Below are 118136 nucleotides of genomic sequence, written 5' to 3' on the forward strand. Positions count from 1 at the left end.
ATGTATATAATACTTATATAAAATTCGGTATGACCTCTACTTAAAATTGGGCATAATCTATTTACATAATACTTGCATGAACACTCCATAAAATTGTCTATACATTCCATAAACACTCCATTAAATTGTTTATACACTCCATAAAATAGTCTAAACACTTCATACATTGCATAACATTATGAATAAATTCCATACAATAATCAAAAACAACAAAATTAAATGAAATATCACTATCAATTTACATTTACCCAAATAAAACTATAAATCCTTTAAATAAAATCTTATTACTATTAGAGACTTACTAGAAAATTACAAGAAATATTTTAAATTTTTCTTAGGAAAGTTAAATGGACCTCTTATTGCCTTTTCTAAGGAAATAAATAAAAATTAATAATTAATCTAATATATTATTATACTTATCGATAAATTTTTAATCAAATAAAATGTCAAATACAAAATTGCTATGAAAATTGCCTCATGCTGAAAGTATTATATCATCAACTATCAAATACTTATTCAAAAAATTTCTATACGGTTTTCTAGCCCATCTTGGCAAGAAAATCTTACTTAGAAAATTATATGATTTTTTATCAAAAATTTATAATTAGAAAAATATTTTCAAAAAATATGAGGCATTAATGGTCCCTATATTTCTGCTAAAAATGTCTTTTCAACATTTATTGAAAAAACCACTAATAATCTATAGAAACGTATTTCTACTAAAATATATTTTCAATTTCTTCAAGAGTCATGAGGAAGGGACAAAGAGTTTTTTTTTTTCCTTGTTTATGATCTTGCACGTAGGGGAGGTTTTGAATAAATTATATATAAAATTATGCATACATTTAAAAAAAAAAGAATGATAGGGGAAGTTCAGAATTGGATTTCAATAATGGATTAAAATGCACCAATATTAATCTTTTTTACTCACAATTGTCAAGCTTGTTTTGTAATTTTTTAATCTGGCCATAAATTTACTATGACCTCTTTAGTGCCCCTAGATGAAAATTTATATTCTAGGAAAAACTTGAAATAATTTTTTTATGATACATATTTCCAAAAAAAACTTTAAATAAAATCCTATTACTTTTAGTGACTTATTAGAAAATTACAAAAAATATTTTAAATTTTTCTTAGGAAAGTTAAATGGACCTTTTATTGCATCTTGTAGGGAAATAAATAAAAATTAAGAATCAATCTAATATATTATTATACTTATCAATAAATTTTTAATCAAATAAAATGTCAAACACAAAATTGAAATGAAAATTGCTTCATGCTAAAAGTATTACAGCATAAATATTTATTCAAAAATTTTTTATACAGTTTTCTACCCCATCTTGGTAGGAAAATCTTAGTTAGAAAATTATATGAATTTTAATAAGAATTTTCGATTAGAAAAATATTTAAAAACAACATGAGACACTAACAGTTCATAGAAATTTATTTCTATAAAATGTATTTTAAATTTTTTTCAAAAGCTACGAGGAAGGAGAGTTTAAGGAATTTTTTTTTTTTACTTTATGATCTCGCACGTGCGAAATCATTTTCGCGCGGGGGAGGGGGGAGATTATTTCTCCCCTGGTTTTGGTTTTCCGCCGAGACGACGAAGGGAAGGGGGTTACGGCGCCGGAAATGGCGGCGACGGAAACATAGGTAACGGCGAGGAGAGGAAGAAATAGAACGGATGGCCACAGAGGCGGCCGACGAACAACTGTCGACGATGGTAGAGGCGGCGACAACAGCCGACGGGAGGGGCACGGCGGTGACGAGGGGAGGAAATTTTTTCTCCCTCTTGCTCTCGCTCACGCTCCCGCTCCCGACCCGATACCGATCCCAACTCACCTCGAGCCGGCTCGCTAGCCGACGAACCGAACCTAGCTTTAGTCGCTCGAGCTCGATAGATTACGAATTGAACCGAGCCAAACTCGAGTTGCTCGCAAGCCGGCTCGGTTCGAAGCCACCCCTACTTTTGAGTAGGGGTGACATTGAGCCGACCGAAGCTCGAACCTGCATATGTTCGTATTTGGTTTGATTTGAATACTTTGAACTCGAGCTCGGACCCAAAAGTTTTAATTGAGTTTGAGTTCAAACTCGAACTCAAACCAATATATAAAACTATAAAAATAAATAAATAAATAAAGAGAATATTGCGATGAATTTAGTACCATTAAACTAGAGCATATGAATGTATAATAATAAGTGTTTATTCTATAGAAAAACAACAGTATCAAATGTTGAGAGACCCAAAAGGGTTGAACAATTGATCATCTTTGAGGTAAATAAGAACAACTATCAACCAACCAGAGAGGGAATTGATGAGAGCAATTAGAGTAAAGAGTTTAGTCCAAAACTTGATATGATTATAAAAGGCAGAGAATAGAAAATCTAAGTCTCTCCCTATGATTCAAGTTGTTTAGTCCGGATCTTGTTTCGACTCAATTGTATCCTCCAATGACTTAATACCCAACTCCCCTGATCCTCTACTTGAGTCGGTCATATAATCTTCTACAACATACATATGCATTATGTCAAAAATAGCATTCAAAAAATTACATAAAACAACCTAAAAATGCCTTCTTTTTTAGTTAGAAGACATTCAGTCGAAAACCCTTAACATAAGAGTCAAGCAGCTCCCTACGACTCTAGTTACCCAATGGAAAATCCGATACAATGAGATGAGTAAAAAAATTAAGCAATGTTCATTGTTCACTATGCCACTATTAATATTAGATATTTAATATGCTAATATTTATTATTTTAGAGTTATCAATTATTATTTTTACCAATTATTGATTATTATTTGCTATTATTATTGTCTTGTTTTTATATAATATAAAAATTTAAGAGCTTTATCCATCATAAATGTCATATATATGAATTAATTAAATTAATATTTTATTTATCAATTATTTAAAAATATATCAATTATATACTCATAATCAATAAATAAAATAAACCAAAACATAATCTGCTCTTCCTTATTCCTTTATTTAGGTTAATTATTTTATTTTTTTCATTATTGCTCAAATTTAATTAGAATTTAACATATTAATAACATTTAATTAATTAATATTTAATAAACAAACTATTGTTACAAATAAAAATTTAATGCTATTAATAATCAAGATCGTGTTATTATTTGAAGCAATAATTATTAATATTAATTAATTTAACAATATTTGGTTGTAATTTAATAAATATTATTTTATAATGTCAAACACAAAAGGAAAACATATTTGCATGAATTAGCAAGCCCAGGCCCAGACAGCAAGAGAGAGGTAGTGGAGCTTCGACTCTCCCCCCTTCTTCTAATAATCGGTACAAGGACCTTCTTCGCCGGAGTCGATTAACGGCAAATTCAAGACATCGACGATAACTTAAACTGAAAGCTGATTACTGTTAAGAAATGGTCATTTAATGATTGAAAAGTATCTCCGGCGTATCCTGAATCTCTTCCGCGTGTCCAATTCGGTTGACGGAGACACTGATCTACTTCGCGGAAGGATTCATTTCAATTTTGGGAAAGTCGCTGGATAGCAATTTCAATTGAAAACTGACTCATATGCCTCGTCTCAGTCTAGGAAACTCACTACGCGGTGGAAAATCGTCTTCGCCTATAAATACGCTTCCCCAGTCAGTTTAAGGCTCACTCCACTCCACTGCAAGTTCCTCTTCGGCATTTATGGCTAATCACCCCGCTGCTTCTCCTGTGCCTCCTGTTCCATTGATCGATACTCGCCTACTTCCCCCAGGAGAACCTCTCTCTTTTGATATCTCCTTTAACCCTTCGCGCCAAGCCCCAGTCCACGCTCCCACGGCAGTCATCTCAATCTGCCATCGACGCAAGTTCTTCTATATGGGTCCTATGCGGGAGAGAGGCCATGTTAATCAAGTTATTTTCCATACACCTGCTGTGTGCTTTCGTCTGCCGCTTTCCTTATTGTTCGATCGGAGTCGCTGGCAGAATGTGGCCTCCGGAATACTGCACCACTTCTCCTTCAGCTCCGAGGCCTACGCCCAACTCCTTCGACATCTCTATATTCTTGGAGCTGATTGGGCGGAGCTCGCGTTGAGGCATGGGTGTACGAGGTTGGATATGGCGGTTGACGTGCGTGAGAGGACCGAAATCGACTTTCCGCTACCGATTCCCGCCGACCCTGAGTCAATGCCGACGGTAGAAGAGGCTTCTGTCGGCCAGAACATGAAGTTGAAGGAGCTCAGCGAGATAGCTGCCGGAGAGACGTGCGCTGTTTGTTTTGAAGAATTCGGAGGATCAACGAAGGCGGTGACGGAGACTCCATGCTCGCATCTTTTCCACACTGACTGCCTCCTTCCTTGGTTGAGCAGAGCGACTACATGTCCTCTCTGCAGATCCTCCCTCCGACTCCCATGATCCAAGATCAAAGTTGATTAGTTGATTAGACGAATCAAATTCTTGTATGTTATTTTTTATGTAAAAAGATTGTTGATTCTACAGAAACGATGCTGGTTAATTGTTGACTACATGTCCTCTCTGCAGATCCTCCCTCCGACTCCCATGCAAACGATGCTGTAACACATCTCCACTTTGTCTATCGGTAATAAATTGATTAGATAGGAAACAGATTCTACGAGTTTTAAATTTTCCCATTTAGATTAATACGTGAGACCTTAACTACTCGATAGCTGGTTACGATAGTTTTCTTTGTAACCGATCTTATCAAACTTACTCCTCTGTTTTGATGATTCGACTTAACTACTGGATAGCTGGTTTCGATAATTTTCTGGGTAACTGATCTTATCAAACATACTCCTCTGTTTTGATGATTCAACAACTCCTTTCTTTCCGAGTTCTTAGCTTTCAGATCAGAGAAGGCAAAGAAGTTAAACGGATGTAAGGAGTGGAGTTAAATCTATCTTTAATCAGCTTAACCCCATTTTGAAAAGTGAGTACTGTACCTGCTCTCGTTAAAGAAAGTTCACGGTTCTCAACCTAGTTGAAGTGGTGATTACAGTGGCTTCTTGTTATGGTCGTTGGCTCATAGAGTCGCATATTTGCGATCTGGGGAGAAGGGAAAAGGAGGTCAATAGTAGACCTTCCTCCAGGACCCCTCTTGCTGCCATCTTGTTATTTTTTATTCATTTTAAAGGGTTAGCTTTCTTCTTCAGATTAGCTTCTGCAACATTTTTTATGATCTGTTTGAAATCCGTTTCCCAATTAGTGATGTTTGAGAAAATCTATCTATTTCTTTTTGGTTTGTCTTTGTTTGTTCCATAATTTCTTCTTGTTATTTTAATTTTTCTTTGAACTTATTTGTGTGCTCCCATAGTAGCTTCAATTAGGGCTGGACATGGGTTGGGTCAGTTTCGGGTTTTCGAAAAACCAAAACTGACCCCGAAATGTCAAATCCAAAGTTGACTCAATCACCTTCTCGCCTATCCCGGTAAATTTTATTTAAACCCAACCCATTTTCGTAAACCTGACCCATCTCTTACCCGACCCTACCCTATTTTAGGGGGGATTAGTGCACATTGTAAGTGCGGAGGGAAAGTGGAAGGGAAAGTGAAGTACTTTCCCTGGGGAAAGGAAAGTGAGAGGGAATGTAAAGTATTTGTTTGTGTTAGTGTGTGTAATAGAAAGTGCAGTATAAAATACTTGTTTGTGTTAGTGTGCGCAATGGAAAGTACAGTATAAAATACTTATTTGTGTTGGTGTACACAATATAAAGTGCAGTGTAAAGTGTAGATTGATTATTTATTAAATAAAATATTTTGTTATATCGGACTTTTAGAAAATTAAATTAATATTAGTTAATAAAAGAAAATATATTAAATATAACAATTAAACAAATGCTTACTTTTATATTATTAAAAATGTAATCAAATTGTAATTTTATAATATCTAAATATGAAATAATTATATAAAAATATATTATATAATAGTTATTAACTTAATAAATATTAGTAATATCAAAATAATATTAATTTATTAACATAATTTATAAAAAGTAAAATATTTACACAAATATCGTACTACACAAACATCGTAATAATAAAAATAAAAAAATGATACAAATATAACTCAATCACCTATTTAATATAAAAAATTTACAAATGTACGTACAAAATACAACACAAAATATTTAATGGCATTAAAATATAATAGTCAATAATTTTGCCACATCTGAATTGCTAATACATCTCGAAAATATGATGCTCTTGCAGATTGTACTGCAGTCTCCCTCTGAGTACTTCTTTGAGTGTCCATATCATCCTTAACATCATCACCACTATCACTGTCTTCACTTTCATTATATGTACACTCATCTGGCAAGTTTCAGAACTTCTCATGCTCCCGAACACAGATAGGGCTTTGTCATAGAGCTTATGCCTTTACCATCACATTATATTCCACTAAATATTGCCTCGGTTTCGGACCGGAGGCCCCTCTCTGCATAGACATCCATGATTGCAACATAATTTTTTTATGAGAACCCTTCCCTAGTACAATGCTTGTAAAAAAAGAGTTTTGTCTTCTACAACAACCCCTCGTTAATGTACATATCCATAACAAGGGGCAGCAATTGTTGGTCAACATCTATATGAGCTCTCTCTATTTCCTCCAATACATTATCCACTTCTTCAACCATCTTTCTCTCGCACAGTATCTAGACTACTGTTCTATATGTAATGGTATCAGGATAGAGACGAGACTCTTTGATCTTCCTATAACTTTTAAATACAGCTTCAATATCACCAACATCATTATATAAAGACAAGAATATATTATAAGTTTTAGTGTCAGGTTTAAACCCCTTCTCTTCCATTTTATTGAGCAAAGACAATGATTCAGACAATGAGACCCACAAATATGGATCATGGTGTTAAAAGTAATTGTATCAGGCTCTACCCCTAACCTCAACATCTCTGCAAAAGCATCTGAAGCATCATCCAGACGACTTGCTTTTCCATACAAGTCAATCAAAGTGTTGTAAGTTGCAACCATCCGCGGCTTTCGGTTTGAACCCTGCTCATCAGAAGACAAAATTTTTGAAGTTGGAATGCGTCCAACAACCTTAAAAAACTCAGTAGAAAAAAAATGTTTAAGACTCATTGGAGCCATAATTGAATCCTAATCAACTGACTCAAATTCAAGATTCTCCAGTTGAACTCGGCCCATACATCAGTCCTTATAGAAACGATCAGCTTGATCAAACTCACTAGCATCTTTTATAACCTGGAGAACAGCTTCACAGTAACTTCGTCGGGGAAAATTTCCCAAATTTTCATATGTTTAACCCACAATAGTGATTCATGTAACAGTCCGCTTTCCCATAAACATGAATTATCATTCCATAAGTGTTATTAGTGGGAAAGACATGATCTCTTGCCATTTCAATCCAACAAGGACGAAGTTCATCCCACTGTTGCGCCCTACCAAGAATCCTCAAGACGACATTATATTGAATTACATTTGACACATAATCCTTTTGAGACTTAATCCATCGAAATATACAAATGGCGCATCTCCAATCCCGTTGTTCCTTCGAGCTGCAGCAGGGCAGCGTCATGTGAAACCAGATAGAGAAGCACAACCAGCCGACAGGAGAAAAACCCTAACTTGAACTTGGAAGAGACGAAGAGGGAGGATTCGACGTTTTTCTATGGTCGAGAGATACACAAATTATATTCTAGTGTCATTCCAGGTGGGTTTGGAAAAATTTGTCCACAAACTTAAACCCAATGGGTTTTTTTTTAGCCCCGTCCCCAACCCACAAGGTGAAATCTGAAATTTGAACCTAGGATTTTTAGGTTGGGTCAAGTTAAGTTCCTTATGAAACCCGACCCGATGCCCACCCTAACTTCAATGATGCTATTAATGGGAAGAAATACTACCCATCTCTATGATTCTTGCTTTTATGTATTTACATATATTACAGATTAGACACTTAATGTTTTGAATTTGTTTTTTTTATTTTCCTCTTATTTAGTTATTTCACTTTAAATGAGTTTATGTTAGTTTTGCTTCCGCTAAATATGAAGGGAAAGTGTGCACGTAGTTGTGTGCTTGTAGATAGTATTTCGTCGAAAACCCTAAACAAAAGAGTCAAACAGCTCCCTCGAGTTACCCAATGCAAAATTTGATACAATGCGATGAATAAAAAAATCAAACAATGAACACATTGTTCACTATGCCACTATTATTATTAGCTAATATTTATTATTTTAGAGTTATCAATCATTATTCTACCAATTATTGGATATTATTTCCAATTTTTATTTTCATTATTTTATATTATATACAAAATGAAGAGCTTTATCCACCATAAATGTCAAATTAATATATATATTAATATATGAACTAATTAAATTGATATTATTTTGTCAATTATTTAACAAATATATCAACTAATATTCATAATCAATAAATAAAAACATAGACATAATTTGCTTAATTTAATTGTAATTTCACATAATAATAATATATACAATTAATTAACATTTAATAAAAAATTAATGTTACTAATAAAAAATTAATGATATTATTAATCAAGATTGTGTTATTATTTGAAGCAATAAATATTAATATTAATTAATTTAATATTATTTGGTTTTAATTAAATATTTCATTGCAATTGCAAAGTATAAAACTCATTTGAAACTCAGATAATGATTTAAAAGTATAAACCCTTTAAATCAACTCAAAAGAGGAATAACTTTAAAATTCAAGCTCACAAACGATGGCTAGACAATAATAGAAGATTTGAAAAAAATATTCCACAAGTTCAATCACTCCATGCTCAGAAGTTCCTTCGACTTTAATGGGTTTAGAAGGAAGGAGGACAACTTCATTTTGTAAGCCATTCCTTTCAAATAAGATGTCAAAATAGAAGATTGGGTGCACCTACGGGTACATAGACTAAGGTCCATACCACCTTTTTGCTTTTAATAAATAGTCACTCCTCAACTATCAATGGCTTAGCTCAATACACTCTCTCTATGATTTGCTCACCAAAATTCTCTCCAAACTTCCTCCCTAAGAAAAATTCATCTTTCTAGAAAAAAGAAAGAGAAAAAATGGATCCCCTGATCACTTTAGTACAGGAAAATAAACCTTTAGTAGAGAGCAACCAGTAGTCAAGAATGCCGGACAGTAGTAACACACCATGAATATTCATCAACTATTTGCTCCCTCTGCTTTTTCCTAAGCATTTTGTATGCAGAAGCTAGTATCTGTGCTTTGGTATTATCATACAGCTCAGATTCATCAGACGTTGAAGATGATGAACCATCACTCGAGTCTGTAGCTATAGCAGGAACTGTCTCAAAATCCTCCGAATTTGAGACCCGGGAATTTGAGAGGTTCAGATCTTTAGTATGGGCTACAGCTTCCTCTGGTCTTTTCGTTATCATGAGTTTCTCATCAGGCATATCATCCTTCTTCATCCTCCATCTTGTTATTTCCAAAAGAGTCTTCTGCCTCTTCAACAAACACATCCTGACTAAACCACTTATCCATAATTTTCTCTTGAGTCGGATGCTCCTCGTTGTGCAATGGCACCATGAGTAGAGTTGCTTCATCATTTACATCATCTTTGTCAGAATCATCAAATTCATCAGGACTCATCATATCACCATCCTACATGAGAAATTTTAAATTTTAAGGAAAAAAATGTTATGTTTAGCATTGTGACTCTAAGCTGGTAAAATAATTCTCTCATGATAAGCAACATCAATTGGATTTTTTTATCAGCTAACGATAATTGCTTACGATTTCACAAGCCAATAGAATTTCAACTAAACAAGCAATAGACATTACATAATAGAAGCCCCACTGACAAAGTAGACCAAATTAAGCAGGCTATTCAGAAGATAAACAGCACCTTGTCATCATTAGCATGAGCTGCTTTCACACGTTTCTGCTGCTGAGTGCTGCCTTCTTTCCGAGTTACAAATCGTTCATAATCTGGATGGTCATCAAACCTGGCAAGAGTCGGGGGGAGTTCAAAAGCATCAAGCAAGGGTATAAGAACATTAACCAAAACGAAACTGAAACTCAAAAAGAATTGTAAGGTTAAAGTCTCTGTCCTTCATTAGAGTCAAATCTCACTGGATATATCTTCTTAATGGACATCAACTTGAGTTTCTCCACTCTCATTGTCTTGCAAATTGTCATTATCATCATTAATTTCTGTGGAATCAACCATTGGTAGTTGTTTCTCTTGCTGAAATGAAAACAAAAACTGTGTAAGAAGTCTGATTTGGCCTTACAAAAAACAAAAAATAAAATAAAAAAGTAAAAGAAACTCCGAATCGTATTTTATTTGTGTGAGAAAAGATAGTTCATTGTAATACAATTACGCTTGCCAGTTTTTCACTCTTGAAAGCACTCACCAACAACTTGTTAGATATTCAATCTTGCTTGTTCACATTTACTGATTGTCAGTGTTATTGTCTAGTGTCTCTCTTTGTTTATTCTTTCCCTTCTCCCTCTTGTATTTCCTTCAGTTCCTCATATATCTCCTTTTCAATCTTATATCACTGTCTTAACACAAAAAGGCTTGTAAAATTACAAGAAAACATTTTCACTGTTATTTACCAGTCATAAAAGTGCTGTTTTTCTGTTTTTCAAACATCTTCAAGTCTATGTTTTCAGAAACAAATTACCGAACTAAGATATAAAATTTTCTGTATATTCAGCAGTAGAACAAACAATTAACTTTCCCTTTGCCTATTTTACTTTCCCACATAAATAATTTTATTACCGTCAGCTAGCTGAATACAAACTCAAACTTCATGGTAATTAATGTTGGAGACACTGATTTTGAAAGAATTATCTAACCTTGATGGAAGCAAGAGAAAATAACTCGTGATCTTGGTATCCATCCTCCGTTGCATCTATATTCATCCCTGCTGCTTTGCGGATATTGTCCTGGATATCGCAAGAAATGGAAAATGCTAACCAGCCAGAAAGGAACTTCAAACCACAATATTAAGAGTAATTTAAGAAAAGTAGCATATGTACCTTTGCTCGTCTCTTTGCCAAGAGTTTCTTCGCTTGTTTTTTCTTGCGCTCCACAGCATAAGACAACTCCATTTTCTTAAGTACATAGTTGTCCTCATCACCCTTTTCTATGTCATTTTCAGTATTGGTAGGTTTTGATTTAACCTTCTGAGTAGGTAAGAACGCCTTTCTTGTCTGCATCTGCCATCTTCAGAAAAGAAAAGAGAAAACTAGCACATAAGCAGGGATAAGACTCCAGTAGGTTTACAATTGATGACAATATAGAAAACGAAATCAAATTCTCCCTAACAGATTTTTGTTTTTGAGAATGCCTCCTTAACATATCTGAGTTATGTTTATTGAAAAAATAATAATTTCTGATACATTATTTGGAAGAAAGGAAGAGGTGAAAGGTAGAAGATATGTTGCCAAAAAGAAAAATGATAAATGACAAATAACACAGAAAGACAACATAATACAACAGTAAACTACCAGAATTCATTATCACGAATGGCAATTGTCAAGCATGAGTAAAAAATGCCATAACCGACTTACTTCAGCAAATGTTTGAAATCCTGCTTCCCCAAAAACACGCAGATCATCACAATCTGCAGCAGAATCAGGTAGAACCCACACTTGAGAATTTGTTTTCAAGCCAACTTGTCTGGTTTTTCTTTTCAGCCCAACACCATGCCACGAACATAAGGGAACTACAAAACGTAGCCGACCAATGCAAGCAGATTGAAAGTAAAATTACCTCCTCTGTTGTTAATACATGATCTCCGACAGGTAATTACACAAGCAGAATCGCTGAAGAAGATAGAAGTCACAGACCCCATAACATCCAAGGGTGACTCTGACCACACAAAATCTGAAGCCAGGCACACCTTCCTCAAAGTTGTATTTCAATCCTCGTAACTGCAATTTAATATTGCTAACAGCACTCAGAACCATGCTTGCTGATATCATTATTAGGTTAATAGATGAAGCTGTTATCAAGCTATCCAATGGACCACCACCAACGCATGTGATCTAGAACACACCCTTCAAGATTTCTCTTTCGCTTTGACACTCTCAGAAGTCAGAACATCCACAATCTGCAATAAGCAATCAATCAGTAAGGTACAGTATCAAAACAGGAAGGGAAAAATTTTAAATAACTTAATAACATAGTAAGTGAATTGGACATCTAACATCTCTAAAATAGTAGAGCCTTACCTTGATTGGTTCTATGGCTCTTTGAAATCAATCATATCAAGCAGACGAGGGTCTATCTTGGCAGAAGCCTCGTATTTTAGACCGACAACAGAGATTTCAACCGATGTTGATCAACTAGCAACAGGTTTTGTGACCTCAACTCTTTCAAACAACTGCATTTAAAATTCTAATTTAAGCCAGCAAAACATTCTAGAAACATAGAGCATCCACAAAGAATTTAGGCTCCATCTGTTGCAGCTCCCCCGAAGAACCAGTTTCCCATCAAGTAAGCTAGAGTGGGAATACCAAGCAATCAGGGAAAATTTTCGGCTCTAATTGCGCAAGGGAGCTGTCTAAAAACATTTCAATCAGAAGAATTAAAAAAAAAAAAAAAACAGAAATTGATACCTGCTCGCGACAATAGAGAATGGCAATGTAGTCCTGCGACCTAGAAACTTAACACAACATATCAGTAGTAGAACTTCCTCCATGAGAACTGACATGCCTCCTCATCCGGCTCATCAGGAACTTCTCCCTGCGTGACAATGGAAACGGAAAGGGGAGCGCGGCAAGACTGTAAATTCAAAAAAGCCATTTATTTCTCAAAAAAAAAAAAAAAAAAAGGAAGTCAATTCTGTAACACGCCAACAAGTTCACGGTTCTATTTCATATCTGCGCTCTCCGGATAAGGGAAAAGGAGGTCAGTAGACCTTCCTCCGTGAGAACTGACATGCCTCCTCATCCGGCTCATCAGGAACTTCTCTCTGCGTGACAATGGACACGGAAAGGAGGAGCCCTCTCCTGACTAACGGGGATGGGAAGGGCAAGACTGTAAATTCAAAAATGCCATTTATTTCTAGAAAAATAAGGCAAAATTGGAATTGATTAGATAGGAAAGTGGGAAGGTAGCAAAACTGACTCTCGTTTAGGAAACTCACTACGCGTCTCTAAACTCACTTCCGCTATAAAATCAAGGGCTCACTCCACTCCACTCCACTCCACTCCGCTGCTCGTGCTGCTCTTCTTCACTGTCATTCATGGCTAATCACCCCGCTGCTTCTCCTGTGCCACCTGTTCCATTGATCGATACTCGCATACTTCCCCCTGGAGAACCTCTCTCTTTTGATATCTCCTTTAACCCTTCTTGCCAAGCCCCAGTTCACGCTCCCACGGCAGTCATCTCAATCTGCCATCGACGCAAGTTCTTCTATATGGGTCCTATGCCGGAGAGAGGCCATGTTAATCAAGTTATTTTCCATACACCTGCTGTGTGCTTTCAACTGCCGCTTTCTTTATTGTTCGATCGGAGTCGCTGGCAGAATGTGGCCTCCGGAATACTGCACCACTTCTCCTTCAGCTCCGAGGCCTACGCCCAACTCCTTCGACATCTCTATATTCTTGGAGCTGATTGGGCGGAGCTCGCTTTGAGGCATGGGTGTACGAGGTTGGATATGGCGGTCGACGTGCGTGAGAGGACCGAAATCGACTTTCCGCTACCGATTCCCGCAGACCCTGAGTCAATGCCGCCGGTAGAAGAGGCTTCTGTCGGCCAGAACATGAAGTTGAAGGAGCTCAGCGAGATAGCTGCCGGAGAGACGTGCGCTGTTTGTTTTGAAGAATTCGGAGGATCGCCGAAGGCTGTAACAGAGACTCCATGCTCGCATCTTTTCCACACTGAATGCCTCCTTCCATGGTTGAGCAGAGCGACTACATGTCCTCTCTGCAGATCCTCCCTCCGACTCCCATGATCCAAGTTGAAAGTTGATTAGTTGGTTAGACGAATCAAATTCTTGTTTCTTATTTTTTATGTAAAAAGATTGTTGATTGTAAAGAAACTTTCTTACTTGTATCCGCCACCATGCAAATGATGCTGTAACAGATCTCCACTTTGCATATCTGAAATAAATTGATCAGATAGGAAACCGATTCGACGGCTTTTAAAATTTCCTCAATTAGATTAATATGTGAGACCTTAACTATTCCATAGCTGGTTATGATAGTTTTCTGGGTAACTGATCTTATCACACATACTACTCTGTTTTGATGATTCGACTTAACTACTCGATAGCTGGTTTCGATAGTTTTCTGGGTAACTGATCTTTTCGAACATACTCCTCTGTTTTGATGATTCGACAACTCCTTTCTTTCCTAGTTCCTAGCTTTCAGGTCAGAGAAGGCAAAGAAGTTAAGGGATGTAAGGCGTGGAGTTAAATCTATCTTTAATCAGCTTAACCCCATTTTGAAAAGTGAGTACTGTGCCTGCTCTCCTTAAAGAAAGTTCACGGTTCTCTCAACCTTGTTGAAATGGTGATTACAGTAGCATCTTGTTATGGTCGTTCTCGCATAGTGTCGCATATTCGCGCTCTGGGGAGGGAGCATAGGTGGAGGAGGAGGCTCTCCTGTTATGCCAACAATGGCCAACAGATCAGACAGAAATATTTTTAAACTCTAAAATAACTTTTTTTGTATAACTTTTTTAATTTATAAATATTTTAAATCGATAATAAATGGGTAAGACTTAAGAGTAAGATTTTTTCAATTTATAAATATTTTAAATCAATAATATGTTAGTAAAATTTTAATTAATTAGTATACTTATTTTATTTTTTATTTTTTAAAATATAAAGTAATAAAAAGCGTAAAGATAAATTTTATTTTTAATTAATAAATATTTTAATCGATAATAAATCGAGTTAAATAAGTAAGAGTTAAATTTTTAATAATTTTTTTATATTTTATTATTTTAGATATAAGGTAATAAAAAGTGTATTCATAAATTTGATTTTAAAAAAAAAAAAAATTATTCAATTTTTTTATCATTTAATGACATGGCATCTTACGTGGTAGATGGCGTGTCGGAATAGTGACATGGCAGTCGATGTGTCCATCTACTGACGCAGTGCAAATGACGTGTGACACGTAATCAATCAAAGTTTACCTGTCACCTTTGACTGTACACATGTTCAGTGGATCGGTCAAAGTTGGGTATTTTTCAAAATAAGTTGATAATGTCGTCATTTCTCAAAATATGTTTTTTACATTGGGTATTTTGGTAAACAGGGGGTGGACACAGGTTGGGTTAGTGTCAGGTTTTCGAAAAACCGAAACCAATCCTGAAATGTCAAATCAAGCTTTGACTCGATCACCTTCTCTGGCCTGTCCCAGTAAATTTTATTTAAACCTGACCTATCTCCGACCCGTCCTTACCCTATTTTATATTCCTGTGTCATTCCTACCGTCCACAACCCACAAGGTGAAAATTGAAATTTGAACCTAGGGTTTTTGGGTTGGGTCGAGTTGAGTTCCCTATGAAACCCGACTGGATGCCCACCCCTAACTTCAATGATGCTATTAATGGGGAGAAATACTACCCATCTCTATGATTCTTGCTTTTGGGGGGTTAGTCAACATGACTCAGGACATGATCTTCATGTGCATTACTCAGTTCATGTCCTGAAGTCGTTAGGGAGCGCCAAACTTCATGTCATGTACATGATCATCCATGACTCAAGAGATTATGTCCCAAGTGCTTTCTGCCTGATTTTGAGAATCATGTACATGAAACGAGCGCGGGGCTCTCTCTGCCGCACACCTTCTCGCTCATTTCTGCCATTTTGTTCCCGCACCCTATCTCATTCCCACAGCCCTTCTGTAGTCTCCGTAAACCCCGAGCTCTCGACTCCCTCTCTCGTCTCTCTGGTCTCCCTCTCTCCGTTGTAGAGTACAGGAAACCGAGAAGCTCTGCGACAGAGGCCGAGAGGGAGAGGAGAGGGAGGGAGGCCTTCCTCCCTCGACGACGACTTCTCTTCTCTCTCGGCTTTCCTCTCTTCTCCTCCACCCCCCCCCCCCCCCCCCCCCCCCCCCTCTAGTCGGCCATCCTCCCTCTCCTCTCCCTCTCGACCTCCGTGGTAGAGCACGAGAGGTCGAGCATCTGTTGCAGAGCTTCTTGGCCTCCCTCTCTTCTCCCTCTCGGCGTACCGTTAGAGTGCCGCCTCTGTCGGCGTTGCCCACTGGCTCGCCGCTGAGGAAGACGACGATGGTTTAATTTTTCCTAAGTTAGGAAAAATTAAACTATCATCATAAAAATCATTAATTTATAAGTTTTATTTATAAAATAATTATTTTTATTTATTTAATATATTTATTTTATAATTACTATATTAAAATAGTGATTTAATAGTCATAATTACAATATTGTTAAAATAAATATTTGATAAATTATTTTGGCATAATTATCCGATTGATATAGTTAATTAAACCAATGGTTTAAAATTTTGTGATAATATATTATGTACAAATATATAGTGTGTTAAAGTTATGATTAGATCAATTTTTTCTCTTAAATTATTTATTTTTAGGTTAAAGTATATCATATGTTATTAATAAATTAATAACTCAACATATTACTTTCGTTTTTGTTATTTATAACGTTATTTATTTATTATTTGTAATTAATCATGTGCATATTTCATTGGCTCATGTAATTACCATATTAATGCACAATAAAATATCTAATTCAATTAATACATATATTAATATGTTTAATTATACATTAAATAACTTATTCGTGTAGTAATAATAGTTGTTTTACATAATTTGGGGTTTAAGGATTATGTTGTAATTAAGTGTACTGAAAGGGTTTAGGGATTCTCTTGTTTTTTATGTTTTTCTCATGTTGGGGGATGATCTTCATGTACATGATTGACATGATCTTCATGTTAGACATAAACTTGAACTTCAAAAATCCCAAACCCCCCCCCCCCCCCCCCCCCCCCCTCTCTTTATGTATTTACATATATTACAGATTAGACAATGTTTTGGATTTGTTTTTGTTTATTTTCCTCTTATTTAGTAATTTCTCTTTAAATGAGTTTATGTTAGTTTGGCTTCCTCTAAATATGAAGGTGTGCATGTACTTGTGTGCATGTAGAAAGTATTTGGTCGAAAACCCTAAACAAAAGAGTCAAGCGAAAACCCTAAACAAAAGAGTCAAGCGAAAACCCTAAACAAAAGAGTCAAGCAGCTCCCTTAGAGTTACCCAATGCAAAATCTGATACAATGCAATGAGTAAAAAAATTAAGCAATGAACACATTGTTCACTATGCCACTATTATTATTAGTTAATATTTATTATTTTAGAGTTATCAATCATTATTCTACTAATTATTGGTTATTATTTCCTATTGTTATTGTCATTATTTTATATTATATACAAAATGAAGAGCTTTATCCATCATAAATGTCAAATTAATATATATTAATATATGAATTAATTAAATTGATATTATTTTGTCAATTATTTAACAAATATATCAACTAATATTCATAATCAATAAATATAAAACATAAACATAACTTGCTTAATTTAATTATAATTTAACATATTAATAATAATATATAATTAATTTAATATTATTTTGTTTTAATTAAATATCTCATTACAATTGCAAATAGTAATATATTATGTAATTTTTAAATTAAATAGTAGCTTAAAAATAATTTAAAATATTAATTTGACTAACTAACATTAATGAAATAAATGGACATAGGGGACACAAAGGATACAAAGTTGAAATAAAGAAGAATACCAAGACAACACACGGCTCATGCATTAAATACCATTTTTACAACATTATTAAAGACTTGAGTTTATATCAATGCTGAGAACGAGGAAGGAGCAGAGGTGGAGGAGGAGGCTCTCCTGTAATGCCAACAATGGCCAACTGATCCAAAAGAGATGACACAGAGAACAACGGAGAAAATATGTTGGATTTCAAGTTCACACCAGATCGATTTGGAAAATCGTAGATTTTGGTGAAGAAACCGTGGAATGGCAATGGAGAAGAATGGAAAACTAAGAGACCTCCCACGACAATCATCTCAATCTGCCATTGACACAAGTTCTTCTATATGCGTCTATGCCGGAGGAAGCCCATGTTGAACAAGTTACTTTCCTTACACCGGATATAAGCTTTTGTCTGTTGCTTCCCTTATTGTTCGATTGAAGACGCTGGCAGAATGTGGCCTCCGAAATACTGCACCACTTCTCCTTCAGCTCCGAGGCCTACGCCCAACTCCTGTCACATCTCTATATTCTTGGACCTGATTGGGCCGAGATCACGTTGAGGTATGGGTGTAGGATGTTGGATGTGACAATTGACGTGCATCGAAATCGACTTTCCGCCACTGCTTCCCCCACGAGATCACGTTGAGGTATGGGTGTACGAGGTTGGATGTGACAATTGACGTGCATCGAAATCGACTTCCCGCCACTGCTTCCCCCAGACCCTGAGTCAATGCCGCCAGTAGAAGAGGCTTTTGTCGGCCAGAACGTGAAGTTGAAGGAGCTCAGCGAGATAGCTGCCGGAGATATGTGCGCCGTTTGTTTCAAAGAATTTGGAGGATCGACGAAAGTGGTGATGGAGACTCCATGCTCTCATCTTTTCCACACTGAATGCCTCCTTCCTTGGTTGAGCAGAGCGACTATATGTACTCTCTGCAGATCCTCCCTTTGATTCCCATGATCCAAGTTCAAAGTTGATTAGTTGGTTAGATGAATCGAATTCTTGTTTCTAAGTTTTTTATGTAAAAAGATTGTTGATTGTAAAGAAACTTCATACGTGTATCTGCCACCATGCAAATGATGCTGTAATAGAGCTCCAATTTGCATATTTACATTAAATTGATCAGATAGGAAACAAATTCGACGACTTTTAAATTTCCTCATTTAGATTAATCTGTGTGACCTTAACTATTTGATAGCTGGTTATGATAGTTTTCATGTTAACTGATCTTATCAAACATACTCTCTGTTTTGATGATTCGACTTAACTACTAGATAGTGGGATTTGATAGTTTTCTGGGAAACTAGTCTATCAAACATACTCCTCCTTTCTTTCCTAGTTCCTAGCTTTGAGGTCAGAGAAGCCAAACAATTTTTATGATCCATTTGAAATCTCTTTCTCAATGAGTGATGTATGAGAAAATATATCTCTTTCTCTTTGGTTTGTCTTTGTTTTTTCCATAATTTCTTCTTGTTATTTTGATTTTTCTTTGAACTTATCTAGGGGTGGTATCGAGCCGAGCCGAGCCCGAACCTGCCTATGTTCAAGCCTAGCCCAGCCTCGTGCCTAATATTGTTATCGACCTCAAGCCCAATAATTTTAACCGATTTCAACATACATTTAAATTTTTTTCAAAAAATACATAAAAAATAAATTATATATAAATTATGAATATATTTTACTTTAAATAGGGCATAACCTATGTATATAATACCTGTATAAAATTGAGAATGACCTCAACTTAAAATTGGGCATAATCTATGTATATAATACCTGTATAAAATTGGGCAAGACCTCTACTTAAAATTGGGCATAATCTATATACATAATACCTACATAAAATTATCTATACACTCCGTGAAAACTCCATAAAATTGTTTATATAGTCTATAAACACTCCATAAAATTGTTTATACAAACCCTGCATGAGAAAAATCTCGACCTATGTTAAAAATATTAAAATTACCATGATCAGAAAAACATGAAAAATCATGTAGATGGTAGCATTATCTCTACACTCTTCTTCTCAGGTTGTAATCATAAAAAAAAAATTTAATATATAAAATTAAAAAATATACTAACAAATATCATAATAAATAATTAATCAAAGAAATTCGCCTTTTGATTTTTCTTGACACCGTGAAGAGCCCGAACCCAATCACTGCGACAAATCAAAGCTTGAACTGTATTTGGTGCCAAGGAAGAACGATATGAGTATATTACTCTACCACCAGCACTAACTGTAGACTCTGAAGCTACTGTGGATATGAGAATTATAAGGATGTCTGCTGCCATCTTAGATAATACTCAAAATTTCATATGATTCACTTTTCACCATTCTAAAACATCAAAATCATATTGTGAAGTTTCCTCACAAATATACAGACCTTCTTCAAGATAATCTTCCAATTCTGACCTTGGTGAATTAACTACTTCCAGTTGTTTCACATAATTCTTTAACTTTGACCAACCTGAACTTGATGAAGAATATGACCTACGACTTGTGGAAACACCCATAGAGCTACTACTTGAAGCAATCTCTTCATTTCTAATATCCACATTATATAAGGATACATATTCATCGTAGATCTCATATAAGGTGCGTCAAACTAAGTTTATATTCTTCGTAGCTTCCTCCTTAGAATATATCTCTGGAAAACGTATTTTGATCAACCTTAATTTGACCATTGGATCCAAAACTGAAGCAACAACCATCAATAAATTGCATTCACCGTAGTACTTCTCAAATTTCTCTTTCATTCTACTAACCATTGTCCTGATGAAAACATTTTCATTTGTGGAATGAAAATTCAGAACTTCTTTTACCTTATATACCTCACTAAGGTACAAATTAGAAGTAGGGTAGTCACTCCCAAAAACTTTTAGAATCTCACACACTATATCAACCTCTTCCCATTCATCAAGACTAGGCAAACAATCATAAGTTGGTTCTCTAACTTTAAATTTAGAGAATGCATATTTGAATTTTAATGCAGAAGACAACATATCATAAATGAAGTTCCAATGAGTTAGACAATCAATAACCAATCTCTTTTCACCTAGTTCTAGTTGTTGTACAATTTCAGAAAAAAAGTGTGAAGTCTAGCCTCAAACAAATTTATGAATTTGACACTCTCACGCACATTCTCAATGATATCCTTAATTTGAACAAGACCATCTTGGAGTACTAAGTTTAAAATATGAGCACAACAACGCACATGAAATAACTTCTCACCACAAAATAATTTTTTTTCCTTGAAAAATCTTCTTTCAAAACTCTTATACAAACATCATTATATGCAACATTATCAACTGAGATACTAAATACTTTATTTTCGATTTTTCACTCTTTCAAACACTTGTAAAAAACTTCTGCTATATCAACGCCACGACAAGGAGGAGGAACATGCACAAAACTCAAGACTCGTTTTTTTAGCTTCCAATTACTGTCAATAAAAAGCCTAGTAATAACCATGTATTTAATCTTTTGATTTTGGGACTTCCAAAAATCCGTGGTAAGACTAATCTTGTTAATCTCTTTTAATAAAAATTTTAATTTCTTTTTCTCTGCCTCATACACCTCCATAAACTTCTTTTTAATGGTCTTTTGGGATATTTTCTCATAATTCATATTTGCCATCTTGATTACAAAATTAAATCTCTCCTATTTTCTATCATGAATGGATGCTCATGCAAAAGAATCCAATGAGCAATGAGTACTCTCATTTTAACTTGATCATATTTGCCTCCAAAATCCATAAAAAAGAAGTCCTGATGGACTCTGATCAACATTAGATCCCACTCCCACTGGTTCAAAGTTTATGGTTTTTTGTTTTCTCATTGCCACTTTTCTACTCAGGCAACGTTTCAAATGTCGACTCATATGTGTGGTCACTCCACTACTATTAACACTCAAATTGATTTTACAATTAACACAGTGAGCCTTTTTTTGTACCTTTAAGTGACACTTCTTTGAATTCCAACCCCACATGAGACCTTTTCTATCTTTTTTAAGTATGGGTAGAGTCACCTTCATCCTCATTTAGGGTAATTTCATCTAGGCCCACTTCTATGACATTAATAGTTCTAGGGGGTAGTGACTCTGGTGGAGTTGAGTCACTATCTATGGCCACACTAAAACTAGTGTTAATTATTGATGTCAATTGAGAAGGAGGTGTTGACATTCTTACTTCTACAAAAAAAAAAAAAATTACAAATTAAAAACAAAAAGAAAGAAAGCAATCTAAACAACAAAGATCCTACACATAATTTAAGATACTTATCAGCAATAAGGAAAACAATGCCTACAAAGATTAACAATTCTAGGGGGAACACTTTAGGGAGGTTTTTACATTAACTATAACTTCATAACACAATATCCTAAAATAAAATTACCCAAATACCGCTGACCTTTAACATTCTTATATCTCTAAAAAAAATTATATGAGGTAGTCATTATTCTGTTATTTCTGGATGATTTATTTTTAATGATTGTTTCTCTCTCTCTCTCTCTCTCTCTCTCTCTCTCTCTCTCTCTCTCTCTCTCTCTCTCTCACTCTCTCTCTCTCTCCCTCAAATAAAAGAGCTTCGGAATTGATCTCATCCTTATTTTTTTAATGCAAATTAAAAAAAAAATTGTTCAACAATAACTAAATCCTTCAATAAAATATGTGTTGTATCGGTAAACATTTCGACCCATAGATTGTGCTATTACGAAAAATAATTAAACCCCTCACCAATTCATGAATCTTGATAAGAATCTATTCTCAGAAAGAGTAATGGGATTTGGGTTAATGTAGATGTCGATTGAAACACGCAGCAGAAACATTAATGCAAAACACTTAATTGAAGATAAATAATGTAATACAAAAGATAAAAATGAAAAAAAAAAATCAACATTTCACTTACAGAAACAGAAAGTGTTCGGGGATATTTCCAAATTCCTTTCCAAGAATGAAGGAGCACTACTGAAGTAAAGCGAGAGTTAGAGCTTTTGTACGGTTAGGTCGGCGACGAAAAAAAAAACAAAAGATTAAATAAAAATCTTACCTCCTTCCGTCTGACCATCACTTTCGTCTTGACTGCGAGGAAGAACTTCGGATGAAGAAATCAAAGAGGGAGAGGGAGAACGAGGGATATGAAGACCAAAATCCCCCATTTCCGATGAATCGCCGCTTGACGATCAACGATTCTGATCTCTAATCAATGATTTCTGCGAGAAAATCCTGCTACCATGCCAGAGACAGAATGGAAGAGAGTCCAGCGGCGAGACGCTCTTCTCGGTCCCGAGACTCCCGACTTCCCAAAATCCCCCGAATCCCATGCCACTCGTTAAATTAACGAGTCGGCTCGCGAGCTGTTAAGTCAAACCTGAATTCGGTCGAGCTCGGCTCGTTAATTTAAACGAATTGATCCCGAATCTAGAACTCGGCTCGAGATCCAGGGATACCGAATCGAACCGAGCCGACTCGGTTCGAAGCCACCCCTAAACCTATTTGTGTGCTCCCATAGTAGTTTCAATTAGGAGTGGACACGGGTTGGGTCAGTGTCGGGTTTTCAAAAAACCGAAACCGATCTTGAAATGTCAAATCCAACTTTGACTCGATCACCTACTCTGGCATGTCCCAGTAAATTTTATTTAAACCAAACCCTTCATGGTAAACCTGACCCGTCTCCGACCCATCCTTACCCTATTTTATATTCCTGTGTCATTCCTACAGGTTGGATTTGGGAAAATTTGTTCACAACCTGAAATCCCATGGTTTTTTTTTAGCCACATCCACAACCCACAAGGTGAAAACCGAAATTTGAACCTAGGGTTTTTGGGTTGGGTCGAGTTAGGTTCCCTATGAAACCCAATCGGATGCCCACCCCCATCCACTAGCTTAAATGATGGTATTAATGGGGAGAAATACTATCCATCTCTATGATTCTTGCTTTTATGTATTTACATATATTAAAAATTAGACACTTAATGTTTTGGATTTTTTTTTGTTTATTTTCCTCTTATTTAGTTATTTCACTTTAAATGAGTTTATAGCATTATTAAGGACTTGAAAGGATTAATATTCCAAGTCTTAAGTTCCAACGTAGAGAGTTAGCCTTATGAGTAGGGGTGACATTGAGCCGACCGAAGCTCGAACCTGCATATGTTTGTATTTGGCTTGATTTGAATACTTCAACTAGCCCAAAAGTTTTCATTGAGTTTGAGCTTGAGCTCGAGCTCGAGCTGGATTCGAGCTCAAACCTATATATAAAACTATAAAAATTAAAAATATTAAAAAATAAATAAATAGAACATTGTGATGAATTTAGTTCTATTAAACTGCAAACTATCACATAGGAGTCCAAGACTTTGCAATGGAGCATACTGATATATAATAATAAGCTTAATACACCTAAAAGAAAGAGCAAATGCCTCTATCAATAGTGTTTATTCTATTGGAAAACAACAATATTAGATGTTGAGAGACCCAAAAGGGTTGAACAATTGGTCATCTTTGATGTTTGAGGTAAATAAGAGCAACTATCAACCAACCAAAAAGGGAATTGACGAGAGCAATTAGAGAAAAGGGTTTAGTCCAAAACTTGATATGAATACATAAGACTTAGAATAAAAAATCTAAGTCTCTCCCTATGATCCAAGTCATTTAGTCTAGAACTCTTTTTCGACTCAATTGTATCCTCCAATGACTCAATACCCAACTCCCTTGATCCTCTACTTGAGTCGGTCATATAATCTTCTACAAGAGACATATGCATTCTGTCAAAAATAGCATTCAAAAAATTACATAAAATAACTTAAAAATGCCATCTTTTTGAGTTAGAAGACATTCAGTCGAAAACCTTAAACATAAGAGTCAAACAACTTCCTACGGCTCTAGTTAATAGTGTTTATTCTATTGGAAAACAACAATATTAGATGTTGAGAGACCCAAAAGGGTTGAACAATCGATCATCTTTGAGGTTTAAGGTAAATAAGAACAACTATCAACCAACCAAAAAGGGAATTGACGAGAGCAATTAGAGAAAAGGGTTTAGTCCAAAACTTGATATGATTACATAAGACTTAGAATAAAAAATCTAAGTCTCTCCCTATGATCCAAGTCGTTTAGTCTAGAACTCTTTTTTGACTCAATCGTATCCTCCAATGACTTAATACCCAACTCCCTTGATCCTCTACTTGAGTCGGTCATATAATCTTCTACGAGATACATATGCATTCTGTTAAAAATAACATTCAAAAAATTACATAAAACAACTTAAAAATGCCTTCTTTTTGAGTTAGAAGACGTCGAAAACCTTAAACATAAGAGTCAAGCAGCTCCCTACGGCTCTAGTTGCCCAATGCAAAATCCGATACAATGAGATGAGTCAAAAAATGAAGCAATGTTCATTGTTCACTATGCCACTATTAATATTAGATATTTAATATGCTAATATTTATTATTTTAGAGTTATCAATTATTATTTCTACCAATTATTGATTATTATTTGCTATTATTATCGTCTTTATTTTATATAATATAAAATTTTAAGAGCTTTATCCATCATAAATGTCATATATATGAATTAATTAAATTAATATTTTATTTATCAATTATTTAAAAAATATATCAATTATATACTCATAATCAATAAATAAAATAAACAGAAACATAATCATCTCTTCCTTATTCATTTATTTAGGTTAATTATTTTAATATTTTCATTATTGCTTAAATTTAATGAAAACTTAACATATTAATAACATTTAATTAATTAATATTTAATAAACAAATTATTGTTAATAACAATAATTTAATGCTATTATTAATCAAGATTGTGTTAATAATTATTAATATTAATTAATTTAAAAATATTTGGATGTAATTTAATAAATATTATTTAATAATGTCAAACACAAAGGAAAAAAAATTTGCATGAATTAGCAAAGATTTGTTTGGAAGTAAGATTCTTCACATCCTTCTTAAGAATTGATTTAGCTGCTGAACAATCAACTCTTAAAAGAAATTTTTGATTTAATAAATCATCCTGGAATTTATGAATGCACTTAATTATTGCCAATATTTCTTGTTTCACAGTAGAATAATTAAGTTGTGCATCATGCCAATTTCCAGAGGTAAATCGAACAAGTTCTTCTTTACCTAATGGATTTCTTTGTTTTAGGATGCCACCATAGCCTATATGGGAAGCATCAGTCCCTACAACCTTCGAATAAGAAGGGTTAGTCAGGTTAAGACAAGGAAGTTGTTTAACCTTACTCTTAATTAATTGGACTGCCTGTGTATGTTTGGGAGTCCAAGGCTCAGGATTCTTTCTGAGTCTTCTATGTAATATTGCGGAGTCTTGTGCAAGATGAGGATAATAATCCGCAATATAATTGAGACTTCCTAGAAATCTCTGAAGTTGAGTTTTATCCAGTAGTTCATCCATAAATGTGACTTTATGGAAAATGGCCGACCAAAGATACTGTAGGAGCCTGGTGTCATGTGACAAATAGGCCAACTGTGGGCCGGAGGATAAGATTTCCTCTGCTGCTTTTGGACGAACTTGGCCGACGAATCTGGAACAGATGTGTCTGTCATAGTCATGTCCTGCAAAATTATTTCTTTTTAGATGTTGCTTTGAATGATGCCCACACCTAACTTCAATGATGCCCACACCTAACTTCAATGATGCTATTAATGAGGAGAAATACTACCCATCTCTATGATTCTTGCTTTTATGTATTTAGAGATTAGACACTTAATGTTTTGGATTTGTTTTTGTTTATTTTCCTCTTATTTAGTTATTTCACTTTAAATGAGTTTATAACATTATTAAAGACTTGAATGGATTAATATTCCAAGTCTTAAGTTCCAACTTAGTGAGTTAGCCTTATGAGTAGGGGTGACATTGAGTCGACCGAAGCTCTAACCTGCATATGTTCGTATTTGGTTTTATTTGAATACTTTGAATACTTCTAATTGGAGTCGGATTCGAGCTCAAAACCTATATAAAAAACTATAAAAACAAAAAAAATAAAAAAATAAAGAGAATATTGTGATGAATTTAGTACCATTAACCTGAAAACTATCACAGAGCAATCTAAGACTTTACAATGGAGCATATGAATGTATAATAATAAGCTTAATAGACCTAAAAGAAAGAGCAACTAATAGTGTTTATTCTATTGAAAAACAACAATATTAGATGTTGAAAGACCCACAAGGGTTGAACAATTGATCATCTTTGAGCTTTGAGGTAAATAAGAACAACTATCAACTAACCAAAAAGGGAATTGATGAGAGCAATTAGGGTAAGGGTTTAGTCCAAAACTTGATATGATATAAGATAGAGAATAGAAAATCTAAGTCTCTCCCTATGATTCAAGTCGTTTAGTCCGCAGCTTGTTATGACTCAATTGTATCCTCCAATGACTTAATACCCAACTCCCCTGATCCTCTACTTGAGTCGGTCATATAACCTTCTACAAGATACATATGTATTCTGTCAAAAATAGCATTAAAAAATTGCATAAAACAACTTGAAAATGTCTTCTTTTTGAGTTAGAAGACATTCCGTCGAAAACCCTTAACAGAAGAGTCAAGCAACTCCCTACGGCTCTAGTTGCCCAATGGAAAATCCGATACAATGAGATGAGTCAAAAAATCAAATAATATTTATTGTTCACTATGCCACTATTAATATTAGATATGTTTGAAATCTCTTTCTCAATGAGTGATGTATGAGAAAATCTATCTCTTTCTCTTTGCTCCCATAGTAGCTTCAATTAGGTCTGGACACCGGTTGGATCAGTTTTGGGTTTTTGAAAAACCCACATAAGCTTTGATTGATTACATGTCGCAATATCATCACCACTGTGTGACTAGATAGACACATCGACTTTCACGTCACTATTCTGACACGTCATTTGCCATGTAAGACGCCACATCATTAAATGACAAAAAAATTGAATAAAAAAATTTTTGATTTTAAAAATCAAATTTGTGAATACACTTTTTATTACATGATTTTTAAAATCAAACTTTTTTTTCATAAAAAAGTGTATTCATTAATATTATTTTTTAAAAAAAATTATTCAATTTTTTTGTCATTTATTGATGTGGTGTCTAACCTGGCAGATGACATGTGGGAATAGTGACGTGGCAGTCGATGTGCCTATCTACTCACACAGTTTTGATGACGTGGTGACATGTAAACAGTCAAATCATATGTGTCACCTTTGACTATACGTATGTACAGTGGACTGGTCAAAGTTGGGTATTTTTCAAAATAAGTTCAAAGTGACGTCATTTATCGAAATAAGTTTTTTAAAATGGGTAATTTGGTAAAAAACCCTTGTTTTTTTTCATAATTTCTTCTTGTTATTTTGATTTGTGTGCTCCCATAATAGCTTGAATTAGGGGTGGACACGAGTTGGGTCAGTGTCCGGTTTTCGAAAAACCGAAACCGACCCCGAAAAGGCATGTCACAGTAAATTTTATTTAAATCCAAACCCATCTTGGTAAACCTGACCCGCCTCCGAGCCGTCCTTACCCTATTTTATATTCGTGTCATTCCTACAGGTTGTTTTTTTTTAGCCGCGTCCACAACCTACAAGGTGAAAACTGAAATTTGAACCTAGGGTTTTTGGGTTGGGTCGAGTTGGGTTCCCTATGAAACCCGACCAAATGCCCACCCCTAACTTCAATGATGCTATTAATGGGGAGAAATACTACCCATCTCTATGATTCTTGCTTTTATGTATTTACATATATTACAGATTAGACAATGTTTTGGATTTGTTTTTGTTTATTTTCCTCTTATATAATTATTTCTCTTTAAATAAGTTTATGTTAGTTTTGTTTCCTCTAAATATGAAGGTGTGCACGTACTTGTGTGCATGTAAAAAGTATTTGGTCGAAAACCCTAAACAAAAGAGTCAAGCAGCTCCCTTAGGGTTACCCAATGCAAAATCTGATACAATGCGATGAGTAAAAAAATCAAGCAATGAACACATTGTTCACTATGCCACTATTATTATTAGCTAATATTTATTATTTTAGAGTTATCAATCATTATTCTACTAATTATTGGTTATTATTTCTTATTGTTATTGTCATTATTTTATATTATATACAAAATGAAGAGCTTTATCCATCAAAAATGTCAAATTAATATATATTAATATATGAATTAATTAAATTGTTAGTATTTTGTCAATTATGTAACAAATATATCAACTAATATTCATAATCAGTAAATATAAAACATAAACATAACTTGCTTAATTTAATTATAATTTAACATATTAATAATAATATATAATTAATTTAATATTATTATTTTTTAATTAAATATCTCATTACAATTGCAAATAGTAACATATTATGTAAATTTTAAATTAAATAGTAGCATAAAATTGACTAATTATAATTAATTTTTAATGAAATAAATGGACATTGGGGATACAAAGGATACAGAGTTGAAATGAAGAAGAATACCAAAACAGCACACGGCTCATGTATTAAATACATTTTTACAGCATTATTAAAGACTTGAGTTTATTTCAATCCTAAGAGGGAGGAAGGAGCATAGGTGGAGGAGGCTCTCCTGTAATGCCAACAATGGCATGGCCAACAGATCCGACAGAGATGACGCAGAGAACAACAGAAATAATATGTTAGATTTCAAGTTCACACCAGATCGAGTTGGAAAATCGCAGATTTTGGTGAAGAAACTAAGAGAGCTGGTAAGATTAGGGTTTTCTCTTGAAATACATTTGCTTTAATACTGCTACAGAGCTGACAGAAATCTATCATACAAAAAAGCCAGTTAACTAGGCTACAAAAGCAATTGAAATCAAATATACAAAAAGGATACAAAGATTTTATAATAGTTCATAATTTAAACCCAAGTGGTTAATTCAGTAAGAAAATGCCTCCACACTCTAGAGTTAAATCCTGTAATTAACTTGCCAAACCATGTTTACTGATTATGGCTATAAAAGCCAGGAGAACCTCTCTACAAAAGCAATTACTCCTGAAGGCCAAGAAGGTTTTTCAAGACAACAAATGTCTGTTAAGTAACGAGTATTTAACTCACGAAAGTTCCAACAATTCAAAGGTTTTACAATTGATACGAGTTTTGAGGACTTCCTATGTGAAGTTTATCCAATTGCAAATACAATAATGAAGCTCAAAATGAATACACCCAGTCTTATATGTACCTAACAAGAGTGAATCACAACTCAAATATATGCAATGGCACCATGAATGGAGTTGCTTCATCATTTACATCATCTTTGTCAGAATAATCAAATTCAACAGGACTCATCATATCACCATCCTACATGAGAAATTTTTAAGGAAAAAAATGCAGTGTTTAGCATTGTGACTCAAGCTGGTAAAATAATTCTCTAATGATAAGCAACATCAATTGGGTTTTTTTATCAGCTAAAAATAATTGCTTACGATTTCACAAGCCAATAGAATTTCAACTAAACAAGTAACAGACATTACATAATAGAAGCCCCACTGACAAAGTAGACCGAATTAAGCAGGCTATTCAGAAGATACCTGCAACAGCTCCTTATCATCATTAGCATGAACTGCTTTCGCACGTTTCTGATGCTGAGTGCTGCCTTCTTTCGAGTCGCAAATCGTTCATAAGCTTCATCTAGGAATTCCTCTAGATGATCATCATGCCTGACAAGAGTCAGGGGGAGTTCAAATGCATCAAGAAAGGGTATAAGAACATTAACCAAAAAGAAACTGAAACTCAAAAAGAATTGAAATGTTAAATTCTCTGTTCTTCATTAGAGTCAATCTTACTGGATATATCTTCTTGATGGACAGCAGTTTGAGTTTCTCCACTCTCATTGTCTTGCAAATCGTCATTATCATCATTAATTTCTGTGGAATCAACCACTGGTAGTTGTTTCTCTTGCTGAAGTGAAAACAAACATTGTGTAAGAAGTCTAATTTGGCCTTTCAAAAAACAAAAAATAAAATTAAAAATAAAAAAGAACTATGAATCGTATTTTATTTGTGTGAGAAAAGGTAGTTCATTGTAATACAATTACGCTTGCCAGTTTTTCACTCTTGAAATCGCTCACCAACAACTTGTTGGATATTCAATCTTGCTTGTTCACATTTACTGAATGTCTGTGTTATAGTTTAGTGTCTCTCTTTGTTTGTTCTTTCCCTTCTCCCTCTTGTATTTCCTTCAGCTCCTCATATAACTCCTTTTCAATCTTATATCTGACTATTCACTGTCTTAACACAAAAAGGCTTATAAAATTACAAGAAAACATTTTCACTGTTATTTACCAGTCATAAAAGTGCCATTTTTCTGTTTTTCAAACATCTTCAAGTCTATTTTTTCAGAAACAAATTACTGTACTAAGATATAAAATTTTCTGTATAATTAGCAGTAGAACAAACAATTAAATTTCCCATTGCCTATTTTACTTCCCACATAAATAATTTTATTACCGTCAACTAGCTCAATACAAACTCAAACTTCATGGTAATTAATGTTGGAGACACTGATTTTGAAAGAATTATCTAACCTTGATGGAAGCAAGAGAAAATAACTCGTGATCTTGGTATCCATCCTCCGTTGCATCTGTATTCATCCCTGCTGCTTTGCGGATTTTGTCCTGGATAGTGCAAGAAATGGAAAATGCTAACCAGCCAGAAAGGAACTTCAAACCACAATTTTAAGAGTAGTTTAAGAAAAGTAGCATATGTACCTTTGCTCGTCTCTTTGCCAAGAGTTTCTTCGCTTGTTGTTTCTTGCACTCCACAGCATCAGACAACTCCTCCATTTCCTTAAGTACATGGTTGTCCTCATCACCCTTTTCCTTGTAATTTTCAGTATTGGTAGCTTTTGATTTAACCTTCGGAGAAGGTAAGAAGGCCTTTCTTGTATGCATCTGCCATCTTCAGAAGTGAAAAGAGAAAACTAGCACATAAGCGGAGATAACACAGAAGGCCTCATAAAACTAGCTTTTGTATGGATCTCCCCAACAGATTTTATGTTTTTGAGTCATGTCTATTGACAAAATAATAATTTCTGATACATCATTTGGAAGAAAGGAAGAGGTGAAAGGTAGAAGATTTGTTGCCAAAAAGAAAAATGATTAATGACAAATAACACAGAAAGACAACATAATACCACAGTAAACTACCAGAATTCATTATCACGAATGGCAATTGTCAAGCATGAGTAAAAAATGGCATAACCGACTTACTTCAGCAAATGTTTGAAATCCTACTTTCCCAAAAACACGCAGATCATCACAATCTGCAGATGAATCAGGTAGAACCCACACTTGAGAATTTGTTTTCAAGCCCACTTGTCTGGTTTTTCTTTTCAGCCCAACACCATGCCACGAACATAAGGAAACTACAAAACGTAGCCAACCAATGCAAGCAGATTGAAAGTAAAATTACCTCCTCTGTTGTTAATACATGATCTCCGACAGGTAATTACACAAGCAGAATCGTTGAAGAAGATAGAAGTCACAGACCCCATAACATCCAAGGGTGACTCTGACCACACAAAATCTGAAGCCAGGCACACCTTCCTCAAAGTTGTATTTCAATCCTCGTAATTGCAATTTAATATTGCTAACAGCACTCAGAACCATGCTTGCTGATATCTTTATTAGGTTAATAGATGAAGCTGTTATCAAGCTATCCAATGGACCAACACCAACGCATGTGATCTAGAACACACCCTTCAAGATTTCTCTTTCGCTTTGACCCTCTCAGAAGTCAGAACATCCACAATCTGCAATAAGCAATCAATCAGTAAGGTACAGTATCAAAACAGGAAGGGAAAAAATTTAAATAACTTAATAACATAGTAAGTGAATTGGACATCTAGCATCTCTAAAATAGTAAAGCCTTACCTTGATTGGTTCTATGGCTCTTTGAAATCAATCATATCAAGCAGACGAGGGTCTATCTTGGCAGAAGCCTCGTATTTTAGACCGACAACAGAGATTTCAGCCGATGTTGATCAACTAGCAACAGGTTTTGTGACCTCAACTCTTTCAAACAACTGCATTTAAAATTCTAATTTAAGCCAGCAAAACATTCTAGAAACATAGAGCATCCACAAAGAATTTAGGCTCCATCTGTTGCAGCTCCCCCGAAGAACCAGTTTCCCATCAAGTAAGCTAGAGTGGGAATACCAAGCAATCAGGGAAAATGTTCGGCTCTAATTGCGCAAGGGAGCTGCCTAAAAAACATTTCAATCAGAAGAATTAAAAAAAAAATAACAGAAAGTGATACCTGCTCGAGACAATAGAGAATGGCAATGTCGTCATGTTCCTGTTGGCAGCTTTGTTCTTGGAGTTGATCTTGTTCCCATTCGCCCCTTTCCTGGTGCGCTCTCTTTGACAGAAGGGCTGTCGTGCTTTCGATGTTGTCCTCCATGATGATGGGCCTCCCAGGCCACAGGCCAGTCTGCTCTTGTAATTGATTCTGTTAAGCTTGCTGTCGATTTCTTGCTCTCTAAGGGTACATTCCTTACAAAGTTAGCTTTCCGTTCAATTTTTGAGTTATATGCTCTACCAGGAAAATTTTATTTTTTCTTCCCTACTGTAGGACTTCTCTAATTCTGTATTTCATAAATTCAACAGCTTGATAGCTTTGAATTGTATGTTTTCAATTTTTTTTCTTTGATCTATGGTGTAGTTTCTCTATTTGATATGTTGTCTTAGGTTTTTATGTCGCAGGACTACAGTGCCATTCTCTATTGTCTCAAGCAGGTATCACTTTTTTTTTTTTAATTGTTCAGATTGAAATGTTTTTAGGCAGCTCCCTTGCGCAATTGTAGCCAAAAGTTTTCCCTGATTGCTTGTTATTCCCACTCTAGCTTACATGATGGGAAACTGCTTCTTCTGGGGAGCTGCAACAGATGAAGCCTAAATTCTTTGTGGATGCTCTATGTTTCTAGAAAGCTTAACTGGTTTGACTTACAATTTTAAACGCAGTTGTTTGAGAGAGTTGAGGTCACAAAACCTGTTGCTAGTCGATCAACATCGGCTGAAATCTTTGTTGTCGGTCTAAAATACAAGGCTTCTTCCACGATAGACCCTCTGCTTGATATGATTGATTTCAAAGAGCCATAGAACCACCCAAGGTAAGGCTCTCCTATTTTAGAGATGTTAGATGTCCTGTTCACTTACTATGTTATTAAGTTATTTAAATTTTTTCCTTTCTTGTTTTGATACTGTACCTTACTGATTGATTGCTTATTGCAGGTTGTGGATGTTCTGAGAGGGTCAAAGCAAAAGAGAAATCGTGAAGGGCTAGATCGCATACGTTTGTGATGGTCCATTGGATAGCTTGATAACAGCTTCATCTATTAAGCTAATAAAGATATCAGCAAGCATGGTTCTGAGTGCTGTTAACAATATTAAATTGCAGTTACGAGGATGGAAATAAAACTTTGAGGAAGGTGTGCCTGGCTTCAGATTTTGTGTGGTCAGAGTCACCCTTGGATGTTATGGGGTCTGTGACTTCTATCTCCTTCAACCATCCTGCTTGTTTACCTGTCGGAGATCATGCATTAGCAACAGAGGAGGTAATTTTACTTTCAATCTGCTTGCATTGGTCGGCTACGTTTTGTAGTTCCCTGATGTTCGTGGCAAGGTGTTGGGTTGAAAAGAAAAACCAGACAAGTGGGCTTGCAAACAAATTCTCAAATGTGGGTTCTACCTGATTCTGCTGCAGATTAAAACCCGTTGTGATAATCTGCGTGTTTTTGCCGACGCAGGATTTCAAACATCTGCTGAAGTAAGTTGGTTATGCCATTTTTTTACTCATGCTTGATAATTGCCATTGGTGATCATGAATTCTGGTAGTTTACTGTTGTATTATGCTGTCTTTCTGTGTTTTTTGTCATTAATCATTTTTCTTTTTGGCAACATATCTTTTTCCTCTTCCTTTCTTCCAAATGATGTATCAGAAATTATTATTTTGTCAATAAACATAAATCAGATATGTTAAGGAGGCATTCTCAAAAACAAAAATCTGTCGGGGAGATCCAATTTAAAAAAAATCTGTTAGGGAGAATATGATTTTGTTTTTTGTATCGTCATCAATTGTAAACTTGCTTGAGTCTTATCCCCACTTATGTGCTTGTTTTCTCTTGTTATTTCTGAAGATGGCAGATGCATATGAGATGTCTGTTGCTTGTTTAGTCGAAACTCTATTGGCTTGTGAAGTTGTAAACAATTATTGTGAGCTGATAAAAAAACCCAATTGATGTTGCTTAGCATGAGAGAATTATTTTACCAGTTTGAGTCACAATGCTAAACACAACATTTTTTTTCTTTAAATTTCTCATGTAGGATGGCGATATGATGAGTCCTGATGAATTTGATGATTTGGACAAAGATGATGTAAATGATGAAGCAAATCCACTCATGGTGCCAACGAGAAGCATCCTACCCAAGAGCAGATTATGGAGAAGTGGTTTAGTCTGGCTGTATTTGCTGAAGAGGCAGAATACCCTTTTGGAAATAACAAGATGGAGGATGAAGAGGATGATATGCCTGATGGGAAAGTCATTATAGCAAAAAGACCAGAGGAAGCTGTAGCCCGTACTAAAGATCTGAACCTCTCAGATTCTCGGGTCTCAAATTCGAAGGATTTTGAGATAGTTCCTGCTATAGCTACTGACTTGAGTGATGGTTCATCATCTTCAACATCCAATGAATCAGAGCTGGATGATGATGCCAAAGCACAGATGCTAGCTTATGCAAAGAAAATGCTCAGGAAAAAGCAGAGGGAGCAAATAGTTGATGACGCATACAGCAAGTACATGTTAGGTGATGAAGGGCTGGCAACGTGGTTTGTAGTTGAGGTGAATACATGTTAGCTGTTGAAGGAAGACGGCCTGGTGGAAATGCCGGAGTAGTGATGAATGGAACAGGAGGAGCTCCATTGAAACTCGCCCGGTGATTAGACATGAATTGAGTGAAGAAGAGGAAGGAGCGAAGAGTAGAGCAGTGCAATGGAGTGGAGTGAGCCAGAAGCAGAAGCAGAAGCAGAAGCAGAAGGGTTTTAATTTTGTAGGCGTAATCAGTTTTCCTAAACGACAGTCAGCTTTCAATTTCACAATTGCAAGTCTACGACCTTCCCCTCATCGTGAGTGAGAAGAGGGCTCCCTCCTTCCCGTTTCCCTTGTCACGCGGGGTGAAGTTCCTGATGTCAGTTTTCATGGAGGAAGGTCTACTACTGACCTCCTTTTCTCTTCTCCCGAGAGCGCAGATGTTGAGAACCGTGAACCGAGAGCAGGCACAGTAGTCACTTTTTTTACCTGTTTTGTTTAAGGTTTAAAAGATAGACAAAAGAAAAGGCAAAAGGAAAGCATCGTTTGGATAAATTCTATCACTTGGCAAAGGAGCAAGGTTATCGCTCTCGAGCGGCATTCAAGCTCCTCCAACCGGATGCCAAGTTCCAGTTCCTCCCTTCCTCCCGCTCTGTTCTAGACCCATGTGCAGCCCCCCGAAGCTGAATGCAAGTCGTCGTAAGTCATGTTCCTGTTGGCAGCTTTGTTCTTGGAGTTGATCTTGTTCCCATTCGCCCCTTTCCTGGTGCGCTCTCTTTGACAGAAGGGCTGTCGTGCTTTCGATGTTGTCCTCCGTGATGATGGGCCTCCGAGGCCACAGGCCAGTCTGCTCTTGTAATTGATTCTGTTAAGCTTGCTGTCGATTTCTTGCTCCCTAAGGGTACATTCCTTACAAAGGTAGCTTTCCGTTCAGTTTTTGAGTTATATCCTCTGCCAGGAAAATTTTATTTTTTCTACCCTAAAGTAGGACTTCTCTAATTCTGTATTTCATAAATTCAACAGCTTGATAGCTTTGAATTGCATGTTTTCAATTTTTTTTCTTTGATCTATGGTGTAATTTCTCTATTTGATATGTTGTGTTTGGTTTTTAGGTCGCTGGACTACAGTGCCATTCTCTATTGTCTCGAGCAGGTATCACTTTTATTTTTTTTAATTGTTCAGATTGAAATGTTTTTAGGCAGCTCCCTTGCGCAATTGGGGTTTAGTGTTTGGGGCTTTTAGGGGTTTTAAGGTCTAGGGTTTATGGTTTGGGGCTTTTAGGGAAAGATGATGATTCAAACGATGAGCTTGGTGGAGGGGGTGATGAGGTCCAATTAGCAGGTGTAAATGAGGATGAAGATAGCGATGATCTTGGGGATGAAAGCAACCTATCAACAACCATGCGGAGGTGCTGTGTATTAGAATCCACTAGAGCCGCACAATTTCAAGATGCCATAGCGACTAGCATGTGGAGTTGTTATTAATGGTTGTACTTTTTTGCTTTTGAACATGTATGTTGTCATTAATATGTACTAAACTAGTAAGTTGATGATTTTAAACGCGCGAACTCGGTGATGTATTCCAAGGCATAAACGTTTGCTTTTATGTTGTAAATTGAGGATAATTAGGAGTAACTCGGCTCATTTTGAAACATGTTTTTTTTTTAACTTTAAATTATATATATATATATATATATCTGTGTGTGTGTGTGTTATTAAAAATTATTTAAACTATTCATTTTTATTTCATAAAAATATATTATTAATTACGTAAAAAATTCATAGTATGTTATTAATAAAATAATTGTTTTTATTTATTCAGTTCAATTAAATAATTTATTCGTTAATTATATTCGCTTTTGTTATTTTATACTTTTTTTCACATGTTTAAAATTTATTCTAGTCACACGTAATTGGTATATTAATTTATAATCAACCGTAATAATTAATTAATTTAATTATCGCATTGCTATAATTTATTAAACAAATGGTTTTGTGTTTTGTGTTAATATCTTATTAATTATTAATACGTAAAAATATATATTATCTTATCGATAAATTAATATTATATATATATATATATATATATATATATATATATATATATATATTTACTGTATTAAAATAGTGATTTTTAATGTCATAATATATTTTATGTTATTAAAAATTATGTATTTATTTATTATATTCACTTATGTTTTTTTTATTTTTTTATTTTTTTAAATAGTTTATTCTAGTCACACGTAATGAGTATATTAATTTATAATAAACTATAATCATTAATTGGTTTAATTATTCAATTAATTAAACCATTACTTTTTCATTTTGTGTTAATATATTATTAATTAATAATATGTAAAATATATATTATGTTATTGATAAATTAATATACTTATTTATTTATTATGTATTTTTTTATTTTGTATTAAAATAGTGAGTTTTAATGTTAAACTATATCTTATGTTATTACAAAATAATTTATTTTTTTATTATATTCACTTATGTTATTTTTAACTTTTTTATATATTTTAAATAATTTATTCTAGTCACAAGTAATTAGTATATTAATTTATAATAAACTGTAATCATTAATCGGTTTAATTATACAATTGCTATAATTAATTAAACCATTAGGTTTATTCTCGTCTTCACACTCCCTTTGTCATCTTCGTATCTCTTCCCGCTCTTCCTCTCTTCGTCTCTCGGTCCTCTCTCCCGTCTCCGCGTCTCGAGGTTCCCTCTTACCTCCATTGGTTTCTCTACGTCTTAGAATAATCTCTTGGTTCTCGGCCCTTTGGGCCCTCTCTCTCGCCTCTCGCCAAGACGCCTCTCGCCCTCTGTTTCCCTCTCTTTCGCCTCTCTTGTCTCAAACTTCTTCCGATTTCTCCATTTAGGGTTCGATTGCCCTAGCTTCTACCTATTTCTCACATTGTCACTGCAAGCCAATAGGAACCACAATGCAGGGAGAAAATTTCACCTTACGTCATCCTCGAAATATAAAAAGATCTTGATCAAATCTTTGGGTTATTAACCTGCTCTGATACCATGTAAACTTTCTTCAAAATCTTTCTTTCTTATTCGAAAATAATTTCACACACTTACATCCATATTTGTATACTAAAATTATAATTATTTAATTCTGGTCTATCGGATCTCCGAAGTTGTGTTATGGAGATCCGGTAGACCAGAATTAAATAACTGTAATTTTAGTATATAAATATGGACGTAAGTGTGTGAAATGGGATCAGAAAGAAAGATTTTACAAAAAAGTTTACATGGTATCAGAGCGGGTTAATAACCCAGTTAACTTTTCAAATCTATTAAATAACTTGAGTTAACAGGTTTTAAAGTCATTGGATTTTCCATTTCAGTAGGGTTTAAGTTTGGAAGCAAGGGCTTTTAAAAGCTCATGCTTCTACAACCCTTTCTTTTCGGATTTTAACCATCATTGTGCCAAGTTTCCAGTGATATTGGCTATTACTCATGTAGCTTGGTACTCAAAACAATATACCTTCAAGGAGGGTACAATTTATTTGACAAGTATTATATGAAAAGTTTTAAATGTAGGTTAGATTGGAACCAGATTAAAATTCTTGGGCTCATGCTCGATTCCAATTTTAGACTTGAGGTTGAACTCGAGTTTGAAGTATTCAGATCAAACCCAACTCAAACATATTCAAGTTTGAGCTCCGCTCGACTCGATGCCACCCTTACTTTTTGTATGATTGATTTTAGTAGCATACTTTTAAACGAATTTGGTATTTGAATTATACATAACAGAGATTCAATTACAGTTTCGGAGAAGAATCTTTAAAATTACCAGCTCTGAAGTAGTATTAAAGCAAATGTAGTTCTAGAGAAAACCCTAATCTTTCCTGTTCTCTTAATTTTCTAATTTTCTTCTCCTTTGCCATTCAACGATTTTCACACCAAAATTTGCCATTTTCCAACTCGATCTGGTGTGAACTTGAAATTCAACATATTTTCTTCGGTTTGCTTTGTGTCATCCCCATCGGATCTGTTGGCCATGGTTGGCATTAGGGGTGACATCGAGCCAAGCTGAGCCCGAACCTGCCTATATTCGAGCCCAGCTTCGAGCCGAACCTCGTCTCGAGCCTAAAATTATTATCGAGCTCGAGCCCAAAAATTTGAACCGAGTTCGAGCCAAGCTCGAGCTTCAACATACATTTAAAATTTTTCAAAAAATATATATAATAAATTATATATAAAATTATGCATATATTTTACATAAAATTGGGCATGACCTCTACATAAGATTGGGCATGACCTCTACTTAAAATTGAGCATAATCTATGTATATAATATTTATATAAAATTCGGTATGACCTCTACTTAAAATTGGGCATAATCTATATACATAATACTTGCATAAACACTCCATAAATTTGTCTATACATTCCATAAACACTCCATGAAATTGTTTATACACTCCATACACTCCATAAAATAGTCTAAACACTCCATACATTGCATAACATTTGGAAAAAATTTAATACAATAATCAATAACAACAAAATTAAATAAAATATCACTATCAATTTACATTTACCCAAATAAAACTATAAATCCTTTAAATAAAAGTTTATTACTATTAGAGACTTACTAGAAAATTACAAGAAATATTTTAAATTTTTCTTAGGAAAGTTAAATGGACCTCTTATTGCCTTTTCTAAGGAAATAAATAAAAATTAATAATTAATCTAATATATTATTATACTTATCGATAAATTTTTAATCAAATAAAATGTCAAACACAAAATTGCTATGAAAATTGCCTCATGCTGAAAGTATTATATCATCAACTATCAAATACTTATTCAAAAATTTTCTATACGGTTTTCTAGCCCATCTTGGCAAGAAAATATTACTTAGAAAATTATATGATTTTTTATCAAAAATTTATAATTAGAAAAATATTTTCAAAAAATATGAGGCATTAATGGTCCCTATATTTCTACTAAAAATGTCTTTTCAACATTTATTGAAAAAACCACTAATAGTCTATAGAAACGTATTTCTACTAAAATATATTTTCAATTTCTTCAAGAGTCATGAGGAAGGGACAAAGAGTTTTTTTTTCCTTGTTTAGGATCTCGCACGTAGGGGAGGTTTCGAATAAATTATATATAAAATTATGCATACATTTAAAAAAAAAAAGAATGATAGGGGAAGTTCAGAATTGGATTTCAATAATGGATTAAAATGCACCAATATTAATCTTTTTTACTCACAATTGTTGTCTAGCTTGTTTTTTAATTTTTTAATCTGGCCATAAATTTACTATGACCTCCTTAGTGCCCCTAGATGAAAATTTATATTCTAGGAAAAACTTGAAATACTTTTCTTATGATACATATTTCCAAAAAAAACTTTAAATAAAATCCTATTACTTTTAGTGATTTATTTGAAAATTACAAAAAATATTTTAAATTTTTCTTAGGAAAGTTAAATGGACCTTTTATTGCATCTTGTAGGGAAATAAATATAAATTAATAATCAATCTAATATATTATTATACTTATCAATAAATTTTTAATCAAATAAAATGTCAAACACAAAATTGAAATGAAAATTGCTTCATGCTAAAAGTATTACTACATAAATATTTATTCAAAAAAATTTTATACAGTTTTCTACCCCAACTAGGTAGGAAAATCTTAGTTAGAAAATTATATGAATTTTAATAAGAATTTTTTATTATAAAAATATTTAAAAACAACATGAGACACTAATAGCTCAAAGAAACTTATTTCTATAAAAAGTATTTTTAATTTTTTTCAAAAGCGACGAGGAAGGAGAGTTTAAGGAATTTTTTTTTTTTACTTTATGATCTCGCACGTGCGAATTCATTTTTGCGCGGAGGAGGGGGGAGATTATTTCTCCCCTGTTTTTGGTTTTCCGCCGAGACGACGAAGGGATGGGGGTTACGGCACCGGGGAGGACTTGTCGTCAGGGATGACAACTGCGATGGAAGCAGCGGTGGCGGAAATGGCGGCGACGGAAACATAGGCAACGACGAGGAGAGGAAGAAATAGAACGGACGGCCACAGAGGCGGCCGGCAAACAGCTGTCGACGACGGTAGAGGCTGCGACAACAGCCGACGGGAGGGGCACGGCGGTGACGAGGGGAGGAAATTTTTTCCCCTCTTGCTCTCGCTCACGCTCCCACTCCCGACCCGATACCTATCCCAACTCACCTCGAGCCGGCTCGCTAGCCGACGAACCCAACCTAGCTTTAGTCAAGCTCGGCTCGAGCTCAATAGATTATGAATCGAACCGAGCCGAACTCGAGCTGCTCGCAAGCCGGCTCGGTTCGAAGTCACCCCTGCTTTTGAGTAGGGGTGACATTGAGCCGACCGAAGCTCGAACCTGCATATGTTCGTATTTGGTTTGATTTGAATACTTTGAACTCAAGCTCGGACCCAAAAGTTTTAATTGAGTTTGAGTTCAAACTCGAACTCAAACCAATATATAAAATTATAAAAATAAATAAATAAATAAAGAGAATATTGCGATGAATTTAGTACCATTAAACTAGAGCATACGAATGTATAATAATAAGTGTTTATTCTATAGAAAAACAACAGTATTAAATGTTGAGAGACCCAAAAGGGTTGAACAATTGATCATCTTTGAGGTAAATAAGAACAACTATCAACCAACCAGAGAGGGAATTGATGAGAGCAATTAGAGTAAAGAGTTTAGTCCAAAACTTGATATGATTATAAAAGACAGAGAATAGAAAATCTAAGTCTCTCCCTATGATTCAAGTTGTTTAGTCCAGAGCTTGTTTCGACTCAATTGTATCCTCCAATGACTTAATACCCAACTCCCCTGATCCTCTACTTGAGTCGGTCATATAATCTTCTACAACATACATATGCATTATGTCAAAAATAGCATTCAAAAAATTACATAAAATAACCTAAAAATGCCTTCTTTTTGAGTTAGAAGACATTCAGTCGAAAACCCTAAACATAAGAGTCAAGCAGCTCCCTACGACTCTAGTTACCCAATGGAAAATCCGATACAATGAGATGAGTCAAAAAATCAAGCAATGTTCATTGTTCACTATGCCACTATTAATATTAGATATTTAATATGCTAATATTTATTATTTTAGAGTTATCAATTATTATTTCTACCAATTATTGATTATTATTTGCTATTATTATTGTCTTGTTTTTATATAATATAAAAATTTAAGAGCTTTATCCATCATAAATGTCATATATCTGAATTAATTAAATTAATATTTTATTTATCAATTATATACTCATAATCAATAAATAAAATAAACCAAAACATAATCTGCTCTTCCTTATTCATTTATTTAGGTTAATTATTTTATTTTTTTCATTATTGCTCAAATTTAATTAGAATTTAACATATTAATAACATTTAATTAATTAATATTTAATAAACAAACTATTGTTACTAATAAAAATTTAATGCTATTAATAATCAAGATTGTGTTATTATTTGAAGCAATAATTATTAATATTAATTAATTTAACAATATTTGGTTGTAATTTAATAAATATTATATTATAATGTCAAACACAAAAGGAAAACATATTTGCATGAATTAGCAAGTCCAGCCCAGACAGCAAGAGAGAGGTAGTGGAGCTTCGACTCTCCCCCCTTCTTCTAATAATCGGTAAAAGGACCCTCTTCGCCGGAGACGATTAACGGCAAATTCAAGACATCGACGATAACTTAAACTGAAAGCTGATTACTGTTAAGAAATGGTCATTTAATGCTTGAAAAGTATCTCCGGCGTCTCCTGAATCTCTTCCGCGTGTCCAATTCGGTTGACGGAGACACTGATCTACTTCGCGGAAGGACTCATTTTGGGAAAGTCGCTGGATAGCAATTTCAATTGAAAACTGACTCATATGCCTCGTCTCAGTCTGGGAAACTCACTACGCGGTGGAAAATCGTCTTCGCCTATAAATACGCTTCCCCATTCAGGTTAAGGCTCACTCCACTCCACTGCAAGTTCCTCTTCGGCATTCATGGCTAATCACCCCGCTGCTTCTCCTGTGCCTCCTGTTCCATTGATCGATACTCGCCTACTTCCCCCAGGAGAACCTCTCTCTTTTGATATCTCCTTTAACCCTTCGCGCCAAGCCCCAGTCCACGCTCCCACGGCAGTCATCTCAATCTGCCATCGACGCAAGTTCTTCTATATGGGTCCTATGCGGGAGAGAGGCCATGTTAATCAAGTTATTTTCCGTACACCTGCTGTGTGCTTTCGTCTAGCGCTTTCCTTATTGTTCGATCGGAGTCGCTGGCAGAATGTGGCCTCCGGAATACTGCACCACTTCTCCTTCGACATCTCTATATTCTTGGAGCTGATTGGGCGGAGCTCGCGTTGAGGCATGGGTGTACGAGGTTGGATATGGCGGTTGACGTGCGTGAGAGGACCGAAATCGACTTTCCTCTACCGATTCCCGCAGACCCCGAGTCAATGCCGCCGGTAGAAGAGGCTTCTGTCGGCCAGAATATGAAGTTGAAGGAGCTGAGCGAGATAGCTGCCGGAGAGACGTGCGCTGTTTGTTTTGAAGAATTTGGAGGATCGACGAAGTCGGTGACGGAGACTCCATGCTCGCATCTTTTCCACACTGACTGCCTCCTTCCTTGGTTGAGCAGAGCGACTACATGTCCTCTCTGCAGATCCTCCCTCCGACTCCCATGATCCAAGTTGAAAGTTGATTAGTTGGTTAGACGAATCAAAGTCTTGTATGTTATTTTTTATGTAAAAAGATTGTTGATTCTACAGAAACTTCTTACGTGTATCCGCCACCGTGCAAACGATGCTGTAACACAACTCCACTTTGTATATCTGTAATAAATTGATTAGATAGGAAACAGATTCTACGAGTTCTAAATTTCCCCATTTAGATTAATATGTGAGACCTTAACTACTCGATATCTGGTTACGATAGTTTTCTGGGTAATTGATCTTATCAAACATACTCCTATGTTTTGATGATTAGACTTAACTACTGGATAGCTGGTTTCAATAATTTTCTGGGTAACAGATCTTATCAAACATAGTCCTCTGTTTTGATGATTCGACAACTCCTTTCTTTCCGAGTTCCTAGCTTTCAGATCAGAGAAGGCAAAGAAGTTAAACGGATGTAAGGAGTGGAGTTAAATCTATCTTTAAGCAGCTTAACCCCATTTTGAAAAGTGAGTACTGTACCTGCTCTCGTTAAAGAAAGTTCACGGTTCTCAACCTTGTTGAAATGGTGATTACAGTAGCATCTTGTTATGGTCGTTCGCTCATAGAGTCGCATATTTGCGCTCTGGGGAGAAGGGAAAAGGAGGTCAATAGTAGACCTTCCTCCATGAACAAGCATTTCTGGGTTTGCTGATCATCAGGAACTTCTCCCTGCGTGACAATGGAAACGGGAAGGGGGAGCCCTCTTCTCACTCACGGGGAAGGTAATGGCAAGACTGTCAATTCCAAAAATCTAGGAAGTTTCATTTTTATACTTCTTCACGACTAGGTAGCCAGGACCCCTCTTGCTGCCATCTTGTTATTTTTTATTCATTTTTAAAGGGTTAGCTTTCTTCTTCAGATTAGCTTCTGCAACATTTTTTATGATCTGTTTGAAATCCGTTTCCCAATGAGTGATGTATGAGAAAATCTATCAATTTTTTTTTGGTTTGTCTTTGTATTTTCCATAATTTTTGTTATTTTATTTTTTCTTTGAACTTATATGAGTGCTCCCATAGTAGCTTCAATTAGGGCTGGACACGGGTTGGGTCAGTTCCGGGTTTTCGAAAAACCAAAACCGAATCCGAAATGTCAAATCCAACATTGACTCAATCACCTTCTCGCCTGTCCCGATAAATTTTATTTAAACCCAACGCATCTTCGTAAACCTAACCCATCTCTTAGCCGTCCCTACCGTATTTTAGGGGGGGTTAGTGCACATTGTAAGTGCGGAGGGAAAGTGGAAGGGTAAGTGAGAAGGAATGTAAAGTACTTGTTTATGTTAGTGTGCGCAATAGAAAGTGTAGTATAAAGTACTTGTTTGTGTTAGTGTGCACAATGGAAAGATTGATTATTTATTAAATAAAATATTTTGTTATATCGGACTTTTAGAAAATTAAATTAATATTAGTTAATAAAGAAAATATTTTAAATATAACAATTAAACAAATGCTTGCTTTTATATTATTAAAACTGTAATCAAATTGTAATTTTATAATATCTAAATATGAAATAATTATATAAAAATATATTATATAATAGTTATTAACTTAATAAATATTAGTAATAGCAAAATAATATTAATTTATTAACATAATTTATAAAAAGTAAAATATTTACACAAATATCGTACTACACAAACATCTTAATAATAAAAATAAAAAATGATACAAATATAACTCAATCACCTATTTAATATAAAAAATTACAAATGTATGTACAAAATACAACACAAAATATTTAATGGCATTAAAACATAATAGTCAATAATTTTGCCACATCTGTATTGTTAATACATCTCGAAAATACGATGCTCTTGCAGATTGTACTGTAGACTCCCTCTGAGTACTTCTTTGAGTGTCCATATCATCCTTAACATCATCACCACTATCATTGTCTTCATTTTCATTATATGTACACTCATCTGGCCAAGTTTCAGAACTTCTCATGCTCCCGAACACAAATAAGGCTTTGTCATAGAGCCTAGCTTTTCCATATGCCTTTATCATCACATTATATTCCACTAAATATTGCCTCGACTTCAAACCAGAGGCCCCTCTCTGCATAGACATCCATGATTGCAACATAATTTTTTTATGAGATCCCTTCCCTAGTACAATGCTTGTAAAAAAAGAGTTTTGTCTTCTACAACAACCCCTTGTTAATGTACATATCCATAACAAGGGGCAGCAATTGCTTGTCAACATCTATATGTGCTCTCTCTATTTCCTCTAATACATTATCCACTTCTTCAACCATCTTTCTCTTGCACAATATCTAGACTACTATTCTATATGTAATGGTATTAGGATAGAGACAAGACTCTTTGATCTTCCTATAACTTTTAAATACAGTTTCAATATCACCATCATCATTATATAAAGACAGGAATATATTATAAGTTTTAGTGTCAGGTTTAAACCCCTTCTCTTCCATTTTATTGAGCAAAGACAATGATTCAGACAGATGTCCATGAGACTCACAAATATGGATCATGGTGTTAAAAGTAACTTAATCAGGCTCTACCCCTAACCTCAACATCTCTGCAAAAGCATCTGAAGCATCCTCCAGACGACCTGCCTTTCCATACAAGTCAATCAAAGTGTTGTAAGTTGCAACTATCCGAGGCTTTCGGTTTGAACCCTGCTCATCAGAAAACAAAATTTTTGAAGGTGTAATGCGTTCACCAATCTTAAAAAACTCAAGTAGAAAAAAAATGTTTAAGACTCATTGGAGCCATAATTAAATCCAAATCAACTGACTCAAATTCAAGATTCTCCAGTTGAACTCGGCCCATACATCAGTTCTTGTAGATACGATCAGCTCGATCAAACTCACCAACATCTTTTAGAACCTGGAGAACAGTCTTCATAGTAACTTCATCGGGGAAAATTCCCCAAATTTTCATATTTTTGACCCACAACAGTGATTCATGTAACAATCCCGCTTTCCCATAAACATCAATTATCATTCCATAAGTGTTATTAGTGGGAAAGACACGATCTCTTGTCATTTCAATCCAACAAAGACAAAGTTCATCCCATTGTTGCGCCCTACCAAGAATCTGCAAGACAACATTATATTGAATTACATTTGACACATAATCCTTCTGAGACTTAATCCATCGAAAGATATGAATGGCACATCTCCAATCCCGTTGTTCCTTCGAGGTGCAACAGGGCAGCGTCATGTGAAACCAAATAGAGAAGCATAACCAACCGATAGGAGAAAAACCCTGACTTGAACTTGGAAGAGACGAAGAGGGAGGATTCAACGTTTTTCTATGGTCGAGAGATACACGAAAAGAAGAAAACCTTTTCCAGGAAGAAGGGTTTACCTAGTTTCTTTCGAATCAAGCCCGAGAGGTTGCAGAAGGATGGGGGGGGAAATACTGGGCACTAACAGGTTTTGGCTGCTTTTACCCAACATAAGTAGTACAAAGGGCACTAACAGGGCCTTATATTCTAGTGTCATTCCAGGTGGGTTTGGAAAAATTTGTCCACAAACTTAAACCCAATGGGTGTTTTTTTTTAGCCCCGTCCCCAACCCACAAGGTGAAATTTGAAATTTGAACCTAGGGTTTTTAGGTTGGGTCAAGTTAAGTTCCTTATGAAACCCAACCTGATGCCCACCCTAACTTCAATGATGCTATTAATGGGGAGAAATACTACCCATCTCTATGATTCTTGCTTCATCATTTTACATCATCTTTGTCAGAATCACCAAATTCTCTTGGGTCGGATGCTCCTCGTTGTGCAATGGCACCATGAGTGGAGTTGCTTCATCATTTACATCATCTTTGTCAGAATCACCAAATTCATCAGGACTCATCATATCACCATCCTACATGAGAAATTTTAAGGAAAAAAAATGTTGTGTTTAGCATTGTGACTCAAGCTGGTAAAATAATTCTCTCATGATAAGCAACATCATTTGGATTTTTTTATCAGCTAACGATAATTGCTTACGATTTCACAAGCCAATAGAATTTCAACTAAACAAGCAATAGACATTACATAATAAAAGCCCCACTGACAAAGTAGACCAAATTAAGAAGGCTATTCAGAAGATACCTGCAACAGCTCCTTGTCATCATTAGCATGAGCTGCTTTCACACGTTTCTGCTGCTGAGTTACAAATCGTTCATAAGCTTCATCTGGATGAACATCATACCTGGCAAGAGTCAGGGGGAGTTCAAATGCATCAAGCAAGGGTATAAGAACATTAACCAAAAAGAAACTGAAACTCAAAAAGAATTGTAAGGTTAAAGTCTCTGTTCTTCATTAGAGTCAAATCTCACTGGATATATCTTCTTGATGGACATCAACTTGAGTTTCTCCACTCTCATTGTCTTGCAAATCGTCATCATCATCATTAATTTCCGTGGAATCAACCACTGGTAGTTGTTTCTCTTGCTGAAGTGAAAACAAACATTGTGTAAGAAGTCTAATTTGGCCTTTCAAAAAACAAAAAATAAAATTAAAAATAAAAAAAACTCCGAATCGTATTTTATTACACTTGCCAGTTTTTCACTCTTGAAAGCGCTCACCAACAACTTGTTAGATATTCAATCTTGCTTGTTCCCATTTACTGATTGTCAGTGTTATAGTTTAGTCTCTCTTTGTTTGTTCTTTCCCTTCTCCCTCTTGTATTTCCTTCAGTTCCTCATATAACTCCTTTTCAATCTTATATCTGACTATTCACTGTCTTTGACACAAAAAGGCTTATAAAATTACAAGAAAACATTTTCACTGTTATTTACAAGAAAAGTGCCATTTTTCTGTTTTTCAAACATCTTCAAGTCTATTTTTTCAGAAACAAATTACTGAACTAAGATATAAAAATTTCTGTATATTCAGCAGTAGAGCAAACAATTAACTTTCCCTTTGCCTATTTTACTTTCCCACATAAATAATTTTATTACCGTAAGGTAGCTGAATACAAACTCAAACTTCATGGTAATTAATGTTGGAGACACTGATTTTGAAAGAATTATCTAACCTTGATGGAAGCAAGAGAAAATAACTCGTGATCTTGGTATCCATCCTCCGTTGCATCTATATTCATCCCTGCTGCTTTGCGGATTTTGTCCAGGATATTGCAACAAATGGAAAATGCTAACCAGCCAGAAAGAAACTTCAAACCACAATATTAAGAGTAGTTTAAGAAAAGTAGCACATGTACCTTTGCTCGTCTCTTTGCCAAGAGTTTCTTCACTTGTTGTTTCTTGCACTCCACAGCATAAGAGAACTCCTCCATTTCCTTAAGTACATGGTTGTCCTCATCACCCTTTTCCATGTAATTTTCAGTATTGGTAGCTTTTGATTTAACCTTCTGAGTAGGTAAGAAAGCCTTTCTTGTATACATCTGCCATCTTCAGAAGTGAAAAGAGCAAACTAGCACATAAGCGGAGATAACACAGAAGGCCTCATAAAACTAGCTTTTGTATGGATCTCCCCAACAGATTTTATGTTTTTGAGTTATGTCTATTGACAAAATAATAATTTCTGATACATCATTTGGAAGAAAGGAAGAGGTGAAATCAATCAGAATCGACTTACTTCAGCAGATGTTAACTAATATGCCAAAAAGAAAAATGATAAATGACAAACAACACAGAAAGACAACATAATACAACAGTAAACTACCAGAATTCATTATCACGAATGGCAATTATCAAGCATGAGTAAAAAATGGCATAACCGACTTACTTCAGCAGATGTTTGAAATCCTGCTTCCCCCAAAACACGCAGACCATCTCAAAGGGTTTTAATCTGCAGCAGAATCAGGTAGAACCCACACTTGAGAATTTGTTTTCGAGCCCACTTGTCTGGTTTTTCTTTTCAGCCCAACACCATGCCACGAACATAAGGGAACTACAAAACGTAGCCGACCAATGCAAGCAGATTGAAAGTAAAATTACCTCCTTTGTTGTTAATACATGATCTCCGACAGGTAATTACACAAGCAGAATCGTTGAAGAAGATAGAAGTCACAGACCCCATAACATCCAAGGGTGGCTCTGACCACACAAAATCTGAAGCTAGGCACACCTTCCTCAAAGTTGTATTTCAATCCTCGTAACTGCAATTTAATATTGTTAACAGCACTCAGAACCATGCTTGCTGATATCTTTATTAGGTTAATAGATGAAGCTGTTAGCAAGCTATCCAATGGACCAACACCAACGCATGTGATCTAGAACACACCTTTCACGATTTCTCTTTGGCTTTGACCCTCTCAGAAGTCAAAACATCCACAACCTGCAATAAGCAATCAATCAGTAAGGTACAGTATCAAAACAGGAAGGGAAAAAATTTAAATAACTTAATAACATAGTAAGTGAACTGGACATCTAACATCTCTAAAATAGTAGAGCCTTACCTTGGGTGGGTTCTATGGTTCTTTGAAATCAATCATATCAAGCAGACGAAGGTCTATCTTGGCAGGTGCCTCGTATTTTAGACCAACAACAGAGATTTCAGCCGATGTTGATCAACTAGCAACAGGTTTTGTGACCTCAACTCTTTCAAACAACTGCATTTAAAATTCTAATTTAAGCCAGCAAAGCATTCTAGAAACATAGAGCATCCACAAAGAATTTAGGCTCCATCTGTAGCAGCTCCCCCGGAGAACCAGTTTCCCATCAAGTAAGCTAGAGTGGGAATACCAAGCAATCAGGGAAATTTTTCGGCTCTAATTGCGCAAGGGAGATGCCTAAAAACATTTCAATCAGAAGAATTAAAAAAGAAAAAAAAGAAGAAAGTGATACCTGCTGGAGACAATAGAGAATGGCAATGTAGTCCTGCGACCTAGAAACTTAACACCTTCCTCCATGAGAACTGACATGCCTCCTCATCCGGCTTATCAGGAACTTCTCCCTGCGTGACAATGGAACCGGGAAGGGGAGAGGGGCAAGACTGTAAATTCAAAAAAGCCATTTATTTCTGAAAAAAAAAAAGGAAGTCAGTTCTGTAACACGCCAACAAGTTCACGGTTCTATTTCATATCTGCGCTCTCCGGAGAAGGGAAAAGGAGGCCAGTAGACCTTCCTCCATGAGAACTGACATGCCTCCTCATCCGGCTCATCACTGCGTGACAATGGACACGGAAAGGAGGAGCCCTCTCCTGACTAATGGGGATGGGAAGGGCAAGACTGTAAATTCCAAAATGCTATTTATTTCTAGAAAAATAAGGCAAAATGGGAATTGATTAGATAGGAAAGTGGGAAGATAGCAAAACTGACTCTCGTTTAGGAAACTCACTACGCGTCTCTAAACTCAATACGCGTTTCTAAACTCACTTCCGCTATAAAATCAAGGGCTCACTCCACTCCACTCCACCGCACTGCTCGTGCTGCTCTTCTTCACTGTCATTCATGGCTAATCACCCCGCTGCTTCTCCTCTGCCTCCTGTTCCATTGATCGATACTCGCATACTTCCCCCAGGAGAACCTCTCTCTTTTGATATCGCCTTTAACCCTTCGTGCGAAGCCCCAGTGCACGCTCCCACGGCAGTCATCTCAATCTGCCATCGACGCAAGTTCTTCTATATGGGTCCTATGCCGGAGAGAGGCCATGCTAATCAAGTTATTTTCTATACACCTGCTGTGTGCTTTCGACTGCCGCTGCCCTTATTGTTCGATCGGAGTCGCTGGCAGAATGTGGCCTCCGGAATACTTCACCATTTCTCCTTCAGCTCCGAGGCCTACGCCCAACTCCTTCGGCATCTCTATATTCTTGGAGCTGATTGGGCGGAGTTCGCGTTGAGGCATGGGTGCACGAGGTTGGATGTGGCGGTTGACGTGCGTGAGAGGACCGAAATCGACTTTCCGCTACCGATTCCCGCAGACCTTGAGTCAATGCCGCCAGTAGAAGAGGCTTCTGTCGGCCAGGACATGAAGTTGAAGGAGCTCAGCGAGATAGCTGCCGGAGAGACGTGCGCCGTTTGTTTTGAAGAATTCAAAGGATCGACAAAAGCGGTGACGGAGACTCCATGCTCGCATCTTTTCCACATTGACTGCCTCCTTCCATGGTTGAGCAGAGCGACTACATGTCCTCTCTGCAGATCCTCCCTCCGGCTCCCATGAACCAAGTTCAAAGTTGATTATTTGGTTAGACGAATCAAATTCTTGTTTGTTATTTTTTATGTAAAAAGATTGTTGATTGTAAAGAAACTTCTTACGTGTATCCGGCACCATGCAAATGATACTGTAACAGATCTCCACTTTGTATATCTGAAATAAATTGATCAGATAGGAAACAGATTCGACGGCTTTTAAATTTCCTCAATTAGATTAATATGTGAGACCTTAACTATTCCATAGCTGGTTATGATAGTTTTCTGGGTAACTGATCTTATCAAACATACTACTCTGTTTTCATGATTCGACTTAACTACTCGATAGCTGGTTTCGATAGTTTTCTAGGTAACTGAACTTATCGAACATACTCCTCTGTTTTAATGATTCGAGAACTCCTTTCTTTCCTAGTTCCTAGCTTTCAGGTCAGAGAAGGCAAAGATGTTAAGGGATGTAAGGAGTGGAGTTAAATCTATCTTTAATCAGTTAACCCCATTTTGAAAAGCGAGTACTGTGCCTGCTCTCCTTAAAGAAAGTTCACGGTTCTCAACCTTGTTGAAATGGTGATTACAGTAGCATCTTGTTATGGTCGTTCTCTCATAGAGTCGCACATTTGCGCTCCGGGGAGGGAGCATAGGTGGAGGAGGAGGCTCTCCTGTAATGCCAACAATTGCCAACCGATCCGACAGAAAAAAAATTTAAACACTAAAATAACTTCTTATTTTTTTATAATTTTTTTAATTTATAAATATTTTAAATCGATAATAAATGGGTAAGACTTAAGAGTAAGATTTTTTCAATTTATAAATATTTTAAATCAATAATATGATAGTAAAAATTTTAATTAATTAGTATACTTATTTTATTTTTTATTTTTTAAAATATAAAGCAATAAAAAGTGTAACGATAATTTTTTTTTAATTAATAAATATTTTAATCGATAATAAATGGAGTTAAATAAGTAAGAGTTAATTTTTAATTATTTTTTACTCCGAAATTGACCCCAAAATTATTCATTTTTTTATCATTTAATGACGTGGCATCTTACCTAGTAGATGACATGTCGGAATAGTGATGTGGCAGTCGATGTGTCCATCTACTGACGCAGTGCAAATGACGTGTGACACATAATCAATCAAAGCTTACTTGTCACCTTTGAAGTTGGGTATTTTTCAAAATAAATTCATAACATCATCATTTCTCGAAATATATTTTTTAAATTGGGTATTTGATAAAAATGGGGTGGACACGGGTTGGCTTAGTGTCGGGTTTTCGAAAAACCAAAACCAACCCCAAAATGTCAAATCAAACTTTGACTCGATCACCTTCTCTAACTTGTCCCAGTAAATTTTATTTAAACCTGACCCGTCTCCGACCCGTCCTTACCCTATTTTATATTCCTATGTAATTCCTACCGTCCACAACCCACAAGGTGAAAACTGAAATTTGAACCTAGGGTTTTTGGGTTGGGTCGAGTTAGGTTCCCTATGAAACCCAACCAGATACTCACCCCTAACTTCAATGATGCTATTAATTGGGAGAAATACTACCCATCTCTATGATTCTTGATTTTATGTATTTAGAGATTAGATACTTAATGTTTTGGAATTGTTTTTGTTTAATTTCCTCTTATTTAGTTATTTCACTTTAAATGAGTTTATAACATTATTAAAGACTTGAATGGATTAATATTCCAAGTCTTAAGTTCCAACTTAGCGAGTTAGCCTTATGAGTAGGGGTGACATTGAGCCAACCGAAGCTCTAACCTGTATATGTTCGTATTTGGTTTTATTTGAATACTTTAAACTCAGGCTTGGGCCTAAAAGTTTTAATTGAGTTTGAACTCAAAGTCGGATTCGAGCTCAAACCTATATATAAAAATATAAAAATAATAAATAAATAAAGAGAATATTGTGATGAATTTAATACCATTAAACTGGAAACTATCACAGAAGAGTCTAAGACTTTACAATAGAGCATACGAATGTATAATAATAAGCTTAGTAGACCTAAAAGAAAAAATAATTAATAGTGTTTATTCCATTGAAAAACAACAATATTAGATATTGAGAGACCTAAAAGGGTTGAACAATTGATCATCTATGAGGTTTGAGGTAAATAAGAACAACTATCAACTAACTAGAGAGGGAATTCATGAGAGCAATTAGAGTAAGGGTTTAGTCCAAAACTTGATATGATTACATAAGAAAGAGAGTAGAAAATCTAAGTCTCTCCCTATGATATTAGTCCGGAGCTTGTTTTGATTCAATTGTATCCTCCAATGACCCAACTCCCCTTATCCTCTACTTGAGTTGGTCATATAACCTTCTACAAGATACATATACATTCTGTCAAAAATAGCATTCAAAAAATTGCATAAAACAACTTGAAAATGTCTTCTTTTTGAGTTAGAAGACATTCTGTCGAAAACTCTAAACAGAAGAGTCAAGCAACTCCCTACGACTCTAGTTGCCCAATGGAAAATCCGATACAAAGAGAGTCAAAAAATTAAGCAATGTTCATTGTTCACTATGCCACTATTAATATTAGATCCGTTTGAAATATCTTTCTCAGTGAGTGATGTATGAGAAAATCTATCTCTTTCTCTTTGGTTTGTCTTTGTTTTTTCCATAATTTCTTCTTTGTTATTTAGATTTTTGTTTGAACTTCTCTGTGTGCTCCCATAGTAGCTTCAAATCCAACTTTGACATGTTCACCTTCCCTAGCCCATTCCTGTAAATCTTATTTAAACCCAACCCATTTTCGTAAACCTCAATCATCCCCACCCCATCTACGTAAACCCGACTAATCTTCAGCCGTGATACCCGATGGGTTTTATTTCGCCCTGTCCTTGATCCACAATGTGAAATCCGACATTCGAACCCAAGGTTTTTGGGTCGGGTCAAGCTAGGTTCCTCGTGAAACCCAACCCGATGCACCCCTAGCTTCAATGATGTCATTAATCGGGAAAAATAGTACCCATCTCAATGATTCTACTGCTTTATGTATTTACATATATTACAGATTAGGCACTTAATGATTTGAATTTGTTTTTGATTATTTTCCTCTTATTTAGTGTTTTCTCTTCAAATGAGTTTATGTGAGTTTTGCTTCCTCTAAATTTGAAAGTGTGCACGTACTTGCGTACATGTAGATAGTATTCCGTCAAAAAACCTACGTAAACAGAAGAATCAAGCAACTCCCTATGACTCGAAGTAGCGCAATCCAAAATCCGATACAATGTAGTGAGTAAAAAGATCAAGCAATCAACATATTGTTCACTATGAGACTATTATTATTAACTATTTAATGCGTTAATATTTATTATTTAAGAGTTATCAATTATTATTTCAACCAATTATTGATAATTATTGACATCATTTTATATTATATAAAAAATTAAGATTTTTATCCATCATAAATATATGAATTAATTTATTTTATTTTATTTTGTCAATTATTTAACAAATATATCAATTATATATTCATAATCAATAAATAAAATAAACATAGACCTAATTTGCTCTTCCTTATTCATTTAATTAGGTTAACTAATTTTTTTTCATTATTGTTTAAATTTAATTATAATTTAACATATTAATAATCTATAATTAATTATTTTTAATAAACAAATTAATGTTACTAATAAAAATAGAATGATATTATTAATCTAGACTTATTTGCTTGTAATTTAAGTACCTCGTTACAATTGCAATTTGCAACATATTATGTAAATTTTTAATTAAAATTAGCTTTAAATTAATTTAAAATGATTAATTATACTAATTATCATTAATATTTAATGAAATAAATGGACCTAGGTATAGGGGATACAAATGATACAAAGTTGATATGAAAGGTTTTTCTTTTCTAATCTGATTGCCATGATACATTTCATAATTTAAACTAGTTGCTAATTCAATAAAAAATGTCTCCACACTTTTAGAGTTAAATCCTGTAATTAACTTGCCCAACCGTGTTTATAGATGATGGCTACAAAAGCAAAATTACACCTGAAGGCCACACAGGCTACAACAACACCAATCCACAAAGGTTTTTCTAGGCAACAAATGTCAGTCAAGTTAGGAGTATTTTACTCATGAAAGCTCCAACAATTCAATGGGTTTATTTGATATGAGCTTGTGGACTTCCTATGTGAAGTTCATCCAACAGCAAATACAATTAATGAAGCTCAAAATGAATACACCCAGTCTTATATGTACCTTCCAAGAGTGAATAACAACTCATATATATGCAAAACAACAACTCATTTGAAACTCAGACAATGTTTTAAAAGTATAAACTCACAAATGATGGCTATACAATAATAGAAGATTTAAAATCAAACTCGACAAGTTCAATTACTCCATGCTCAGAAGTTCCTTTGACTTTAATGGGCTTAGAAGGAGCATAAATTCATTTTTTTAAGCCATTCGATTCAAATAAGATCTCAAAATAGAAGATTGGGTGCACCTGCGTGTACATAGAACATTGGTTGTCTGGTTAAAATATGATAAAAAATTCTGTTATTTTGATGGAGCATCCCCCTTCTTTTTCTAATAAAATTAGTTTACAGTAAACAATGTGTTCCTGTACCAAAAGGAAAGATTTATAAACCAATCCAAGCCTTAACCCTAATAGTTCTTTGCATATATGAGTAGGTAATGTCCAGAACAGAAAATCTAAGTACTTGTTTGGCCAGAATAGAAAATCTAAGTCTCCCCCTATGACTCACATCATTTAGTCCAAAACTTGTTTCGACTCAATTGTATCCTCCAATGATTTAATACCCAACTCCCTGATCCTCTACTTGAGTCGGTCATATAACCTTCTACAAAATACAAATGCATTCAGTAAGAAAATAGCATTCAAAAAATTACATAAAACAACTTTAAAATATCTTCTATTTTAGTCGGAAGGCATTCTGTCGAAAACCAAAAAACAGTAAGTCAAGGAGCTCCCTATGACTTGAGTTGCCCAACACAAAATCCGATACAATGCCAAGAGTCAAAAAAATAAACATTGAACACATTAATGTGCTAATATTTATTATTTTAGAGTAATCAATTATTATTTCTACCAATTATTAATTATTATTTCCTATTCTTATTGTCATTATTTTATATTATATACAAAATTAAGAACTTTATATTTATACAGTTACAGTTGCTGCATTGTTTCTTTACTGTCTATATGGCATTTGAGTCTTGACAACCATGTCTAGAACATTGGTTGTCTGATTAAAATATGATAAAAAACTCTGTTATTTTGATGGAGTATCTAACTTCTTTTCTAATAAAACTAGTTTACAGTAAACAAAGTGTTTCTGTACCAAAAGGAAAGATATATACACATAAAACAAAACTTTCAGAATAAAAATGCCTTCCAAGTATAGATTAAGAAACTGTAGTTTAGGCAAAGCATCACATGGTTACCTTCAACTTAACATACCTTGCGCTTATTACTTTTATTGCTTTTTCTCGTCATGCTTGTATAGGCAGTCATTTGTTCATCGTGATTTTCTTCCAGTGGAAGGGACTTGATCTCATCATGAAAACCATCCGTCAAGCCCAGCAAGCTGTCATAGACATTACCGATGAGTAGAATAATTAATCAACAGAGAGAACCAAGGAGGTGAGTGAAACACACAGAAGAAACCTGATTATTATCAAACATTAAACAACTAAAAAAAGTCATATGAAGCCTGAGTCTCTTCTTGAACACTGAGTGAAAATGCAAGTATAAGAAGGCAAAGTTTCTTATAAGCTGAACAAAGGAGTCTCCTTACAAGTAGAGTAACTTCAAATGACAATAGCAAGGATGGAGAAGACAACAATCTGATCATACCTAACATAATACAACTTTTACAAGTGCATTTCTTCCAAGGGACTATGACAAGTTGTTCCACCAAAATCCGAATTTTTGACGGGGCATAATAAGCCTCAGAGAGCATCCCATAAATTTTCTTAAGCTCTTGGTTCACAATGAGTTTAATAAAACGAACTCACAAGGAGTAATTTTCACTGGAGGTTGGAAACATTGTTTTGCAAGAGAAAGTAGGAATGCAACAAGTGTGTAACTTAAACAAAACTATCTAGTCCTCTGAAAGGGCTGAAATGCAGCTCGAAATGTTCCTATACAAAAACCAAATAGTTGGCAGGTCTTCTGTCAAGGGACACTTTAAAGTCTGATAGAAACCAAAACATTGCAAGGACATGCTTCGGGGATGGCCAGCAAGCCAACTTTACTTTCAATCTAATATCGAACATTTTTTTTCGAAAATGTTAATTCTTATTAAGGCTCCAAGGCAAAGAAACATTCTAAGAAGGGGTATCCATAACAATGAGAGACAGAGGACGTCAGCCGAGATGGGTAAACGAATCCAATTACCAAAAATATAAGCAAAACTATCAAAGATCTCATGAAAAGTCTGCCCTTGATGACAAGGAGGCTCCACTTCTTCCTTACATCAACCCATGAATACTTTGGATTCACCCTAAATACAAAGGATACGCAAATAATAGTGTTGAAATTTCTGATGCCATGGCGTAAGGCTCAGAGTTCCACTAAATCAAGTCTGAAATTCTAAGAGGTCACACAAAGGAAGTAATTTCAGTACCTTCATGTGTCTGGAATCCCCCCTCCCAAACCCCACTGCCCCAGGATTACCAATGGAGCCTTCATGTGTCTGTTCTAGTGAAGAAAATATGATTGCAAAGGTAATGATCGATAGCAAACTCCATCCGTTGGCACAAGCACCTCAGCCACTTGCATAGTAGTAGGTTTATATGATTTGACAAGAGAGTGACAGAGCATGAAGTAAAAGAAACAGCTAACATGTAATACTAGGGCCAATGGCTGGATTAGAGGTGGCTAGTGCCCCACCTACCATATCATGCAGAAAAGTGGCGCACTTTTGTACGGTATCACATGGTGTTATGAGTTATGAGATGGGGATGAAAAAGAAGACACAAAAGATGTTTAAGTAGCCCTCTTGAAGATGTATGCAATAAGGACTTTGAGCACTCTAAGAACATAAATCCACCACCCAATAGAGGCAAAATTTCTAGCAAAAAAATTTACCCCTAGAGACCAAGAAAGAAACATAAAAACACACAAGAGTTATGTTTTGTACTGTTTTTCCCTATTCCAGGGACCACTATGGAAGTTAACAAGTTCAAAGCGGTAATGGTACATTTATTAGAAAGAAGCAAATTCTATTTTGTATTTAATTTAGCTTAGTACTACTTTCTGATCAAAAAATAGTTATTATCTGGGAATGTGATCACATGCTTCTGAACGGTAACAATGAATCGATACAAAGCAAGTCCTGTCATGGCAACCGAAACAAGCCCCCAGCCCCCACTTCCAGCCCCCCTACCACCTCCCAAAAAAGACAACCAAAATGCACAAACATATCAAGCTCCTTCCACCTTATTAAGCTTACTTATGCTAGCCTCCACTCCTCCACTAGTTAATCATTCACAAAAATAAGATAATAAGTTATTAGTCTTTTATTTTCTCATGATATTGTTATTTGCCTCTCTTGTACCTCCTTTAAATGTACATAAATTAGTAAATATATATTTCTTTCAGAGGTGTATCTTGCTACATACATACCCGTTTCTTGATTTTTTCAAATGCTTCTCTACTTTTTTGTCCATTTTTGAAAGAGGAGCACGGGTAAAAAGCTCTTCTTCTTGGCGAAAACGCTCTTCCATCTTTGAAATATATCTCTGAGTTTCCCTGCTTTCAGATACTCCACCATTTTCAACCACCTGTAAACCACTTATAATTAATAATAGATGGAGGGATGAGAGGTATAACACCATTTAATTACACCAATTTAGAGAAGTAATTAACTTTCCAAAATGAGGCATGAAAAGACAAAGCAATAAGTTAGACAATTATTTTGAATGGTGATAAGTTGGACAAAATTCACCTCTTCTGGTCTCCCTTCAATGTCATCAATGACTTCTCTTAAGAATGGACTTTGCTTAGCTCGCTTTAATGCTTCCTTTTCCTTTCTCATAGCCATTTTTTCTCTTTTAGACATTTTATCTTCATCCATAGTGGTGGGGGCAAACTTAGGTGGCCTGTAGACCCCATCACCATCCTACAGTTTTAGCCAAAAAAAAAACATTAAAATTTCATCTTTAATCACAAAAGGATAACTACTTTGCCAAATGAATATCATTACATATATGCTATGAATCATGAATACATTTCAGAAAAACCAAATAATATGCAGGTAAAGTCACTGACGTGGCAAACATGACATACCTAGAGCCTCCAGTGTTAGAGGAACCAAACAACACATTTTATGATGTGCAAGTAGTTGGATTTTTCAACAGAAAAGAGTGAACGAGAAAAACAAAATCAAACACAATACGCACAAGGATCCATCATGACTAGAATATGGCACATAAAAGACAAGGAGGTTTAAAGCATTGGACATGCAAATGAAACTCTGAAGTGAAATCAAATAGGTAATGATCATTTTTGGTCCAAGTTGTCATATTGATCACTAGCCAGACGGATACAAGATATTCTCATAGAACAATATTAACAGCCCTATCTATCACGTGGACTCAAACTCTCTGACCTGCACACTCTCATACAAATGTGATGCTAGAGATGGTGTTGATAGGATCCTCAAGTGTTAATGACACCAGGTCTCATGAGGCTCTGTGTTCTTCTTTTATTCTTTTCTGCCATGTATCTATCTTCTTGTATCGTAATAACCTTTTCAATGAATTCTTATCACACTCTTTTAAAATCTAAAAAGTATCGACTGTACATTCACAGGCATTCCATCCATGTTACCAGAAGGGAAAGTTATTATTTTACTCATGAACCAACCTGCCAAGCTTACCTTAAAAGCATATTCTACTAACATTGTTAGGTACATATTACAAAAAATCAAATTTAGACCCTTGAAGTATATTCATTTACTGGGTTAAAAAACAAGATCATTGAAAAAAGGATTATAATATGAAGAAAAATGTATATTCGAAGTCCAATTCCATTCTGGCCATAGCAACAGCAGCAAAGGGATAGGAGAGTCCATTCCAGCCTCACAATCCTTGTATATGATAAGGTCAAATTAGTTTTTTTTTTTAGGGTTAAATGCTAACATGTTGATGGAAGTATTTTTTAACATAATGATAACCAACAAGCTTCCCTTGTATGAGGTTGCTCACTAATCTCATAATAGTCTTAACAAGACAACAATCACCTGCTAAAGTCAATTCTGAGATTAGCCGAGCAGCACTCTGTAGAATTATAATAGATGAAAAAGAGTATTCATGGAAACCCTGAAAGGCAGGGTCACATAGCCTAAGGTTTGGTCTAAGGAGAAATATTAATAACAAGGTGTTGCTTTGAGCTTCCACCAAAAGTGGGTCAGCCAAGTGAACAGCCTTTCTGGAGGTATAATTCCAACATACAACCATTTAGTATATAATAAATTCTATCTAGTCAAGGACCCAACGAACACACAAAAGAATTTGTAGAATAACTAAAACAACCACAGAGCTTCAAAAACATCCAGTATCAACAAAAGCTCAACTAGTAGTGCCTTTACTACCTCCAAAAAGATTTTTGAAAACAACCTGTTAAACTACTAAAAGAGCAAATGTTTCTTTTTCAACTTGGGCAACATTTTTCATCCCTCTTTATTTGAGAATGACACACTGCTAGTGATAGTACACACACACACACACAAAAATCATCACCTTAGCAGCTGGAACAGATGTGCCAACAAGTAAGTCAGGGTTTGGCCTATAATTAAGTAGGTCCTCTCCATCCTGAGAGGCATTATTTTCTTTCTCATTGCTGTGGCTGCCATTCCCTGATGCATCACCAACAACCTTTGTAAGCTTCTGAACTTGGTATTGAAGCTTCTTATCAATGGGGCGAATCTGTAACAGAAAAAACCACTGTTAACAACCCAATGCTTCAATTTTATCAATCTAGCAAATGATAACAAGGGGAAAAGTAAAACCATCAAGTAAGCTCAAGACAAAATTTCATTTGCTTAGCCAACAAAGTTAACAATAAAGTGGAAAGAAAATATTAGAAAAATGTTAGGGCAAAGTGAAAATTTTCCTTTATGAATAATTAAAATTTCATTCAAAAGGATAGAAGGAAAGTAGGAAACAAGAGAAAAAGAACAAAAGGAAAGTCAAGCAGAAAAGAATGAAAAAAATGCAAACCTTTTCCAGAAACAATCTTGTTTCGACAAGGCTACCTACAACTGGATGCCCCTCGATTGAGAACCCTTTTGCTTTACGCAGCAGATAGTACACTATAGACTGACAATAATTTAAAAGTAGTAAATGCTTTGCTTCAAGATAGCTTATCCCATCAGCCGTAGGAAAATGGTTTCCTTTAACCTAGTTGTCATGCCAACAAGTTAGAATACCTTAATAATTATATCATAAGGAAAAATCCTAAAAAGCAGGAAGTCTACTCACCCTTTCAGTTAACACTTGTACTTTACTGCTTACAACATCGAGCCCTTCCTTCATTTCTTTTAGCAATGCTAATAATTTAGGTCCATCCCTGAAAGCAGCGGAAATATAGTAGACACTACATCAATTTTGAACTTCAAATAAAAATGTAGATGCCTCTTGAGAAACTACACAAATTGTAATTCAAATAACTAAACATTCTAGGATTAAAAAAAAAATTAACCTGACTGCTGTCTCACAGTGATCTATCGCTTCTTCCATAACTCCTTGAAGAGCACAAGGGCTGCAAATATCAAAGGACAAAGGGGGTGAATAGAAACAGAGTAGAGAATCACAAGATCGTTACATAAAAAGAATGGGTGGAGATACAAGTAACTCGCAAGAAGCTATACCCCCTCTTCAGCAACAACGATGATTCAAGCCCGGATGTTTCGAGGTACCTAAACCCTAAACTCTCTTCAGGTTGGCCTAAGGATTTAGAAGCATGGTTTTTCAACTTAGAATCGTGAGCATGATTTGAGAGGTTTGCTTAAGAAGGATGGAGTCGGCTATCAATCATTTCTCCTCTTCTTACAAAGTTTCACCTTAACCACTTGAAAACCCGAAACTCGAAACTGCAAAATCCTAATTTCTATTACCCTAACCCTAACGCTAATTCCAGAAATTACACCCTAATAAACCTAAACCCTAACCCCTTGAAACCCCGAAACCCGAAACTGCTAAACCCTAAATTTTATTAACCCTAAACCCTAATTCCAGAAATCACACCCTAATAAACCTAAACCCTAAACCCTAACCCTAATTTCAGATAGTACACCCTAAACCCTAATTCCAGAAAGTACACCCTAATAAACCTAAACCCTAAACCCTAACCCCTTGAATACCCCAAACCCTAATTTCAGATAGTACACTTTATAACCCTAAACCCTAAAAACCCTAGCCCAAACCCGAGGTCAAACCCTAACCCCTTGAAAATCCCAAACCCTAAACCTTAATTTCTATTAACCCTAACCCTAATTCCAGAAAGTACACCCTAATAAACCAGTAACCATAAACCCTAACCCTAAAAATACCATTAACCATACCTAAATACCATAAACCCTAACCAAAACCCGAAATTATACCCTACACACGAAATTAAACCCTAATCCTAAATCCCGAAATTATACAGCAATTAGACAATCAATTCAGATACCGCACACAGAAATTAAATAAAAACAAATACAACAGTAAATTAAACTAAAAAAAATTAGGGTTTAAGGTTACCTTCTGAAATTTGGGGAAAACCGAAGCCCAATGGGGGAATCGAAGCCGAATGGGAAAATTTGAGGGAAATCGAAGTAGAATCAGAGAAATCGACGCCGAAATGGGGTAAATCGAAGGAAATCGGGAGGATTTTTAGGGGAAAAGAGAGTGAGAAGCGAGAGAAGGGGGAAAAAGAGAGGTAGAGGTTAGAGAGGAGGAAGGTCGAAGACGACGTAGAGGGGAGGAAGGTCGGAGGGGGAGAGGCAGCGCTGCTGCTGGCCGAGAGCAAGAGGGAGATGAGAGAGGAAAAATCGCCGAGAGCGAGAGCAAGAGGGAGAGGGAGATGGGATGCCGAGAGTGAGAGGGAGAAGGGAGACGGTGCCTAGAGGGAGAAGAGAGAAATTTCGGGAGAAGAATGAGCAGCGTCGAGAGAAAAAATTCGGGTCCCGACGGGATGAAGCAGAATTTCGGTGGGAATTCACACACTCTCAGGTTTGGGGGGAGTGCACTTTTGGTTCAGGTTCAAATTCAAGTATAAGTTCAACTACGGGGGGGGGGGGGGGGGGGGGGGTTAGTGCCCCAAAGTGGATTCTTGAAGATCAAGTCATGTCCAACATTTCTTGAAGATCAAGTCATGTCCAACATGAAGATCATGTCATGTCATGTACATGAAGATCAGGTAAGAATTTGTGTTAGTGTTGACGACTTCATGTGCACTGGAAAACAGTTTCCAGTGTTAGTGCCCCAATATGAGAAAACATAAAAAACAAGAGAATTTCTAAACCTTTACAGTGCACTTAATTACAACATAATCCTTAAACCCCAAATTAGGTAAAACAACTATTATTACTACATGAATAAATTATTTAATGTATAATTAAATATACTAATATATTTATTAATTGAATTAGATATTTTATTGTACATTAATATGGTAATTACATGAGCCAATGAAATAACTACATGATTAATTACAAATAATAAATAAATAACATTATAAATAACAAAAACGAAAGTAATACGTTGAGTTATTAATTTATTAATAACATATGATATACTTTAACCTAAAAATAAATAATTTAAGAGAGAAAAATGATCTAATCATAACTTTAACACACTATATATTTGTACATAATATATTTGATGTATTATTAATTATTAATATATTATCACAAAATTTAAATCTATTGGTTTAATTAACTATAGCAATCGGATAATTATGCCAAAAATAATTTATCAAATATTTATTTTAACAATATTTTAATTATGACTATTAAATCACTATTTTAATATAGTAACTGTAAAATAAATATATTAAATAAATAAAAATAATTAATTATAAATAAAAATAATTAATTTATAAATAAAAATAATTAAACCATCGTCGTCTTCCTCAGCTGCGAGCCAAAGGGCAACGACGATGGCGACGGGGACGGGCTAGTAGGCAACGGCGATGGCCGGCGACGGAACGAGAGAGGGCTGCGGCAACACCGAGAGAGGGTTGTGGAAATGAAACGGCAGAGAGGGTGTGCAGCAGAGAGCCCCCCGAGAGACAGCCCCGCTCGCCGAGAGAGAGCCCGCGCGAGAGTCATGTAGATGACTCTCAAAATCCCGCCCGTTACTCTTGAGACATGAACTCGTGATTCATGTATATTCATGTACATGACATGAATTTCGGCGCCCCCTAACGACATCAGGACATGAACTGCGTAATGCGCATGAAGATCATGTCCTGAGTCATGTGCACTAACCCCCCCTAAATGAATTACTTTCAAGTTCAAGTAAAAGTTAGTGTTGGTGTGGAGAGTTCAAATGTATTGTAAAATAGTTTCTAGTGTTAGTGTTCAAAATAAAAAATGTGATACAAATAAAATAACGAGTAACTTTTTATAATATACTTAAATATAACATATACCTAAACAAATAATTAATCAAAACAAACATGGTTACTAAACTAATAAGTAATTTAATGTAAAATAAAATATATTAAAGGGGGTTAGTCCACAATGAACTTGAAATGAAGTGAAGAATCAATTCAATTCATCTTAAATAAATTAAGGGGGGGTTAGTGCCCCAAATGGATTATTGAAGATCAAGTTCATGTCCAACATGAAGATCATGTCAGTCATGTACATGAAGATCATCTTCGCATTTAGTGTTAGTGTTGACGCATGAAGATCATGTCAGTCATGTACATGAAGATCATCTTCGCATTTAGTGTTAGTGTTGACGCCTTCATGTACAGGAAAACAGTTTCCAGTGAATAGTGCCCACTCATTAGAAAAACATAAAAAACAAGAGAATCCCTAAACCTATACAGTACACTTATAATTACAACATAATCCTCGAACCCCAAATTAGGTAAAACAATCATTATAATTACACGAATAACTTATTTGATGTATAATTAAAATATATTAATATATTTATTAATTGAATTAGATGTGTTATTGTATATTAATATGGTAATTACGTGAGCCAATGAAATACGCACATGATTAATTACAAGTAATAAATAATACCGTTATAAATAACAAAAACGAAAGTAATATGTTTAGCTATTAATTTATTAATAACATATGATATACTATAACCTAAAAATGAATGATTTAAGAGGAAAAATTGATCTAATCATAACTTTAATACACTATATATTTGTACGTAATATTACCACTATTAAATCACTAATATAATACAATAAATAAAAAATACATATAACTTCTGGTCTTGATCCTGGGTTAAAAAGCCCTAGTTTTAACATAGAAACGGATGAACTGCTAAAAATTTAAAACTAGAGAAGAGCCAAGTAGAAAGCCAACCAGTCTTAGACTTGAAAAAATACCTCTCAATTCTCATTGTTGTCAAATGTAGATGGCAATATGCACAAGCTATAAAAGCCAATAATCTACAAACAGGTTTTTCGTTGACACTACTGATACACTTTACAGTAAATTGATACAAAATGGGAAACAAAGAATGATCACCATACTTCCACCATGCCAATACGAAACAACAACTTCAAAAAATTTTGTTCCCCAAAAGCCAAATTTCTTAAGCACATTTAAGAAGCAAAGTTCATTTCATGTACCCCAACCAGATTCTGAACGCCAGCTCAAAATTTCTCCCTCTCCCACATTCAACGTGATAAACAAAGAACAACTGATCACAAGCATGAGCTAGTCCCACTTGAAGCATTCTTAATTCTCAACCTCAGTATCCAGCTTCAGGGACCCATCTTTCATGAGGTTAATGCTTAGGCTTTTGAACCTCTCTCTTGAATAATGACGAGATGCTTTTCTCCAATCGGTCCCAGCTTTCATCATAGCAACAAACTCCTCGTAACTTATGCGGCCATCCTAAGAGTATTCATAAAAGATCAATAATAAGTTTTACAATGTCATAATTCAAAAACATTATTAAATACAAACCATTTGTCCCAAAGTTAATAGTGTACTTAAAACTCATTACTACAATTCACGATAACAAAATTTAAACCAATCGAGCCACTCTTCATAAAATATCAAAGGACAAAGGGGGTGAATTTCAATAATGGATTAAAATGCACCAATATTAATCTTTTTTACTCACAATTGTTGTCTAGCTTGTTTTGTAATTTTTGAATCTGGCCATAAATTTACTATGACCTCCTTAGTGCCCCTAGATGAAAGTTTATATTCTAGGAAAAACTAGAAATATTTTTCTTATGATACATATTCCCAAAAAAAACTTTAAATAAAATCCTATTACTTTTAGTGACTTATTAGAAAATAACAAAAAATATTTTAAATTTTTCTTTGGAAAGTTAAATGGACCTTTTATTGCATCTTCTAGGGAAATAAATAAAAATTAATAATCAATCTAATATATTATTATACTTATCAATAAATTTTTAATCAAATAAAATGTCAAACACAAAATTGAAATGAAAATTGCTTCATGCTAAAAGTATTACATCATTAATATTTATTAAAAAAAAATTTATACAGTTTTCTACCCCATCTTGGTAGGAAAATCTTAGTTAGAAAGTTATATGATTTTTAATAAGAATTTTTAATTAGAAAAATATTTAAAAACAACATGAGACACTAATAGTTCATAGAAACTTATTTCTATAAAATGTATTTTTAATTTTTTTCAAAAGTACGAGGAAGGAGAGTTTAAGGAATTTTTTCCCCTAATTTATCCCTTGGTTCTGGTTTTCCGTCGAGACAACGAGGAGGGAAGGGGATTACGGCGCCGGGGAAGACCTGTCGTCGAGGATGACGACTGCGACGGAGGCGGCGGCGACGGAAGCGGCGGTGACGGAAATGCGGCGACGAAAACAGAGGCGATGATGAGGAGAGGAAGAAATAGAACGGACGGCCACAGAGGCGGCCGACGAACAGCTGTCAACAGTGGTAGAGGCGGCGACAACAGCCGACGGGAGGGGCTCAGCGGTGACGAGGGGAGGAAAATTTTTTCCCCCCGTCGCTCTCGCTCACGCTCCCCCGCTCCCGACCCGATACCGATCCCAACTCACCTCGAGCCGGTTTGCGAGCCGACAAATCGAACATGGCTTCGGTCGAGCTCGGCTCGTTAAGGTAAACGAGCCGATGTCAGAGCTCGAGCTCGATAGATAACGAATCGAACCGAGCAGGCACCGAGCTGAACTCGAGCCACTCGCGAGCCAGCTCGGTTCGAAGCCACCCCTATCCGTCGTCGTCGCCTTTGCCTGTTGGCCTATTGTCGTAATAATTTATATTTTTTATTTAAAAAATATTTTTAAAAAATTTTTTAATATATTTATTTTATAATTACTATATTAAATTAGTGATTTAATAGACATAATTAAAATATTTTAAAAATAAATATTTGATAAATTGTTTTGGTTTAATTATCCCATTTCTATAATTAATTAAACCAATGGTTTTAAATTTTGTAACAATATATTATTAATTAATAATACATAAAAATATATTATGTTATTGATAAATATATATTTATTTATTATATTAATTTTTTTATAATTGTATTAAATTAGTGGTTTTTAATGTTAAAACATATCTTATGTTATTAAAAAATAATTTATTTATTTATTATATTCACTTATGTTATTTTTTATTTTTATTTTTTATTTTTAATAATTTATTCTAGTCGCACGTACTTAGAGGGAGTCCACAGTACAATCTGCAAGAGCATCATATTATCGAGATGTTTTAGCAATTCAGATGTGACAAAATTATTGACTATTATGTTTTAATGACACTAAATATTTTTTTTGTTATACTTGTGTATGAATAGATATAATTTTTTATATTAAAAAGGTGATTGAGTTATATTTGTATAATTTTTATTTTTATTATTTCGATATTTGTATAGTACGCTTTGTACTACGATATTTGTATAATTATTTCATATGTAGATATTAAAATATTAAAATTTTATTACAAATTTAATAATATTAAAGTAAGCATTTGTTTAATTATTATATTTAATATATTTTATTTATTAACTAATATTAATTTAAATTTATGATAGTCAGATATATCAAAATATTTTATTTAATAAATAATCTATATGCACTTTACACCACACTTTCCATTGCGCACAATAACACAAACAAGTACTTTACATTCCCTCTCACTTTCACGAGGGAAAGTACTTTTCATTGTATTCCACTTTCCCTCCGCACTTACATTGTGCACTAACCCCCCTACATTTAAAACTTTTCATATAATACATGTCAAATAAATTGTACCCTTCTTGAAGGTATATTGTTTTGAGTACCAAACTACTTGAGTAATAGCCAATATCACTGGAAAGTTGGCACAATGATGGTTAAAATTCAAAAAGAAAGGGTTGTAGAAGAATGAGCTTTTAAAAGCCCTTGCTCCCAAACTTAAACCCAACTGAAATGGAAAATCCAAAGACTTAAACATCTAGTCTTTAAAACCTGTTAACTACAACACCAAAAGAGCAAGTCTCACACCCAATTTAGAATACTTGTAAGAAACTTCAACGACTTGCCTACTTTGGAGTTGCCATCGGGTGCTCCAAAGAAGAATTCTCATATTACACACCAAACTAATCTTATTTCCATGTTCACCACAAGTGAATCATGTCCTTGAATCTCATGTCATGAAATGCAACAAACATGATCTCCCCCATAAAGAGCAATAATCAAATAGCATCTCAAAAAACATACGATTATAGTAGTATTACAGCAGGAAAAGAAAATACAATGCATGATAGAGTTTAAGGACACTTGGTATAAATGAAACACAAAATGGACAATGTGAAATGCCATAGGCTCAAGAAGGGGAATGACATTTGATGGTAGACATTGCCACTACATGCAGCAAAGCCCCTAGAATGAACTTAGAAGCAAAATGATTTAGGGGGGGGGGGGGGGGGGGGGGGGGGGGGGTTAGTCAACAACTGTATTTCACTTTCCCCCGTCACTTACGGTGCACACTAATGTGTTTCGGCCCACTTTCCCTAGCGTAAGTGCCCATAGGTTAGATTAAAACAGGATTAAAATTCTTGGTCTCGTGCTCGATTCCGATTTTAGACTTGAGGCTGAACTCGAGTTCGAAGTATTCAGATCAAACCCAAATCAAACATATGCAGGTTTGAGCTCCGCTCGACTCGATGCCACCCTTACTTTTTGTATGATTGATTTTAGAAACATAGTTTTATATGACTTTGGTGTCAGAATTATACATAGAAGAGATTCAATTACAGTTTCGGAGAAGAATCTTTAAAATTACCAACTCTTAAACAGTATTAAAGCAAATGTATATCTTTCCTGTTCTCTTAATTTTCCAATTTTATTCTCCTTTGCCATTCAACGATTTTCACACCAAAATTTGCCATTTTCCAACTCGATCTGGTGTGAACTTGAAATTCAACATATTTTTTTTGCTGTTCAAAGAAAAATATAAATAACAAGATAGGTTAGGTTTAAACAAGATTTATGGGGACGGGGTAGGGAAGGTGATGAGTCAAAGTCACATTTGGCATTTCGGGTTCAAGTGTTGGGTTCGTTTTGGTCTTTGGGAAACCCAACCCGTGTCCACCCTAATCAAAGCTACCATGGGAGCAATCAGATAAGTTCGAAGAAAAATATAAATAACAAGAAGAAAGTGTGGAACACAGACAAACCAAAGAGAAAGAGAGATTTTCTCATACATCACTCATTGAGAAAGAAATTTCAAACAGAGCATAAAAATTACACATCAACAAGTGGTAGTGAAGGGGTACTCGGAATTACACTAGCAATATCTGCCTTGTTTTCTAGTCAGATATGCACATCAACAAGCTATTCTGCTCTGCTTTATAATATTGAACTACAATTTGTATAAATCATAACATATCAACATAAAACTGATGCAGGTTAGAAGTTAATATCAGTTCTCCTTCTCATCAAAATCAGTGTCAAGAATCCATGAATTGCTCCATTATGGATGCTTATCGAGTCTGAATTTAATCCAACATACAGGAGGGGGAAAGATAGATATCAGTGATCTCAATTCAGAAAGTATAGAAATAGACATTGAGAAAGTTAATTCGCAAAAAGCTTCATTTACTAACATAGATAGGAACGTCATAATAAAGGAAAAACGAAGACAAGCAAGTGATGAAACAAGCTCGTGAATCTTTATTATAGAATCATCATCCCCAAACTGGGAAGACGAGCAAAATATATAATCAATGTGAAGCTTAAATCTGGAAATTGTTTTTTTGGGATGACGACAATTCACAACCCAAACAAGATTGTGGCTTACTCGGCCATTCCCTCTTTGCCTTCTCTGATCTGAAAGCTAGGAATTCGGAAAGAAAGGAGTTGTCGAATCATCAAAACAGAGGAGAGTTTTTTATAAGATCAGTTGCCCAGAAAACTATCGTAACCAGCTATCGAGTAGTTAAGTCGAATCATCAAAAGAGACTAGTATGTTGAAAATCAACACCAGTGGGCCCAACCTGTGTGGGCCCACCTTCTGTTTTAAGTTAAAGACGCACAGTGCGTCGGGTGCGACATATAGAAAGAACAAAAAAGGGGGGGGGGGGGGGGGGGGGGGGGGGGGGGGAGATACAGAAAGGGGGAAACAGCGGCGACGCGTTGGGGAAGAAATTGAAAAGGGAAATCCGGGGAGAAAGGAGAGTGAGCTCGGGAGTGTGTTTTTTTTTTTTGTTGACGGAAGAGAGAGAGAGTTGGGGTGGTTCTCGTTGTAGCCGGAAGAGGGAGAGTTGGAGTGACTCTCGCCATTGACGGAAGAGGAGTCTGGGAGGCTCTTGTTGTTGGTGCCAGAGCCGGAGCTCGGGACTCGGGATTGTTGTCGGAAGAGGTCAGGGTTGGAAGCCAACACTGTCATTGCTGGACAGAGAGCGTGAGAAGCGACGTAGCTGCTGAATAGTGTCACTGTACGAAGAAAGGAGGTTCAGTTTTCTCTCAAGTTTGATTTCTATTTAATACTGTATTTGTAGACCCTATTTGTATATTTATGTTTTGTGGATGTGTGTTCTGCTATGAGAATGTGTATGTGTCCATTATGATTTGTACTCAGTACGTGGATTGAATAAATTAGTAGATTTGTGGGTGTGGTTGTGAAATTAATTCAACAATTGGTATCAGAGCGGGACGGTCAGGGACCGTTGTTTGTTTTGGTGAAGTTATCCTGAGTTGTTAGCAATAAGTTTTTAGCTAAACAAATGGGAGAAGTGTTGTTGAAGGGTAAGGCTGAACGGATTGACTACAAAAATGATTGGATCGTAGATTCGGGATGCTCAAATCATATGACGGGTAATAAACAGAAGTTGCAAAACATGTATGAGTACAAGGGAAACCGTGTGGTGGTGACAGCCAACGACTCAAGGTTACCGATAGCTCACATCGGTAAGACTATATTTACACCACGATATAATCCCAACCAGATGTCACTTCAAGATGTTTATCATGTCCCAGGAATGAAGAAAAACTTGTTATCTGTGGCTCAGTTGACATCATCAAGCAACTATGTTTTGTTTGGTCCTCGAGATGTGAAGGTGTATCGTGATCTCAAAATTTCAGAAACACTGACAATGGAGGGGCGACGGTTGGAGTCAATCTACGTAATGTCAGCAGAGTCTGCATATGTAGATAAGACAAGAAAAAATGAGACAGGAGATCTATGGCACATGCGGTTAGGTCATGTCAGCTACTCGAAGCTCAATGTGATGGTGAAAAAGTTGATGCTTAAGGGGCTTCCTCAAGTAAATGTTCAAACAGACACGGTCTGTGCCGGATGCCAATATGGTAAACAATACCGATTACCGTACGAGGAGTCAAAGTTTAAAGCAAATGAACCGCTAGAGTTAGTCCACTCTGATGTATTCGGGCCGGTTAAGCAACCATCAATTAGTCGTATGCGGTACATGGTGACATTCATTGATGACTTCTCAAGGTACGTGTGGGTCTTCTTCATGAAAGAAAAATCTGACGCATTCTCAAAGTTTAAAGAGTTCAGAGAGTCAGCAGAGGGAGAAGTAGGAAAGAAGATTCAGTGCTTGCGCACAGACAATGGGGGCGAATACAGCTCAAACAATTTCTCCCAATATTTAAGGGAATGTCGCATACGTCATCAGTACACGTGTGCCAACACGCCACAACAGAATGGTGTAGCAGAGAGAAAGAATCGTCATCTTGCAGAGGTGTGTCGGAGCATGTTACATGGGAAAAATGTACCTGGAAGGTTTTGGGCTGAAGCAATGAGGACTGCAGCCTTTGTGATCAACAAAATTCCTCAACCAAGGTTAGGATTTGCTACACCTATGAGAAATTGTGGAACATGAAGCCTACAGTTAGTTACTTTCGAGTGTTTGGCTGTGTATGTTATGTATTTGTTTCTGATCATCTACGGAGCAAATTTGACAAGAAAGCTATTAGATGTATCTTTGTGGGGTATGATAGCCAGAGAAAAGGGTGGAGATGTTGTGACCCAATGAGTGGAAAATGTTACACTTCACGAGATGTGGTATTCGATGAAGCATCTTCGTAGTGGTCCTCAGAGAAAGAAGTCTTGTCAGATTCAAGAGAATTTGGAGACGAGCTACAACAAAAGATGGGGGAGCATACTGCCCAACTCCCATCAAGTTCAGGTGAATCAGGAGATCAAAATGATGATGATGTTGAGCAAGGAGGGACTCAGAGCCCTTGGCAAACTGGCGTGTATCAACAACCACATGTAGAAGGTGAACCCAGTGAAATGGAGGAATCAATCCCACAATTTCAACTCCGAAGGTCAACAAGAACACGAAGGTCAAATCCCAAATACGTTAATGCATCCGTCGCCAAGGACGAAAGTTTGATAGAACCTGAGACCTTTGAAGAAGCATCGCTGAGCTCTGAGTGGAGGACAACTATGAAAGAAGAGGTTGATGCACTTGAGCAAAATCAGACTTGGGATCTAGTGCCAAAGCCAACCAATGTGAAACCCATATCGTGCAAGTGGGTCTACAAGATCAAACGTCGTTCAGATGGGTCAATTGAGAGGTACAAGGCACGATTGGTAGCTCGTGGTTTCTCTCAACAGTACGGACTAGACTATGATGAAACGTTTAGTCCAGTGGCAAAATTTACAACCGTACGAGTCCTACTTGCACTGGCAGCCAACAAAGACTGGAACTTGTGGCAGATGGATGTGAAGAATGCTTTTCTTCATGGAGAGTTGGATCGGGAGATATACATGATTCAACCGATGGGTTTCCAGAACCAAGAACATCCTAAACATGTTTGCAAGTTGCGGAAAGCACTCTACGGATTGAAACAAGCACCCAGGGCGTGGTATGGTAAGATTGCTGAATTTTTAACGCGAAGTGGTTATTTTGTTACACCTGCAGACTCCAGCTTGTTTATCAAAGCCAATGAAGGAAAACTAGCCATTGTGCTAGTGTATGTGGATGATTTGATCTTAACTGGTGATAATGAGGCAGAACTTCTTCAGACGAAGAAGAATCTATCAGTTCGTTTCCAGATGAAAGAACTTGGCCTGCTCAAGCACTTTCTTGGTTTAAAGGTTTATCGCACACAAGAAAGAATATTTCTTTGTCAACAGAAATATGCCAAAGATTTGTTGAAGAAGTTTGGAATGCTTGAATGCAAGTTGACTTCTACGCCGATGGAGCCAAATGCCAAAATGTGTGCACATGAAGGAAAAAATTTGGAAGATGCGACAATGTATCGACAATTGGTAGGTAGTCTGATCTACTTAACCTTGACTCGACCAGACATATCTTATGCAGTTGGCGTGATGAGTCGGTACATGCAAGATCCAAAGAAGCCTCATTTGGAAGCAGTTCGTAAAATTCTGAGATATGTGAAGAGTACAATTGACTATGGTCTTGTGTACAAGAAAGGTGAAGACTGCAAGTTGGTTGGCTACTATGATGCTGATTATGCAGGAGATCATGACACCAGGAGGTCCACAACTGGGTATGTGTTTAAGCTTGGCTCTGGAACAATTTCTTGGTGTAGTAAGAGACAGCCGACGGTATCATTGTCAACCACTGAAGCTGAGTATCGAGCAGCAGCACTGGCAGCTCAAGAGAGTACATGGTTGATACAACTGATGAATAATCTACATCAACCAGTAGAGTATGCAGTTCCGTTGTATTGTGACAATCAGTCGGCAATTCGTTTGGCAGAGAATCCAGTCTTTCATGCTAGAACTAAACATATTGAAGTGCACTATCATTTTATCAGAGAAAAGGTTATGCAAGAAGAAATTGAGATGAGACCGATTAAGACGGATGATCAAGTTGCGGATTTGTTCACAAAGAGTTTGAGCACAGGAAAGTTCAAAATGTTTCGCTATCAGCTCGGCACAGTCCAACTAGCGATAGCTGGTGTTGAGGGGGAGTGTTGAAAATCAACACCAGTGGGCCCAACCCGTGTGGGCCCACCTTCTGTTTTAAGTTAAAGACGCACAGTGCGTCGGGTGCGACATATAGAAAGAAAAAAAAGGGAGGGGGGGAGATACAGAAAGGGGGAAACAGCGGCGACGCGTTAGGGAAGAAATTGAAAAGGGAAATCCGGGGAGAAAGGAGAGTGAGCTCGGGAGTGTGTTTTTTTTTTGTTGACGGAAGAGAGAGAGAGTTGGGGTGGTTCTCGTTGTAGCCGGAAGAGGGAGAGTTGGAGTGACTCTCGCCATTGACGGAAGAGGAGTCTGGGAGGCTCTTGTTGTTGGTGCTGGAGCCGGAGCTCGGGACTCGGGATTGTTGTCGGAAGAGGTCAGGGTTGGAAGCCAACGCTGTCATTGCTGGACAGTGAGCGTGAGAAGCGACGTAGCTGCTGAATAGTGTCAGCGAAGAAAGGAGGTTCAGTTTTCTCTCAAGTTTGATTTCTGTTTAATACTGTATCTGTAGACCCTATTTGTGTATTTATGTTTTGTGGATGTGTGTTCTGCTATGAAAATGTGTATGTGTCCATTATGATTTGTACTCAGTACGTGAATTGAATAAATTAGTAGATTTGTGGGTGTGGTTGTGAAATTAATTCAACATAGTATGTTTCATAAGATCGGTTACCCAGAAAACTATCGTAATCAGCTATCGAGTAGTTAAGGTCTCACATATTAATATAAATGAGGAAATTTAAAACTCGTAGAATCTGTTACAGCGTCATTTGCAAGGTGGCGGATACACGTAAGAAGTTTATGTAGAATCAACAATCTTTTTACATAAAAAATAACAAACAAGAATTTGATTCGTCTAAGCAACTAATAACTTTGAATTTGGATCATGGGAGTCGGAGGGAGGATCTGCAGAGAGGACATGTAGTCGCTCTGCTCAACCATGGAAGGAGGCAATCAGTGTGGAAAAGATGAGAGCATGGAGACTCCGTCACCGCTTTCGTCGATCCTCCAAACTCTTCGAAACAAACCGCGCAGGTCTCTCCGACAGCTATCTCGCTGAGCTCCTTCAACTTCATGTTCTGGCCGACAGAAGGCTCTTCTAATGGCGGCATTGACTCAGGGTCTGCGGGAAGCAGTGGCGGAAAGTCGATTTCGATCCTCTCACGCACGTCAACCGTGACATCCAACCTCGTACACCCATACCTCAACGCGATCTGCGCCCAATCAGCTCCAAGAATATGGAGATGTGAAAGGAGTTGGGCGTAGGCCTCGGAGCTGAAGGAGAAGTGGTGCAGTATTCTGGAGGCCACATTCTGCCAGCGACTCCGATCGAACAATAAGGGAAGCGGCAGACGAAAGCTCATAGCCGGTGTAAGGAAAGTAACTTGTTCAACAGGGGCTCCCTCCGGCATATAGAAGAACTTGCGTCGATGGCAGATTGAGATGACCGCCGTGGGAGCGTGGACTGGGGCTCGGCAAGAAGGGTTAAAAGTGATTGCAAAAGAGACAGGTTGTTCTGGGGGAAGTACGGGAGTATTATTAAGGGGAGAAGCAGCTCCACGGAAAGTCGAGGGGGGATTAGCCATGAATGCCAGTGTGAAGAAGAGGAACGAGCAGTGGAGTGGAAGAAGAGGGACGAGTAGTGGAGTGGAGTGAGACTGGGGAAGCGTATTTATAGGCGAAGACGATTTTCCACCACGGAGTGAGTTTCCTAATTGAGACGAGGCATATGAGTCGGTTTTTAATTGAAATTGCTATCCTGCGACTTTCCCAAAATGGAAATGAGTCCTTCCGCGAAGTTGGTTAGTGTGTCGGTTAACCGAATTGGATAAGCGGAAGAGATTCAGGATACACCGGAAGAGTTTCAAAAGAGGGAAGCCGGCCTGGTGGAAATGCCGGAGTAGTGATGAATGGAACAGGAGGAGTTCCATTGAAACTCGCCCGGTGATTAGACATGAATTGTAGTGAAGAAGAGGAAGGAGCAAAGAGTAGAGCAGTGCAATGGAGTGGAGTGAGCCAGAAGCAGAAGCAGAAGCAGAATGTGGAAGGGTTTTAATTTTGTAGGCGTAATCAGTTTTCCTAAACGAGAGTCAGCTTTCAATTTCACAATTGCTATTCTACGACTTTCCCAAAAAACAAACATGAAACTTCTGGCTTTTTTGAATTAACATTCTTGCCCTTCTCCTCTTTGTGATTGAGAAGAGGGCTCCCCCTTCCCGTTTCCCTTGTCACGCAGGGAGAAGTTCCTGATGTCAGTTCTCATGGATGAAGGTCTACTACTGACCTCCTTTTCTCTTCTCCCGAGAGCGCAGATGTTGAGAACCGTGAACCGAGAGCAGGCACAGTAGTTACTTTTTTTACCTGTTTTGTTTAAGGTTTAAAAGATAGACAACAGATAGACAAAAGGGGAGGATGGGGAAGGCAATAGGAAAGCATCGTTTGGATAAATTCTATCACTCGGCAAAGGAGCAAGTTTATCGCTCTCGAGCGGCATTCAAGCTCCTCCAACTTGATGCCAAGTTCCAGTTCCTCCCTCCCTCCCGCTCTGTGCTAGACCTATGTGCAGCCCCCGGAAGTTGAATGCAAGTCGTCGTAAGTCATGTTCCTGTTGGCAGCTTTGTTCTTGGAGTTGATCTTGTTCCCATTCGCCCCTTTCCTGGTGCGCTCTCTTTGACAGAAGGGCTGTCGTGCTTTCGATGTTGTCCTCCATGATGATGGGCCTCCGAGGCCACAGGCCAGTCTGCTCTTGTAATTGATTCTGTTAAGCTTGCTGTCGATTTCTTGCTCCCTAAGGGTACATTCCTTACAAAGGTAGCTTTCCGTTCAGTTTTTGAGTTATATGCTCTGCAAGGAAAATTTTATTTTTTCTTCCCTAAAGTTGGACTTCTCTAATTCTGTATTTCATAAATTCAACAGCTTGATAGCTTTGAATTGCATGTTTTCAATTTTTTTTCTTTGATCTATGGTGTAATTTCTCTATTTGATATGTGTTGTTAGGTTTTTAGGTCGCAGGACTACAGTGCCATTCTCTATTGTCTCAAGCAGGTATCACTTTTTTTTTTTTTTTAATTGTTCAGATTGAAATGTTTTTAGGCAGCTCCCTTGCGCAATTGTACCCAAAAGTTTTCCCTGATTGCTTGTTATTCCCACTCTAGCTTACATGATGGGAAACTGCTTCTTCTGGGGAGTTGCAACAGATGGAGCCTTAATTCTTTGTGGATGCTCTATGTTTCTAGAAAGCTTAACTGGCTTGACTTAAAATTTTAAACGCAGTTATTTGAGAGAGTTGAGGTCACAAAACCTGTTGCTAGTCGATCAACATCGGCTGAAATCTTTGTTGTCGGTCTAAAATAATAGACTCCTGCCACTATAGACCCTCGTCTGCTTGATATGATTGATTTCAAAGAGCTATAGAACGACCCAAGGTAAGGCTTTACTATTTTAGAGATGTTAGATGTCCAGTGCACTTACTATGTTATTTAGTTATTTAAATATTTTCCCTTCCTGTTTTGATACTGTACCTTACTGATTGATTGCTTATTGCAGGTTTTGGATGTTCCGAGAGGGTCAAAGCAAAAGAGAAATCGTGAAGGGCTAGATCACATGTGTTGGTGTTGGTCCATTGGATAGCTTGATAACAGCTTCATCTATTAACCTAATAAAGATATCAGCAAGCATGGTTCTGTGTGCTGTTAACAATATTAAATTGCAGTTACGAGGATGGACATACAACTTTGAGGAAGGTGTGCCTGGCTTCAGATTTTGTGTGTCAGAGTCACCCTTGGATGTTAAGGGGTCTGTGACTTCTATCTCCTTCAACCATCCTGCTTGTTTACCTGTCGGAGATCATGCTTTAATAACAGAGGAGGTAATTTTACTTTCAATCTGCTTGCATTGGTCGGCTACGTTTTGTAGTTCCCTTATGTTCGTGGCAAGGTGTTGGGTTGAAAAGAAAAACCAAACAAGTGGGCTTGCAAACAAATTCTCAAATGTGGGTTCTACCTGATTCTGCTGCAGATTAAAACTCTTTGTGATGATCTGCGTGTTTTTGCGGAAGCAGGATTTCAAACATCTGCTGAAGTAAGTCGGTTATGCCATTTTTTTACTCATGCTTGATAATTGCCATTGGTGATAAGGAATTGTGGTAGTTTACAGTTGTATTATGTTGTCTTTCTGTGTAATTTGTCATTAATCATTTTTCTTTTTGGGAACATGTCTTCTATCTTTCACCTCTTCCTTTCTTCCAAATGATGTATCAGAAATTATTATTTTGTCAATAAACATAAATCAGATACGTTAAGGAGGCATTCTCAAAAACAAAAATCTGTTGGGGAGATCCAATTCAAAAAAAATATGTTAGGGAGAATATGATTTCGTTTTTTGTATCGTCATCTATTGTAAACTTGCTTGAGTCTTATCCCCACTTATGTGCTTGTTTTCTCTTGTCATTTCTGAAGATGGCAGATGCATATGAGATGTCTGTTGCTTGTTTAGTCGATACTCTATTGGCTTGTGAAGTTGTAAACAATTATTGTGAGCTGATAAAAAAACCCAATTGATGTTGCTTAGCATGAGAGAATTATTTTACCAGTTTGAGTCACAATGCTAAACACAACATTTTTTTTCTTTAAATTTCTCATGTAGGATGGCAATATGATGAGTCCTGATGAATTTGATGATTCCGACAAAGATGATGTAAATGATGAAGCAAATGCTCTCCTGTGCCAACGAGGAGCATCCTACCCAAGAGCAAATTATGGAGAAGTGGTTTAGTCACACTGTATTTGCTGAAGTGGCAGAATACACTTTTGGAAATAACAAGATGGAGGATGAAGAGGATGATTTGCCTGATGGGAAAGTCATGATAGCAAAAATACCAGAGGAAGCTGTAGCCCGTACTAAAGATCTGAACCTCTCAGATTCCCGGGTTTCAAATTCGAAGGATTTTGAGATAGTTCCTGCTATAGCTACAGACTCGAGTGATGGTTCATCATCTTCATCATCCAATGAATCAGAGCTGGATGATGATGCCAAAGCACTGATACTAGCTTATGCAAAGAAAATGCTCAGGAAAAAGCAGAGGGAGCAAATAGTTGATGACGCATACAGCAAATACATGTTAGATGATGAAGGGTTGCCAACGTGGTTTGTAGATGAGGAGACGAAGCACCAACTACCCATGAAACCTGTTACCAAGGAGGAGAAAGCTGACCGCTCCAAGGCTAAAATGATTGAATGCCTTTATGAGAAGGCAATGCCAAAGAAACCTGGAAAAGAGTTTGTGGTGGCCAAGAAATGGTTCCAATTGAGGGCAGGCAAAGGCAAGGTGCTTGTGGATTGGAGGATGAAGAAGGATTCCAGGGCGCACGGATCAGGTAAGCTAGGTAAAGGTAAGGGGAAAAATACAAAAAAAAAAAAAATCTGCCAAGGTGGGTTAAAAAGGAGGACCAGTGAATGAAAACAAATCAAGGAAGACTAAGACGGATGTTTAACATGCGAAAGTCTGTACTGATGTATGTTTCATGCGAAAGTCTTTACTCCTACAAGTAGGGCTCTCTACTACAGGTTTATTTTCTTGTACTAGAGTGATCAGGGGTTCCATTTTTTCTCTTTCTTTTTATAGAAAGATGAAATTTTCTTAGAGAGAAGTAAGGAGGAAGTTTAGAGAGTATTTTGGTGAACTAATCATAGAGAGAGTGTATTGAGTTAAACCATTGGTAGATGAGGAGAGACTATTTATTAAAAGCAAAAAGGTGGTATGTACCTTAGAATATGTACCTCTAGGTGAACCCAATCTTCTATTTTGACATCTTATTTGAATGGAATGGCTTAAAAAATGAATTTATACTCCTTTCCTTCTAAGCCCATCAAAGTCAAAGGAACTTCTGAGCATGGAGTAATGGAACGTGTGGAATTTGATTTTCAAATCTTCTTTTAATGTCTAGCCATCGTTTGTGAACTTGAATTTCAAAGTTATTTCTCTATAGGGTTGATTTGCAAGGGTTTAAACTTTTAAATCGTTATCTGAGTTTCAAATGATTTTTATATCAGGTTGTTTTGCATATATATATGAGTTGTACTCTTGGTAGGTACATATAATACTGGGTGTATTCATTTTGCGCTTCGTTATTGTATTTGCTATTGGATAAACTTCACATTAGGGGGGGGGGGGGGGAGTTGTACTCTTGGTAGGTACATATAATACTGGGTGTATTCATTTTGCGCTTCGTTATTGTATTTGCTATTGGATAAACTTCACATTAGGGGGGGGGGGGGGGGGTGAGTCCGCAATGAAGCATTACCTAGTTCATTAAATAACGTTGTTGGTGTAGATTGAATTACATGGAAAGTGAATCACGTCACTTCATTCTCTCAAGCAAAAATCATGGAATTTGGATTTAACCTGATTTTTCGAATCAACCACTTGACTCGCGCGTTGCTTCTTCCCCCCGAAAGGAAACCCCATCTTCTTCTTCTCTTCTACGCATCTCTCACGGCCTCAGTCTTCTTTCTCCCTCTCTCGTCTCCCTCTCTTTTCCCTCTCGACCTCCCTCTCTTCTCACTCTTGGCCTCCCTCTTCTTCTCGCTTTCGCTCTTCTCTTTCCTCCCCCCTATTTTATTTGATTTAACTTATTCCAGTTTCGATATTCTTCGATTTTCGACATTTAGGCATCGATTTCTTCGATTGGGCTTAGATTTTCCCATTCGACGGTGGTTTTTCCCAAATTTCAGAATGTGAGCCGAAATCCTAATTTTTTTCCAACTAATTTAGTGTTGTATTTTATTTAATTTTAATTTCTGTGTGTAATTTATCTTGATTGTGGCCTATTTGTGGGATTTAGGGTTAGGGTTTATGAGATTTAGGATTCAATTTCATCTTGATTGGGTTTAATTTCGGGATTAGAGTTGGGGTTTGAGAGTTTTAGGGTTTTAAGGTCTACGGTTTAGTCTTTAGGTTTGGAATTAGGGTTTATGGTTTATTTTTTTAAAAATAGGGTTCTTTATTTTTGGGTTGATAGTATTTTAAGGGCTTAGGGTTTAGCGTTTGGGGCTTTTAAGGTCTAGTGTTTATGGTTTGGGGCTTTAGGGGAAGATGATGAGCTTGGTGGGGGAGGTGATGAGGTCCAATTAGCAGGTGTAAATGAGGATGAAGATAACGATGATCTTGGGGATGAAGGCAACCTATCAACAACCATGCGGAAGCGCCATGCATTAGAATCCACTAGAGCTGCACAATTTCGAGATGCCATAACGACTAGCATATGGAGTGATTATTAATGGTTGTACTTTTTTGCTATTGAACATGTATGTTGTCGTTCGTATGTACTAAACTAGTAAGTTGATGATTTTAAACGCATGAACTCGTTGTTATATTCCAAGGCATAAACGTTTGCTTTTATGCTGTAAATTGAGGACTATTAGGAGTAACTCGGCTCATTTTGAAGCATGTTTTTTTTAACTTTAAATTATATATATATATATGTGTGTGTGTGTATGTGTGTGTGTGATTAAAAATTATTTAAACTATTCATTTTTATTTCATAAAAATATATTATAAATAACGTAAAAAATTCAGAGTATGTTATTAATAAAATAATTGTTTTTATTTATTCGTTAATTATATTCACTTTTTTGATTTTATACTTTTTTCACGTGTTTAAAATTTATTCTAGTCACACGTACTTAGTATATTAATTTATAATCAACTGTAATAATTAATTACTTTAATTATCCACTTGCTATAATTAATTAAACAAATATTTTTGTGTTTTGTGTTAATATCATATTAATTATTAATACGTAAAAATATATATTATGTTATCGATAAATTAATATATTTATTTATTTATTATATATATTTTTATTACTGTATTAAAATAGTGAGTTTTAATGTCAAAATATATCTTATGTTATTAAAAAATTATGTATTTATTTACTATATTCGTTTATGTTATTTTTAATTTTTTATTTGTTTTAAATAATTTATTCTAGTCACACGTAATGAGTATATTAATTTATAATAAACTGTAATCATTAATTGGTTTAATTATCCAATAATTAAACCATTACTTTTTCATTTTGTGTTAATATATTATTAATTAATAATATGTAAAATATATATTATGTTATTGAAAAATTAATATACTTATTTATTTATTATGTATTTATTTATTTTGTATTAAAATAGTGAGTTTTTTAATGTTAAACTATATCTTATGTTATTACAAAATAATTTATTTTTTTATTATATTCGCTTTTGTTATTTTTAAATTTTTTATTTATTTTAAATAATTTATTCTAGTCACAAGTAATTAGTATATTAATTTATAATAAACTGTAATCATTAATTGGTTTAATTATACAATTGCTATAAATAATTAAACCATTAGGTTTATTCTCGTCTTCGCACTCCCTTTGTCGTCTTCGTATCTCTTCCCGCTCTACCTCTCTTCGTCTCTTGGTCCTCTCACCCGTCTCTGCGCCTCGAGGTTCCCTCTTGCCTCCGGTGGTCTTTCTTCGTCTTGGAACAATCTCTTGGTTCTCAACCCTCTTTGCTATCCTTGTGTACCTTGTCTCTGGGCCCTCTCTCTCACCTCTCGCCAAGACGCCTCTCGCCCTCTGTTTCCCCCTCTCTCGCCTCTCTTGTCTCAAACTTCTTCCGATTTCCCCATTTAGGGTTCGATTGCCCTAACTTCTACCTATTTCCCCCATTGTCACTGCAAGCCAGCAGGAACCACGACGCAGGGAGAAAATTTCTCCTTGAGTCGTCCTCGAAATATAAAAAGATCTTGATAAAATCTCTGGGTTATTAACCCGCTCTGATACCATGTAAACTTTCTTTAAAATCTTTCTTTCTTATTCGAAAATAATTTCACACACTTACATCCATATTTGTATACTAAAATTATAATTATTTAATTATGGTCTATTGGATCTCCGAAGTTGTGTTACGGAGATCTGATAAACCAGAATTAAATAATTGTAATTTTAGTATATAAATATGGATGTAAGTGTGTGAAAAGGAATAAGAAAGAGAGAATTTACAAAAAGTTTACATGGTATCAGAGTGGGTTAATAACCCAGTTAACTTTCCAAATTTGTTAAATAACTTGAGTTAACAGGTTTTAAAGACTAGAGGTTTAAGTCTTTGGATTTTCCATTTCAATAGGGTTTAAGTTTGGGTTGGTGTCCTTCAACCGATGGTCAAACCTGTTTACCCACATTCAGGATTTATGGCTGCTGGAAAGGCTTTCGGGTGAGCTTACTAATGGAACTATGAAGAAAGAGGAAATGTGGTTAAATGATTTTATACAAAATCACGTCCATGAAGTAACTTCCAACTAACCACAAGCTATTTTGATGGAAATATGTAAAACATAGGAAGAAGTCCTCTGTAACATAACTTTGGAGATCCTATAGACATAAATTAAATAACAATAATTTTAGTATATAAATATGGATGTAAATGTATGAAATTATTTTGGAATAAGAAAGAAAGATTTTACATAAAGTTTACAGTTTTGACCCTATTCCTCAATCTCTTCAATCAACCAGTTTTCACTAAGATTTTATGTTGTCAATGGAATATAATAGATATTAAAGGCAATCTTTGTTCGTCTATACTTATAATTTTGTAATATCTAAGCTGTATAGAGAATTTCCTCTGTTTACTTCTCGGGAGGAAATGTTATTTTTTTTTTGTATGGAGATGGTATGGCATGGAAGAAACTGGAATTGGCATCACCCTCTTTGATCCTTCTAAACCACACCTTTTGTTTCTAGCAAACTCTTTCTTGTGAGATTGTGTTTTCTTTTGGCACGAGCCAGTGAATTTTCTAGCGCACTTGAGGAAAAAAGAAAACCATCAGTTAACTTTCCAAATTTGTTAAATAACTTGAGAAAATTAGAAAACCTCAAGCTAATTTTTGAAATTTGTTGGCAAGTTTCAAACTAAAGGAGCCTATTGGCTGTTTTTTTTCTATCATTCCCAATGAATAGTATGTATGTAATATCCAATAATTACATCTTTGAAAAGGATTATATCGAGCAATTTGAGCTCTCATAACAAGACCTAATTATGTTGAAGTCCCTATAACACAAACAAGTACTTTACACTGCATTTTCCATTGCGCACACTAACACAAACAAGTACTTTACATTCCCTCTCACTTTCCCCAGGGAAAGTACTTTTCATTGTATTCCACTTTCCCTCCGCACTTACATTGTGCACTAACCCCCCTACATTTAAAACTTTTCATACAATACATGTCAAATAAATTGTACCCTCCTTGAAGGTGTATTGTTTTGAGTACCAAACTACTTGAGTAATAGCCAATATAACTGGAAACTTGGCACAATGATGGTTAAAATTCGAAAAGAAAAGGTTGTAGAAGAATGAGCTTTTAAAAGCCATTGCTCCCAAACTTAAACCCTACTGAAATGGAAAATCCAAAGACTTAAACATCTAGTCTTTAAAACCTGTTAACTACAACACCTTCCCTAACCAAGAATCAAAAGAGCAAGTCTCACACCCAATTTAGAATACTTGTAAGAAACTTCAACAACATGCCTACTTTGGAGTTGCCATCAGGTGCTCCAAAGAAGAATTCTCATATTACACACCAAACTAATCTTATTTCCATGTTCACCACAAGTGAGTCATGTCCTTGAATCTCTTATCATGAAATGCAACAAACATGATCTCCCCCATAAAGAGCAATAATCAAATAGCATCTCAAAAAACATACAATTATAGTAGTATTACAACAGGAAAAGAAAATACAGTGTATGATAGAGTTTAAGGACATTTGGTATAAATGAAACACGAAATGGACAATGTGAAATGCCATAGGCTCAAGAAGGGGAATGACATTTGATGGTAGACATTGCCACTACATGCAGCAAATCCCCTAGAATGAACATAGAAGTAAAATGATTTAGGGGGCGTTAGTCAACATTGAAGTTGAAGTTGAAGTTAAAGTTAGCCTTCAAATTCAAGGCAATGATTTGATTCAACTTCAACTCTTCTTTTGGTGTTAGTGTAGACGAATTCAAGTGCACTGGAAAACAAATTCCAATGTTAGTGCCCCAAAATAAAAAATATGATATAAACAAGAGAATGAAAAACTTTTTATAATATACTTAAATAGAACATATACCTAAACAGATAATTAATCAAAATAAACATAGTTACTACACTTATAAGTGATTCAATGTGTAGTATTAAAATATATTAATATACTAAATAATAAAATACTATATTATATTAATTAATGTTTACAGTTGATAATAAATTAAAATAATAATTACGTGTGACAAGAATAATTTAGAAAAAATAAAAAAAATAAAAAATAACATAAGCGAATGTAATAAATAAATAAATTATTTTTTTAATAACATAAGATATATTTTTACATTAAAATCACTAATTTAATTATAGTAAAAAATAAATATATTATTTTATCAATAACATAATATATATTTTTACTTATTATTAATTACTAATATATTGCCAAAAATTAATAACAATTAGTTTAATTAATTATAGCAATGGGATAATTAAACCAAAATAATTGATCAAATGTTTACTTTAACAATTTTTTAATTACTACTATTAAATCACTAATTTAATACATTAATTACAAAATAAATATATTGAATAAATAAAAACAATTATTTTATTAATAACAAAAGATGGATTATTTTAAAAAATAAATATAATGAAGTTATAACGTTGGTTTAATTTTTCCTAACTTAGGAACAATTGAATCATAGCGTCATCTTCCTCGCGGCGTCAATAATGGCGGGAAACAATGGCGGGCTAGCAGGCAACGGCGACGAAGGCTCGGCGATGGCTACTTAACGACGGAGGTCGAGAGGGAGAAGATAGAGAGGGAAAAAAATTTGGGGGAGGAAAGCTGAGAAGGGAAAAGAAACCGAGAGGGAGAAGAGAGGAGAAGAAAAAATTTCGGGAGATGAATGCCTAGAGGGAGAACAGGGTGCAAATGGGGGTAAATATTTTGTTCGGGGCATGCAAAGACGTGTCCCGCGCGAGGCTTAGAGCGAAAGATTTGGAAAATCAGGTTGAAACACAATTCCACCATTTTAGCCTGAGTAGATGACCTATTGTTTTCAAATGAGCGCCAGCATCATTCACCACTAATGGCCTAATCGAATGAACTATGTAATGCACGTTAACTTCATTGTTAAGTAACGCCCCTTAGGGACTTTAACATAATTAAGTCTTGTAATGAGAGCTCAAATGCATCGATATAATCCTTTTCAAAGATGTAATTACTTGATATACATACATACTATTCATTGGGAGTGATAGAAAAAAAACCAGCCAATAGGCTCCTTTAGTTTGAAACTTGCCAACAAATTTCAAAAATTGGCTTGAGTTTTTCTAATTTTCTCAAGTTATTTAACAAATTTGGAAAGTTAACTAATGGTTTTCTTTTTTCCTCAAGTGTGCTAGAAAATTCTGAAAATTCACCGGCTCGTGCCAAAAGAAAACACAATCTCACAAGAAAGAGTTTGCTAGAAACAAAAGGTGAGGTTTAGAAGGATCAAAGAGGGTGATGCCAATTCTAGTTTCTTCCATGCCATACCATCTCCATACAAAAAAAAAAATAACATTTCCTCCCGAGAAGTAAACAGAGGAAATTCTCTATACAACCTAGATATTACAAAATTATAAGTATAGATGAACAAAGATTGCCTTTAATATCTATTATATTCCGTTGACAACATAAAATCTTAGTGAAAACTGGTTGATTGAAGAGATTGAGTAATGGGTCAAAACTGTAAACTTTATGTAAAATCTTTCTTTCTTATTCCAAAATAATTTCACACACTTACATCCATATTTATATACTAAAATTATTGTTATTTAATTCTTGTCTAGCGGATCTCCAAAGTTATGTTACAGAGGACTTCTTCCTCTGTTTTACATATTTCCATCAAATTAGCTTGTGCTTAGTTGGAAGTTACTTCATGGACGTGATTTTGTATAAAATCATTTAAGCACATTTCCTCTTTCTTCAGAATTCCATTAGTAAGCTTAGCCGAAAGCCTTTCCAGCAGCCATAAATCCTGAATGTGGTAAACGGGCTTGACCATCAGTTGAAGGACACCAACCCTGTTAGCAGAAGAAGGGGGAAGCGGCGGAGCTTCGCCCTCCCCCCCCCCCCCCCCCCCCCCCCATTACTCTTTCAATTTAAGCCTTTGGGTTTCCTTCCCAATTATCATATAAAATGGAATTTGATTGGTAAAAGTGTCGAGGCATTTTAAAATCTGAAAAGAAAGGATTGTAGAATAATGAGCTTTTAAAAGCCCTTGCTCCCAAACTTAAACCCTACTGAAATGGAAAATCCAAAGACTTAAACTTCTAGTCTTTAAAACCTGTTAACTCAAGTTATTTAACAAATTTGGAAAGTTAACTGGGTTATTAACCCGCTCTGATACCATGTAAACTTTTTGTAAAATCTTTCTTTCTTATTCCATTTCACACACTTACATCCATATTTATATACTAAAATTACAATTATTTAATTCTGGTCTATCAGATCTCCGTAACACAACTTCGAAGATTCGATAGACCAGAATTAAATAATTATAATTTTAGTATACAAATATGGATGTAAGTGTGTGAAATTATTTTCGAATAAGAAAGAAAGATTTTAAAGAAAGTTTACATGGTATTAGAGCGGGTTAATAACCCAGAGATTTGATCAAGATCTTTTTATATTTCGAGGATGACTCAAGGAGAAATTTTCTCCCTGCGACGTGGTTCCTGCTGGCTTGCAGTGACAATGGGGGAAATAGGTAGAAGCTAGGGCAATCGAACCCTAAATGGGGAAATCGGAAGAAGTTTGAGACAAGAGAGGCGGCGTGGTTCCTGCTGGCTTGCAGTGACAATGGGGGAAATAGGTAGAAGCTAGGGCAATCGAACCCTAAATGGGGAAATCGGAAGAAGTTTGAGACAAGAGAGGCGAGAGAAGGGGAAACAGAGGGCGAGAGGCGTCTTGGCGAGAGGTGAGAGAGGGCCTAGAGGCAAGGTACGCAAGGATAGCAAACAGGGCCGAGAACCAAGAGATTGTTCCAAGACGTAGAGAGACTACCGGAGGCAAGAGGGAACCTTGAGACGCGGAGACGGGAGAGAGGACCGAGAGACGAAGAGAGGAAGAGCGGGAAGAGATACGAAGACGACAAAGGGAGTGTGAAGACGAGAATAAACCTAATGGTTTAATTAATTATAGCAATTGTATAATTAAACCAATTAATGATTATAGTTTATTATAAATTAATATACTAATTACGAGTGACTAGAATAAATTATTTAAAATAATTAAAATTTTAAAAATAACAAAATAGAATATAATAAAAAAATAAATTATTTTATAATAACATAAGATATAGTTTAACATTAAAACTCACTCTTTTAATACAAAATAAAAAAAATTATAAATAAATAAGTATATTAATTTATCAATTACATAATATATATTTTACATATTATTAATTAATAATATATTAACACAAAATAAAAAAGTAATGGTTTAATTAATTGGATAATTAAACCAATTAATGATTATAGTTTATTATAAATTAATATACTCATTACGTGTGACTAGAATAAATTATTTAAAACAAATAAAAAATAAAAAATAACATAAATGAATATAATAAATAAATACATAATTTTTTAATAACATAAGATATATTTTTACATTAAAACTCACTATTTTAATACAGTAATAAATATATATAATAAATAAATATATATATTAATTTATCGATAACATAATATATATTTTTTCGTATTAATAATTAATAAGATATTAACACAAAATGCAAAACCATTTGTTTAATTAAATATAGCAATTGGATAATTAAAGTAATTAATTATTACAGTTGATTATAAATTAATATACTAATTACGTGGGACTAGAATAAATTTTAAACACATGAAAAAAGTATAAAATAAAAAAAGTGAATATAATTTACGAATAAATTATTTAATTGAACTGAATAAATAAAAACAATTATTTTATTAATAACATACTATTAATTTTTTACTTAATTAATAATATTTTTTTATGAAATAAAAATGAATAGTTTAAATAATTTTTAATAATACACACACACACACACACACACACACACACACACACACACACATATATATATATATATATATATATATATATATATATATATATATATATAATTTAAAGTTAAAAAAAACATGCGTCAAAATGAGTTGAGTTACTCCTAATAGTCCTCAATTTACAGCATAAAAGCAAACGTTTATGCCTTGGAATATAACAACGAGTTCGTGTGTTTCAAATCATCAACTTACTAGTTTAGTACATACGAACGACAACATACATGTTCAAAAGCAAAAAAGTACAACCATTAATAATCAGTCCACATGCTAGTCGTTATGGCATCTCGAAATTGTGCGGCTCTAGTGCATTCTAATGCACGGCGCTTCCGCATGGTTGTTGATAAGTTGCCTTCATCCCCAAGATCATCGCTATTATCGCTATCTTCATCCTCATTTACACCTGCTAATTGGACCTCATCACCCCCTCCACCAAACTCATCATTTGAATCATCATCTTCCCATAAAAGCCCCAAACCATAAACCCTAGACCTTAAAACCCCTAAAAGCCCCAAACACTAAACCCTAAGCCCTTAAAACATTATCACCCCAAAAACTGAGAACCCTATTTAAAAAAAAAAAAAACATAAACCCTAATTTCAGACCTAAAGACTAAACCCTAAAAGTCCCAAACCCCAACTCTAATCCCGAAATTAAACCCTATCAAGACAAAATTGAACCCTAAATCCCACAATTAGGCCACAATCAAAATAAATTACGCACATAAATTAAAATTAAATCAAATACAACACTAAATTAGTTGAAAAAAAATTAGGGTTTCGGCTCATGTTTTGAAATTTGAGGAAAACCATCGCCGAATGGGAAAATCTAAGCCCAATCGAAGAAATCGACGCCTAAATGTCAAAAATCGAAGAAAATCGAAGGATATTAAAACCGGAATAAGTTAAATTGAATGAAATTGGGAGGAGGAAAAAGAAGACCGAGAGCGAGAAGGAAGAGGGAGGCCAAGAGTGAGAAGAGAGGGAGGCCAAGGGGGAAAAGAGAGAGGGAGAAGGAAGAGTGAGGCTGAGATAGACACAGAGAGGAGATGCGTAGAAGAGAAGAAGAAGATGGGGCGAAAAAAAATAAAGCGATGACGAGACAAAGCTGAGAGCGAAAACGAGAGATGACAAGAGAAAGCAGAGAGAGCAAAGACGAGAGGAAAAAGACGGGGCAAAAAAATTCATCAGGAAAAGAAGGCCAAGGGAAAGGTAGAGGAGAAAGGGAAATGACGATAATTTTTTCATTCGAGGGGAAGAAGCAACGCGCGAGTCAAGTGGTTGATTCGAAAAATTGGGTTAAATCCAAATTTTCCTATTTTTGCCCGAGAGAATGAAGTGACGTGATTCACTTTACATGTAATTCATTCTACACTAACAACGTTATTTAATAAACTAAGTAATGCGAGGGGCTTCCAGTCTTATATGTACCTACCAAGAGTAAATAACAACTCATATATATGCAAAACAACTTGATTTAAAAGTATAAAAATCATTTGAAACTCAGATAATGATTTAGCAGTATAAACCCTTTCAAATCAACCCTATAGAGAAACAACTTTGAAATTCAAGTTCACAAACGATGGCTAGACAATAAAAGAAGATTTGAAAATCAAATTCCACACGTTCCATTACTCCATGCCCAGAAGTTCCTTTGACTTTGATGGGCATAGAAGGAAGGAGTATAAATTCATTTTTTAAGCCATTCCATTCAAATAAGATGTCAAAATAGAAGATTGGGTTCACCTAGAGGTACATATTCTAAGGTACATACCACCTATTTGCTTTTAATAAATAGTCTCTCCTCAACTATCAATGGTTTAACTCAATACACTCTCTCTATGATTAGTTCACCAACAGACTCTCTAAACTTCCTCCTTACTTCTCTCTAAGAAAATTTCATCTTTCTATAAAAAAGAAAGAGAAAAAATGGAACCCCTGATCACTCTAGTACAAGAAAATAAACGTGTAGTAGAGAGCCCCACGAATATTCAACAACATGAAACATACATCAGTACAGACTTTCGCATGTTAAACATCCGTCTTAGTCTTCCTTGATTTGTTTCCATTCACTGGTCCTTCTCCTTTTTTACCCACCTTGGCAAAAATAAAAATTTTGCATTTTCCCCCTTACCTTTACCTAGCTTACCTGATCCGTGCGCCCAGGAATCCTTCTTCATCCTCCAATCCACTAGCACCTTGCCTTTGCCTGCCCTCAATTGCACCCATTTCTTGGCCACCACAAACTCTTTTCCAGGTTTCTTTGGCATTGCCTTCTTGTAAAGGCATTCAATCATTTTAGCCTTGGAGCGGTCAGACATGTCAGCCTGCTCAGATATGGCATTGGCCATCTGGCGAACTTTTTCAGGATTCCTCATGGCAACTCACTTCTTCCGAGCCTTAGCTTCAGCCACTTTCTTAACAGGTTTCATGGGTTGTCGGTGCTTCGTCTCCTCATCTACAAACCACGTTGGCAGCCCTTCAACAGCTAACATGTATTCACCTCATCTACAAACCACGTTGCCAGCCCTTCATCACCTAACATGTACTTGCTGTATGCGTCATCAACTATTTGCTCCCTCTGCTTTTTCCTGAGCATTTTCTTTGCATAAGCTAGCATCTGTGCTTTGGCATCATCATCCAGCTCTGATTCATTGGATGTTGAAGATGATGAACCATCACTCAAGTCAGTAGCTATAGCAGGAACTATCTCAAAATCCTTCGAATTTGAGATCCGAGAATCTGAGAGGTTCAGATCTTTAGTACGGGCTACAGCTTCCTCTGGTCTTTTTGCTATAATGACTTTCCCATCAGGCATATCATCCTCTTCATCCTCCATCTTGTTATTTCCAAAAGGGTATTCTGCCTCTTCAGCAAATACAGCCAGACTAAACCACTTCTCCATAATCTGCTCTTGGGTAGGATGCTTCTCGTTGGCACCATGAGTGGATTTGCTTCATCATATATATCATCTTTGTCCAAATCATCAAATTCATCAGGACTCATCATATCGCCATCCTACATGAGAAATTTAAAGAAAAAAAATGTTGTGTTTAGCATTGTGACTCAAACTGGTAAAATAATTCTCTCATGCTAAGCAACATCAATTGGATTTTTTTATCAGCTCACAATAATTGTTTACAACTTCACAAGCCAATAGAGTTTCGACTAAACAAGCAACAGACATCTCATATGCATCTGCCATCTTCAGAAATAACAAGAGAAAACAAGCACATAAGTGAGGATAAGACTCAAGCAAGTTTACAATTGATGACGATACAAAAAACGAAATCATATTCTCCCTAACAGATTTTTTTTGAATTGGATCTCCCAAACAGAGTTTTGTTTTTGAGAATGCCTCCTTAACATATCTGATTTATATTTATTGACAAAATAATAATTTCTGATACATCATTTGGAAGAAAGGAAGAGGAGAAAGATAGAGGACATGTTGCCAAAAAGAAAAATGATTAATGACAAAAAACACAGAAAGACAGCATAATACAACAGTAAACTACCAGAATTCATTATCACCAATGGCAATTATCAAGCATGAGTAAAAAAATGGCATAACCAACTTACTTCAGCAGATGTTTGAAATCCTGCTTCGGCAAAAACACGCAGATTATCACAACGGGTTGTAATCTGCAGCAGAATCAGGTAGAACCCACATTTGAGAATTTGTTTGCAAGCCCACTTGTCTGGTTTTTCTTTTCAACCCAACACCTTGCCACGAACATCAGGGAACTACAAAACGTAGCCGACCAATGCACGCAGATTGAAAGTAAAATTACCTCCTCTGTTGTTAATGCATGATCTCCGACAGGTAAACAAGCAGGATGGTTGAAGGAGATAGAAGTCACAGACCCCATAACATCCAAGAGTGACTCTGACCACACAAAATCTGAAGCCACGCACACCTTCCTCAAAGTTTTATTTCCATCCTCGTAACTGCAATTTAATATTGTTAACAGCACTCAGAACCATGCTTGCTGATATCTTTATTAGCTTAATATATGAAGCTGTTATCAAGCTATCCAATGGACCATCACAAACGTATGCTATCTAGCCCTTCACGATTTCTCTTTTGCTTTGACCCTCTCAAAACATCCACAACCTGCAATAAGCAATCAATCAGTAAGGTACAGTAATAAAACAGGAAGGGAAAAAATTTAAATAACTTAATAACATAGTAAGTGAACAGAACATCTAACATCTCTAAAATAGTAAAGCCTTACCTTGGGTGGTTCTATGGCTCTTTGAAATCAATCATATCAAGCAGACAAGGGTCTATCGTGGGAGAAGCCTTGTATTTTAGACCGACAACAAAGATTTCAGCCGATGTTGACCGACTAGCAACAGGTTTTGTGACCTCAACTCTCTCAAACAACTGCGTTTAAAATTTTACGTCAAACCAGTTAAGCTTTCTAGAAACATAGAGCATCCACAAAGAATTTAGGCTCCATCTGTTGCAGCTCCCCAGAAGAAGCAGTTTCCCATCATGTAAGCTAGAGTGGGAATAACAAGCAATCAGGGAAAACTTTTGGCTACAATTGCGCAAGGGAGCTGCCTAAAAACATTTCAATCTGAACAATTAAAAAAAAAAAAGTGATACCTGCTTGAGACAATAGAGAATGGCACTGTAGTCCTACGACCTAAAAAACTAACACAACATATCAAATAGAGAAATTACACCATAGATCAAAGAAAAAAAATAGAAACCATGCAATTCAAAGCTATCAAGCTGTTGAATTTATGAAATACAGAATTAGAGAAGTCCTACTTTAGGGAAGAAAAAATAAAATTTTCCTGGCAGAGCATATAACTCAAAAACTGAACGGAAAGCTACCTTTGTAAGGAATGTACCCTTAGGGAGTAAGAAATCGACAGCAAGCTTAACAGAATCAATTACAAGAGCAGACTGGCCTGTGGCCTCGGAGGCCCATCATCATGGAGGACAACATCGAAAGCACGACAGCCCTTCTGTCAAAGAGAGCGCACCAGGAAAGGGGCGAATGGGAACAAGATCAACTCCAAGAACAAAGCTGCCAACAGGAACATGACTTAAGACGACTTGCATTCAACTTCCGAGGGCTGCACATAGGTCCAGAACAGAGCGGGAGGAAGGGAGGAACTGGAACTTGGCCTCAAGTTGGAGGAGCTTGAATGCCGCTCGAGAGCGATAACCTTGCTCCTTCGCCAAGTGATAGAATTTATCCAAACGATGCTTTCCTTTTGCCTTCCCCATCCTCCCCTTTTGTCTACCTTTTTGTCTATCTTTTAAACCTTAAACAAAACAGGTAAAAAAAGTGACTACTGTGCCTGCTCTCGGTTGACGGCTCTCAACATCTGCGCTCTCGGGAGAAGAGAAAAGGAGGTCAGTAATAGACCTTCCTCCATGAGAACTGACATCAGGAACTTCTCCCTGCGTGACAAGGGAAACTGGAAGGGAGAGCTCTCTTCTCACTCACGAAGCGGGGAAGGGCAAGAATGTCAATTCCAAAAAGTCGGAAGTTTCATGTGTTGGTTTTTTGGGAAAGTCGTAGAATAGCAATTGTGAAAACTGATTACGCCTACAAAATTAAAACCCTTCCACATTCTGCTTCTGCTTCTGCTTCTGGCTCACTCCACTCCATTGCACTGCTCTACTCTTTGCTCCTTCCTCTTCATCACTACAATTCATGTCTAGTTTCAATGGAGCTCCTCCTGTTCCATTAATCACTACTCCGGCATTTCCACCAGGCCGGCTTCGCTCTTTTAATATCACTTTTAACCCATCGTGCCTAGCCCCAGCCCACGCTCCCACGGCCGTCATCTCAATCCGCCATCGACAGAAGTACTTCTTGCTGCGACCTATGCCGGAGTGGACCCATGTTGAAGAATTTACTTCCATTACACCGCCCAAGCGCTTCCCGGTGCCCCTATCTTTATTGCTCCTTCCGAGTCTCTGGCAGCAGACGGCCTCTGGAATGCTGTCCCACTTCGACTTCAGTTCGGACGCCCATGCCCTCCTTCTTTCACATCTCCATAATCTTGCAGCTTGTTGGGCGAAGGTCGCGTTCAGGTTTGGGTGTACGAGGTTGGATGTGACGCTTGACGTAGATGAGGGGAGCGAAGTCCAGTACACTCCCCTAGTGCCTTCCACATTAATGAACCCTGAGTCGATGTCGCCAGCAGAAGAGGTTTCTGTCGGCCAGGAGATGAAGTTGAGGGAACTGAGCGAGATAGCACCGGGAGAGACGTGCGCGGTTTGTTTGGAAGAATTCAGAGAATCGACGAAGGTGGTGACGGAGACTCCCTGCTCTCATCTCTTTCACACAGACTGCTTCCTTCCTTGGTTGAGCAGAGCGACTACGTGTCCTCTCTGCAGATCCTCCCTCCGACTCTCATGATCCAAGTTCAAAGATGATTAGTTGATTAGAGGAATCAAAGTCTTGTTTACTATTTTTTTATGTAAAAAGAATTATTGGTTGTACAGAAACTTCTTACGTACAGCCGCCACCATGCAAACAATACTGTAACTGATCTCCACTTTGCTTATCTGCAAATTTGCAATAAATTGATTACATAGGAAACAGAATCTACGGCTTTTAAATTTCCTCATTTAGATTACGATAGTTTTCTGGGTAACTGACCTTATCAAACAGACTCCTCTGTTTTTATGATTCGACAACTCCTTGATTTCGGAGCTCCTTGCTTTCAGTTCACGGAAGGCAAAGAGGGAATGGCCGAGTAAACCAAACCCTTGTTTGGGTAATGAATCGTCATCATCCTAAAAAAACAATTCCCAGATTTAAGCAGCAAAACATGGAAGTATTTCTATCAAAATAGCTTGTGCTTAGTTGGAAGTTACTTCATGGCCGTGATTTTGAATAAAATCATTTAACCACATTTCCTCCTTCTTAAGAATTCCATTATTAAGCTCAGCCGAAAGCCTTTCCAGCAGCCACAAATCCTGAATGTGGATCAACAGGCCTGACCATCCGTTGAAGGACAACAACCCTGTTGGAAGAAGAAGGGGGAAGCGGCGGAGCATCGCCCTCCTCCCCCCATTACTCTTTCAATTTAGGCCTCGGGGTTTCTTTCCCAAATATCATATGCCTCAATAAAAAGTAATTTGATTGGTAAAAGTTAACAGACACGATTAACGGCAAAATTCAAGATATCGAAGATCGTTTTTATTTTGGGAAAGTTAGAGAATAGTAAGTTAAATTGAAAGCTGATTACTGTTAAGAAAAAGTCATTTAACGCTTGAATCTCTTCCGCTTATCCAATTCGGTTAACCGAGAAACTAACCAACTTCGCGGAAGGACTCATTTCCATTTTGGGAAAGTCCCAGGATAGCAATTTCAATTAAAAACCTACTCATATGCCTCGTCTCAGTTAGGAAACTCACTCCGCGGTTGAAAATCGTCTTCGCCTATAAATACGCTTCCCCAGTCTCACTCCACTCCACTACTCTCGTCCCTCTTCTTCCACTCCACTGCTCGTTCCTCTTCTTCACACTGGCATTCATGGCTAATCACCCCTCGACTTTCCCTGGAGCTGCTTCTCCCCTTAATAATACTCCCGTAGTTCCCCCAGAACAACCTGTCTCTTTTGCAATCACTTTTAACCCTTCTTGCCGAGCCCCAGTCTACGCTCCCACGGCGGTCATCTCAATCTGCCATCGACGCAAGTTCTTCTATATGCCGGAGGGAGCCCCTGTTGAACAAGTTACTTTCCTTACACCGGCTATGAGCTTTCGTCTGCCGCTTCCCTTATTGTTCGATCGGAGTCGCTGGCAGAATGTGGCCTCCAGAATACTGCACCACTTCTCCTTCAGCTCCGAGGCCTACGCGCAACTCCTCTCACATCTCCATATTCTTGGAGCTGATTGGGCGCAGATCGCGTTGAGGTATGGGTGTACGAGGTTGGATGTCACGGTTGACGTGCGTGAGAGGATCGAAATCGACTTTCCGCCACTGCTTCCCGCAGTCCCTGAGTCAATGCCGCCACTAGAAGAGCCTTCTGTCGGCCAGAACATGAAGTTGAAGGAGCTCAGCGAGATAGCTGTCGGAGAGACCTGCGCGGTTTGTTTCGAAGAATTTGGAGGATCGACCAAGGCGGTGACGGAGTCTCCATGCTCTCATCTTTTCCACACTGACTGCCTCCTTCCTTGGTTGAGCATAGCGACTACATGTCCTCTCTGCAGATCCTCCCTCCGACTCCCATGATCCAAATTCAAAGTTGATTAGTTGCTTAGACGAATCAAATTCGTTGTTTGTTATTTTTTATGTAAAAAGATTGTTGATTCTACATAAACTTCTTGCGTGTATCCGCCACCATGCAAATGACGCTGTAACAGATTCTACGAGTTTTAAATTTGTTCATTTAGATTAATATGTGAGACCTTAACTACTCGATAGCTGATTACGATAGTTTTCTGGGTAACCGATCTTATGAAACATACTAGTCTCTTTTGATGATTCGACTTAACTACTCGATAGCTGGTTACGATAGTTTTCTGGGCAACTGATCTTATAAAAAACACTCCTCTGTTTTGATGATTCGACAACTCCTTTCTTTCCGAGTTCCTAGCTTTCAGATCAGAGCAGGCAAAGAGGGAATGGCCGACTAAGCCACAATCTTGTTTGGGTTGTGAATTGTCGTCACCCCAAAAAAACAATTCCCAGATTTAAGCTTCACATTGATTATATATTTTGCTTGTCTTCCTAATTTGGGGATGATGATTCTATAAATAAAACTTGTTTCATCACTTGCTTGTCTTCGTTTTTCCTTCATTATGACGTTCCTATCTAAGTTAGTAAATGAAGCTTTTTGCGAATTAACTTTCTCAATGTCTATTTCTATACTTTCTGAATTGAGATCACTGATATCTATCTTTCCCCCTCCTGTGTGTTGGATTAAATTCAGACTCGGTAAGCATCCATAATGGAGCAATTCATGGATTCTGGACACTGATTTTGATGAAAAGGAGAACTAATATTAACTTCTAAACTGCATCAGTTTTATGTTGATATGTTATGATTTATACAAATTGTAGTTCAATATTATAAAGCAGAGGAGAATGGCTTGTTGATGTGCATATCTGACTGGAAAACAAGGCAGATATTGCTAGTGTAATTCCGAGTACCCCTTCACTACCACTTAGCCAGTACCCCTCTTGCTGCCTTCTTTCTATTTTTTATTCATTTTTGAAGGGTTAGCTTTCTTCTTCAGATTAGCTTCTGCCGCAATTTCTATGCTCTGTTTGAAATCTCGTTCTCAACGAGTGATTTATGAGAAAATCTCTCTTTCTCTTTGGTTTGTCTGTGTTTTTTTCACAATTTCTTCTTGTTATTTATATTTTTCTTTGAACTCATCTATGTGCTCCCATGGTAGCTTCACCCCAACACCTGAATCCGAAATGCCAATTGTGATTTTGACTCATCTCCTTCCCTGCCTTGACCCATCCCCGCCCCCACTCCGTAAACCATACCCATCTCTGACCTGTTCCTACCCTATTTTATATTCTTTTATCATTCCCGCACATTGCTTTGGGAAAATCCGTTTTCCACCAGCCCAAAATTCGAACCCAAGGTTTTTGGGTTGGGTCGAGTTAGGTTCCTTGTGAAACCCGACCCAATGCCCACCCTTAGCTCCCTGCCATGTCATTTGCTGTCTCTATTCTCCCTCTCGGCATTCCTCTCTGGAAATTTTTCTCCCGCTCTCTTCTCCCTCTCAGCTTTTCTCCCTTCTCGGCTTTCCTCCCCCGAATGTTTTTCCAAATTTCTTGTTCCTCTCGACCTCCATCGCCGAGCCTCCGTCGCAAAGCCTCTCGACATACTGTCAGAGCACCGCCTCCGTCACCGTTGCTTGCTGGCCCGCCATTGTCTCCCGCCATTATCAGGGTCTTGAGGAAGACGACGTTGTGATTTAATATTTTCTAAGTTAAGAAAAATTAAACCAGGGTTATAACTTCATTATATTTATTTTGTAAAATAATCCATTGTTATTAATAAAATAATTTCTTTATTTATTTTGTATATTCATTTTGTAATTAATGTATTAAATTAGGGATTTAATAGTAGTAATTAAAAAATTGTTAAAGTAAACATTTGATCAATTATTTTGGTTTAATTATCCCATTGCTATAATTAATTAAACCAATAGTTTCAAATTTTGTGGTAATATATTTTAATTAATAATAAGTAAAAAATATATTATATTATTGATGAAATAATACATTTATTTATTAATTATATTTATTTTTATTACTATAATTAAATTAGTGATTTTTAATGTTACAACATATCTTATGTTATTAAAAAAATTATTTATAATTATTATAATAATTTATTATAAATTGTAATCATTAATTAATATAATATAATATTTCATTATTTAGTATTTTAATATATTTTAATATTACACATTAAATCACTTATAAGTGTAGTAACCATGTTTATTTTGGTTAATTATCTGTTTAAGTATATATTCTATTTAAGTATATTATAAAAAATAACTTAATCTCTTGTTTCTATCATATTTTGCATTTTGGGACATTAACACTGGAATCTGTTTTCCAGTACACTTGAACTTGTCTACACTAACACCCAAGAAAGAGTTAAAGTTGAATCAAATCATTGCCTTGAATTTGAAGTCAAATTTCAACTTCAACTTCAATGTATACTAACTACCCCTTAGCTTCAATGATGCCATTAATCGAGAGAAATAGTACACATCTCTATGATTCTATTGCTTCATGTATTTACATATATCACAAGTTAAGCACTTAATGTTTTGGATTTGTTTTTCACTTTAAAAGAATTCTTGTTAGCTTTTCTTCCACTCAATTTGAAGGTATGCAAATAGTATTACTTGCTCTTGTGTACATGTAGATAGTATTCCATCAAAAACCCTAAATTGAAGAGTCAAACAGCTCTATATGACTCGATTTGCCCAATACAATGCAATGTGTCCAAAACTCAAGCAATGAACACTTTTATAATAATTCTTGTTAATTCAATAAGAAAATGTCTCCACACTTTAGAGTTAGATCCTGTAATTAACTTGCCAAACCGTGTTTACAAATTATGGCTATAAAAGCAAGTTAACTTGGCTACAAAAGAAAATTACACATAAAGGCCACAAAGTCTACAACAACACCAATCCACAAAGGTTTTTCAAGGCAATAAGTGCCTGTCAAGTAATGAGTATTTAACTCACTATAGCTCCAACAATTCAAAGGTTTACCAAATGATACGAGTTTGTGGACTTCCTATGTGAATTTCATCCAATAGCAAAGTACAATGGAACTTATTTTACGAATTCAAAATACCAAATGCCTTTTAATTATTCAAATACAATAATGAAGCTCAAAATGAATACACCCAGTCCTATATTACCTTCCCTTCCAAGAGTGAATAACAACTCAAGTATATGCAAAACTTGATTTGAAAGTATAAAACTCATTTGAATCTCAGATAATGATTTAAAAGTATAAACCCTTTAAATCAACTCAATAGAGGAATAACTTTAAAATACAAGCTCACAAACGATGGCTAGACAATAATAGAAGATTTGAAAATCAAATTCCACAAGTTCATATACTCCATACTCAGAAGTTCATTTGACTATAAAGGGCTTAGAAGGAAGGAGAATAAATTCATTTTTAAGCCATTCCATTCAAATAAGATGTCAAAATAGAAGATTGGGTGCACCTACGGGTACATAGACTAAGGTCCATACCACCTTTTTGCTTTTAATAAATAGTCTCTCCTCAACTATCAATGGTTTAACTCAATACACTCTCTAACAAAAATTTCATCTTTCTAACAAAAAGAAAGAGAAAAAACGGTAACCCTGATCACTTTAGTACAGGCAAATAAACCTGTAGTAGAGAGCCCTACCTGTAGTAGTCAAGAACGCCGGATAGTAGTAACACACCACGAATATTCATCAACATGAAACATACATCAGTACAGACTTTCGCATGTTAAACATCCCTCTTCGTCTTCCTTGATTTGTTTCCATTCACTGGCCCTTTTCCTTTCTTACCCACCTTGGCAGATTTCTTTTTTGCATTTTTCCCCTTACCTTTACCTAGCTTACCTGATCCACGCGCCCTGGAATCCTTCTTCATCCTCCGATCCACAAGCACCTTGCCTTTGCCTGCCCTCACTTGGACCCCTTTCTTGGCCACCACAAACTCTTTTCCAGGTTTCTTTGGCACTGCCTTCTTATAAAGCCGTTCAATCATTTTAGTCTTAGAAAGGTTAGACACGTCAGCCTGCTCAGATATGGCATTGGCCTTCTTGCGAACTTTTTCAAGATTCCTCATGGCAACTCGCTTCTTCCGAGCCTTAGCTTCAGCCACTTTCTTGGCAGGGCGAGTATCAATCTCCCTAAACTGGGCCTTAGCAGCAGCTACCTCCTCCTTAGTAACAGGTTTCACGGGTTGTCGGTGCTTCTTCTCTTCATCTACAAACCATGTTGGCAGCCCTTCATCATCAAACATGTATTTGTTGTATGCATCATCAACTATTTGCTCCCTCTGCTTTTTCCTGAGCATTTTCTTTGCATAAGCTAGTATATGTGCTTTAGCATCATCATCCAGCTCTGATTCATCAGATGATGAAGATGATGAACCATCACTCGAATCTGTAGCTACAGCAGGAACAATCTCAAAATCCTCCAAATTTGAGACCTGGGAATCTGAAAGGTTCAGATCTTTACTATGGGCTTCAGCTTCCTCTGGTCTTTTTGTTATCACGAGTTTCTCATCAGGCATATCATCCTCTTCATCCTCCATCTTGTTATTTCCAAAAGCGTCTTCTGCCTCTTCAGCAAACACGTCCTGACTAAACCACTTCTCCATAATTTGCTCTTGGGTAGGATGCTCCTCGTTGTGCAATGGCACCATGAGTGGATTTGCTTCATCATTTACATCATCTTTGTCAGAATCATCAAATTCATCAGGACTTATCATATCGCCTTCCTACATGAGAAATTTAAAGAAAAAAATGTAGTGTTTAGCATTGTGACTCAACCTAGTAAAATAATTCTCTCATGATAAGCAACATCAATTGGATTTCTTTATCAGCTAACAATAATTGCTTACGAGTTCACAAGCCAATAGAATTTCAACTAAACAAGCAACAGACACCACATAATAGAAGCCCCACTGACAAAGTAGACCAAATTAAGCAGGCTATTCACAAGATACCTGCAACAGCTCCTTGTCATCATTAGCATGAGCTGCTTTTGCACGTTTCCGCTGCTGAGTGCTGCCTTCTTTCCGAGTTACAAATCGTTCATAAGCTTCATCTAGGAATCCCTCTAGATGATCATCATACCTGCCACGAGTCAGGGGGAGTTCATATGCATCAAAAAAGGATCTAAGAACATTAACCACAAAGAAACAGAAACTCAAAAAAAGTTGTAAGGTTACAGTCTCTGTTCTTCATCTGAGTCAATATCACTGGATATATCTTCTTGATGGACAGCAACTCGAGTTTCTTCACTCTCATTGTCTTGCAAATCGTCATTATCATCATTAATTTCTGTGGAGTCAACCACTTGTAGTTGTTTCTTTCGCTGAAGTGAAAACAAACATTGTGTAAGAAGTCTAATTTGGCCTTTCAAAAAACAAAAAATAAAATAAACTCCGAATCGTATTTTATTTGTGCGAGAAAAGATAGTTCATTGTAATACAATTACGCTTGCCAGATTTTCATTCTTGAAAGCGCTCAACAACAACTTGTTAGATATTCAATCTTGTTTGTTCCCATTTAGTGATTGTCTGTGTTATAGTTTAGTCTCTCTTTGTTTGTTCTTTCCATTCTCCCTCTTGTAATGTCTTCAGTTCCAGTCACAAAAGTGCCATTTTTCTGTTTTTCAAACATCTTCAATTCTATTCTTTCAGAAACAAACTACCGTACTAAGATATAAAATTTTCTGTACAATCAGCAGTAGAACAAACAATTAACTATCCTATTGCCTATTTTACTTTCCCATATAAATAATTTTATAACTGTCAGCTAGCTGAATACGAACTCAAACTTTATGGTAATTAATGTTGGAGACACTGATTTTGAAAGAATTATCTAACCTTGATGGAAGCAAGAGAAAATAAGTCGAGATCTTGGTATCCATCCTCCGTTGCATCTATATGCATCCCTGATGCTTTGCGAATTTTGTCCTGGATATTGCAAGAAATGGAAATGCTAAGTAGTCAGAATGGAACTTTTCTTTTAGAAAAGGTGAAAGCCAGAAGGGAACTTCAACCCACAATATTAAGAGTGGTTGAAGAAAAGTAGCATATGTACCTTTGCTTGTCTCTTTGCCAAAAGTTTCTTCGCTTGTTTTTTCTTGCGCTCCACAGCATAAGACAACTCCTCCATTTCCTTAAGTACATGGTTGTCCTCATCACCCTTTTCCATGTCATTTTCAGTATTGGCAGCTTTTGATTTAACCTTCTGAGCAGGTAAGAAGGCCTTTCTTATATGCATCCGCCATCTTCAGAAATGAAAAGAGAAAACAAGCACATAAGCGGGGATAAGACTCAAGTAAGTTTACAATTGATGACAATATATAAAACGAAATCTTATTCTCCCTAACAGATTTTTGTTTTTGAGAATGCTTCCTTAACATAACTGAGTTATGTTTATAAACAAAATAATAATTTCTGATGCATCATTTGGAAGAAAAGAAGAGGTGAAAGGTAGAAGACATGTTGCCAAAACAAAAAACGATAAATGACAAATAACACAGAAAGACAACATAATACAACAGTAAACTACCAGAATTCATTATCACCAAGGGCAATTATCAAGCATGAGTAAAAAATGGCATAACCAACTTACTTCAGCAGATGTTTGAAATCCTGCTTCCCCAAAACACGCAGATCATCACAAAGGGTTTTAATCTGCGGAAGAATCAGGCAGAACCCACATTTGAGAATTTGTTTGCAAGCCTACTTGTCTGGTTTTTTATTTCAGCCCAACACCTTGCCATGAACATAAGGGAACTACAAAACGTAGCCGACTAATACAAGCAGATAGAAAGTAAAATTACCTCCTCTGTTGTTAATGCATGATCTTTGACAGGTAAACAAGCAGGATCATTGAAGGAGATAGAAGTCACAGACCCCAGAACATCCAAGGGTGACTCTGACCACACAAAATCTGAAGCCAGGCACACCTTCCTCAAAGTTGTATTTCCATCCTCGTAACTGCAATTTAATATTGTTAACAGCACTCAGAACCATGCTTGCTGATATCTTTATTAGGTTAATAGATGAAGCAGTTATCAAGCTATCCAATGGACCAACACCAACACATGTGATCTAGAACTCACCCTTCACGGTTTCTCTTTTGCTTTGACCCTCTCAGAACATCCACAACCTGCAAAAAGCAATTAATCAGTAAGGTACAGTATCAAAAAAGGATGGGAAAAAATTTAAATAACTTAATAACATAGTAAGTGAACTAGACATCTAACATCTCTAAAATAGTAGAGCCTTGCCTTGGGTGGTTCTATGGCTCCTTGAAATAAATACTTCACATCAAGCAGACGAGGGTCTATCTTAGCAGGAGCCTTGTATTTTAGACCGACAACATAAATTTCAGCAGATGTTGATCGACTAGCAACAGGTTTTGTGACCTCAACTCTCTCAAACAACTGCATTTAAAATTTAAAGTTAAGCCAGTTAAGCATTATAGAAACATAGAGCATCCACAAAGAATTTAAGCTCCATCTATTGCAGCTCCCCCGAAGAGGGCTTCATTATGAACCAGTTTCCCATCAAGTAAGCTAAAGTGGGAATAACAAGCAAACGGGGAAAACTTGTGGCCATAATTGAGCCAGGGAGCTGCCTAAAAACATTTCAATCAGAACAATTTAAAAAAGTGATACCTGCTTGAGACAATAGAGAATGGCACTGTAGTCCTGCGACCTAAAAACCTAACACAACATATCAAATAGAGAAATTACACCATAGATCAAAGAAAAAAATTTAAAACATACAATTCAAAGTTCATTAAATTAGCAATACCATCAAGTTGTTCTAAAAGAAGAAAAAACATGTCACTTAATTTGTTCAATTTATGAAATACAGAATTAGAGAAGTCCTACTTAAGGGAAGAAAAAAGAAATGGACAATATAATTTTTCTGGCAGAGCATATAACTCAAAAGCTGAACAGAAAGCTACCTTTGTAAGTAATGTACCCTTAGGGGCCAAGAAATTGACAGCAAGCTTAACAGAATCAATTACAAGAGCAGACTGGCCTGTGGCTTCGGAGGCCCATCGGCCACCAATGTTGGGTGATCCATCATGGAGGACAACATCGAAAGCACGACAGCCATTCTCATCCATGAGCTTACGGATGGAAGAGCGACACTTCTGGGTAGTGATGTCTTCTGTCAAAGAGAGCGCACCACGAATGGGGCGAATGGGAACAAGATCAACTCCAAGAACAAAGCTGCCAACAGGAACATGACTTACGACGACTTGCATCCAACTTCCAGGGGCAGCACATAGGTCTAGAACAGAGCGGGCAGAAGGGAGGAACCGGAATTTGGCATCAAGTTGGAGGAGCTTGAATGCCGCTCGAGAGCGATAACCTTGCTCCTTTGCCAAGTGATAAAATTTATCCAAACGATGCTTTCCTTTTGCCTTCCCCATCTTCCCCTTTGTCTATCTTTTATTACACTCACTTTCCTATGTTTTAATCACAGAGCCTGTCCAACAGAAGGGTGATCACAATAAATATAACATACAAAATTTAGACAATAATATAATCATATTTTTTTTAAAATTAATATAATCATATATTATTGAAGTGGCAAAATGAAAGCATGATGTGACAGACCAACAAATGAGTATAAAGCCCACAAATTGCAAAAAGCCAGTATCACGTAAAAATCATTGAGTAAATGAGGGAAGAATTATTCCTCTCAAGTATAACATTGGCTTTGACAAACTAAACCATCAGAAGAATAATTCTTAGCAATTTGAGATACTATTACTAACACAAAAACGAAAGTGCTCCTTTTCGAATTGCAAGTACCTGTAAAATGAGAAACCCAAAAAGAGTAGGAAAGCTTAAACCTTAAACAAAACAGGTAAAAAAACAAACACCAACGAAAAAAATCAAAGTAAGGTGATAGATCGGCCTAAGAAATTCCCTTGTCACAATTCATGGAACAACTATGCTAATGATAATGAGAAAATTGCATAAATTTTTATATAATTAAGAAAAAAATCTAGAAATTTTACATGAAAGAGTAATAAACTTGTATTCTGTTGAGATAATGAACTCACATAAGCCATGTGATGTTTTGTTCAACCAAATATACATACAAATCCTGTAATAACTAATATAATGTTACTCAATCATGAAGGAATGTAATTGTAGAGGTTACTCTCTTCCTTTCTTATTTGAAGTGGAATTGTAGGGGTGACTTTCAAAATTAATCAAATGATAAGTACAATTAAAAAAATCATGAAAAGGGTTTTTAATTGGAGAGAACCAAGCAAGACTTTACAAATTTCAAAAATATATAAATTTCAGTCATCAATGATGTCTAAAGGTAATAGAGAATCAAACAAAAGCAGAACTTATGCAATTTAGCCCATGAGAATCTTCTCAAATTAAACTGTTGGAAAATAAAAAAATTATTTATTGTCTTGATTGCTTAGACAGAAAAGTTGAAAGCAAAGTGCTTTGGGAAAAGTATAACATGAAAGCAAAAAGGAAAGATCTCTCCAGATCTAAGATAGAGCAGAGATGGCAAACTTTTTAATGAGAAATAAAGTACGGTAAACAATAATATGAAGCTCCATGTGAGTGCAACTTTAGTCAATGAAAGTGAAAATATACAGAGGAAGAAATAATATATTTATCGATAGTATTGAAGATAAAATAAAAATAAATAAATTACTTTAATTCGATTATTAAGCAACAACTTTTATAATAATAATCAAATCCAAAAAAATCAAAAATCATTCGCCACCTTGAGCAGAGCAAACAAAAGTTGAGCTTCTAAGAAAGAAGAGTCTTAATCCAATAAATTAAGAAACTACTCAATAAATTTCTATAATGAAACAGGTTTTTTTCTGTGCTTAATAAAATACTCAGGATAATACTACAACAGAGAAGAGAAAAGTATAGAAGAGAAAATCCACATATAAAAGAGAAAAGTATCAAAAAAATAAAAATATACAAATAAATTATTGAAAGAAAAAACAATAAGTTGGAAACAGTAGAGAAAATTATCTCTCGTTATCATGCACTGAAATTGAAATTCTCATAAAAAAAATTTGATGTTTGCAGAGATAATAGGTAATAAAGTGAGGTATGTAGACAAGAAATAATAATTTTACTAATATAAGACCACCAACGATATTGAATTCTGATCTAAAAAAATACTAATTGGTAAGAAGAATTATTTGAAATATTCCATCTTGTGGCACTGAGAAAAATTCAATTCACAACTATCCTGGACCTATCCCCAACATTCAAAAGCTGAAGTAGATGGCATCTAGACAGAGACACCAGAATTAGTTTTCTTCTTCTTCTTCGTGAACTTTGCTGCCACCTTATCTATCAAACTCATGGTTTTTGCTACTTCACTAGCCATGGTGCAAGTGGCCACACAGGCTAACAGACTATCAACTATTGAAATTCCAGTAATATCAAATTTTCTTTTCCACACAAAATCTGGTTAAGGGATCCTAATGTCAGTCCTAACTCCATATCCTTCAACTTGGAGGCCAAAGACAGTTTCCCACCATCATTCATCCCCAGCATTTTATTAATATCAGATGCGGTAATTTCTACCTTTCTCCCAAAAACAACTGAATGCGACACTCTTGCTGGGGAACTCATGGTTTTCACTACTATGCTAACAATGATGTGAGTGGCCATGACTGCTGAAACTCCAGTACTATCAGCATTTTCTTTTCCACACAAAATCTTCTTAAGAGATCCTAATGTCAGTCCTAACTCAGACTCCTTCAACTTGGAGGTATGAAACAGTTTTCCACCATCATTCATCCCCAGCATTTTATTAATATCAGATGCAGTAATTTCCACCATTCTCCCAAAAACAACTGAATGCAGCACTCTCTGGGGAGATGTGGTCTTTCAACCCACACATGCATAAAAAAGCTGCACGGCATGCTCATCACCATAAAAGTCCTATCCGGACATACATAACTCATTTGTTGGGCTTCCAGAGGACAAAAGAAAACGGAAGTGATGAGCCCGTCCCAACTTCTATACTATACAGACATAACAGAGGAAAAGAAGGAACCATATAAAATAAAAAAATAAAAAATGCATGTCTAAAGAAACTAAAGAAAAGTGTTGCATATAAAAGGTGGTGGGAAACATGATAGCTGCGGTAAAATGACCAAGGAAAATTTATGTTTTAAATGAGACAGATGCTAATTGAAAGAGTAGACACACACGAGCATCCCCAAAAATAATTAAACCAAAACAAACCACAAAAATACACGCCCCAAAAAGCAGGGGACGAAACTCTGAACCAAGAACCTTCCATGAAGAAGCAATCAGATTGAGACAATAAAAAATTTAAGTAATAAAATCAATACAAAGTACATCCAAAAAATTAAAATTCATATCATAAGTCTCCCACAACATTAATAAAGAAGGACCAAACAGCCGCGTCCAATTTCTCAACAAAAAGAACCACAATAAAGGATTAAACGGAAAGGAACGCACGGAGCCATTAGGACGGACAATGGAACACAAAATTTCTGTACCAACCTCAGAGACGAGACAAAACAAAACCAAAGTGAGGAGCCAGCCCTAGCTTTAATATAAATACAAACGGAGGAAAAGAGGAAAAACAGAAAACCAGGTCACCGGAAATCAATAGTATATTCACCTGAAGAAGCAATAGTCGACTTTTACTTAGCACACAGTAGGTGTCTCTTGCCCAACACAGAGGGCTTCGACATATCACTCAAGTCGAAGACTTCTTGCTTATTTCTGACGGCTTCAACAGTGAACACAGGAGAGAGCAGAGAGACCAAAATAAAACACATAGAGACAGAGCCAGGGGGATAATATACAGACAAAGCAGAGAAAAGGAGGAAAAACAGAAATGCAGGACAGCCGAAAGCAGTAGTATACTCACCTGAACTCGAAGACTTCTCACCTACGTCCGGCGGCTTCGACAATGAACCTAGGAGAGACCAAAATAAAACACAGAGACGGAGCCAGAGGAAGAAAACTGATAATAGACCAGGGTTTTGCGACTCGGGATCGGGACCCGACTGGCGCAGCCCGACCCCGAGTCGGATCAACTAGCTCGAGTCGGTTGGCCGAGTCGCCCATATCTGTCTAAAGAGCGACTCAGTTAGAAAAAAATTTCAAAAACATTTTAAATATAACTCAAATATATTTTTAAAAAAAATATGTATTGTGTTATATAATATGTTTTATATATATTAGCTAAATATTATATTTATTTTAATTCAAAATTTTAGTTTATTTTGGCCATCTTGACTATGACTAAGTACTTGTTTGGCCAAAAATGAAGAGTCATGTCTCTTCCTAAATGATTCAATCATAAATAATAGTCTAAAATATAAAAAATTATAAAATTATGTAAAAATTATTTTATTTTTATTTGAAATAAATTTTGACTTAAAGCACAAAACAAAAGCGTCGAGCAACTCCCTATGACTTCAGTCCCAAATGCACAATACAATGGGATGAGTCAGAAGATCATATAGTGAACACACCAAATATTCTTGTTAGATGTTTAATGTGGTATTATTTATTCTTTTAGGGTTGTCAATTATTGTTTCTATCCATTATTTGTTATTATTTTATATTTCTATAATTATTCTTTTATATTATATACAAATTTAAGAGCTTTATCCATCATAAATATTTAAGTAAAACATATTAATATATGAATCGATTGAATTGACATTATTTTGTAAATTATTTAACAAATATATTAATTATATATTCATAATCGATAAATAAAATTAACATAGACATAATTTGCTCTTCCATATTCATTTAGCTAGGTTAATTATTTATTTTTTAATTATTTCTTAAATTTAATTATGAATAAACATATTAATAATCTAAAAATAATAATAATATAAAGTAATATTATTAAAAATAATAATAAACATATTAATCCTTGATATTAGGATTATTGTCATTAAAATTATTAGTAATTATAATTAATAATTATTATTAAATTTTATTGATTAGTATTTCTTGTAGTCAATTAATAAATATAAAAATAAACATATACATCATATGCTAATAGATTCATTAGTTAACAATTATTAGCCTATTGTCTTCTCCAAATAAATTAATTTTATTTAACACCAACGATAGAAATTTGTATGTAAAATCATTAGATAATAGCCATTTAATTAGAAGGGCTTACATAAGTTAAATGACTAATGTTAAACCATAACCCAAAATTAATTGTATTTCCTAAGTTAGTTATCTTATATTACTAGAAATTATCTCTTAATTACATTTCAACAAACGGAGAGGACCGACGAACAATGAAAGAAGAGTTGAAGAGCAGGGGTTGGAGGAGGAGATATGACACCAACAATAGAGGAGGACAGTTCGATTGTAGTTGCCAGTGGCCAAGCAATGTCAAGAATGAAGAGAAAAAACTCACCGAAAGAGGGGGGCCCTGTTGCAAGGAAGAACTTTATATTCATCGCAAAACTAAAAGCAGATGCCTGAAGATAATAAAATAAAATAAAAAGTCAATAACTCATGGAGTGATTGTGAACTTCAAAACTTTCATCAATGCAATTATTTAAAGATTTAATTGTTTGAAATAAATATCTAAGTGAAAAACATCAACTTAAACTTGTTGGGTCATATGTCAATTTTTTAAGAGATGGTAATATGATATTTTCAAAAAAATGGCAGGTCATCATGAAGTGATAGAATACTCAATTAACCCTCAAAAGCCCATAACAACAAGATAGTAAGTGGAGGAAGCACCAACAAGAGTTAGCTGACAAAGGTGGCACCAAAAGTAGAGAAAATAAGGGGTGTGACCTTAGGGGCAAAATTATAATTTACACCAAAATTTCACATAGAACCAACTCAATGGTACTTCTAGACTTCCAGGAGGTTGGTCCAAAGCAAGTCCAAGCATTTTTACCTTCTTATTTACCTGATATAGCAATTTCCTTGGATCATGTAATATCCTCCTTGATTCATGTAATTTTTTTCTTGATTTATGTAATTGAAAATCCTAATTGAAATAGAATTTATCCGATAAATAGCGGAGACTAGGATGAACAAATCATTCAAAAGCCAAATAGATTATTATAGTTTAATCCTTTTCTCTCTCTTTCTCTCTCATATTCATGCATTATACCTTTCGTCTCTTTTCTCCTCTCTTGTACTATATTTTCCTTGAATCTCTCTCTCTCTCTCTCTCTCTCTCTCTCTCTCTCTCTCTCTTTCTCCCTCTCTTCACTTACTCTTACTTTTGTTGTCTTCTTCTCTCTTATCCAACCTTCTTAACAATTAAAATTTAGGTACAATTAGTAGCTTAAACAAGAAATATGCAAGTAATAAGCAATGATGGATAATGGTTCACAATTATATATAACAACTAAAATACAAGTAACACTTAATGATTTATAATGGTTCATAATCACACATGTGGAGTACTAATCGATTCACAATGTGTTATGCACTTTAAAGTTTCACTATATTAGGGTTGTCAAGGGCATTTACACCGATTGACCTTTAATATCAATTATCATGTTGCCCATGATTTATCCTTACTTTAAGGTAACACCAAAGTCATATGACGAATAATATTATGTTAATATCAAACATATTTTTGTATTAGATGGGAGGGATCAACAGTTGATTCACGTGTAAGGGTGGCATCGAGCCGAGCCCGAACATGTCTATGTTCGAGTAGAGTTTGATTTAAATATTTTGAAATCAAGTTCGAGCCCAATAATTTTAACCAAGTTCGAGCTCCAACCTACATTTAAAACTTTGCAATAAATACAAGCTAAACAAATTGTATATAAAATTATGCATATATTTTACATAAAATTGGGCATAACCTTTACTTAAAAGTGGACATAACCTTTTTATATTAACCCTGTATAAAATTATTCATAAAAACTGCGTAATTATGCATAAACTTTATTCAATAATCACACACAAAAACATTCATTTGAAAACAATGTTAGTTTTGTCCATTTGTACTTAATCATATCGTTCTGATTAAAGGACTAAAAAACTAGATCAAGGACACGATTTTTTTTTTTAAGAAAGATGGTTTTGGATGACTTAATCATATGCCCATTTTTCCTTTTTTCTTCGGAGCATGGATTCATACAGCAACAGTTCTAAAATGCTACCAATCTGTTATTCTAAAAAAGTTCGAGTGGAGTTAGCATTAAGAGAGTACCTCAAATAATTTGAGTCTCTTCACGAGCTGTGAGGAAGAGACGGCAGAAGTTCAAGAAATATTTTTTATGTGCTTATGATCTCACATGTGCGAAATCGCACAATGCCTTCATGCGTAGGGGGATAAATTATTTTTCCCTTAACTTAGGTCTCTGGTTTTCCCCTGAGACGACTTGGGGGGCAGGGGGTCTAGCGGCCATAGCGGGTAGGGGTGGCTTTGAACCGAGCCGGCTCGAGTTCGGCTCGATTCAATTCGTTACGACAAACCGAACCTGGCTTCGATCGAGCTCGACTCGTTAAGGTAAACGAGCCGATTTCGATGCTCGAGCTCGGCTCGGTTCAATTCGTTATCTATCGAGCTCGAGCACCAAAATCGACTCGTTTACCTTAACGAGCCGAGCTCGATCGAAGCCAGGTTCGGTTTGTCGGCTCGCAAGCCCGCATGAGGTGAGTCGGAATCGGTATCGGGATCGGGAGCGGGATCGGGAGTGGGAAGGGATCGAGAGCGGGGGGAGATTTTTTTCCTCCCGTCGGCTATTGTTGCCGCCTCTACCGCCATCGCAGTTGTTCGCCGGCTGTTTCTACCGCCGTCGCAACTGCTCACCGACTGCCTCTGTGGCCGTCCGTTTGATTTCTTCCTCTCCTCGTCGTCGCCTTTGTTTCCGTCGCCTTCGCATCCGTTATCCCCAACGACAGGTCCTCCCCAGCGACGTAACCCCCTTACCTCCGCGTCGTCTCGGCGAAAAACCAGAACCTAACTTTAGGGGAGAAATCAAGAGAAATAATCTCCCCCCTCCCCCGCGCGAAGATGATCTCGCACGTGCGAGATCATAAAGTGAAAAAAAAAACTTTTTCCTCTCGAAAAAGTTAAAAATAATTTTATAGAAATAATTTTCTATAAAATATTAGTGTCTCATGTTTTTTTAAACATTTTTCTAATTGAAATTTTTATTAAAAATCATATAATTTTCTAAGTAAGATTTTCATTCCAATATGGGGTAGAAAATTGTATAGAAAATTTTAAATACGTATTTAACAGTTGATGTTGTAATACTTTTAGCATGAAGCAATTTTCATTGTAATTTTGTGTTTGATATTTTATTTAATTAAAAAATTATTGATAAGTATAATAATATATTAGATTGATTATTAATTTTTATTTATTTTCCTATAAGAGACAATAAAAGGTCCATTTAACTTTCCTAATAATATTTTAAAATATTTCTTGTAATTTTCTAATAAGTCACTAATAGTAATAAGATTTTATTTAAAGGTTTTTTTGGGAATATGTATCATAGGAAAAATATTTTTAGTTTTTCCTAGAATATAAATTTTCATCTAGGGGGATTCAAAAATTACAAAACAAGTTAGACAACGATTGGAGTAAAAAATATTAATATGGGTGTATTTTAATCCATTATTGAACTTCAATCTTAAACCTCCCCTATCATTATATTTTTTTAAAATGTATGCATAATTTTATATAGAATTTATTCAAAGCCACCCCTACGGGCGAGATCATAATCAGGGGAAAAAACAAACTCTTTGTCCCTTCCTCATGGCTCTTAAAGAAATTGAAAATATATTTTAGTAGAAATACGTTTATAGAGACTATTAGTGATTTTTTCAATAAATGTTGAAAAGACATTTTAGTAGAAATATAGGGACCATTAGTGCCTCATGTTTTTTCAAAATATTTTTCTAATTATAAATTCTTTTTAAAAAATCATATAATTTTCTAAGTAAGATTTTCTTGCCAAGATGGGTTAGAAAACCATATAGAAAATTTTTGAATAAGTATTTGACAGTTGATGATATAATACTTTGAGCATGAGGCAATTTTCATAACAATTTTGTGTTTGACATTTTATGTGATTAAAAATTTATGAATAAGTATAAAAATATATTAGATTAATTATTAATTTTTATTTATTTCATTAGAAAAGGCAATAAGAGGTCCATTTAACTTACCTAAGAAAAAATTAAAATATTTCTTGTAATTTTCTTGTAAGTCTCTGATAGTAATAGAATTTTATTTAAAGGATTGTAAAATGATAGTGATATTTCATTTAATTTTGTTGTGTTTGATTATTGTATGGAGATTATTTATAATGTTATACAGTGTATGAAGTATTTATGGAATGTATAGACAATTTTATGGAGTATTTATGCAGGTATTATGTATATTGATTATGCCCAATTTTAAGTAGAGGTCATGCCAAATTTTATACAAGTATTATATATATAGATTGTGCTCAATTTTAAGTAGAGGTTATGCCCAATCCTATACACGTATTATATATATAGGTTATGCCCAATTTTATGTAAAATGTATGCATAATTTTATATACATTTTATTTGATATATATTTTTTGAAAAGTTTTAAATGTATGTTGAGGCTCGAAGCTCGGCTCGAACTCGTTGGGCTCGAGCTCGATAACAATTTTAGGCTTGAGACGAGGCTCGGCTCAAAATATTTAAATCAAGCTCGACTCGAACATAGGCAGGTTCGAGCTTGTCCCGGCTCGATGCCACCCTTACTGGCGGGGAGCTATCGTTGGGGTTGACGGTTGTGATGGAGGCAACGGCGACAGAAGCAGCGACGAAGGCAGACAAGGGGAGAAATAAGTCATCCCCCCCTCGCTCCCGACTCCTGGTCTCGAACCCTCATTAAGTTAACAAGTCGGCTCGTGAGCTTTCAAATCGAACCATGGTTCAGTTGAACTCGGCTCATTAACTCAAATGAGCCTTGTCTAGATAGATAAATTGAATCGAACCACTCGCGAACCGGCTCGGTTTGATGCCACCCATATTCATGTGTATTGAAGTCAGCATTAACGATATGTGATAAACTCTAGATGGTTGAAGGTAAATAACATTTATTTACTAAGTATTTTTATCTATTATTATTTTTAATTAATTCATGTGGAATATATCTTCTATTATAAGTAAATATTATTTAATGGATGTTGGTCATGCTAATCTTCTCAAATTATTGGCTCCCTATCAAGACACCCTTTATAATTTGCAAAAAAATGGATATAATTCTCCTAAAAATGAAAGAGAATTGCTCAATCGAAGGCATTCATCCTTGAGGACTACTATTGAGCATACTTTTGGGGCATTAAATGCTTGATTTAAAAAATTGAAAATGCTCCTTCATTTATTTTTTTTATATCTAGTTAAAAATTGTAATTTATTGTTGTATATTACATAACTATATATGTATGAAGGATTACATAGATATCTTTGAAAATGAAGAGGATGATTTAAGTGATGAGTCTGGTGGAGGATGATGACGAAGATAATGATGATAGTAATGATTTTGTGGATGATGATAACCAACAAGTAAATATTCAAAGTGATCGTGCAATACAATCCGCAAGAGCATCATATTTATGAAATTTGTTAGCAACTGTACACATTTAGGTTATATTTCACAGGGTCTAACTTGATTTTTTTATATTAAATATTTAAAAATGTTGTACTTGTATTACTTGATGTCTTTTACAT

General features: G+C 35.7%; 2 protein-coding genes and 4 pseudogenes across 5 annotated transcripts; 2 read left to right on the plus strand and 4 right to left on the minus strand.

Moving 5' to 3' along the window:
• Positions 1–8679: 8679 nt before the first annotated feature.
• LOC137953124 (uncharacterized) lies at positions 8680–111407 on the minus strand. 3 transcript variants are annotated; one of them, XR_011112342.1, is made up of 13 exons: positions 111325–111407; positions 107369–107898; positions 107073–107120; positions 106683–106838; positions 106515–106561; positions 106233–106389; positions 106022–106083; positions 105485–105674; positions 105268–105357; positions 104608–104753; positions 104383–104512; positions 103067–104154; positions 8680–9097 (listed from the first exon to the last, which is right to left on the minus strand). XR_011112342.1 is itself a non-coding variant. In XM_068800357.1 (13 exons), the coding sequence occupies exons 3-13, from the start codon at positions 107840–107842 to the stop codon at positions 103153–103155; spliced, it is 2502 nt and encodes an 833-aa protein (XP_068656458.1). In that variant the 5' UTR covers positions 107843–107898; positions 111073–111183; positions 111325–111399; the 3' UTR covers positions 102809–103152. The 3 variants fall into 3 exon arrangements, 2 of the variants coding, with proteins under 2 accessions (XP_068656458.1, XP_068656457.1); XM_068800357.1 differs by lacking the exon at positions 8680–9097 and adding an exon at positions 111073–111183 and having other exon boundaries at positions 102809–104154; positions 111325–111399; XM_068800356.1 differs by lacking the exon at positions 8680–9097 and having other exon boundaries at positions 102809–104154.
• On the minus strand, positions 9106–96499 carry LOC137953125 (adoMet-dependent rRNA methyltransferase spb1-like; annotated as a pseudogene).
• LOC137953454 (uncharacterized) lies at positions 32388–35634 on the plus strand (annotated as a pseudogene).
• On the minus strand, positions 46098–47811 carry LOC137953456 (pentatricopeptide repeat-containing protein At1g73710-like; annotated as a pseudogene).
• LOC137953127 (uncharacterized) lies at positions 56936–64632 on the minus strand. 2 transcript variants are annotated; one of them, XM_068800359.1, is made up of 9 exons: positions 64156–64632; positions 63113–63172; positions 62893–62980; positions 62632–62811; positions 62152–62337; positions 60357–60530; positions 60035–60192; positions 57866–57992; positions 56936–57245 (listed from the first exon to the last, which is right to left on the minus strand). In XM_068800359.1, the coding sequence occupies exons 2-9, from the start codon at positions 63148–63150 to the stop codon at positions 57234–57236; spliced, it is 963 nt and encodes a 320-aa protein (XP_068656460.1). In that variant the 5' UTR covers positions 63151–63172; positions 64156–64632; the 3' UTR covers positions 56936–57233. The 2 variants fall into 2 exon arrangements, with proteins under 2 accessions (XP_068656460.1, XP_068656461.1); XM_068800360.1 differs by having other exon boundaries at positions 57850–57992.
• On the plus strand, positions 78417–81813 carry LOC137953457 (uncharacterized; annotated as a pseudogene).
• Positions 111408–118136: the final 6729 nt, after the last annotated feature.

Source organism: Aristolochia californica, unplaced genomic scaffold, assembly GCF_029961685.1.
Source record: "Aristolochia californica isolate CCGP_79_NKW_82.1479 unplaced genomic scaffold, dmAriCali1.0.hap1 SCAF_16, whole genome shotgun sequence".
Classification (NCBI taxonomy): domain Eukaryota; kingdom Viridiplantae; phylum Streptophyta; class Magnoliopsida; order Piperales; family Aristolochiaceae; genus Aristolochia; species Aristolochia californica.

Coding starts and splice junctions, on each gene's coding strand:
- LOC137953127 (XM_068800359.1), bottom strand. CDS start 63,150: ATGGAAGAAGCGATAGATCACTGTGAGACAGCAGTCAG. Junction 62,812..62,892: donor TACAAGTGTTAACTGAAAGG/GTGAGTAGACTT, acceptor CATGACAACTAG/GTTAAAGGAAACCATTTTCC. Junction 60,531..62,151: donor CATCTGTTCCAGCTGCTAAG/GTGATGATTTTT, acceptor CTAAAACTGTAG/GATGGTGATGGGGTCTACAG.
- LOC137953124 (XM_068800356.1), bottom strand. CDS start 107,842: ATGGGGAAGGCAAAAGGAAAGCATCGTTTGGATAAATTTTATCACTTG. Junction 106,562..106,682: donor GAGCCATAGAACCACCCAAG/GCAAGGCTCTAC, acceptor TGCTTTTTGCAG/GTTGTGGATGTTCTGAGAGG. Junction 104,155..104,382: donor ATGACAAGGAGCTGTTGCAG/GTATCTTGTGAA, acceptor TTTCTCATGTAG/GAAGGCGATATGATAAGTCC.